The sequence below is a fragment of the Medicago sativa genome, chromosome 3 (assembly GCF_051527215.1).
Source record: "Medicago sativa cultivar Bolivia chromosome 3, Bolivia_mono, whole genome shotgun sequence".
NCBI classification, from domain to species: domain Eukaryota; kingdom Viridiplantae; phylum Streptophyta; class Magnoliopsida; order Fabales; family Fabaceae; genus Medicago; species Medicago sativa.
In genome coordinates this window covers 32,231,503-32,375,681 of record NC_140751.1, presented here as the reverse complement: position 1 = coordinate 32,375,681, position 144,179 = coordinate 32,231,503, and the positions used below count along the sequence as shown (strand labels likewise).

The window sequence follows — 144,179 nt, the reverse complement described above, 5'->3', positions numbered from 1 at the left end:
TCAATCTCAAAATGTCGTCAAAGTTCGTTTGAAGAAAATCCTAAGTTTCGTCTATTTCGCCTTTTTGCCAAAAACCAAGTTTCATTCTCATATAGTCCTACATCAACCCTACATGCTTCATCTACGGTCATCATTACAGTAGACAAGTCAAACATCATCATTGTTCTTAAGAAAATTATTGTTCGGTTAATTCCAAATCAAGTTCGTCTCTAAATCCAAGTTTTTCCTCATTTTAACAAAATCAAAATAAGTCAAAGCAAAATATGTTCCAGCAACTTTTTAAATCAAAACAGTAAATTAACATATCATTTTCAACTCAAATATCTCAAGTTCAATCACGAAAACATATCTTATTTTACATAATCACTTAAAACAACTTTTAGCTTAAAAACCCGTTTTTCTCCGATTCATTTCCACCCAAAACCATTTCTCAAACAATCAACACATTCATATTCCCAATAAAAACTTCATCAATTAAAACATATGTTTCAAATCATCAATTCATCAAGTGTCATGATTATTATTCATTTTTCACACAAATCACAAAACTTCACAACTTAAGCCAAACTTCACAACCAACAATCATCATATCCATTAATATCACAACTCCATAAATATATACTCAACTATTCACTCTAAAGACTTCCTTAAACTCAATAGTAATTTGGAGAAAGTTTCACGGTTCATAGAAGAAGTTGTGCTGAAATTTTATAAAAATTCACCATGACCTACGTGTCGTAATTTGACCATATCTCAAAATCTAAAAATCATTTGGACATCAAACTAAAGCCATTAGAAAGCTAACATATAGACCTACAACTTTCACGTTTACACCTAAGGTTAATTCTGCACCGATCAGTACCAGTTTTCATTTCAAATTCAGGTACAGAAATGAAAAATACAAAAAAAAAAAAACTTAACTTATTCAAACTTCACATTTATCATCTTCAAGTTCATGAATTCTCATCAACAACATATACCCAACAACAGTTATCACATATTCATCATGAATTCAACATCAAGTAACAACAAACATCATTAATCCATTCAAAAACATCAAAATCACATTTTTATCCAATTTTACTCATTTTCACAAAACTCAACAAACAATAACAACCTTCACCACAACAATACCGTTAGAGATACCCAAGGCATGAATCTTCATCAACAACACAACACAACATCATTTAAAATATAATTTCATCAACAATCAACAACAACAACATCATTCTTACCATTTTAAGCAAAAATCGTTACAACAACTTATCAACAACAACAACCATGAGTTTTAAGCACATAACACATGAATTAAGAGCACGAATTTCATCATCAAATTTCACAAAAATCACAATTACATAAAAGCACTTAAACTCATAATTGAAAATAGGAGATTATAGCTTAATTATTGAAAAGAAATCATCCCCCTTACCTCTAGCTCTTGAACTCCACCTCTCCTAAGCTCTTGATCTTCTTTCCTCTAAGCTCTTCTTTGGCTCCCACTCTCTCTCTACCTCTCTATGTTTATGATAATTTGTGATAATGAGAAATGACCTAATCTTAAGAGGTATCCTTATATACACCACATATTGGGGTAAATTAGGTTAAACCTTAATGGGCCTCTAAAACTCATGTCACTAAATTCTCAAAAGTTACTACACTCACTTAAACCGTCAAAATAACGAATAATTACCGTCTCTAAATAATTACCCCAACTCACTAGTAACTTAGTAAAAATAAGTATTCCCATGAATTCACCAAAGTAATCCTTAGTAAAATGACTAATTTACCCTCACTTATCAAATGATCAAAATACCCCTGAGTCTAAAAATGACTAGAATACCCTTCTAGGCCTAAAATCCACTAATCCCGAATAAAATACACACAGAGACAAATAATCACATACAAACACATATAATAAATACTTAAAATAATTATAGCGAAAGATGAGCTGTTAAAAGTTTTAACATGACCCCACCAGAAGGAATTCATCATCTTCTCGATCGAGTCAATCAACTTAGTCGGTAGCTGAAATACGCTCATCACATACGATGGAATAGCCTGCAAAACAAATTTTTATCGTAACTTCATGTCCTGCTTTAGAAAGACACTTACCACTCCATCAATTAATTTTCTGCCAAACACAATCGTTAATATAAGGAAACGTGGCATTGTGGCCCCGACCTATCATAGAAGGTAGGCCTAGATACTTACCTATGCCCAAAACTACCTGAACTCCAAGAATATTAGTAATTGCATGTTTGAGGGTGTTGGGTATTTGTATTGGCTGCATTATTGCTAAAACAAATCTCCTTGTTCTGTAAGTTGGAACCAAAGTTCAAACATGTGTTTAGGCATCCTTGTAAGATGTTGGATACAATGTTCCAACATCCTGGCACGGTTCAGTGTGCCTGGGTTCATGCCTTTATGTACGCGCGCCCTTTATTGATTAAGTAAACAATATTTCCGTATCTTATTGATTAAGCAACGCACATATCCTCTAAGAATCAGCTGTGGAATATTTCTAAAGTAGATATTATATTTTAGGAAATATTTATTATTGTTTGGAACGATCTTATAAATGTTCAACATTTTAGGAGTTTCCAGATTTGTTTCTGATTCTTGTTTTGCAGATTAGCTGAACCGATCTGCATTGTGCTAAAGCCCAATGAATTATTTAGCCCAAGCTGCTTCATTATAAAAGGAAGACTTCAAGACCTAATTACTCATTCAAGCCGTCATTCTAAAAGTTTAGATTTTTAGGGTTTGAGTCTTCATGTATTCTGCTCTTGTATCGTTTGTGATGCAAGTTTAGAATCTCTTACTGTGTGTTCTTCTTGTTTCGTTTGTGATACTTGTTAGGACTGTGTGTGAGTATTGATACTCTTTGTACTACACCGAAGTTGTGAAATAAGGTTTAGTTGTTTGTGTTTGAAGGTAACTTCATCTTTGCGTTTTGGTTTAGGTCTGATAGGTCACAGGGTCTATGACTGACCATTAGGATAGTGAGATAAGATCTCAGATCTAGGAGTTCCTAGGTTGAAGCCTATGTGGGTAGGTCCTAGATCATATAGTGTAAACGAGGAGTTTGCTGAAAGCTATTGAATAAGGACTACACTAGTGGATTTCCTTCCTGGCTTGGTAGTCCCCAGAGTTGGTGTGTTTGTCACCGAACTGGGTCAACAAACTCATTGTGTTCTTTACTTTCCTGCCATTTATTTTCTTGTTTTTATTTCTGATTATCGCGTGATGTTGGAACATTGATCGTAACATTGCAAACGTTAAAACATCATACAGAACATATTAAAACAAGTGTGCTAGAATTTCAATTGGCATCAGAGCAGGCACCCTGCCTGTTTTAGGGTGAGCTCCAGGGAGTTCTATTCTAGCATCGTGGACAAGGAAGGTGGATTTGTAAACTTATGTTGGATTGCTCAAACTATGACTACTGGAAATGACGCATGAGTGCTTTTCTCAAATCCATTGACAGCAAAACCTGGAAGGCAGTCCTGAAAGGTTGGGAACATTCTGTGACACTTGACGCTGATGGTAACCGGACTGATATTTTGAAGCCAGAAGAAGAATGGATTGCTGTTGAAGATGAACTGGCTCTTGGAAACTCCAAAGCTTTGAATGCCTTGGTCAATGGGGTAGACAAGAATATGTTCAGAATGATCAAGCAATGTACTGTGGCTAAGGATGCTTGGGAGATTCTCAAGACTGCACATGAAGGTACTACTAAGGTATAGAGTGCTAAATTCCAACTCCTTACTACAAAGTTTGAGAATTTGAGAATGTTGGAGGATGAAAGTATTCAAGATTATCATCTGAATATTCTTGATATTGCAAACTCTTTTGAGTCTCTTGGAGAGAAAATTTCTGATGAAAAACTAGTCAAAAAGATTCTCAGATCTCTACCTAAGAGGTTTGACATGAAAGTTAATGCTATTGAAGAGGCTCAGGATATTTCAAGCTTGAAGGTTGATGAATTGATAGGGTCTTTGCAAAATTTTGAAATAACTGTCAACAGCAAAACTTATAAGAAGGGCAAGGGGGAAGATATGGCAGAGTCTCTGGCGCTACTTGGAAGACAGTTCAAGAAGATCTTCAAAAAGTTTGACAGAAGGCCTAAGACAAATGGTCAAAACATCAGATCCAACATTGACAATCAACCAAGCAAAGAAAAGATTGCAAGGTTAGATGAAAAGAACGTTCAATACAAAGGTGTTCAATGTCATGAATGTGAGGGATATGGTCATATCAGAACAGAATGTGCTACCTTCCTTAAGAAACACAAGAAAAGTTTGACTGCTTCCTGGTCTGATGATGATGAATCTAAAGAAGATGGAGAAAGAGAATCTGCTAAGCATATTGCAGCATTGTCTAGTAAATTTTTTTCTGATGATAAATCATGTGTAGAAGATTTGGCTTTTGATGAACTAATTGTATCCCACAAAAGTCTAACTAAAAGAAACGCTGACACTTGCAAACAACTTGAGGAGCAGAAAACTATCACCAATAAATTGGTGGGTGAAAGGGTTAGTCATCAAGCAAAGATCTCTAAACTTAATAATAAGGTAACTCTGTTGAACTCTCAATTTAGTCATGCTATTAAGCAATTAAACTTGATGGCCACTGAATCAAAAAATTTAACCTCAAGTAATTGCGTGGTGTCACATTTTGAGAAAGGAGAAGTTCATTTAAGAGGTGTTAATACTAAGGAAAGTGGTTACTTGTGGGTACTTCAGGGAAAGAGTCAGACTGATGAACATACTAGAATGTTAAACACAATGTTGGAACATCAGGTAACTCCTAAGGAATTTGATCATCTAACGTTGGATAGTGTAAATAATGGGAAAAATGTCTCTGACAGTTGGCGTTGTTAGAAGAATAATGAAGTTTCTTGGCAATATGAGAAACAATCAAGTGATACTGCTATCAAAGTCTTAAAATTTAAGCAATGTGATGAATTAAGGGGAAAATTTGGAATTCATCCTCATGAGAAGTTGAAGCAGTTAAATAGGTCAGGACGTATAGCTAGACATTCATTATTGCACGCTAATTCAGGTTTTCTGACTAACATCCAGTTGAAATTGCAAACAACACGCAATAACTCCTCTCCTATCATTGCTTTCCCTCTTACACCTTCCAAATTCAAAAACACTCACCTTTTTGCCTCTCACCCATATAAATCATCTCGTTCATTCATCTTCCTCAATCACCACCAACATCATCAAACGATCATGTCTAGCAAAACCTCCTCTCCTGCTCCCAAACAAACCATGGATGCTGAATATCAAGAAATTAGCACTTCAGTTCCTAAAATGGTCCAGCCAATCACAACCGTTCCTCCAAGCAAATCCAAAGGGAAAACCCTCACCAAGTCTGCTTCAAAGAAAAAGAGAGTAACATCTAAAGTCACTTCAAGGAAGATGAAGATTGTGTAGAAGGGTGAATCTGAGGTTGCTCTGTCTGATCTATTTGAGAAGGGAAACCCTCGTATAGCTACTGAGGAAGGCATCAACAGCCAGGTTTCGAAGAACACTGATAATGAGGACGCTCTCAAGACAGCTTCTGATGTTGTTACACCTGAACATGAAAAAGGTAACTTTAATGCCCCTCTGATTTCTGATATACCTAAATCTGGTGGAAAGCTAGGATTAGAGAATTTGAATAATGTCATAAATAGTGCTGTTTCCATGGATATGGATTTGTCTAATGATGGTAAGGAGGTAAACATTGATGTATCTGCACAAGAACATGAGGTTAGTGTGGATGTTAAGCCAGATGTTGAAACATCTTTGAGTAAACCTGATAACCATGAGAATGTTGCTACCATTGGTGAAAATAAGAACATTGGTAATGAGACTACTTCAGCAGGGGAAGTGAACTCTGAAAATACTATTGTTAATACTCACTCTAAAGGAAATGAAGAGTCTAGGGAGGAGACTAAAGAAGGTCTAGTGAATGATGAATCAAGTCAGGAGACTGACTCAAATAAGGGAGCTCCTTCTGGTTATTCTACTGAGAAACCCACTCATAAGAAAGAGGAACATACTAGTATTGAGGCTGATCTAGAGGAAATTGTGTATGGTAATAAAGGTGCTGAAGATATGGTGAACGTTGATGATATTGTCTCTGATGACACGCCACTTGCTGAAAGAGAAGTTGAAAGTGTAGCCAAGAGGCTAAGGAGTAACATAGGAAAGGCAGTCCTTACTAAGGTGGAAACCACCAAAACTAAGAAAAAGACTTTTGGTGTAGGTCCTAAGAAAGGCTGGAGTAAGGTGAAGGTGAAATCTACTGATGGGAAGACAAGAAAGAGGAAGGTTGTTTCATCTGATGAATCTGAATATGATGTTGGAGAGGATGTTCTAAACATCATTCCATCTGCTTCAAGAAGGTCTGATGGGAAGAAAGTTATAGAGACAGTTGCGAATGTACCTATTGACAAGGTGTCTTTTCACCTGCCTAAGAATGAACAAAGGTGGAGATTTATCTATCATAAGACACTGACACTGGAAAGAGAACTAGGTAAGGAGGCTCTAGAAATTGAGGCTGTAATGGAGCTCATTAAAAAAGCAGGCCTAATGAAGACAGTATGTGATCTTGGTGATTGTTATGAGAAGTTGGTAAAGGAATTTCTAGTAAACATCTCTGATGAATGTGACAATACACTTAGCAGAGAATATCAAAGAGTGTTTGTAAGAGGAGAATATGTCAACTTCTCTCTCAACGTTATCAACAAATTTCTTGGTATTGAAGAGATTAATTTTCCCAAGCTGGAGGTAACAGAAAATCAAGTGTGTCAAGATATCACTGCAAATCAGATCAAGGTATGGCCCAAAAAGAAGAAAATTTCATCTGGAAAACTGTATGTGAAATTTGCTATTTTAAACAGGATTGCTGCTGTAAACTGGGTACCCACTGCACACTCCTCTGATGTTGCTACTGGATTGGGTAAGTTTATATATGTTGTAGGGTCTAAATCTAAAGTGGATTTTGGTACCTACATTTTTGCACAAACTATGAAGCATGCCAAAACTGATGCCACTAGAGTGCCTATTGCTTTTCCAACTCTGCTATGTAGCATTATTCTGGATCAGCACCTCAACATTCTAACTGTGAGTGATGTTCCAGAAAAGAGAGAACCCCCCCTCTTACTTTGGACCCCAAATTGTTTAGTGCTAATCATGTTACGGACATTGTTGGAACATCTGATGTTGTACCTACTGCAAAAAGAATGACGAAACAAGAGATTGTGACTGCTCTTATGGAAACTTGTGTACTGCTTGATGAAAGCAAAGCTCAGTTTGAATTAATGATTCATTCTTTGGAAAATGAAAAGGTGGTTGCAGCTGAAAATGAATTGGAGGAAAGTGAAGAAGAATGAGTTAATGATACTGAGGATGACAATGCAGATGAAGCAGACAATGGTAATGAGGACAGCAAGGGGGACTCAGATAGCAGTTCTGGAACTGCTGAATGATTTTTCTTTTTCTATTTTTATTTTGTGGGCAATGCCCTGAATATTTGTGTGCACTTGTGTGTGCCTATTTTGGTCTGTAACCCTATATTTTTCTGCATTCTATGGTTCTCTGTAATTTATTTCCATTGGTATTCTACTAGCATATTTTGGTTGGCATTATTCCTGAACTTGTTCCTATGATTGTTTAGAATATTTTGTGGCTAAAATGGGGAGAAAAATGGAATATCATCTATACTCCTTATGCCTGTGTGTCTACATTTATTTTGCAGCTTTATGTATGCCTGATATGCTGTTATGCCTGTTTTTCCATTTTGTTGCATTTATTTTACAACTATCTTCAGGTTCTGTAGATGTTGTTGCTGATGTTACAACATCTCTACGTGTCTGAGAATTTATTTTTCTCAGCTGTTATTGTGTACATGTTCCTTACTGATGATCTCTGAAATGTTGGAACATGTCTAAGAAGGCTTGTGTAGATGTTAGCACTTGTGCTACAACATCTCTCTGTAATTTTGAGAATTTATTTTTCTTAGAATTCTAAGTGTACATGTTCCCTGCTACTTCTTTATATTAGGAACATGTCTATATGTATGACTTTTAGAATGTCTGATTGTGTTTGTGTGACCTTTGATAGGTCTGCTAGCATATATCTGCTGATAGGTTTGCTAGTTAGTGAATATTCCTTGAGAGATTTTATGCCCAAATCCAGAAGTTTTTATGTCTATGCATTAGGAGTTTTTGTCTGTTCAAAATATCTGTATGCATGTATTCAGGAGGAGTAATGGAATATTCCTGTAAGTAATCACTCTATGTTCTCATGTTCAGGGGGAGTGATACTTCTATGTGTGCTTGTGCTAGTCCAAGCCGAGTGAAGGATGTTGAGCCAGAAGTTTAGACATCTGTGCCTGTCACTTGTAAGTATGGGAATTTATTTTTCCCTTGCTTCTTTATGTGGTTGGTGACAGTACTCTGAAGACATCCATGTCTGTCACGTGTAAGTATAGGAATTTATTTTTCCTGTGCTTCTATGGTTGGTTGGTGACAGTAGTCTGTAGGTATGGGAAATTTATTTTTTCCCTTGCCTCTATGTGTGGCAGGTACTCCTGTCTGATGTTATGAAGGATGTTGAAACATCTTATTTCTGTGTGGGAATTCTCTTTCCCTGTCTGTAGCATAGGAACTTATTTTTCCTCTGCTCTTGAGAGAACTTGCATCTCTCTATCTCTGTGTGGGAATTTTTTTTCCCTAAATGTAGCATAGGAATTTATTTTTCCTTTGCTCTTGTGGTGAAGGATGTTGGGACATCCACTGTACAGGAACTTATGTTCCCTAGTTGTAGCTTAGGAATTTATTTTTTCTTTCCTCTTGAGACTATGCTATTTATCTGATCCGCTGCTGCATGTCTCTGATCAAGTGTAATACCTTTACTAGCTGAAGCTGTGATTGAAGACTCATGAGGTATTCTATGTATGCACACTTTTTCTATATCTAGAGTGATACTCCCTGCTACTCCTTCTTCTTGAATATGTGTTCGTGATGACTTGAGGAAGTGTATCTAAGGTATCTCTTTAGACTCTGTGTGCTAGCTGTTTCTTTATAGGTATGGGTTCATGCTCTTGGAGAAATGGTCTATGTATCCCTCTGTTTTATAAGTATTGACCTTAATTTGTTTTAGCCAAAAATTTGCCAAAGGGGGAGATTGTTGGGTATTTGTATTGTCTGTATTATTGCTAGAACAAATATCCTTTTTCTGTAAGTTGGAACCAAAGTTCCAACATGTGTTTAGGCATCCTTGTAAGATGTTGGATACAATGTTCCAACATCCTGGCACGGTTCAGTGTGCCTGGGTTCATGCCTTTATGTACGCGCGCCCTTTATTGTTTAAGGAAACAATATTTTCGTATCTTATTGATCAAGGAACACGCATATCCTCTAAGAATAAGATGTGGAATATTTCTAAAGTAGATATTATATTTTAGGAAATATTTATTATTGTTTGGAACGATCCTATAAATGTTCCGACATTTTAGGAGTTTTCAGATTTATTTCTGATTCTTGTTTTGCAGATTAGCTGAACCGATTTGCATTGTGCTGAAGCCCAATGAATTATTTAGCCCAAGCTGCTTCAGTATAAAAGGAATACTTTAGGACCTAATTGCTCATTCAAGCCATCATTCTAAAAATTTAGATTTTTAGGGTTTGAGTCTTCATATATTCTGCTCTTGTATCATTTGTGATGCAAGTTTAAAATCTCTTACTGTGTGTTCTTCTTGTATCGTTTGTGATACTTGTTAGGACTGTGTGTGAGTATTGATACTCTTTGTACTACACCTTAGTTGTGAAACAAGGTTTAGTTGTTTGTGTTTGAAGGTAACTTCATCTTTGTGTTTTGGTTTATATCTGATAGGTCACATGGGCTGTGACTGACTATTAGGATAGTGAGATGGGATCTCAGATCTAGGAGTTCTTAGGTTGAAGTCTAGACGGGTAGGTCCTAGGTCATATAGTGTAAACGAGAGTTTGCTGAGAGCTATTGAATAAGGACTACACTAGTGGATTTCCTTCCTGGCTTGGTATCCCCCAGAGTTGGTGTGTTTGTCACCAAACTGGGTCAACAAACTCATTGTGTTCTTTACTTTCCTGTCATTTATTTTCTTGTCTTTATTTCTGATTATCGTGTGATGTTGCAGCATTGATCATAACATTGCAAACGTTAAAACATCATACAGAACATATTAAACCAAGTGTGCTAGAATTTCAGAGGGAATCAGGAACATTACGACTACAATATATCTCAGATTTAGGTAAGCTAATAGCATGACCGGAAGCTGATTGATATAAAGAGAGAATAGTTTTCATGACATTTACTTGACCCTCATCAACTTTGAAGAAAGGAAACAGACGTCATCAAACAAAAGATGGGAGAAGGAGGGCTCTCTACGACAAATTTTTGTACCCGTAAGAACACCATGCGTCTCGGCATCCCTAATCAGCGAAGATAAACCTTTCGCACAAATAATAAACAAATACGGGGAAAGAAGATCCCCTTGACGAAGGTCGCGCCCTGTGTAACACCCTACTTCTATTAAAGCGATAAAAAAACGCGAATAATACAAATATTCAAGAAATAGACGTCACGCCTTCAATAGTTCTCAAAACATGCATACTTAAAATTTCTCAAAAATGTCGCAGCGGATAAATAGCATACAACTCCAAACATACCATGTTATAAGCATCATAAATACATCAGCAAATAAATCTCCAATCTCAACATATAAGTAAAAATCTCAACAATCACATCTAAAATTAGCATGTATGAATTCATCATCAACAATCAACATAGCCAAAAATCAACTCAAGAACCAACAAGTTCAAAATCACATTTACCACCAAAGACGAACTATCATCCAAATCTTAACATTCCACATATTAGACATCTAACCATCATCAATTCATTCTCATTCTATCATGAATTCAAAGTCTCCTATAAGTTATCCAACCATAAAGCATTAGTTTGTTAAAGTTCGTCTAAGTTCATGCAAACTTGCATTTTCCAATAAATCTCCTAAAACCAACGTAAAGGAATTCAAGCGCCTCAAACGAGTTTACACACAAATCACATATAAGTGCTGTAGCGTGTACACATACGTTTCATAGGCAAAAGTCAACCATTACTCAAAATTCCTAAATTTGTATCGTTTCTTCCATTTTCCAAGTTAAGCAACAAACCAAAACAAACAAGCCCAAATGCCTCAACTAAGTATATACGCAAATCATATATGAATGCAGTAGTGTATACATCGACGTCTCATAGGCCAATCTACTTAAGTGTCAAAGTTTTGCAAAGTTTGTATCATTTTACCATTTTCCAAAGGATTCAAGTTTTCCAAAGCAAAACCAAGTTAAAGTCCATGAATCTCATCCAAAACATTTTTACAAATCATAACAATACTAGACAACCTTAGCCCTACCCCTCTTCCCTTGAGAAATTGAGTTTTTAGAAATTTCATGTTTTTGGACTATTTTCAAAAGTTATGATACGATTCACAAATCCAAGTTCAATCTAATTCAAATGATGTTTCCCAAGGTTTAGAAAGTTCAAATACATTTAATTACATCAAAAGAATCAGTTTGGAATCACTCGGATCGACCCCCATAGCTCGGAACACCCAAAACGGGGTGTACTGTTACTTGCCAACTCACCTGGAAAGACATATCTCGCTAGGGCGAGTTACACCAGAACAATCACCCTGTTCTTGGTGTTTTCCCTCTTGGGAATTCACCATTTTCAACCTCAAAACCTCAATTTCTATCCCCTTGACCCCAAATTTGACCCCAACACTTATACACTTGAGTATAAACATCAAAAGGCATTCAATACAACAACAAACATCGAATTAAAACATCAATTCATCTTAAAATCATCATCTAGTTCATTTTCACCAAAAACCACCATTCTCCTCATTTCTCACTCAAACTTCAAAACAACCACACTAGTTCAAGATCCATCAACACGTAAGCATAAATAAACATTAATGAAGTGAATTCAAACATTTCTCAACAAAAATCATACACCAATTCATGTATTTCACTCAAATAGTCAAAAATCATAAAAAAAAACTCAAGAACAACTATGAAGTTTAAGGTGATAACACCACAAGTTCATGAAGTTTATCATACCCAAACTTAGCATCAAAGTAGGAATACGAAATTTATCATTTAAATTTACAAAAATCTCAATTCACAAAATAAGCACTTATGAAATTAAGTAGAAAAGAGATTATAGCTTAAATTATGAATGTACATTATCCCCCTTACCTCAAATGAGCACAATCCTAGCCTTGGCTTCAATTTTGCTCCATCCTCTTCAATCTCTAACCATTTCTCCTTCTCTCAAGCTTCTTCTCTCTAGCCCTTGTTCTTGTTCTTTCTCTCTCTCTCTACCTCCCTCAAAAGTTTGTGAAATGTGCAAATGAGTATGTGTGACTTAATTCCTCTAAAGACTAGAGTTTATATAGGCTCTACATAAATGGGCTCAACCCTCAATTGTCTTAATGGGTTCAAAGTTCACGCTAACTAATTCACAAAATTTCTACTAACTTAACGGAGAAAAATAACGAATAGTTACCGGCTCTTAATTAATTACTCCGTCTTACTAATAACTTGGTAAAAATAATTTCTGCCACTAAAACGCTACAAATAATCCTCACAGTGAAATTACTAATTTACCCTTACTCACAAAACGACCAAAATACCCCTGTGTCCAAAATGACCAAAATACCCTTCTATCGCCAAAATCCACTAATCCTAACTAAAATACACACAGAGACAATTAATCACATACAAGCACATATGAACACACATAATAAACAAATAAAATAAATCTAGTGAAAATAGGACCAACCTCATCCAGTGACAAGCACAAAATAATCCACAGACTATACACATATACTCATCCAGTGAATCCATCGATTATGAAAACCCATTGTAACCATAACAGTGTAACAACCTGTTTTTAGCTAGAATTATTTTATTTATTTATTATATGTGTTTATATGTTCTTAATTGTCTTTGTGAGTTTTAATTTGGGATTAGTGGGTTTTTGGCCTAGAAGGGTATTTTAGTCATTTTTAGACTAAGGGGTATTTTGGTCATTTGGCGAGTACAGGTAAATTAGTCATTTTATTAAGAAGGTTGTTTTTGGTATTTTAGTGAGAATAGTTATTTTTACTAAGTTACTAGTGAGTTTGGGTAATTATATAGATATGATAATTATTCGGTGTTTTGACGGATTAATGAGTAGTAACTTTTGAGAATTAGTTAGTAAGAGTTTTTTAGGCCCAATTGTTAAAATTAGAAACCTAGCCCAATTAGAGAGTAGTATATATACTTAACTCATGAAGAGAAATTAGGGTTAGAACATTTTAGGCTTAATTGCATGTTTGGTCCCTTATGTTTATTTTAGTTTTCAAGTTGGTCCCTTACGTTTTGAAAGTTTCAAGTTGGTCCCTTACGTTTTAAAAGTTTTCAAGTTGGTCCCTTACGTTTTGAAAGTTTCAAGTTGGTCCCTTATGTTTATTTTAGTTTTCAAGTTGGTCCCTTATGTTTATTTTAGTTTTCAAGTCGGTCCAAAACATAAGGGACCAACTTGAAAACTAAAATAAACATAAGGGACCAACTTGAAAACTAAAATAAACATAAGGGACTAACTTGAAACTTTCAAAACGTAAGGGACCAACTTGAAAACTAAAATAAACGTATGGGACCAACTTGAAACTTTCAAAACATAAGGGACCAACTTGAAAACTAAAATAAACATAAGGGACCAAACATGCAATTAAGCCAACATTTTATCTCATAACCAATGGGAGGCTAGAGAGAGAAAGTGGGAAGAATAGAGAGAAGAACTTGGAGAAGAGGAAATCTAGAGATTGCAAGATAGAGGGGAGATTGAAGCCATAGCTAGTGAGATTCAAGATAATTGTGTTCATATAATCACTTATAGTCAAGTTTTAGCTTATGGGTCATAAGTGCTTTTGTGTTAATTATGACTTTTGTGTTTTTTTTATGTTGAATTTCGTGCTCTTAATTTATGTGTGACTATGGGTATGTTAAATTTCATGGATTGATGTGTGTATGTGTTCAAGTTCATGGTTGTTGTTGGTGATAAGTTGTTTTGATGATTTTTGCTCAATTAAGTGAAACCCATGAAATTGTGAGTGATTAATGTTCAAACATGGTTAGATTCACTTGATATATGATTATATATGTTTGTAAGTTGTTGGGGTTTGAATTGATGTGGTTGTTTGTGAAGTTTGAATGAAAATGAGAAAATGTGAGTTTTTGGTGAAAAATGGACTTGATGATGATTTTGATGTAAATTGAGGTTATGATTCCATATTTGAAAGTGTTTTGATTGCCTTTTGAAGTATGCTAACTAATAAACAAGTTAGGGGGACGAATTTGGGTTAAATGGGATCAAAATCGGGGTTTTGGGGTGAAAATGGAGGGGTTCCTGAGAGGAAACCCAAAACCTGGATGCACCTTCCTGGTGCAGCTCGCCAAGCGAGCTAGTGCTTGATGTGGCGAGTTGCTCGGTGACAACACCCATGTTTTTGGTGTTCCAGGTACTTAGGGGTTGATCCGGACTTTCCCTAAATGCTTCTTTTGATGTGTTTAACTGTTGTGATGCCTTCTAAACCTACTTGAACATCAATTGGGTTGGATTGAAATTATTTTTGAAAATCGAATTTAGATTTATTTGAAAAATGTTCAAGAAAGCTTAATTTTTTGAAACTCTTTTTTCTCAAGGAAAAAGGTAGGGTTAGGGTTTGTTTCCTGTAACAATGACTTTAAAATGATTATGAAGGGTGTATGTGAGCTTTGAACTCTGTTTTACTTTGAAATGGAATTCTTTTTGAAAAATGATAAAATGAGACGAACTTAGTAAAATTTTGGAATTAAATGGAATCAAGCTATGATTTGGATATGCATGAATTATTTTGATGATATGTGGTATATGTATATGTTTTGTTGATGTGTATGAACATGAATGACTTATTTTCGGAGAATTATTTGGAAAATGTTAGTTTTTGTGAAAATAGACGAACTTTGTTAAAATGAGGTTTAATGATCAGATAACTTGAAAATAAATTTATGGACATGATAATATGATGAAATAAGTGTGAACTAATGTTTTATCTTGGTTTTCGGGTGTCAAACATTGATTACGTTTGAACCTTTTAAACCGGTGATATCTTATTTTTTCTTGGGAAGGGAAAAAGTAAGCAAAACCCTTGAGAATCGAGGTCCGGGAGTTGTTTTTGCTACGGGAAGGTGTTAGGCACCCATAACGACTATAGTATCCTATAGGAACTGTCTTTAATTTCTACGCGCGCGCTTCATTTTTAAATGCTAATTTGAAAAGTGATATTAAACCTAAGAGTTTCTAAGTGAAGAATTGGAGGGAGAAGAATGTTTTTGAATTTTTATTTTAGTTGAATTGAAGGAATTTTGTTCCTTGCCTACGTACCCGTTTAAGGGATCAAATCCACCGTAGTTCTCTTCCAAAAATGTTTTTTTGTTTTGTTGGTTGATTTTAAGTTTGAAAATGGGATTTGAAGAATAGAGAGAGAGGCCTCAAGGGCATGGGATTGAAAAAAATGTGAGGTGGAATTAGTGATTTGCAAAATGGTCTAAGTATGATTAAAGTTCATCAAAGTTTGATTAAGAAAAAGAAAAGGAAAATACAATGGGATTTTGATCCCAAGGTTTATTAGAAAATGGTTGAGTGAGGTTGTTCACATTTTTTTTGGAAAATTGATTTTTCTAAGTATAAAGCCTAAACATTCATCTAAACATACAATCCTAAACATACATCTAAACATGCATATTCTAGCTATATCTAAATGTGAGGTGTGTGTAGGTGTCGGTGCTTGTGTCGGTGTACATTATTAGAGTCCATTGTCCTTATTACATCATGCCCTATATACATTCTATGGTCTTGCAAGAAATTTAAAGGCATAAAAGTAAAGTACAAAAAGTCCTAAGTATTTACATTCTAAGCCTTGGTAAAAATTAATATGCAAAAAATGAAGCTAAAATAGGAGAATGAAGTATGCTTATGAAACATGGAACAAAAGGGTTAGTAGAACCAATGATATAGAAACAAAATGACAAATGCATAGTAAAACAAATATAACTTGCAAGTAAAGTAAACTAACAATTTTAGTAAAAAAGGTGACAAAGGGACTTGAAATTCAACATACTTCTAAAGCAAATTTGAGGCCTAAATTCTCACAACATTGGAAGTTTTAGGTGACTTATTTTAAGGAAAGAAATATGAGAATCAAGGAAAATCGACATGCCAAAGATTATAAGATTTTCAAGTCCTTTATGTACTTTATTTCACAAGAGCATTTCACATTATTTGCAACACAAAGTTCACAAAAATCTAACTCAAAACAGCAAGCATATACCACATTTAATAGGCAAATTCACTCCAAGAAATCACATATTCAAAGCCACAATTATGTAACAAAATTTCAAGTTCAAAACCACATCAAAACTTCACAAAAATGTTAATAAAAAGCAAGGAAAACAAGAATATATCCTACATGTTTTTTGAAACGAATTTTTTACATGCAATTGCCTTCCAAAAGATAGTCTTCAAATACCAAAATTACTTACAAGAAAAGTCCCCCAAATCTTCAAAGATTCTTACAAATTTTAGCAACATTTTAACCAAAAAAACAATTAACAAAATATTTTTTTTTCCACGCATTTTTAACCAAGATTTAACATGCAAGAATTATCAAGAAACATCAAAAAGCATCAAAAACCAATAGTAATTTTTTGGGAATTTTATCATAGAAAAATCATGCGTAGGGGGGTGAAAATAGCAAAAAGATCATTGAAACACACAGGAAGGGGGGTGCGCATAGCAGTGTAACACACAGGTATGGGGAATGGGCTTAAAGGTGGGACGGATCGGGTAGGGTTGTGGATCCGGTTCGCCCTTACCCTATAAAACCTATCGAACCGGTTTGAGAGCCATTTTGCACTTGGCTTTCTCTTTCTAAACTTCAACAACCTCTCATCTCTCTCTAAAATTATTCTGGAAAAAGGGAGGGGAAGGGGATGAACATTCATCCCTTCCGGTGAGCATATGAACTCCGACGCGGATTCCGGTGACGGTTTCCGGCGTCGGAAAACTTTTTCCCTCCGATCTTGAATTTTCTTGCAGATTCCCAAACCTCTATTGCTCCTCTTTCCATATTCGAAATTGTTTTCGCATAAAACCTCATAAATTACGCTAAATCCAAGGGACAAACTCATGAACAAAAGAAAGAGTAGAGAGAGAACCGTCATACCTCAATGTCACCTTCTTCTTCAATTCGATTTTGGTCCTGTTAATTTGAAAGGAGGTTGATGCGGCTTGCTCGTTTCTTCGCGGATTTGAATCTGGTACCGTTCCTCTTTGTTCTTGCCTTTCTCGATCTGCTCCTTATTCCTTCGATTTTGCTTCAGCTTCTTGCTGCACCGTACATCAATTTGAGGCCTGCGTTTGCATTGCTGTGAAACGAATTCAGATCGGTGTGGATTGAGGATTGGTTACAGTTCTGAAAATTGGCTTGAGTTCATGAGGATGAAGATGAATTTGATTGTGAATGGTGTTTATCAATCAGTTGAAGGTTTCTGGAAATTCTATTCGATGTTAATGATGAAGATGACGGTGATTAAAGGAAGAAGAAGGTGGTATTGAGGTGGTTTTGGGGTGGTGGAGTGGTTTGTTGCGGTGGCCGGAGTTTGTTAACGGTGGGGGAAAGAATTGGTTACGGCAAGAAAGAGAAGAAGAGAAGGAAATTTTCTCTGATTTTTTTTTATGATATTCTTGTGATATTTTGGGAAAAAAAAGTGGTAATGATTGGTTATGTGTGGACTTTGACCCTCTTTGACCAGCTTTATAGGCTGGTGAATTGACTGCTAGACCATTAGATTGCTGACACGTGTCCCCTGCAGATGATTTGAACTAAACAAAGACTAAAGGACTAAAAAAGAAATTAGGCACAAAAGGACTAAAACGTCATAAAAAAAATGGGTAAAACGATAATTTGAAACAAACGTAAAGTAAAACGAAAAATAAAATCAACAAAAGGACTAAAGCGAACCGACTATTTAAATGAGGTACTTTTAAAGTAACCTCTCTCTGTCGAAATTTCGTGTGAAATGACCAAAATGCCCTCGGGGCTACAACGACTAAAAATGACTCAGATGCAATTTTAAAATGGATTTTTAACAAGAAATTAAAGCAAGAACTTATACAAGACTCTGAGACAATTTTTTTAGAATTTAACCAGGGCTTCGACACATGAAAAGACTAAAATGCCCCTAGGGGCAAAACTGACTTAAAAATGACTTCAAATGCAATTTTTGAAATGGATTTTGACATATAATGAAACAGAGACTTATTCAAACTATTTGAAAGGACTCAACAATTTTTTAAAGATTGAAAGAAATTTCAACATAGGAAATGACTAAAATACCCTTACATGTGAATTTTGCAGGTAATACTGAAATAAAATGCAGAGAAAGATGTAATTGATCAGAGACATATCAAATGCCTTGAAATGCAAGAAAAGAAGAATTGAGTTAGTATTTTTAGGTCCAAAATTAGGGTGTAACAGCTGCCCCTATTTAAGTTTCTTTGTCCGGAGAGTCAAGAGACGAAGTCTTAGAGTTGACGAGACGAAGATACTTAAATATTAACATTTGCACTGCTTTTGGACATAAAAATACGTTTTCAGATTTTCAAAAATATGAATGCCATGCAATACTTTGATTATGAATGCAAGACAGACAACTGGAGTCCATGGAACATGTCACGTCACTAGGGATTCAGGTGGACATTGACAGGGTGGACAAACCAGGGGATAGAAAAAGGGTACAAGCTGTTCTTTGGATCGAACTAGTCACTTGACCAAGGAATACAAAACAAGAGATAGGTGCAAGCTGTTCTTGGGAGCGAACTTGGCACTTGACCGGAAACACAGACATATAGGCAGATACAAGCTGTTCTTTGGATCGAACTTGACACTTGATTGAAAATACAAACAGATAGGTAGGCACAAACTGTTCTTTGGATCGAACTGGCTGTTTGGCTGGAGATATAGACAAAAGGGTAGATACAAACTGTTCTTTGGATCGAACTTGCTGCTGGATCATCACCACGTCATGTGGGTAGGTGCAAACTGTTCTTTTTAGATCGAACTTGCCGTTTGACCGATTAACAAAGCATAAGCTGGGTACAAACTGTTCTTTGGATCGAACTTGTCGTTTGTCCGGAAGTATAGGTATATAAGCAGGTACAAGCTGTTCTTTTTGACCGAACTAGCCACTTGACCAGTAACAAGATATGTTGGAAGTCTGATTTGACAAGATACCTATTGAGGGTAAATTGTCATTGACTTGGTTTGAAGATAAACATGACCATTTTTGTTGGCCCAAAAACAAATTGAGAGTGAATTGACGTTGATTTGAATTGAAAGTTGACATTGAAAGAGAGATTGAGAATTGAGATTGTTTAGAAACATAGACATAGACATTGGATTGGAGATTTGAAATTGACATTGAGATTGAATTGGAATTGAATTGAAAATTGACATTGACATTTGACATTGAGATTGGATTGACATTGGATTGAAAATTGAAATTGACATTGACATTGACATTGGATTGACATTGGAGGCTGAGTTGAAATTGAAATTGAGATTGCTTCGAATTTGACATTGAATTGAAATTGAGATTGGAAATTGCTTCGAATTGACATTGAGATTGCTTCGAATTTGACATTGAATTGAAATTGAGATTGCTTCGAATTTGACATTGAATAGAAATTGAGATTGCTTCGAATTTGACATTGAATTGAAATTGAGATTGGAGAGTTGAGATTGCATCGAATTTGACAGTTGAGAGTTTGGATATGCAATATGTATGTATGGTATAACAAGATTATTGAATGTATGAGCACATAAAATGCATGATTATGCATGTATGAATGCTCGAAATGCATGATTGGTTTGTAGTTTGATAGAGAAGTTTCACAAAGGCAGACAAAACATTGGGAGATCGGGCACGTAGTGGCTCGTGCTGCAACATATTCACAGGGGAAAACCTCTTTGGAGAGATCGTCGTTGAGAGACGTATCGAAACCATGGCTGAGGGCAATATAAACTTGTAGAGGAGGGGAACTTTGGAAGATTCTTGGATACAGGTCGCCGTTGCTAGGCGTGTCAGTGCTGGGTAAACATTGGATGTTCGCATCTGTGGTCAACGCTTTTATTTCATTTTCAATCTTTCATTTTTCATTTTCAAACCCCATTTTTGCCTGAACCGCCCTTTCGGGTTTTCGATTCACCGGGGAGTAACTTCTTTTCATTGCCCCATTTTTGCCTGAATTGCCTTCATAGGTTGTCAATCAGCGGGGTGCTCATTTTTGCCTAAGCCGCCCTTTCGGGTTTTCAACTTAGCGAGCTTTTCATTTTCATTTCCATTTTTCTTTTCAATTTCATTTTGTTTTTTTCATTCTTGCCATTGACCACAGATCATCCTGGGGAGTAACCTGCTTGTAACATGTATTGAAATAGACATTGACACTCATTCATTCATGCATGTTTCATTGAAATGTACCCTATTGCTCAGGTTTGCTTTCAAAATAGACAGAAAGAGATTTTTAGTTTTCAAAAGATGTTTGTTTCAGACATTGACATTATCAAATAGAAAGGAAATTTTTTGTATAAAGCATTGAAAGTAGAAAGAAAAATAGAACTTCAAACAAAGACACAGGCTCAAATTGATGTATGAGAGTGAGAGTTAGCCAAAGGCATGACTTCACAGATTTACAAAGTTTGGAAAATGGTAATTTTATTGGTTGGTGATACATTGAACACGATGACCGCTACATTTCATAGAAATTTTGAATTCACAAGTACAGAAGCTTCTGATGAAGACGATCATTGACAGTTGCAGATGCCCCAAGGGGTGATGGTGGTTTGCCAGATATAGTTACTTGTCTTTTATCAACCTCATTTTTGCATGAACCGCCCTTTCGGGTTTTCGGCTCATCGAGGCGCTCATTCTTGCCTGAGTTGCGTACAATCTCAGCGAGCTTTTTCATATTCATTTTTTTGTCCCTAACTTTTGCCTGGATCGCCCTTTCGGGTTTTCGACCCACCGGGAAGCGCATTTTTGCCTAGGCCGCCCTTTCGGGTTTTCGACCTACCACGCTGTTCTTTTCTTTTTAGACAAAGTATTTCTTGACTATATCGGCATTAACAGGATTTGGGAGTTCAACACCATCCATGTGTGTGAGAATCAAAGCACCACCAGAGAAAGCCTTCTTGACAACATAAGGACCTTCATAGTTAGGTGTCCACTTGCCCCTTGGGTCGGGTTGCTGACTTATCCTTCTTTTCAATACAAGTTCGCCTTCCTTGAATTCTCGAGGTCGGACTTTCTTGTCAAAAGCATTCTTCATTCGCACTTGATACAACTGTCCATGAGTCATAGCATCCATACGTTTTTCTTCAATCAAATTTAATTGGTCGTACCGACTTTGACACCATTCAGCCTCAGTTAACTTTGCTTCCATGATCACCCGAAGAGACGGAATCTCCACTTCCAGAGGGAGAACTGCTTCCATACCATATACCAAAGAGAATTGGGTTGCCCCAGTTGAACTGCGCACCGTAGTACGGTAACCATGCAAGGCAAAAGGTAGCATTTCATGCCAGTCTTTGTAAGTAGTGACCATCTTCTGAACAATTTTCTTGATGTTCTTGTTAGCGGCCTCAACTGCACCATTCATCTGAGGTCTATAAGGAGAAGAGTTGTGATGTTCAATTTTGAATTCTTCACATAAAGCTTGCATCATGCTATTGTTCAGATTGGAACCATTGTCAATGATGATCTTGTTGGGAACACCATATCGACAGATGATGTTATTCTTGATAAACTTGACAACCACTTGCTTGGTCACATTTGCATAAGAGGCAGCTTCAACCCACTTGGTGAAGTAGTCAATTGCCACTAGAATGAAACGATGTCCATTGGAAGCCTTTGGCTCAATTCTTCCTATCATGTCAATGCCCCACATAGAGAAAGGCCACGGGGAAGAGATAACATTGAGGGCATGTGGGGGCACATGAATCTTGTCAGCATAAATTTGACATTTGTGGCATCTCTTAGCATGTTTGTGGCAATCACGCTCCATAGTTATCCAGTAATAGCCGGCTCTTAACAGTTTTCTTGACATGGTGTGGCCCGAAGCATGGGTCCCAAAAGTACCATCATGTACATCATGCATCAATTTCTCAGCTTCTTGTTTGTCAACACATCTCAACAAGACCATGTCATAGTTCCTCTTGTATAGGATTTCTCCGTCCAGGAGGAATTTTCTAGCCCATCGTCTCAAAGTATTTTTATCCCTGTTGGAAGCACCAGTTAGATATTCATGATTCCGCAAGAATTGTTTGATGTTGTAATACCAAGGCTTTTTGTTATTCACATCTTTATCAGCCTGATCTGGCATATTTTCAATAGTAAACACATGAGCGGGTCTATCAAGACGCTGCACTTTGATCACGGGCACATCATTCCAATGGTTCACACGAAACATAGAAGAAAAAGTAGCAAGAGCATCAGCCATCTGATTTTCATCCCGAGGGATGTGGTGCAGCTCAACCTTGGTAAAGTATGTCAACAGACGTCTTGCATAGTCACGATAAGGGATCAGCTTCTCATGATGAGTCTCCCATTCACCCTTTATCTGATTAATGACAAGTGCAGAATCTCCATAGATGTCAAGGTGCTTAATTCTCAGATCCAGGGCTTCTTCAATGCCCAAGATACATGCTTCATATTCAGCTATGTTGTTTGTGCATTCAAAAGTTATTCGAGCGGTGAAAGGAATGTGGTGCCCCTGCGGTGTTACAATGATGGCCCCAATTCCTTTACCATAAGCATTAACAGCACCATCAAACACCAATCCCCACTTGCTATTGGGATCCGGCCCTTCATTGATCAGTGGCTCTTCACGGTCTTTTGCTTTCAGATACATAATTTCTTCATCAGGGAAATCAAACTTAATCGGCTGGTAATCGTCAAGAGGCTGACAAGCAAGATGCTCAGCAAGGATACTCCCTTTGATTGCTTTCTGAGCTTTGTACACAATGTCATATTCAGACAACAACATTTGCCAACGTGCGATCTTTCCAGTAACAGCAGGCTTTTCAAAGATGTACTTGATTGGATCCATTCGGGATATCAACCAAGTTGTATGATTCACCATATAATGACGCAGGCGCTTGGCAGCCCAAGCTAAAGCACAACAAGTCTTTTCAAGCATTGTATACCGAGTCTCACAGTCGGTGAATTTCTTGCTCAGATAGTAGATAGCATGCTCTTTCTTACCAGTCTCGTCTTGTTGACCGAGAACACAACCCACTGAATCATCTAACACTGACAGATACATAATCAAAGGCCTTCCTTCCACAGGCGGGACAAGGATAGGTGGTTCCAACAGGTATTCTTTAATGCTATCGAAAGCTTCCTGGTATTCATCATTCCACACAATAGGCTGGTTCTTTCTGAGCAATTTGAAAATTGGTCCACAGGTAGTAGTCATGTGAGATATGAATCTTGAAATATAGTTCAGACGTCCGAGGAAACCTCTGACTTGCTTTTCAGTTTGAGGGGCCGGCATCTCTCTGATGGCTCGGACTTTGTCAGGATCAACTTCAATGCCTCTCTGGCTGACAATGAAGCCTAGCAATTTTCCAGATCTTACACTGAATGTACACTTGTTAGGATTCAACCGCAACTTGTACTTTCTCAGTCTTTCAAACATCTTTTTCAAATACACAACATGCTGCTCCTCATCACTTGATTTCACAATCATGTCATCAACATATACTTCAATCTCCTTGTGAATCATATCATGAAACAGGGTAGTCATACCCCTTTGATAGGTAGCACCAGCATTTATCAAGCCGAACGGCATCACTTTATAACAGAATGTTCCCCATGGAGTGATGAAGGACGTCTTTTCTCTATCTTCAGGAGACATTCGTATCTGGTTATAGCCAGAGAAACCATCCATAAAGGAGAACACTTTGGATTGAGCAGTACTGTCAACAAGCACATCAATATGAGGCAATGGGAAGTTATCTTTCGGATTGGCTTTATTCAAATCTCTGTAATCAACACACATTCGAACTTTCCCATCTTTCTTTGGTACTGGTACAATGTTGGCAATCCACTCAGGATATTCAACTGTCATGAGGAAACCCGCATCAATTTGCTTTTGCACTTCAGCCTTGATCTTAAGAGCCATGTCTGGACGAGACCTTCTCAATTTCTGCTTGACAGGAGGACATTCAGGCCCTGTCGGAATCCAGTGTTCCACAATCTTGGGGTCTAGACCCGGCATATCTTCATAGGACCATGCAAAGACATCTGGATAATCATGGAGAAGCTGAGTGATCTTCTTTTTCACTTCTGGCTCAAGTGCAGCACCAATCTTGATCTCTCGCTTGTTTTCTTCAGTACCCAGGTTGATGAGTTCAATCTCTTCCTGGTGAGGCTGAATGGCTCTTCTTTCTTGCTCAAGCAGTCGAGTGATCTCATACGGTATCTCTTCATTATCTTCCTCATCTTCAGCTTCATATACAGGGAATTCAAAATTTGGAGGAACCATAGGGTCACTGTGTTCAACGGGTTTATTGTGGTTCAATCTGCATAATATGATTGGGATGATTTTAGAAAATTGTTTTTCATGCAGATTTTTGAAATTAATAAGAAAATACAGATGTTTTGGTTTTTTCTGGCATTACCATTATTTCCAAGAAAAAGGCACTGAAAAGTAAAAAACAAAGAGTCGCGGAAAAAGACGACAACTTTTATTAATAACGGCAATGCCGAAACAAACATGCCCTTACAATGATATCACTTTCGCCTTGGGCAGAGCGAAAGGATTGTTATTTTGAAAACAAAGAAAACATGAGCAACAAGACACATTACATGGAAGCATGCATGACTAAAGGAACATCAATGGCCTCCCAATTTCTCACAGTGCCTCCTGGTACAACAAATGTAGGCACATAACTACTTTCAGCAGTATCTTCAGCAATAGCATTGATAAACCCAGCACTGTAGAAAGTTCCAGTCGAAACACCTGAGGTCGGGGAGAATCCGAGGCCCTCTTTACGCTTGTTTTCCAAGATCTGAATCACTTTGCCCCAGCCAGCAGCTTGCCCTTCTTGAACAGCCTTCTGGGCATCTTTCAATGAAGCCATGCTAGTACCAGCCCTCCGGGGTTCCGCACCCTCAACAGTCAAGCCTTGAAATGACGTCCCTTCAGCAGACCCTGCTTCAACACAAGAGAAAGATGACACTTGGCTAACCAGATATGCTTCTTCACCATGCACAGTGACAATCTTACCATTCCTCATGAACTTGAGCTTCTGATGCAAAGTAGAAGTTACTGCTCCAGCGTCGTGAATCCACGGCCTTCCGAGGAGACAACTGTAAGAAGCATTGATGTCCATGACCTGGAAAGTAATCTGAAATGTCTCAGGACCAATGGTAATTGGCAAGTCTACTTCCCCGAGAACATCTTTGCGGGATCCGTCGAAAGCCTTAACCAGATAGCTACTTCCCCTCAAGGAGATTCCATGATGACTCAATTGTCTTAATGTGGACTTAGGCATTACATTCAACGATGATCCAGTGTCCACCAACACATTGGATATCATGTCAGACTTGCAGTGCACTGAGATATGCAGAGCCAAGTTGTGGTGTTTCCCTGCTTCGGGGAGTTCATCGTCACCAAATCCCAAGCTATTGCAAGCGGTAATGTTACCCACTATTCCATTGAATTGCTCCACAGAGACTTCATGATTAACATAGGCCTGCTCCAGTATCTTCATCAACACCTTCCTGTGAGCTTCTGAGCTCATGAGCAGAGACAAGATGGATATCTTTGACGGAGTTTGCAGCAGCTGATCAACAATTTTATAATCGCTCTTTTTAATAAGCCTCAGAATTTCATCCAGATTAGACTCGTCAATAGATTGGCCTGTTGGGCCGGTGTTCTTGTCAATAGGAGGAACAACTGGTGGAGTTATCGCGGCAATAGGTGTAACCACCTTCTTTTGGAACAAGGGTGGACGGACTTTCCCGCTTCTCAGAGCTGAAATTTCACTAGCAACGTTATCAACTGTAGCTGGGGATACCAGAGGCACCTCCACCCCATTCTCTATCATGGTTGCATTGTACTTATAAGGAATTGCTTTGGTAGAGGCACAGGAGAGTCATGAAACACTGGCACAATCACACATACATCACTGGCAATCAAGTGCTTGTCATCCATCAAGCTCTGGATATCACCTTGCACCACACAACAGCCCATAGAATTCTGAAGACATTCTGAACAAGAAGCATGATCATGTTTGAACAGAGAAGCCTGGCAGAGCTTGACATGTAGCGGTACCAAGGGAGTAACAACATTACGGACATCCAACATGGGATCCTCTTGAGGAACAGGGACCCTTTCAAAAGCCTCGATCATGTTAACAACAGCATGGTTTGGAAGTGGATTGTCAAGAACATGAGGGACACTGTTTTCAAAAGTCAACCGTCCTTTTTCTATCAGGTCTTTCACGATATATTTCAGAGCAAAGCAACCTTCAACATCGTGACCTTGAGCACCCTGATGGAATTCACATGTTAGGTCCTGACGGAACCTGGGAGGCAATGGATTAGGCGGAGGCTTGCCTGGTCTGGTGACACAGTGTCCCTTAGCCAGTAGGGTTGGGAGCAGCTCACCATACCGCATTGGTATTGGTGGAAAAGAAGGTTTGGGTCGGGGACCCTGTTGTTGCTGCCGTTGCTGTTGAGCAGGAGGCTGTTGTTGTACTTGCTGAGTGATGGCATTGACGGTCACTGGTGGTTGACCCGGTGGCAGAGGATATTGCTGGTAGAATGGTGGGAAGAAAGGATGTTGAGAGTACTGCATGTAGTGATAGGGCAGAGGTAATTGTGTAGCAGCTGCAGACGGGTTACCGGATACCATCCCTACTTCAGATTCTCTCCTCTTATGGTGACCATTACCATACTTCTTTGGTGCACTGGCTGAAGATTCACCCTTCTCAAGGACAATAATACCCTCTCGGACAGCCTCCTCTAGACGAGTTCCCATTGTAACCATATCAGAGAAGTTGTTCGGAGCAGAGACTATCATTCTCTCCTTATATTCCTTCTTCAGAGTCTTCAGGAATGTCTGTGTTAATTCTTCCTCATCTAGTCGAGGAGAAACACGGGCAGCTGCCCCTCTCCATCTCTGGGCATACTCACGGAAAGTTTCATCTGACTTCTGAGACAGAGCTTTAAGAGAGTCCCTATTCGGTTTCAGACGAGTGTTGAACTCATAATGGCTTTCAAAAGCAGCAGCAAGTTCCTCAAAAGTATGGATGTTGTCTTTGCTCAAACTAGTGTACCAATCTGCTGCATCATCTGTCAAGCTACTCTGGAAGCAGTGGACCATTAGTGCGTCATTATCTGCGTAATTTGCCATCTTTCGGACGTACCGGATAACATGGTTGTGTGGACAGGAAGTTCCGTTGTATTTGTCAAATTCTGGCTCTTTGAATTTCTTAGGAACCTCAAATCGGGATACCAAGCATAGATCACAAGCTTTAGCAGGAACACCGTTGTTTCCCCGGCTAGCCTTGACTTCACGGAGTTCTCCAGCCAACTCCCTTAACTGTCTTTTCATAGCTTCCATTACAGAGTCTTGTCCACGCGGAGTATCGACATCAATCACCTGTTGCACAGCGTGGACAATAGGATCGGTAACAACAGTAGTCACCTGAGGCATAGCAGTGGATACGAGGATCTGTCCTTGACCAGTAACACCAGAGACACCAGCAGCAGTATTAGGAGAGTAGTAAGCTGAGAGGCCATAAGGACGGCCGTTGGGCATAACAAAACGAGCATCAGTAGCCACAGTAGACAGTGGGATAGAGGGAATCACCTGAGCAGTAACTGGAATAGAAGTGGCTGGTTGTTCTTGTGCAGCTATCATAGTGGACATAACGTCGTGAGCCTTAGCCAAATCTTCTTTCATAGCAGCCAATTCGGCACGGAGCTGAGCATTTTCTTCTTCAAAGTTAGCCATCATTCTTCTCTTGTGAAATCTTGTTTGATGAATTCTATCTGGTTGGTAGACCTTGCGAACACGAGCCACTTTTCAGACTGCGGCGGACAAAACCAGGAGGCAAATGAACACGAGAGAAGTTTTTTGTGACCAATGTATGCATATGATGCATGAAATGTGTTAATGCATATGCAAAAAGACTCTTTTTTGTGTTATCGAAGGGTTTTAGACAAACTAGAAACTTGTAAACATTACTGAACAACGAATAACATGAACGGGAAACATCCAACATAGAGTTTTACAAGACAATTCCCTTTGAAAAGCTAAGCCAAGGGACAGACTTTGAAATGTAAAACAACATAAACAACTGGAAATAACAACAGGAAAAAGAAATCCTCAAGCATAGGAAGTGGAAGCATCATCCTCAGACTCAGACTCATAGCTGCAGTATCGTGCATAGAAGTCACGGGCCCCCCTAGCCCTCTTAGAGTCTCTCATAAGCAACCTATCTTTCTCTTCAATCTCTCTCTTAGCCTTAGCTAAATCTTTCTTCAGTGTCAAGACCTCATGAGTCTTCTGCTCATCCTTTCCATCCAAAGTCATGATCAAGTTCTCGGCCTCATAGTATCTAGCTCTCCACTGATGCTTCTCCCGACTCTCCATAGCTAGATGCTCCTGATACATCTCCTGAGTAGGTGGGAGTAGAGGCAAAGGCATGGTAGGAACAGATGCAGACACGTATCTCATAGGGGGGTAAGGCATACCAATCTCCACAGCTTGGTTTATCACCCACTGTGTATATGCTTCATGAGCAACACCGGACCTTACACCCATGTGCTTCACCTCTTTCTTCCGAAGTTTAGACCAAGCTCCTATGAAGTCCTCTCTTATTCCTGTGGGAGCATTGGAGTAGTGAAAGAAGTAAGGAGCTGTTGCAAGATTGATGGGTTTTTCTTTCATCGGGAAACCAAATTGTCGCAAAGCAAGTTCCCGGTTATAGTTGATTCCACCCCGGGTGCCAAGAAGAGGTACATTAAGAAACTTCCCACCACCAAGGATAATTTCCTTAACCCTAGAAGTGGGAGTGAGCCAAACCACTTCATTAGGAGTGAGAGCCATAATCCTCTGTGAAATAGACCAATTCTCCGGATTGGCATGAAAAGATTCCGGAAGGTGCGAAATAAACCACCTATAGAGGAGAGGCACACAACAAAGAATGTATCCACGACCCTTGCCGGAACGATCATGAATAGCATGGTATGTGTCAGCTAGCAAAGTAGGACCGGATTCTTGGAGTGGAAGATCATAATAGCATTCATGTCCACGAAGCCATCAAGATTCGGAAAGAGAATAAGCCTATAGATGAGAAGTGCAAGAATAGCCTCGAGAGTGACCTGACAAGTGGTCTTGAGGTTGGCTTTCCCAAGAAGATACTCTGAAGTGAACCCTCGGATGCGTGCCTTAGTGACAAGATTCTTGGAGACATCGGTGGTCTTGAGATAGAGATCCTTAGCAATAACCAATGGAGTAGGAGGATTTTCAGGTCCTGAGAAAGGTACCCCCTTAGCAATAGATAGACCCATCAAGTGAGAATAAGCCTCTAGAGTAGGCACCAGCTGAAAGTCTGAAAAAGTGAAGCACCGATAGTCCCGATCATAGAATTGCACTAGAGTGTGCACAAGCTTCTCATCCACATTAGTCTGGAGAATAGTAAGTAAAGCCCCGTAACGACGTCGGAAACCAGTCGCATCCTCAATCTTGAGTGCCAAATCTCTCAAACTAGCCAAATCCACTTCCTTGAACTTGTAGGAATTAGTCTTCTTCATTCCTACAATGTTTACAAATTCAACTTGTCTAAGCCCTTCGATAACAATGCATGGAAAAAGTTTATGCATGTATGCATGTATGCATGAATGCATGATTATGTTCAAGTTCGGAGAAAACATGTGGGTTAAAGTTCAAAGTCGAGGAGTCATGGGTGGACACGGTGTCCGGTGAAACTAGGGCTTTAGGATAATAGTAACCGGGTTCTAAAAAGGTTCCCAAGTTGCAACCTCTCCGACATATATCATGGTGTCACGAGACAACACTCGCTCCATGATTATCCGCGGAAGGTCTAACTTGAGTGTAGTATCGCGTGACGACTAAAACTCGAGACAACACTCGGTTTAGCCTCCGCACTACGTCCTAGAAAATGGCCATGGATGGGTTTGGTTATCTACGGTCCATAGCGTCATAGAACAATTAGAAGTAAAGTGCCTAAACGCGACAACACGCGCCGACAACATCACCCCCAAAATGCCTCAGCTATGTGGGATTGATCGCATAATCCAAAACACGAGGCAACCCCCGGAATGAATTGTCGATTATATCCCCCCTAAATCCTAAGTTCACTCAGCCCGGGTGCAGGACTTTTGATATTCTCACCCCACATGTTTGCAAGAAATTAAACATTTATTCACATAGGAAAGCAAGTAAAAGAAACAAGTAAAAAAGAGCGTAAGCGTGGAAATAAAGACTAGGCGTAACTCTCGAATCTCCCCAGTGAAGTCGCCAGCTGTTTTATCTTGGTTTTCGGGTGTCAAACATTGATACGTTTGAACCTTTTAAACCGGTGATATCTTATTTTTTCTTGGGAAGGGAAAAAGTAAGCAAAACCCTTGAGAATCGAGGTCCGGGAGTTGTTTTCGCTACGGGAAGGTGTTAGGAACCCATAACGACTATAGTATCCTATAGGAACCGTCTTTAATTTCTACGCGCGCGCTTCATTTTTAAATGCTAATTTGAAAAGTGATATTAAACCTAAGAGTTTCTAAGTGAAGAATTGGAGGGAGAAGAATGTTTTTGAATTTTTATTTTAGTTGAATTGAAGGAATTTTGTTCCTTGCCTACGTACCCGTTTAAGGGATCAAATCCACCGTAGTTCTCTTCCAAAAATGTTTTTTTTGTTTTTGTTGGTTGATTTTAAGTTTGAAAATGGGATTTGAAGAATAGAGAGAGAGGCCTCAAGGGCATGGGATTGTAAAAAATGTGAGGTGGAATTAGTGATTTACAAAATGGTCTAAGTATGATTAAAGTTCATCAAAGTTTGATTAAGAAAAAGAAAAGGAAAATACAATGGGATTTTGATCCCAAGGTTTATTAGAAAATGGTTTGAGTGAGGTTGTTCACATTTTTTTTTGAAAATTGATTTTTCTAAGTATAAAGCCTAAACATTCATCTAAACATACAATCCTAAACATACATCTAAACATGCATATTCTAGCTATATCTAAATGTGAGGTGTGTGTAGGTGTCGGTGCTTGTGTCGGTGTACATTATTAGAGTCCATTGTCCTTATTACATCATGCCCTATATACATTCTATGGTCTTGCAAGAAATTTAAAGGCATAAAAGTAAAGTACAAAAAGTCCTAAGTACTTACATTCTAAGCCTTGGTAAAAATTAATATGCAAAAAATGAACCTAAAATAGGAGAATGAAGTATGCTTATGAAACATGGAACAAAAGGGTTAGTAGAACCAATGATATAGAAACAAAATGACAAATGCATAGTAAAACAAATATAACTTGCAAGTAAAGTAAACTAACAATTTTAGTAAAAAAAGGTGGCAAAGGGACTTGAAATTCAACATACTTCTAAAGCAAATTTGAGGCCTAAATTCTCACAACATTGGAAGTTTTAGGTGACTTATTTTAAGGAAAGAAATATGAGAATCAAGGAAAATCGACATGCCAAAGATTATAAGATTTTCAAGTCCTTTATGTACTTTATTTCACAAGAGCATTTCACATTATTTGCAACACAAAGTTCACAAAAATCTAACTCAAAACAGCATGCATATACCACATTTAATAGGCAAATTCACTCCAAGAAATCACATATTCAAAGCCACAATTATGTAACAAAATTTCAAGTTCAAAACCACATCAAAACTTCACAAAAATGTTAATAAAAAGCAAGGAAAACAAGAATATATCCTACATGTTTTTTGAAACGAATTTTTTACATGCAATTGCCTTCCAAAAGATAGTCTTCAAATACCAAAATTACTTACAAGAAAAGTCCCCCAAATCTTCAAAGATTCTTACAAATTTTAGCAACATTTTAACCAAAAAAACAATTAACAAAATATTTTTTTTTCCACGCATTTTTAACCAAGATTTAACATGCAAGAATTATCAAGAAACATCAAAAAGCATCAAAAACCAATAGTAATTTTTTGGGAATTTTATCATAGAAAAATCATGCGTAGGGGGGTGAAAATAGCAAAAAGATCATTGAAACACACAGGAAGGGGGGTGCGCATAGCAGTGTAACACACAGGTATGGGGAATGGGCTTAAAGGTGGGACGGATCGGGTAGGGTTGTGGATCCGGTTCGCCCTTACCCTATAAAACCTATCGAACCGGTTTGAGAGCCATTTTGCACTTGGCTTTCTCTTTCTAAACTTCAACAACCTCTCATCTCTCTCTAAAATTATTCTGGAAAAAGGGAGGGGAAGGGGATGAACATTCATCCCTTCCGGTGAGCATATGAACTCCGACGCGGATTCCGGTGACGGTTTCCGGCGTCGGAAAACTTTTTCCCTCCGATCTTGAATTTTCTTGTAGATTCCCAAACCTCTATTGCTCCTCTTTCCATATTCGAAATTGTTTTCGCATAAAAACTCATAAATTACGCTAAATCCAAGGGACAAACTCATGAACAAAAGAAAGAGTAGAGAGAGAACCGTCATACCTCAATGTCACCTTCTTCTTCAATTCGATTTCGGTCCTGTTAATCTGAAAGGAGGTTGATGCGGCTTGCTCGTTTCTTCGCGGATTTGAATCTGGTACCGTTCCTCTTTGTTCTTGCCTTTCTCGATCTGCTCCTTATTCCTTCGATTTTGCTTCAGCTTCTTGCTGCACCGTACATCAATTTGAGGCCTGCGTTTGCATTGCTGTGAAACGAATTCAGATCGGTGTGGATTGAGGATTGGTTACAGTTCTGAAAATTGGCTTGAGTTCATGAGGATGAAGATGAATTTGATTGTGAATGGTGTTTATCAATCAGTTGAAGGTTTCTGGAAATTCTATTCGATGTTAATGATGAAGATGACGGTGATTAAAGGAAGAAGAAGGTGGTATTGAGGTGGTTTTGGGGTGGTGGAGTGGTTTGTTGCGGTGGCCGGAGTTTGTTAACGGTGGGGGAAAGAATTGGTTACGGCAAGAAAGAGAAGAAGAGAAGGAAATTTTCTCTGATTTTTTTTTTATGATATTCTTGTGATATTTTGGGAAAAAAAAGTGGTAATGATTGGTTATGTGTGGACTTTGACCCTCTTTGACCAGCTTTATAGGCTGGTGAATTGACTGCTGGACCATTAGATTGCTGACACGTGTCCCCTGCAGATGATTTGAACTAAACAAAGACTAAAGGACTAAAAAAGAAATTAGGCACAAAAGGACTAAAACGTCATAAAAAAAATGGGTAAAACGATAATTTGAAACAAACGTAAAGTAAAACGAAAAATAAAATCAACAAAAGGACTAAAGCGAACCGACTATTTAAATGAGGTACTTTTAAAGTAACCTCTCTCTGTCGAAATTTCGTGTGAAATGACCAAAATGCCCTCGGGGCTACAACGACTAAAAATGACTCAGATGCAATTTTAAAATGGATTTTTAACAAGAAATTAAAGCAAGAACTTATACAAGACTCTGAGACAATTTTTTTAGAATTTAACCAGGGCTTCGACACATGAAAAGACTAAAATGCCCCTAGGGGCAAAACTGACTTAAAAATGACTTCAAATGCAATTTTTGAAATGGATTTTGACATATAATGAAACAGAGACTTATTCAAACTATTTGAAAGGACTCAACAATTTTTTAAAGATTGAAAGAAATTTCAACATAGGAAATGACTAAAATACCCTTACATGTGAATTTTGCAGGTAATACTGAAATAAAATGCAGAGAAAGATGTAATTGATCAGAGACATATCAAATGCCTTGAAATGCAAGAAAAGAAGAATTGAGTTAGTATTTTTAGGTCCAAAATTAGGGTGTAACAACTAAGGTTTGTCGGTTGTTTGTTAAGTTGGTTATCATGATGTGGTGAATGGTCCGTCTATTATGTGAATTATGCTATATGTAGCAATGTTGTTTCTTTGTAGTGATGTATACTTGACAATTGTTTATGATTGTTGATTATGAATATGTGGAGTTAAATGCTTGATGATTAATATTGAACCATCATAATATTCCCAAAGGCTCTAAGACCTCCAAAAAGGCTCAGGCACCCTCCAGAAAGGGCTCCTGAGGCCCAGGCGCGCCCGTCTTGGGGCACCGCCCTTCTGAGCTTCTAGAAATCCATAGAAACCGCCTAAAGCCACCTGAAAATACACAAATACCCCTGTTGCTTGGGAACCAAGCAACCAAAACCCAAGCCCATAGCAGGCTATAAATACTACTCTTGAGAGCATTCTCAAGGCATCGAATCATCAATCTAAGCCCTAGAATCCTAATATCCTTACCGTACTTTTTTGCAAGTACAAATATGTAGAGATGACTTATTATTTGATAAATGTTGATGTGTGCATGCATTGCTTGATAATGCAATATGTGGAGATATATGGAGAATATGTAGAGTAAATTGTTGTTATGCATTATTGAGTCAATACTTGGCATCCATGCATTTATGTAGAGATATACAGAGATATGTAGAGGGATCAATCGGTAAAATTACCTCCGACATCCAATGGTACCACATGCATGTAGAGTCGTGTTTAGAGAATTACATACACATGAGTTATGTGAATTATGTACCTTGGTGAAATTATGTGTTGGTGAATTTTGTGTAACATGTGAAGTTGTGTACTTGAACTTGAATGAATGATGATGCTTGTACACTTGAATATTGTGAATGAAGTGATGATTTGATTATGCTAATTATCCTCTTGTTGATAGCTTTATAGGATGATATGACTTTTTATGTCTATGTGTATCTTGAAATCCTTTAACGTTATTCTTTTGATTATATTTAATTATGTGTGTAATGTCTAACCCCCAGTGGTCGTTCGGTTGACCACCGCGTCATTTGTTTGAATGGTGTAGGTGATTTGTAGGATTGAGGTGACTACTATCTTTGATGCTTGAGGATTAGCATGGATGCTTCCTCGTTTATTTTCCGCTTAGAGTCTAGTTAGGCTCTGATGTAGGGGTGTCATCTTGAGTCTTTATTTTGATACCTTGAGACTTATTGTTATTTATGTTGAGAATTGAATTGTATTCTAGAGATGTATTTATGAGATGTGATACATGACATGTTGAGATTATTATTTTGATGTTTAGAACTTGGTGATTAGATTTTATGTATGATGAATATCTTTTGTTGCAACTTTTTAAAGGAACCAAGTTATCTATGTTTTGAAATATGTAGAAGTAGCATCTAGACCTTTGAGTTATTGCATGATTATTGCTTTTTGAGTTTAGAGTGTTACAAACAGCATGCAAGTAATCCCAATCTATACGATCATAGGCTTTACTAATATCAAGTTTCAGATCAACATACATGTCCTCGCCTCGCGTCTTGGTTTTCATGAAATATAAAACCTCGATTGCTACCATAGCATTATCCAGTATAGTCCTGCCCGAAACAAAAGCGGATTGGTTTTCAGAAATGCATCGAGACAAAACTTTCTTCAACCTGTTTTCTAGCACCTTAGATATAAGTTTATAAAGTACATTCCATAACGCTTTGGGGCGCCAATCCTTCATGCTAACCTGCATTGAACCTTTCGGAATAAGAGCAATGTTCGTTATATTCAAGTCAGGGGGAAACTTCCCCGTATCTAACCAAGAACAACATTCTTTAAAAATATCAGCGCTACATAAATTCCAGAATTGTTGATAAAAACCCAAATTATAACCGTCAGGATCTGAACATTTGTCCGGATGCATTGAGAACATAGCAGCACGGAACTTGGCCTTAGTGAAGGGAGTCGTGAGCTTTTCATTGTCAAGGACAGAAATAGATGGATTAAAAACATCAATAACTGGAAAAAAAATCACCACCTTGCTTTTGAAAAATATCACAAAATAATGTCGTGCCACGTCGCGAAGACCCTGCTTATCAGTGATTTTATTCCCTACATCATCATTAAGAGAGATTATGCGGTTTTGATGAGTCATAGAATAGTCTATTTTACTGCATTATTTAGTTTAGTTTTATTTAAGATTTGATTTAATTTTATTGCATTTTATTTCCTTTTAGAATATTTAACTTTAAATTGCTTTTTATTTTATTTTAGGAACGAATATATGGTGGAAGGTGTCTTGGAGCAAAAGAAAGAGGACTGGAGAAAATACAGTGCGAAAATACGAAGATACGAGACAAAAATATAATCCCACCAAGTCAGAAGCTTGGCACGGCCCGTGCCAACATGTGGCACGGCCGTGCCCGTCCCAGAAACCTCTTTTGCTGCTTTTTCTTCGGGCCCAAGTTACCCTGTTGCAGCTTTATTGTTTTATCCTTTTAGTTGCTTAGTTTCTAAGTTGATTGTAAAGCTATAAATAGAGTAGCTCTCCACCATAAACATCAACCTTACTTTTGCTTAGAATATTTTAATTATCAATAAAAGTCTTTATTTCTTTACTTTCTTTCTTGCAATTTTACTTTACCGTTATTTTCTCTCTTCTTCCCCCATGTCTACGATGAACATGAGTGAGTAGACTTCTTTGTCTTGGGATTGTCGGGAAGTCTAATGACATAATCCTAAACAAACCAAGCTTAAACCCTAATTTTATGTAACCCTAATTTCTAATCTAGATTCACCGTCTTAACGTGGATTAACAATTATCAAACTGTGGAAGCGAAAGCGGAGGGTTTGATAATCGTTAATCCATCATCCCAAACATCAATTCATAAAGCGAGAGTGGAGTTTTGATGTTGGAACAAGTGAATCTAGACAATAATTGCAAAACAGTGAAATAGTCTTTGCAATTATTGAGACACAAGCAGTTTCAATCCTATATGCATCTTCTAGTAATCAAGTCAGCAAAATAGGCTTGGTTACTAGAAGTAAACTCTCACCGGACTTTCATCGGAAAGGTGAGGGGCTAAGGGAAACCGGTCTTTAGAAATTATTGTGTAAACCATGAAATTAGATGTTTAAGTCTTGTCTAGTGAAGGGTTTGTTGTTATGACGAACCAATGATCCCAAGGCTCTTTATTATTATTGTTAATTACTTTCAGCAATCAAACCTCCTTTTACAAACTTTCTCCTCCTCTAATCATTCTTTAAAAAGTTAATTAAGTTGAACAACTCCCTAGCAGAACGATACTCTACTTACTACTATTACTTCGATAGGCCGTGCACTTGCGGTTTGGCCCTATCAGGTTTACCTTTTTTTGAGCCGTAGCAGACGCATGAATTTTTTTTGTGTTTCTATATCCATCCTTGTAAAAATGAGTCTTTGCACGTCGCCAATAAGCATCATCCTGAGACAATAAACGTTGCATACACTTCCTTAACTCAAACATGCGGACTTGATCCTCACCTGAAGAACTAAGTCGTGTATTTTGCAATTGTCTATGGCAATCTTCGGTGTCATTTCTTAATTTGTGGCAATGAGTTTTCCTCCAAACAGACAAGTCTTCCGCGCATGAGGACAATTCCGGAATAAGAGGATTTTTAGAGAACACCTGCCAAGAGTTAGTAAAAAGCTCCTTAAACCCAGTTTTAAGTGCCACGCATTTTCATATCAAAAATGCCGCTTATGAAGTGAGGCCAAGGTATAGGAGAGAGATTTGAAAGGATAGGATAATGATCAGAAGCAGGTGCCACAAGAGTTTCAACAGAAGCATCCGAAAATAAATTAAACCATAAATTATTAGCAAGAGCACGATCTAACCTTTCCTCCACCGCAGATGGCGTACCAAGACTCTTGAACCAAGTATAAGGACAATCTTCAATCAGAACATCTGACAAACTGGAATCAAGAATAGCTTGACGAAAGCCATGGATGAGCCACTGAGGTCTAGAATTGTGCCCCCTCTTTTTACTTGAATCTAAAATGTCGTTAAAATCACCAAAAATACACCAAGGTCCCGCAAATTGATTAGAAAGTTGACAGAGAAAATTCCAAGCGGCAGTTCTACGACCTTCATTAGGATAGCCATAATAGCTGATAATTCTCCAAGTACCAAGAACAATATCAATAATCTCAACAGTGATATGATTATTAGAAAAATCAACAAGCTGACAGTTTAAAGAATTTCGCCAAAACAAAGCAAGACCCCTGCTCTACCGGTGCGGTCTACCGGAAAACAAGAATCATAACCAAGCAAATAATGTAACTCTTCAATTTTATTTCGGTGAGCTAAAGTCTCACTTAAGAATAAAAGGACCGGATTGAAGTGTCACACTAGGTATTTTAAATCGGGAATTGTACTCGGGCTACCTACATCCCGACAATTCCACGTCACTAAACTCATTTGCCTAGGCAGGCCTGATCATCAGGTCCTGCCATTACATTTTGTTCAACAAACAGGATTAGAAATTACATTCATTTCAACATCCCACCCATTACTAACATTTGTTCCTGTTACAAAATTTCCCACATCCCCATCAGCAGCAAATGATATTTCACCATTCTGAAGGGCCAACATCATTTTCCTTTTTTTCAAGTCCAAACCCGTCTCATCATAAGGATCTTCATTATTAGCATTTGGGGAGGAGGAATCAGGTAAGCCAAGCACCAAAGGACGGACCAGAAGCAAGTTGGAAGCCGAGGTACCTGTGGAAGATAAATGCAAGAGATGCACCTGACAAGAAAAGTTAGCACCAAAACCTTGTTTAGACTGAGCCACGTTTTGAGCAGCAAGAACATCTTGTTTGATAGCAGTAATTTGACTCTAAACAGCAAGCATTCGATCATTAAAATTGGATAAGTTCACGACACCTCCAGAAGTTGAGTTACGGTCAACAGGGACACCAACAGAAGGTTGGTTTTGGCGTGACACAACAACAGGAATAAGGTCCTGCAGCCACTTGTTATTGGAAGCAGTACCTATTCATTGAGAAACAAACTTTAGGTCAGCTCCCAATTGCGCACACCATCGTTGGAGTCTAGTTCAAACAATTCCAGAAAAACTTTGTTTGTATGTCTGAGTACACCACACCTGTGACAAAAAACACCAAGTTTCTCGTATTTGAAATTAACAGTAACATATGAACCATTACTAGCACGGACACGCCACTCTTTCTTCAAAGGAACAGTAACATCAATGGAAACTTTGAGTCTCATATAGGAACTACAGATAGTGTTACGGCCATCATAAGCCTTAAGAGTACCTAAGAAACTCCCACCTTGACCTACTTTCGGTTGGATAAAGCCAAAGGGTAAACCATGGACCTGAACCCAAAAATCTAAGTGATTCAGTGGGACAAAACTTGGAACAACTCCTAGGGAGATGCGATCCATGACGATATGAAAATTATCATACAACCACATACCTTCATCAAGGATACTTGCAACGTCTAAATTGTGGTGAAACTGAAAGAGGTAGCGATCAACAACTGTTTTGGTGATCGAAACCCGTTTGCCTAGCATCCAAGCACGAGACATATGCTCGTTGGAATAAGCAAGCTGGATTTCAGGATCAGCCAACACACGACCTATTAGACAGTGCTTAAGGACAACAGCAGCGGTTTCAGGTTCAAAAGCAAGATTTAGGGTTAAATCATCCTTCTACAGGGTAAGTCCATCTAGGTTGAGATTGGTAGGATCCATTGAATTGGTTAGCAAGCAGATAACGATAGACGTTTGGCAAGTGCACCAAATACTATCGAAGTAGTAAAAATATCGATCCCACAAGGACTGTTTTTAACTTCAATAATTCAATTGTGTTATAAAAATAGGATGTATAAAAGTTTATTTTGTTTTGCCACTAGGCAGTAGATTTGGTTTGATTTTAATTAAATCAAGCAACAAAACATAAAGATTTGATTAAGAAAATATGAGAGAAAGATGAGATCAGATCCGTCGAATCCTCTAAGTTCCCCTAATTGGTCTACTGCACCTATTTGTTATGAATCCTCTTCTAATTTACGATGATTAACAAAATAGCCCTAATTAATCCCTTGAGTTAGGACCCTCTTCTTAAACTACAACCCCTAATTCCTTAGGTGGTTTAATAATTCTTGAAGGTTTTATCGAACGTTAACCTATTATCACTAACAAACGATTATCTATTCCTAGACTAACCCTGTTTATTAGAACAATTCAATTAGGTATAAGTCGAAAGCCATGGTCAGTGGTCATTCGTTCTCACAAAATCAAGTTATATGTGATCAAGATATAAAAAGCATTAAAAACAATTGAATTGAATAAACTAGAATTGAATTCATAAACAAAATAGAGTTTCACAGCAACATGTGTCAATTAGGGTTACAAAGATTCATCTCGGATCTAATCTCTAAGAGATTTAGCTACTCATAATTGAGTTTACAAATAGCATAATCAATGAAATAATTAAAACATACATGAATTGGTAAAAGGTTGAAGAAATCGCCCTTCTAGCCGTCTCCGATGTCTCAAAATCGCACTTTGCTCTCCAAAATCGTAACCCTTGTTCTTCAGATTGAGTGCAGTATTTATAGAAGTCTTGGGCTTGACCCATCAAAATCGCGCCGCGCCATGTATATAGGCGTGCCGCGATTTCCCTCAAACAGGGAGGTTGTAATTTCGCTTCAAAAATCGCAGCACGGCTTGAAATTGGCGTGGCGCGATTTGCTTCAAACAGACTTCAATATATCAGCTTTTTGCACTCCAGAACAGTATAAATTGCATGAGAACTCTATCAAAATGTCACAATAAGTCCTAAAAATTACGTAATGACAACATGTCATCGCAACCCCAAAATTAAACCATTCCTTGTCCTCAAGGAATTTGCTTGCACCAGTGACAAACGACAGTAAAATAACAGCTACCTGACAAAACGATAGTACCCAAAAGTTCATACTCCTTCTAGCTAAAGATGAGCTAGTTTGACTTGTTCGCATCCACCAATTCACAACTCCTCGCATCAATTTGAAATAGGGTTCTACCAGTCGACATGCAGGTCTACATATTACCATACGCTTGAAAAGTTTCTAAACATCAATCAAAGTCAATATCATTACACACTTTTAAGGTCTTTAGGGTTATAACGGGGCTTAGGTAAAAGGTGGGATATATTTGGATAAGTAGGCTACACAAAATTTGAGTTAGGCATTCCTACGGAAGTTAAAGCACAAAATTCAATCCAACACATTCATTCACCTTGTGGAATAACAATCAATGCAAAGGTACTAGAGAATATTTTTAACATCTAGGGACAATCGAGTTTGAAGTTACTCGGATTTTCAATGTTTTGTCCCTTTTTCAGCATTCAATTTCATTTTTTTTTTCATACACCATTTTTGTGTATATTATGCATGACAATTTCATATCTCTTTCATTTTTGTTCTCTTATTCTCTAGTACCCCCACCCCAAACTTAGTTGGTTGCAAATTCCAAAAGCAACCCCAAACTTAATCTTTAGCAACATTCTACAATGCCTTAACTTTGAAAATTCATTAAGGGACAAGTCCTAAAAGTCTCTAGGCTTGTAATGTAGTTTGTCACCGAACAAAAAGTTCTAATCCTACCGGCTCACAATTGATTAAGAAAGGATAAATTCAACAATTTAAAACAGGGTAGGCTTCAAAAAGGCTCACAGGACCAAACACTTTTGCCTCAGTGTGTAATTAACAAAGACCAATCAATAATAGAGAAACAATTCAAGTTCTAGAAATGTAGTTGCATGGAAAACTAATCTAAATATAAGTAAATTGAAAAACAAAATTTGGCAATGAACCTTATGGCTGAGATTTCTGGGAGTATGTGACTACCTAGCAACGCCGTACACTTCGCCTTTGAATCAAGTCACCCCTCCTTTAGAAATTTTGGAATACTGTTTCATCAAACAACTGTTACTAAACTGGAATAGGTCACATGAAACAAAAAAAATTCATTAATAATAAACAAGTGCAGGAGCAATTACAATAGGGAAATAAGTTCAATGGACTTCGACATTAAAAAGAAAATAAAGAAAATGAATTGAAAACAAAGTAAATCTAGTGGGTTGCCTCCCACTCAGCGCTTCTTTATCGTCACTAGCTTGACTGCTAAGGATCCTTAGAGGTCCTTCAGAATGAGTGCCACCCTTCCTCTTGGTAGGTCGCCACCTAGGCATGGTTTAACTCTTTGTCCATTTACTTTGAAACTTCGATCTCCTTCAGGTGTCACTAGTTCAACAACTCCATATGGTGACACACTTTTGACCAAGAATGGTCCAGACCATTTTGACTTGAGCTTCCCAGGAAACAGATTCAACCTGGAATTATACAACAAAACTAGTTGTCCACAGTTAATATCCCAAGGCACTAAGTTTTTGTCATGATACCTTTTTGTCCTGGCTTTATAGATGAGCGCATTTTCATACGCTCTAAGCCTCATCTCCTCAAGTTCATTAAGTTTCAAAGTTCTTTTCTTACCAGCGGCTACTTGATCAAAATTTAAGGCCTTAATGGCCCAATAAGCTTTATGTTCTAGCTCGACTGGAAGATGACATGCCTTCCCATAGACTAACTGATAGGGTGAGAACCCAAGATGGGTCTTAAAGGCTGTCCTATATGCCCACAGTGCGTCATTTAATTTCCTAGACCAATCCTTCTTATTTGACGCAACTGTCTTCTCCAGAATCTGTTTCAGTTGTCGGTTTGAAACCTCTGCTTGACCACTAGTTTGTGGGTGATAGGGAGTTGCAACTTTGTGCTTAATGTTATACTTTTTGAGCACATTTTCAAGAAAATTATTGCAAAAATGCTTCCCCTTATCACTGATCAATACTCTAGGGGTTCCAAACCTAGTGAAAATATTCTTTTGATTCCTTTGTGACATAATCAACATATGGTATCGCTTCAACCCACTTTGTGACATAATTAACACAGACTAGAATATGGAGATAAGAGTAAGAGGAAGGGAATGGTCCCATAAAATCAATACCCCAACAGTCAAATGGTTCAACTTCAATGATTACTTTTAGGGGCATTTCATTCCTCTTTGATATGTTACCTGTCCTTTGGCATCTGTCACATCTTGTGACAAAGTCGTGGCAATCTTTGAAAAGGGTGGGCCACCAGAATCCACTTTGCAAAATTTTTGCAGCTGTTCTTTCTCCACTGTGGTGGCCTCCATAAGCTGAGCTATGGCAGTGCCACATGATACTATGTGCTTCCTCACCTGCAACACAACGTCTAATCAAACCGTCAGTACCTACCTTAAACAGATACGGGTCATCCCACAAGTAGTGGTTTGCATCTTTGAAGAACTTTTTCCTCTGAGGGTAGGTCAGATCATCAGGAACTATGTTGCCGGCCTTAAAGTTTGCCATGTCAGCAAACCAAGGTCTTTCTCCAATAGCAAACAGCTGTTCATCGGGGAACTCGGCCTTGATGGCCTTCTCCTTCTTTTTCACCTCATCATTCTCCAGCCTTGAGAGGTGGTCAGCTACCACGTTCTCGACTCCCTTCTTGTCACGAATCTCAAGATCAAATTCTTGCAATAATAGGATCCACCTCAACAGTCGAGGCTTTGAATCCCCTTTTGTTAAGAGATATTTAAGAGCTGCATGATCTGTAAAAACAATGACTTTGGAGCCTATTAGATAAGAACAAAATTTTTCCAACGCAAAGATTACAGCAAGCAATTCCTTTTCAGTGGTGGAATAGTTAACTTGATTTTCATTTAAAACCTTGCTTGCATAGTAAATTGCATGGAAAAATTTGTTCTTGCGTTGGCCTAGGACTGCACCAACAGCATAATCACTTGCATCACACATAAGTTCAAAAGGTAAATCCCAATCGGGTGCAATGATTATTGGTGCAGTCACCAACTTGTTTTTAATCAAAGAAAAAGCATTTAGACATTCAGAATCAAAATTAAACTCGTTTTCTTTGACCAAGAGGTTATAGAGGGGTTTGGAAATTTTAGAAAAGTCTTTTATGAACCGCCGATAGAAACCAGCATGCCCCAAGAAACTCCTCACTCCTTTAACATTGACGGGTGGAGGAAGTTTCTCTATAACCGCTATTTTAGCTTGGTCCATCTCAATGCCTTTAGCACTTATTTTATGCCCCAAAACTATACCTTCAGTTACCATAAAATGACATTTTTCCCAATTCAAAACAAGGTTAGTTTCGGTGCATCTTTTAAGTACAACATTTAAATGGAACAAGCATTGATCAAAAGACTTACCAAAAACAGAAAAGTCGTCCATAAATACCTCAATGTTCTTCTCTATCATATCAGAGAAGATGGAGAGCATGCACCTTTGAAAGGTCGCCGGCGCATTACACAGCCCAAAGGGCATCCTTCGATAAGGAAACACTCCAAATGGACAAGTGAAGGCAGTCTTTTCTTGATCTTCCGGAGCCACTGCAATTTGATTATACCCTGAATACCCATCCAAGAAGCAATAAAAGGCTTGGCCAGCCAATCTCTCAATCATTTGATCCATGAATGGTAATGGAAAGTGGTCCTTTCTTGTTGCGGTATTCAACCTCCGGTAGTCTATACACATTCTCCAACCAGTGACGGTGCGGGTGGGTATCAATTCATTTTTTTCACTTGCTACCACCGTCATTCCTCCTTTCTTGGGTACCACATGAACTGGACTTACCCATGAGCTATCTGAGATAGGGTAGATCATACCTGCATCTAGTAACTTCAGCACCTCTTTCTTCACCACTTCCTTCATTGTTGGGTTAAGTCTCCTTTGAGGTTGAACCACCGGTTTGTATTCAGCCTCCATGTGTATTTTGTGCATGCAATAAGCTGGACTAATACCCTTAAAACCAGAAATGTTCCACCCCAAAGCTCCTTGTTGTCTCTTAACACCCTCATTAATTTTTCTTCTTCCAAAGGTGTCAATGTATTGCTGATGATTACTGGTTTAGAGGCATCCTTAGTGAGAAAAACATACTTCAAGTGAGAAGGGAGTTATTTTAATTCTGGATTTTTCTCTCCTTCTCCACTCAAAATAGGAGCATCCATAGAGTACTTACCCATTAATTCTTGTATTTTTACCGGACCCAACTCTTGCTTGCTTGCTTCTAGTTGCTTCACACAATCACTTACTTCAAGATCTTCATCATCTCCACAACTTGCTATAGAATTCACAATTGCACGTTCAAGAGGTTGTGTTGGTTGATGTTCACAAGAGTCATCTTTAACTATTTCTTCAACAATGTCAATCCGGTAACACTTGGGATTTTCATCTTTGTGCTTCATGGCCTCAAATATATTAAAAACGACTTGCTCCTTATGGAATCTCAACATTAACTCTCCTTTCTCAATGTCAACCAAAGCACGGCCAGTTGCAAGGAAAGGTCTTCCTAGAATGAGTGGCATATCCTCATCTTCAGCCATATCTAAGATCACAAAATCTGCTGGAAACACCAAGTCATTAACCTTGACTAGCACATCTTCAAGCACACCGAAAGGATAAGAGATTGACCGAACAGCTAAAGTAATGGTCATTCTTGTTGGTTTTGGTTCCCCACACTTAAGCTTCTTCATCATTGAAAGAGGCATCAGGTTGATACTTGCTCCCAAGTCACATAAAGCTCTTCCAATGTCTACCGGTCCAATTGAACAAGGGATAGTGAGAGCATCAGGATCCTTCAGCTTAGGTGGTAGCTTCTTTTGAAGAATAGCACTACAATTTTCAGAAAGTGCTATGTTCTCATCATCCTTAGGCTTCCTTCTTTTAGTCAACAAATCTTTCATGAACTTAGCATACAACGACATTTGATCGAGAGCTTCACCGAAAGGAATATTCACTTGAAGTTGTGAGAAAAGTTGCATGAATTTCTTGAATTGACCTTCATCCTTTTCTTTCTTCTTGGAAAGATGAGGGTATGGAAGTTTCACATATGATGGAACAACTTGTGGTTTATCTCCATCTTTCAAGATTTGACTCTTCGACTTCCTCAAGATTGAATCTTCATCAATTAACTTCTCACTTTTTCCCCCCTCTATTTTTTTCTTCCTTTCGTTTTCAACTACTCCATGATCATTTTTTTCAACTTCACCATTCTCCTCCACCTCAACTACTACATCATCAACCTTCTTTGGAGCTTTTGGAACTAAAGGTGTTAAAACCTTTTTGCTCCTCAATTCAATAGCATTACAAGACTCATTCTTAGGGTTGTCTTTAGTGTTACCTGAGAATCCGCCTTTGTTTTGTTCAGCCAATTGCTTAGCTAATTGCCCCAGTTGAGTTTCAAGCATCTTCCTAGAAGCTTCATTGTTCTTTCTTTCAGCTTCTTGACTCTTCTTCATCTCTTCAAAGTTGCCTTGAGTCATCTTCATAAAATTCATCATAGTTTCCTCAAGAGCTGATGGCTTTCTTTGTTGTTGTTGAGGAGGAGTAAGCATCTGAGAATTCAGAGCGTTGTTATTTGAGTAACTGAGATTTGGATGCTTGTTGATACCTGAATTGTAGTATTGGTTTGGCCTTTGATAGCCTTCCATGAAGTTAGCTTCCTCACTTGATCCTTCTGGAACACATTCACCATTGGGATGTTCTTCACCACATAGATCACACTTGATTGCAGCTACTTGTTGTTGCTTGTGAGCCAAAGTGAAGCCTTGAAACTCCTTAGTTAGAGCTTCGATTTGTTTGTTCATAGCTGCTTGGTTAGCAAGGATAGCAGTTTGTTCACTCACCCCAAACACTCCTCTTTCTTTCTTCTTAGCTTCAGCACGATACTCATTTCCAGCCATGTTTTCTATTAAAGCTTGGACTTCATGATCAGTTTTGCTCTTGAGACTACCTCCCGCGGAAGCATCTAAGAACATCCTAGTGTTTGGTGTTACCCCCTCAGTGAAGATTTGGAGGTATTGTTTCTCAGTGAACTCATGATTAGGGCATCTCTTAAGAAGTAAGTTGAATCGCTCCCAAGCATCATATAATGATTCACCTTCTCCTTGCTTGAAGTTAGAGATCTCCATCTTCTTTTCCCAATATTTAGACATAGGGAAATATTTCTCCAAGAACTTCAGCTCTAACTCTTCCCATGTTTGGACAGTCCCGTTTGGTATTGTTAGCAACCAATCTTTTGCTCTTCCCGTCAAGGTGAAAGGAAATAGCCTTAGTTTCTTTTGTGCTTCAGTCACGGTGGCTGGTTGCACACTAAACTCGCAAGTTTCAGCAAAGCGGCTCAAGTGTTCATGAGGACTCATAGCTTCAGTCCCATCGAATTGCTTGTCCCTCAAACCGTTGAGGACAGTTGTCTTGATGTCGAAAGCAACGAGATTAGCTGGCTGAAAAGTGTGGGTCAGTTGACCGGGATGTGTTGCTAACCCATAGTCTCCTAGCTTAGGTCTCGGTGGTACAACTCCTTCACCTTCCATAGTTACAAATTTAGGAGAAGAGATCGTCTCAGATTCAGTTGAGAGTGGCTCCGGTACTTGTTCTCGAACACCCGGTGGAACGGACTGAGCTAACCTTTGCGACCGGACAGCTTTCCGAAGTGCTCTAGCAGTTCTTTCAATTTTCGGATCGTACTCTAAGTCGTCAGAGCTCTGTTTACCTCGCATAAACAGCAAAATACATTAGTAGCGCTGCACGATAAAGAGTAATCAAATGAATACTGAAACAGAAAAATAAAAAAAAGAAAAATAAAATAAAAGAAAAAAAAAATTAAAAACAGAAAATTAAATTGCAAAAACCCTAGATTATAACGTAATTGCCTTGTTGAAATAAATCAACAGTCCCCGGCAACGGCGCCAAAAACTTGATAGACGTTTGGCAAGTGCACCAAATACTATCGAAGTAGTAAAAATATCGATCCCACGAGGACTGTTTTTAACTTCAATAATTCAATTGTGTTATAAAAATAGGATGTATAAAAGTTTATTTTGTTTTGCCACTAGGCAGTAGATTTGGTTTGATTTTAATTAAATCAAGCAACAAAAAATAAAGATTTGATTAAGAAAATATGAGAGAAAGATGAGATCAGATCTGTCGAATCCTCTAAGTTCCCCTAATTGGTCTACTGCACCTATTTGTTATGAATCCTCTTCTAATTTATGATGATTAACAAAATAGCCCTAATCAATCCCTTGAGTTAGGACCCTCTTCTTAAACTACAGCCCCTAATTCCTTAGGTGGTCTAATAATTCTTGAAGGTTTTACCGAACGTTAACCTATTATCACTAACAAACGATTATCTATTCCTAGACTAACCCTGTTTATTAGAACAATTCAATTAGGTCTAAGTCGAAAGCCATGGTCAGTGGTCATTCGTTCTCACAAAATCAAGTTATATGTGATCAAGATATAAAAAGCATTAAGAACAATTGAATTGAATAAACTAGAATTGAATTCATAAACAAAATAGAGTTTCACAGCAACATGTGTCAATTAGGGTTACAAAGATTCATCTCGGATCTAATCTCTAAGAGATTTAGCTACTCATAATTGAGTTTACAAATAGCATAATCAATGAAATAATTAAAACATACATGAATTGGTAAAAGGTTGAAGAAATCGCCCTTCTAGCCGTCTCCGATGTCTCAAAATCGCACTTTGCTCTCCAAAATCGTAACCCTTGTTCTTCAGATTGAGTGCAGTATTTATAGAAGTCTTGGGCCTGACCCATCAAAATCGCGCCGCGCCATGTATATAGGCGTGCCGCGATTTCCCTCAAACAGGGAGGTTGTAATTTCGCTTCAAAAATCGCAGCACGGCTTGAAATTGGCGTGGCGCGATTTGCTTCAAACAGACTTCAATATTTCAGCTTTTTGCACTCCAGAACAGTATAAATTGCATGAGAACTCTATCAAAATGTCACAATAAGTCCTAAAAATTACGTAATGACAGCATGTCATCAGATAATATGAAGGAAAACGACAAGGAAAATTGGAAAGCTTAGAATAGCAAGGTTTGTACACATAAAATTTGACACAGGAGGCTAGGGTTTGTGAGAGATGAGATATGTCTGTGTTTGAGAAAGAATATAAAGGCATGAATAGAAACATCTAGATAAAGGATGAGATGAGAATCAACTTCTCACAAGGTAGATCCGGCCCAAGGTGCGGTGGCAGCCTAAAGGAGGGTGACGCTAGAAAAAAATATGTATTTGGTAAGAGATAATATTCCTTGTTTTTGAATCATTAATTTGTTTGCTTCATATTGCTATATAACTATATAATTAGATTAAAGAAAAAATATTTAACTAATAAAGATAACTTGTCAAAAAAAAAAACTAATAAAGACAAAAATGCTTTTTATGGTAAAATATTTTAGAAGCTTTGATCTCTAAGTTACAAAATAGACGCTGATATAAAGGATCAAACTGAGTAACATTCATGACTTGGAGGATGAAAGTATTCAATTTCTTAAGTTAAAAACAAAATAGGACGAAAGAAATCCTTGAGGAGTATAGTGTATAATATATATTTGTAACTTTAGGGACTAAAATATAGAAAAAGAATATAAGAGAGTAAAGTGAAACCTTAAAATAATTTAAAGGATGAAAAGTATAAGTAGCCCTATGTACTGTTGAAAAAAAAGAAAAAAGCATTTTATATATGGTGAAATTATACCTGATAAAAAAAATGTGTCGTAAATATTTTTTTTGAAGGAAAAATGTGTCGTAAATATTCTTTTTCTAAAATTCGGTATCCAACCAAAAAAAAAAGTGTTATATATAGTGAAAACATATTGCTATAATTAGATTAAACAAAAAATAATTAACTAATAAAGATAAAAATGGTTTTTAAGGGAAAAATCATTTGCTTGTTTGGGAAAGTAGTATAAAGGAATCTTTATAGGAATATCCAACGGATAAATAACGAATATGTATTTTGACCAGATAAGTCATAGTACATTGATTAATTAATTAATATTTTATTTACATTTATATCTATCAATTAACAAGTTGGCATACTCATATACTGTATATAAATGCATAAAGAACATTTTGTAGATGAACAGAAGAAGGATGGAAGCTACAATGAAAATCAGCTTTTCTTTCAGACTAGTATTATTAGTACTTTTTTCCTTCATTGTTTCAGGTCAGAAGTTAATTAATAAGTTGATTACTTATCACATTGTTATTTTTCACTTCAACTAATTGATTTAGTTTCAAAAAATTTACGTACAATGTTGTTCTCAAAATAATGCATCAAACGTTTAATATAATTTGTGTATATATGCAGATATGTGCATTAAATCTGAAGCAAGAGAAGGAGGTGTTGTGCATTTGGGTTGTCAAAAAATTTGTTATTACAAAGAAGGTAGTACTTGTGTGAACAACCACTGTCTGTGTGAAAAAGAAGGTCCATTATTTAGAGCATGTTGCGACAGTTGTGTGGGTCCCTTGTGTTTATGTCCTCCAACTTACGACTTGTGTAATACTCTGTGTCAATAGAGAAATGATATTTTGACAACCACTTTTTGACAACTTTTGAACAACTTTCTCTCTCATACTCACATAATGTTGTTATCCTCTCTTCATTTTTCTCTCTCCATTGTTTTTGACCAATAAGAAGTGAGAAAAACAAGGTTGTCATCAAATGGATGTCAAAATATCATTACTCGTGTCAATAACAACAGATTGTAAACTGAAGTAATGAGAAAAATTTCGATGATTAATAAAAAATGGCTGCATCTTATTTTATGGTTTTCTTCTTGCTTTATTGATACATTTATAATTGAGTAAACCATCAAATTTTGCTTTATTGATACATTTATAATTGAGTAAACCATCAAATTGAGAGTAAACCATCAAATTGATTCATGTCTTCGTACTATTAAAATAAGCTTGGATCTCATCCCAAAAGCTAGCTCAAAGGAGGAGGGAACTCTAGTATATTTATACACTCGACAGCCCGGGAACCTGAGCGATGTGGGACATACAACAAACTTCAACACCCACCCTCACGCGTAGCGTGGGACCTAGCGTGGAACCTAGCGTGGGCCTGGGTCAAATTCCCACATCGCAATCCTTAACCTGACTCTGATACCATGTTAAAATAAGCTTGGATCTCATCCCAAAAGCTAGCTCAAAGGAGGAGGGAACTCAAGTATATTTATACACTCGACAGCCCGGGAACCTGAGCGATGTGGGACATACAACAAACTTCAACACGTACCAAATTCTCAATTTGGCCCATGACTCTATTAACAACTTAAAATGATCTCTGTCTTTGTCAAATGTTTCTCAGATGGAAAATGTTAACGAGTGTCCTGGGACACCGGTTAAGGAAGCTAAAAGAAGAAAGTGAAAGTCAGAAAAGACACTTTTTAATCTTTTAATGCATTGATTATACAACTTTCAAGACAAATATTACTATATTTGCTTCCTTAACCAGTGCCCTAGGGGCACTGGTTAACAAGACCCTTCTCAGACTGGTCCCTGACTCTATTAATTATTTTGTATTTTGAGTGTTAATGACTCACTGTCTTTTGGATATTATTTAGTGGTTAATGACATAATATCTTTTGGATCTTATTTGGTACGTTAATGGCTTAAAATGCAAAACAACTAATAGAGTCAGAGACCAATCTGAAAAACGTTTGAAAAAGACATAGACAATTTTGAGTTATTAATAAAGTCAGGTACCAACTTGAGAATTTGGTACAGAGAAAGGGACAAATTTGATGGTTTACTCATTTGTAATTAGAAAATGCTAGATCTAGCGACAATCGTTTTCACGACATTTTCCCAACATGATGTGGCATGTGGTGATTTGCTTGTTATGACACCTGCCAACCATGTTTTACGTTGAAATCAAAGGGTTATTAAACACTCCAAGACTCATGTCTTTATCTCTCTCACGCAAGCACATCGCCTTTCTCATTTTTTTTTCTCCTTCAACCTTACCTTACCCTTTTCTCCGTTTCCCACAAAACTTTCACCAGATATACAATTCACTAAAGACAACTCATATTTTTCTCCTCTGTGTAATTTCATTCTCCACAATTCCAATTTGAAAACTTGATCTCAAAATGAAATGTTTCTTCTTCAAAGTTAAATATAAACCCACTCCAGAGAAAATTTTGGATTTATCTTTTGAAAAGCCAAGACGAGGCATTCAAAATCTTCGAATGTTATGATTGTAAACAGAATAGAGAAAAGGTAAAAAAAAATACTAAGGACTGAAAATGGCTTAGAGTACGGTCGTGAATAGTTCAATAGTTACTGCAAAGCTCACGGAATTCACAAAATTCCTACACAAAATGGATGAGCTAAAAGGATAAATGGAACCTTACTTGGAAGGGGTGAGATTCTTACTTTCTAATGTTGCAATTCCTACACAATTTTTAGACATTAAATTATTTGATCTATGAGTCTCTTAACTACTAATCATGCAAAAAAAAGCATGCGATGAGAGAGAATGAACAGAGAGAAACTCCTGGGGGAAAGGGGCAATTAGGGACACAGAGATGAGAAACAACAAGGGGAAAGGGCCAATAGGGGAAAAACTACCATCTCAAGATGGTGTGGGTAAAGGCAAGCTTCCTGGTTTCAGGCGGTACATTGATTCAGCAACTATTCCGTTCTTCTTCACTAATATTACGGATGATGCGGAGTATTCAAATCTTTGGAGGCTTTTCGCGAGTTTCGGTTATGTTGGTGAAGTGTTCATTCCTACGAAGCTAGACAAATGGGGCCGAAGGTTTGGCTTCGTCAAGTTTAAGGAGGTGAGGGATGTGGAGGATCTTGCAGCTCGGTTGGAGGAGGTGTGGCTGGGGGATTGTAGATTGAAGGTCAACAAAGCTAGGTTTGGAAGGGAGGAGAAGGCGGAGGCAGTGATCTAGAAGAAGGCAGAAGGGGTGGTTCAGAAGAAACTAGCGCAGACAGTGATATCCAAGGGTATTGCTCTTGGAAAGTCATTCAAAAATGCCATTTATAATGATAAAGCTTCTGCCAGTGTGGGTAGAGAGGAGATGCAATGCCTGGAAGTTCTCCCAAGTGAGGAAATGTTCGGGTTTCTTAGTGATAGCTATGTGGGAACTCTTGCTCAAGATTTAGAGCATCATAAAGTTAAATATGGGATGGTCATGGAGGGGTTACCAGATATCTTTGTTACAGGGATGGGGGATAGACTGGTTTTGCTCAAGCCTACAAGACAGGTTAACTTGGAAACTTTGATTGAAGGTCATCTGACTTGGTGGAACATGGTGTTTAAGGATGTTAAGAGGTGGACGCCGCCATTAGTTGCTAAGAGGAGGTTGATTTGGTTAAACATTTTTGGCATACCTCTTCATGTTTGGGATGAACAACTTTTCAAAGCTTTTGGTGCAAGGTTTGGGGATTTTCTTGACTTTGATGAGATGACTATTGAGAGAAAGAGTATGGATTTTGCTAGGATCTGGATTTCGACGTTGAGAAAAGGTTTTATTGATGAAACTGTAAGATTAAGGGTGATGGGTGTTGTTTTTGAGTTGTGGGTGGTGGAAGAGAGGGAGTTATGGTGGAGGCCAAAGGAGGAGGAAAGGTTGGGATGGGATGACGTCAGCTCACGTGGGTCACGTGAGGCTGACGTGGCTGGATGTGAGGAGGTTGGTTGATCAGCAGATGGGGGGTCCAGTCCTAGATCCTATGCATCAGTTAACCTGGGATTGGATGGTGAGAAGTCCAATGTTAAAGTGGGGAAAGAGTCAACAAATTTTATGGAGGTTCAGAATGTCTCTTTTGTTCCAGCAGAGAGATCTGATGCTGCAAAAGGGGATGTTAGTTTGAATCAGCCTATCTCTGTGGGACAAGTGGAAGGCCTAGGCAAAAAGTAGGTTTTAAGGAGTGGGGTGCAGGATATAATGTGCAGCTCTGATGTTAACTTTTTAAAGGTGGGGGCCAACAACAATTTTGTGGAGATAGAGGAGTCAACCCACGTGCCAGTGGTGGGCCAGGCTGGAGGAGAGAGAAATTGGTTTAGTGTTGTGGGTCAGGATGAGCCTTGGTAGTGGGCATACAGGAGGTGGATCATAACCCGGTTGCTCTCGGGTCAAGTGAAGCGGCTGCAATAGAACCGAACCTCAAACGGGTTACGGTTCACAAGGCGATTCTCGTTGACCCGGCTTCTTCTCCTTTGTCGGATCGCGATTGTGTTTCAGAGAGTTAGGTTCACCGGCGTATGGCTGATATGAACCTGCAGGAGGTGTCGAAGCCCAATAACCATATCAGATTTCCGGCGGAAGACTCAGACTTATCAGATTTCAGTGATTCTATAGATTTATATGGTGGGGATGAAGAAAATCTCTTGAAACTTAGACAAAAGAATAGACAGAAAAGGAAGGAAGGAAGGAAGATTGTGACTCACCAAATTCTTCCTAAATTTATTCAGATGGCAGAACTCACGAAGAATCACCGTGGATGTGATAAGAAAACCATGCAAGGTGTAACGCCCTCCTTGTTATTTAATTATTTTTCTTGAGATTGAGTCGAATTATATGATTTATTTAATTATGTGATATGTTGATATTTTATTGAGTGGCTTTATTTTATTATTTATTAGAATATATTTAGTGGGAGAAAATAATTAGTGGAATAATATATTTAGTGGAAAAATATAATTATTTAGAATAATGAGGCTTTGGGGCAGAAATGGAATTAAGAGAAAATAAATAGGTTAAGGTTTAAATAAAGAGGAGAGTCAGAGTTAGAAAAGAAGGATTACGTGCAAACTGTTTTTGGCAGAAAGAGGAGAAACCTAGAGAAGAGAAGAACCAGAGAAGAGAAGTCTGTAGAATCCTTGCAATCAATCAATCTAAGGTAAGGGTGGGACTATCATTCAATAATCTTGAGTCTTTGATTCTGAAAATTTCATTTAACATGTTGTAGGTTTAGTTTTTGAGAATTGGAGGATTAGAGTTAAGAGTGATAATTGATGATTTATGTTATGAGTTGTTGTTGTTGATTGTGATGATTTTGAATGAATGTGAAGTTTGAATAATATAAGTTGCTTTTCCTGATTTTTTCTTATCTCTGTCCCGAATTTTGAAATAGAAACTGTATTGATCGGTACAGAATTGGTATTAGGTGTAAACACAAAAGTTGTAGGTATGGATGTTAGTTTTCTAATTCCGTTGGTCTGACGTCAAAATGATTTATAGAACTTGAGTTATGGTCAAATTACTGCACGTAGGTCACAATGAATTTTTATGGACTTTCTGCACAACTTTTTAGATTTTCGAAACGAAAACTGGTATTGATCGGTAGAGAATTGGCCTTGAGTGTAAACATGAAAGTTTTAGATAATTTTGTTAGCTTTCCAGTGGCTTTAGTTTGACGTGAAAATGACTTTTAGTTTTTGAGTTATGATAAAAATACTCCGAGGAGGTCTTAGCGAAATTGTACGGTGACAACATTCTCTGTTTCATGTTTTTGAGTCTTTTTCACACGTCTCTGTTTTAAATTGGTCTTTGGTATAAACATGAAAGTTGTTGATAATTGTGATATCTTTCTAGTATCCTTGGTTTGACATGGAAATATGTTATATATAATTTATTATGTTTTTACAAAATTGCATGATGAATTGTTGATGTTTGAATACGATGTTATATGATAAATTGTTGATGTTTGAATATAATATTAATGATGATCTGTGAAGTTGTTATAAGATGATTTAGTGTTGTTACTGATGATATATATAATCGTATATGCATTATGTGAATTATAAGTGATGATTTGAGACGATGTTTACATTTTGATATTGTTATATCTTGAGATTATTGATGTGCTGCCATCTTGCTGTTTACTATTGATTAAAGTTGCATGTGTCGGTCTAAGATGTGAGATGTTGATCCAAATTATTGGAGTCATATAAGACGTTCATGTTGTCTAAGTTGTAAGATGTTGAGTCCATGCATACTCATTTAAAGACGAGGGCTCATGCCCTAGGAGCTTTTGCTCAATAAAGACGAGGGCTCATGCCCTAGGAGTATATTTATGCTCAAAAGCGACGAGGGCTTATGCCCTAGAATGGTACCACATGCATGAGTAAAATGATAGAGTTGCATAGTCGAGTTAAGTTGCATTGTTGAGTCAAGTTGTTAAGTTGAGTTATGAAGTTGATATTGATGTTGATTATGATGATGATAATGATGCTACATGACCATTGTTATGATATGTTGATGATGTTTATGTTGTTAAATATAATTGTTGAATTATATGCTTAACATTATTGTTTGTGAATCTCACCCCTTCTGCTTGGAAATGTTGCTCTTCGTATGAGTAACTTACAGGTGATCGAGAATAAGTAGTTGTTGATTGTTGTCGTGAGTGGCTATCTCTCACTGTGTCTTTAGGTGCTCTGACACGTAACTGGATGGGAACTTTTGTGGCTATTTTCTATTCCTTACGTATTGCTTATGATTTTACATGACTATGATTTAGTTTTTGGATTATTACGAGATGTTTGATGAGGCCTTCGTGCGAAGAGTAATTATGTTGTTGAATTAAAATCCGCTGCGAAGTTTTTGAATATTTATGTTGACTAATTTATGAAGGATGAATTGTTATTTATTCCATTTATGATTTTTAAGAAGTGTGACATTCCGTTTATGTTGAATGTCTCTGATTCATATGTGAAATTTTTATGTTGGGAAAACGGGGTGTTACACAAGGGAAAGCAAAGCAGGGTTCGACGGCATCGCAATCAATGGAGGAGGTGGTACAGTCGTCAGCTGAAGATGTCAGGGGAGAGGAGGTTCGAACCTCTAGTTTGAAGGCTAGGAAGTTTGGTTGTTTACAGGGATCAGGGGTGGACTTGGTGATCAAAAAACAACAAGATGGTTTAGCTCCTATTTTAGATGAACAAGGGCTCACTGATATTCAAAATCAATTGGGGCTATCATGTAATGTGGAGGAATGTTCAAGTGCTAAGAATGGGGGTTTGTCAGTAACAAGGCAAGTGGCTGGTAAGGGGAATGAGAAGGTGGATTAATGATAGTCTCAACCTTCAATATTAGAGGGTTGTGGGGGAGGGTGAAACATAACAATATTCGGGAGTTAGTGAGACATAATAAGGTGGATTTTTTGGCTATTCAAGAGACTAAGATGGAGGATATTACTCTTCTCCTATGTCATTTTATTTGGGGTAGTCAAGATTGTGAGCGAGTTTTCCGTCCTTCCGAGGTAATAGTAGAGGCATTTTGTCGATTTGGAGTAAGTCGTGCTCTAACTTGATCTTTTCTTTTCATGGGGAGGGGTATGTGGGGCTGTGCTTGGAATGGGGTGTGGAAAAGCATAGATGCTTCATTGTTAATGTGTATGCTAAATGCGATGTGGCATCAAAAAGAAGATTATGGGAGGCGCTTTTGGTGGAGCGTAATGAGAAAGGGGAGGGTGCTTGGTGTGTGGTAGTGGATTTTAATGTGGTGTGATGGCCCGATGAAAGAAGGGGAGTGAATTTGGAGGCATCGTCGAGCCAATTGTTAGATATGTCACTTTTTAACAATTTCTTGCAATTGTTTGAGTGGGAGGATGTTAATGTGGTGGGCCGTAGATTTACTTGGTATCACGCTAATGGTATTTCTATGAGTAGAATAGATAGGATTCTAGTCTCGGAAGCTTGGGCTTGGTTGTGGGGGAATGCTACACTTTGGGTGCTTCCGCGTGATGTTTCGGATCATTGTCCTTTAGTGTTGAAAAAAGGCGGGTGGGATTGGGGACCAAAACCATTTAGATTCAATAATTTTTGGCTTCATAATAGGAGGTTTAAGGGGGTGGTGATGGTGGCTTGGCGTAATCAACATATAAAGGGTTGGATAGGTTTTGTCTTGAAAGAAAAACTAAAGTTCCTTAAGCTTAAGCTAAAAGAGTGGAACAAGAAGGAGTACGGAGGGATGGAAGATATTAAACGCTTGGATGAAAAGGGGAGGAAGGGGTTTTGAGTGAGGAAGAGGTCCAATGCCGTAAAGATAAATTTGTGGAGTTATGGAGGCTTTTAAGGGCGAAAGACTCTCTCATTGTTCAAAGATCTCGCTCTAGGTGGCTTAAGGAGGGAGATGCTAATTCTAAATAATTCCATAATAGTGTTAAATTGAGATCTAATAGAAATTCAATTAAAGCTCTTCGGGAGAATGATGGGTGGGCGGTGGCATCGGTAGATGTCCGGAGGGTGGTGGTGGACTATTTTAGAAATCATGTTTCGGCAAATCACATGGATCGTCCAAGATTGGATGGGGTCACTTTTAGTAGGTTGACCGGTCCAGAAAATGATTTGTTGGTAGCCACTTTATCTTTGGAGCAAATTGAAGGGGTGGTAAGGGATTGTGATGGTAATAAAAGCCTGGGTCCGGATGAATTTAATTTTGCGTTTGTCAAGGAGTTTTGGTACTTGATTAAACATGAGGTGAGAATTATGTTTGACCAATTCCATGGAAATGAGACTTTGCCTAAGGGTATGTTGTCTTACTTTGTAACTTTGACTCCCAAAGTATCATCTCCAATGGCTTTGAAGGACTACCGACATATTTCTTTGCTTGGTTCGCTTTATAAAATCCTAGCTAAGGTTTTAGCTAGGAGATTGGCGGGAGTTATGAATTCTATCATCTCAATATCCCAATCGGCTTTTTTTAAAAGGGAGACATTTGGTAGATGGTGTGTTGGTGGTGAATAAAGTGGTGGACTATGCTAAGAAAGGAAAAAGGAATGTTTGATTTTTAAAGTAGACTTTGAAAAGGCCTATGATTCAGTGGATTGGGGTTTTTTGGAGTACATGATGGGAAGGGTAGGAATGTGCGCAAAGTGTGTGGCTTTGATGAAAGCATGCATTTTTGGTGTGAGTATGTCTATTCTTGTAAATGGGACTCCTACGAAGGAAATTTGTATTATAAGAGGGCTCAAACAAGGGGATCCGTTAGCTCCTTTCTTGTTCTTGTTGGTGGCGGAAGGCTTTAGCGACCTAATTAGGAATGCCGTAACTTTAAATTTGTTTGAGGGGTTTGAAGTGGGGGATAATGGATTGACGGTCTCTCATTTGCAATATACGGACGATACTCTTTGTATTGGAAAGGCTATGGTAGCTAATCTTTGGACAATGAAGGCTTTGCTCCAAGGTTTCGAAATGGCGTCGGGGTTGAAAATCAATTTTTCAAAGAGCTCCTTAATTGGAGTGAATGTGTCTCAGGAGTTCAAGGCGATGGTGTTATACCCTAATTTTGGACCTAAAAATACTTGCTCAAAATGTTTTTTTTCTCTGACATGTGTCTATTACTATTGAATGATTGCCAATTTGATACTCTGATATTTTACTATGTTCTAGCTGCATGTTTTACTGTCTTTGCTTTGAAGAAATATTCAATTGTGACTTTGTCTATGTTTTCTTGCATTTTGAACCATCCAAAGGGTCTTTCTTGCATTCCAAGTCATTTGAAATTGTCTCTGATCAATTGCATATTTCTCTGCATCTTATTTCAATGTTATTTGCAAAAACTCATAAAAAGGGCATTTTAGTCATTTCATGCATCCAAATTCATTTCAGTCCTTGAAAATTGTCTCTGAGCCTTTTCAATTTGTTTATATAAATCTTTGTTTCATTTCTATGTTAAAATCCATTCCAAAATTGCATCTGAGTCACTTTGAGTCAGTTTAGTCCCTAGGGACATTTTGGTCATTTCACATAAAATTTTGACAGAGAGAGGTTACTTTGAAGTACCTCATTTGTGTAGTTGGTTCATTTTAGTCCTTTTTGTGTTTTTTATTTGGTTTCACTTTACGTTGTTTTCAATTTACATTTTTTACCCAATTTTATTTTTAATTGCATTTTAGTCCTTCAAAGTTTTGAAAATTGCATTTAAGTCCTTTTGGTTTCAAATTTGTTTTTTAGTCCTTTTTCTAAAATTGCAGTCCAGTCCCTTATTGTTTTAAAGTCTGTTTTTTAGTCCTTTTACTAAAATTACAGATTGGTCCCAAAGTTCCAAAAATTGCAGAGAGGTCCCTAAGGCAAGAAACTCAGCAAGGCCGAGCCATTTAGTCCAAGTACACATGTCACAAGCTCATTGGTTCAGATATCACACTTGGCATATAAATATAAGCCAACTCATCAATGCACAGTAACAATACCATTCATTCAGTGCCAAATCATCACAAATTGTTTCTCTCTCCATTCAGTTACGATCAAAGCACAAAAAATTCCAAGAACACAAAGAACATTCATCAAACCCTAATTTTTTCCAGAATCACAAATTGAACCAAATTGAAGTGAATTTCGTACTAGTTCTCAGTGATTCTCTGCGAAAATCATCATCATCGAACTGTATTTTTTTCCTCTTCTTGCAATTCAAGCTCAAGGCTATCACAAGAAGAAGATTAAAGAAGAGAGGAAGAAGAATCGAAGCAAGTTTTGAACCAGTGAAGAAGAAGAAGAGAAGAACACCGATTTATTTTCGGTTCAAACTCACCAGAAGAATCTGAAGCGTTCTTGAGACTCTTTTCGTTCGAATCTCCAATTAAAACCAGGTAATCACCAAAAACTTCTTCGTTTTCATCGCAATAGCTCATCGAAGATCCATAGGAACAGATAAACGGTGAATCAAGGTAGATAAATAAGTTTCAAGACTTGTTCCTTCGAAAACTTCACAAAAAAATGAAAACCGAACCCTAAAATGTAAATCTACGAAGATTCGCCGTTTATTTTGTAAATCCAAGCTCATATTCATGATCAGTGTAGAAAATAGTTTAGATTAAGGTTTCATTTCAAGAAGTTCTGAAAAGATTTGAAAATGTTGAAGCTGTAAGATTCAAGTGTAGATCTGTTCATATCTAGGCTTTATTTCAAAAAACTAGTTCCAGAATCATAAAGAGGAGACTCAGACGAACACAACGATGTGAAAATTTCCAGAAAAAGTATTCAGGTACGGTGGCGCCACCGGCGGACCACCGTACCTCCGCCGTTGTGTTCGTCGAAGAAGATGATCGGAGAAGAAGAGAGTTGCAGAGCTTCTCTCACTAGGAGAGAAGTTAGAGAGAGAAAGAAGGGAGGAAATGAGGACAACGGTGGAGCAAGGCTTATATAAGCCTCAGGAATGCTTCCTCACCGTTAGATCTAGGTTTAGATGGAGCTGGACCAATCCAACGCTCCTGATGCGTTTGGATAGTCCAGATCCATCAAGGACCTTGGGCCTGGATTTCGTTTTCTTGCTTTGGTTTTGCTATTTCAACACTGTTTCTTGCTGTTTGAACCCCTGCATGCTTGTTTTTGTACTATAAAATTCCTAAACAAATTTTTTCAATATTTTCTTGTTATTTTCAATGAATTTTGATGTGTTTTACATATTAATCTTGATGAAAATACATGAAAATAATTTGTTCTTTGTTAATTCAATTCTTTTTTCATTCTTTGTTAAAAATCTTATTAAAATTTCTAAAAATTTTGGGAATTTTCTTGCAACTATTTTGACACTTGAAACTTGTTTCTCATGATATTTTGGTATGTTGAAAATTGATAAAAAATATATGTGGAATTTTCTTGTGATTTTGTGTTGTTTTTTTTTTCTTGTCTTTGTCAAATTTTGTGGAGTTTCTTGCATGTTTTGATTCCAATTCTTTTACTCATAATAATTGTTGCTTTTTGAGTAATTTTGAGGTTTTGTTTGTTGTTCAATTTGGAATATTTGGTGCTGTTTGTGATATATGATAATTGGTTTCTTATATGGCAAGTTACTTGAATTTTAATATGTGAATTAGTGTAAAATAGACTTAAGAATATACCATAACTCTTTGGCTTGTGATTTTCTTGTAACTCTCATATTAGGGCTGAACCTAAAACTCTTTGAAAAATGTCATAATGTGAGGGTTATGAGCCTTTTGTTTGCTTGGGGTTTTGGGTATTTTGTGTTATACCCTAATTTTGGACCTAAAAATACTAGCTCAACTCTTCTTTTCTTGCATTTCAAGTCATTCAAAATATTTTTTTCTTACATTCCAAGTCATTTGAAATTATCTCTGATCAATTGCATCTTTCTCTGCATCTTATTTCAATGTTATTTGCAAAATTCATGAAAAAGGGTATTTTAGTCATTTCCTGCATCCAAATTCATTATAGTCCTTAAAAAATTGTTTGAGTCTTTTCTGTTGGTTTGAATAAGTCTTTATTTCAATTCTATGTCAAAATCCATTTCAAAAATTGCATTTGAAGTCATTTTGAGTCAGTTTAGCCCCTAGGGGCATTTTAGTCTTTTCATATGTTAAAACCCTGTTTAATTTCTAAAATTTGTCTCTGAGTCTTTTAATTTTGCTTGCATAAACTCTTGCTTTAATTCCATGTCAAAAACCCATTTTAAAATTGCATTTGAGTCGTTTTGAGTCGTTTTAGTCCCTAGGGGCATTTTGGTCTTTTCACACGAAATTTCGACTGAGAGAGGTTACTTTAAAGTACCTCATTTAAGTAATTGGTTCGTTTTAGTCCGTTTTGTCATTTTTAATCGTTTCACTTTACGTTATTTTCAAATTACATTTTTTTACCAATTTTATTCTAATTACATTTTTAGTCCTTTTGCTATTTTTTTTTGCATTTTAGTCCTTTATTTTTGGTTAATTACAGATCAGTCCACAAAAGTTTGTTATGAGTCCAAGTCCACGTGTCATTATCTTACTGATCCAGGTCCACACATGTCAGCTATAAATAGCCTAGTCATTGGTCAAAGTCACGGCACCCATTGATTCAACGCCACATCAACAACATTTCAGAAACAGAAATCAATCTCTCTCTCTCTTCCCAAACCGATCAAAACCCTGAAATTGGTGAAGAACATGATGAACATTCATCAAAATCATCATCACATTCATCTCCAGAAAACACAATAACAGAATCAATCAAGAAGCATTCTACAAAATTGAATCAAATCCAGTAAAGATTCGAAACAGCTTCATCAAGATCAAGCCAATTTCATCAACGCCGAATCCACAAACAACCGTCTCAGATTCGCACCATATCAAACAGACTCAAGACTCAACAGAATTGAATCAATCAGCAAGCCTGAATCTAGCAAGCTTCAACACATCTTGCCAGAACCGAATTCGTGAACAAGAAGAAGAAGGCGCTGCAAGCTCAACTAGATCGAGACAGATTCGAAGTTTATCATCTCAATCTCCGAATTTAACAGAGGTAACGCGTTTCTACACACTCTTTCCTTCGATTTATAACGTTTTGTGTTCATATTTGGTGATGAAGTTCTTTTAGATCTAGGGTTTATTTGAGTTGGTATCGAAATTCTAAGGGAAGATTTGAATAGAAGAGGAGGAGAGGAGTGTTTTGATATAAAAAGTTTTCAAAAAGGGTAAAAAAAATCACGACGGCGCGGCGGTGCTGTGGCAAGCCACCGCGCCGGAAGAACTCCGGCCACCTCCTCCTTCATCTTCTCCGTTCAGGTTTCTCTAGAGAGAGGGAGAGAGCATTTGTGACCTAGAGAGAGAAAGAGAGGTTTAGAATGAGGGTTGAACCGGTTTTCTTGCTTATATACACTCTTGAACCGGTTCAACCCATGGTTCAACCCATGCCTGCCCCACCAACCCGATCCAGTGGCCACCTGAGGCCCAACTGCCTTGCCTGCATGGCTTTCTGCTGTGCACACCCCCCTTTTCCTTGTGTATTCTTGATATTTTTTGCTGTTTACACCCCCTGTTTGGTCAATTTTCGTACAAAAATGTTCTAAAAATTTGCAAGGCTTTTCTTGTTAATTCTAATTGTTTTTTGTATTAGTGCATGATTAATTTGGATCCTAAAAATATGTGAAAAAATATTTGTTTGTTGTTAATTCATTTCTTTCCAATTCTTGATAAAATATTGTTAAAAACTTGTGAAAATTTTAGTGAGTCCTTATTGTGATTGTATTGATGATTTAGTTTTGTTTTATGTGAATTTTGTATGCTAAAAATGGATAGAAAAATGCATGAATAATTGTTTGTGATTTGTGTTGTTTTGGTGCAATTTTGAAGAACTTTTGGTGTAGGGTTTGCTTCCAATTCTCTTGCTTATAATAGTGGTTAATTGTTGAGTATTTTGGAGACCTTGTTTAGTGTTTAAATTGAAGTATGTGGTGCTTTTTGGATATGTGATAATTGGTTGCTTAGTTAGCTAGTTACTTGTTATGTTAATGTGTGATTTAGTGCAAAATTGGCTTAGTAGTATATTATGATCCCTTGGCACATAATTTCCTTGTAACACTCACATTGGGGCTGAACCTAAAATCCTTGAAAAGTGTCAAAGTGTGAGAGTTATAGGTCTTGCATTTGCCTTGGAATTTTGGTGTTTTATTAAGTGCATTTTTGCTACTTCTTGTTGTTTTTACCATGTTGATATGCTTTATTTTCTTGCCATTTTCTTCTACTATTCAATGCCTATTATTACTAACCCTTTGTTCATTGTTTCATAAGCATCTCACATCATATTTTCATCTCTTATTTCTTGCACTTTAATTTCTTGCACATTAATTTTTACCAAGAGTTAGAATGTAACACTTAGGAATTTTTTGTACTTTACTTTTATGCAATTTAAATTCTTGCAAGACCATAGAATGTATCTAGGCCAATGATGTAAAGGACAATGGACTCTAATGATGTACACCGACACAAGCACCGACACATGCACACACATCACAGATATTTTTAGATGTATGGCTAGGATATGCATGTTTAGATGTATGTTTAGGATTGAATGTTTAGATGAATGCTTAGGATTTACACTTAGGAAAAAATCATTTTCCAAATAAATGTGAACAACATCACTCAAATCTTTTTCCTAATAAACTTTGGGATCCAAAATCCCATTGATTTTCCTATTATTTTCTTAATCAAATTTCAATGAATCTTAATCATACTTAGACTTTCTTTTGCAAAATAGCTAATCAAACCTCACCTTTTCTTAAAGTCTCATGCCTTTAAGGCCTCTCAATCTCCATTCTTCAAAATTCCAAATTTTCAAACTTAAAATCAACCAACAAAAACAAAAACATTTTTTGGAAGAGAACTACGGTGGATTTGATCCCTTAAACGGGTACGTAGGCAAGGAATCAAAATTCCTTCAATTCAAATAAAATAAAAATTCAAACTCATTCTTCTCCCTCCAATTCTTCACTTAGTAAACCCTTAGGTGTAAATAACATCTTTCAAATAGCATTTAAAAATTAAGCGCACGCGTAGAAAGTAAAGACGATTCCTATAGGATACTATAGTCGTTATGGGTGCCTAACACCTTCCCGTAGCGAAAACAACTCCCGGACCTCGATTCTCAAGGGTTTTGCTTATTTTTTCCCTTCCCAAGAAAAAATGAGATATCACCGGTTGAAAAGGTTCAAACGTAATCAATGTTTGACACCCGAAAACCAAGATAAAACAGCTGGCGACTTCACTGGGGATTAATTCGAGAGTTACGCCTAGTCTTTATTTCCACGCTTGCGCTTTCGTTTTTACTTGCTTCTTTTTTGCTTTCCTATGTGAATAAATGTTTAAATTCTTGCAAACATGTGGGGTGAGAATATCAAAAGCCCTGCACCCAGGCTGAGTGAACTTAGGATTTAGGAGGGATATAATCGACGATTCATTCCGGGGGTTGCCTCGTGTTTTGGATTATGCGATCAATCCCACATAGCTGAGGCATTTTGGGGGTGATGTTGTTGGCGCGTGTTGTCGCGTTTAGGCACTTTACTTCTAATTGTTCTATGACGCTATGAACCGTAGATAACCAAACCCATCCATGGCCATTTTCTAGGACGTAGTGCGGAGGCTAAACCGAGTGTTGTCTCGAATTTTAGTCATCACGCGATACTACACTCAAGTTAGACCTTCTTACGGATAATCATGGAGCGAGTATTGTCTCGTGGCACCATGATATACGTTGGAGAGGTTGCAACTTGGGAACCTTTTTAGAACCCGGTTACTATTATCCAAATCCCTAGATTCACCAGACACCGTGTCCACCCATGAATCCTCGACTTTGAACTTCAACCCACCATGTTTTCTCCGAACTTGAACATAATCATGCATACATGCATACATGCATAAACTTTTTCCATGCATTGTTATCAAAGGGCTTAGACAAATTGAATTTGTAAACATTGTAGGAATGGGGAAGACTAAGTCCTACAAGTTCAAGGAAGTGGATTTGGCTAGTTTGAGAGATTTGGCACTCAAGATCAAGGATCCGACTGGTTTCCGACACCGTTACGGGACTTTACTTACTATTCTCCAGACTAATGTGGATGAGAAGCTTGTGCACACTCTAGTGTAATTCTATGATCGAGACTATCGGTGCTTTACTTTTCCCGACTTCCAGTTGATGCCTGCTTTAAAGGCTTATTCTTGCTTGATGGGTCTATCTATTGCAAAGGGGGTACCCTTCGCGGGACTTGAGCATCCTCCTACTCCATTGGTTATTGCTAAAGATCTCTATCTTAAGACCACCGATGTCTCTAAGAATCTTGTCACCAAAGCTCACATCCGAGGGTTCACTTCGAGGTATCTACTTGAGAAAGCCTACCTCAAGACCACTTGTCAGGACACTCTTGAAGCTATTCTTGCACTCCTCATCTATGGACTCATTCTCTTTCCAAATCTTGATGACTTCGTGGACATGAATGCTATTATGATCTTCCACTCCAAGAATCCGGTTCCTACTTTGCTAGCTGACACATATCATGCTATTCACGATCGATCCGGCAAGGGTCGTGGATACATTCTTTGTTGTGTGCCTCTCCTCTATAGGTGCTTTATTTCACACCTTCCGAAGTCTTTCCACGACAATTCGGAGAATTGGTCTATTTCACAGAGGATTATGGCTCTCACTCCTAATGAAGTAGTTTGGCTTACTCCAGCTTCTAGAGTTGAGGAAATTATCTTTGGTGGTGGGAAGTTTCTTAATGTACCTCTTCTTGGTACCCGGGGTGGAATCAACTACAACCCGGAGCTCGCCTTGCGACAATTTGGTTTCCCGATGAGAGAGAAGCCCATCAATCTTGCTACATCTCCCTTCTTCTTCCACTATTCCAATGCTCCCACAGGAATAAGAGAAGATTTCATGGAAGCTTGGTCTAAACTTCGGAAGAAAGAGGTGAAGCATATGGGTGTAAGGTCCGGTGTTGCTCATGAGGCCTATACACAGTGGGTGATAAACCAAGCTGAGGAGATTGGTATGCCTTACCCCTCTATGAGATACGTGTCTGCATCTATTCCTACCATGCCTTTGCCTCTACTACCACCTACTCAGGAGATGTATCAGGAGCATCTAGCTATGGAGAGTCGAGAGAAGCATCAGTGGAAGACTAGATACTATGAGGCTGAGAACTTGATTATGACTTTGGATGGAAAGGATGAGCAGAAGACCCATGAGGTCTTGACGTTGAAGAAAGAGTTGGCTAAAGCTAGGAAAGAAATTGAAGAAAAGGATAAGTTGCTTATGAAAGACTCCAAGAGGGCTAGGGGTGCCCGTAACTTCTATGCACGATACTGCAGCTATGAGTCTGGATCTGAGTCTGAGGATGATGCTTCCACTTCCTATGCTTGAGGATTTCTATTTCCTGTTGTTATTTCCAGTTGTTTATGTTGTTTTACATCTCAAAGTCTATCCCTTGGCTTAGTATTTCAAAGGGAATCATCTTGTAAGACTCTGTGATGCTTGTTTGTTTTGTCTGGTTTTAATGTTCCAATTGTTTAGTAATGTTTACAAATTTCTAATTTGTCTAAAACCCTTCGATAACACAAAAAGAGTCTTCTTGCATATGCATTAACACATCTCATGCATCATATGCATTCATTGGTCACAAAAGACTTCTCTTGTGCTCATTGCCTCCTGGTTCTTCTGCCGCAGTCTGAAAAGTGGCTCGTCCTCGTAAAGTTTACCAACCAGACAGAGTTCATCAAACAAGATTTTATAGAAGAAGAAACATGGCTAACTTTGAAGAAGAAAATGCTCAGCTCCGTGCCGAATTGGCTGCTATGAAAGAAGACTTGGCTAAGGCTCATGACGCTATGTCCACTATGATGGCTGCACAGGAACAACCAGCCGCATCTGTTCCAGTTTCTATTGAAGGGATCCCGTCTATCCCACTGTCTACTGTGATGTCTGATGCTCGGTTTGTTATGCCCAATGGACGCCCTTATGGGCTCTCAGCTTTCTATTCTCCTAATACTGCTGCTGGTGTCTCTGGTTTTGCTGGTCAAAGACAGATTCCTATGACGACTTTTGCTGGTGCAAGTACTTCTATGCCTCAAGTGACTACTATTGTTACCGACCCTGTTGTACACACTGTGCAATAAGTAATTGATGTTGATACTCCGCGTGGACAAGACCCTATAATGGAAGCTATGAGGAGACAGTTAAGAGAGTTAGCCGGAGAACTCCGTGAGGTTAAAGCTAACCGTGGGAACGGTGTTTCTGCTAAGGCTCGTGATCTATGCCTGGTATCCCGATTTGAGGTTCCTAAGAAATTCAAAGTGCCAGATTTTGACAAATACAATGGAACTTCTTGTTCACATAGCCATGTCATTCGGTACGCTCGAAAGATGGCTAACTACGCAGATAATGATGCCCTAATGATCCACTCACTACTACAAAAATGAGCTTATATAGCGCTTTTTTTTTGCTTTAGATAGCGCTTTTGAAGCGCTACTGTAAATGGCGCTGGTAAAAGTAATATAGCGCTTTTTTTTATGTATAAAGCGCTAGCTAAAGCATGGTTTATATAGCGCCTTATGTCAAAAAGCGCTAGCAAAGGGTCTCCTTAGATAGCGCTTTCAAAAAAAAAAATGCCATCTAAGACATGTTTAAAGACAGCGCTTTTGTTTTAAAAGCGCTATGTAACATTATCTTTAGATAACGCTTTATAAAGGAAAAAAAGCGCTAGGAGAAGCACTTATTTATTTGTCAATTTTTTTTTCCTTTGCAGATAGCATTTTTTTTTATCAATTTAAAGTAAAATATATATAAAGTCAGAAATTTAAAGGGAAATATATATAATTTTGGCACATTATAATTGGGACTATTATTTATCAAATAAAACTTAACCATATCATAAAAAATGTATGTATATATAGCATAAAAGTCAGAAATGTATAGCCTATAATATGGTAACATAGATATCTCTAGGAGTTACAACTAATTAGTTAACATAAACATCAAAATCTTCTATGGTATCATTCAGTCTTCATCTATCTTCTTGATCTTCTCAACATTTTTATCCAAAACAAGCAGGCAAATCATCATTCATTTCCAAATTTCGTTCACTCTCCTCCACTTGAATCCTCCACCTGAATATATACCAGAAAACACCATTAAGCAATAATACTATATTATATTAAAGATAAATTCAAAGTACTACTGATCATGAGTACAAATTAAAGCAAGATTATAAATTAAAACAACTACCACTTCTAGCAAATATATTGAGAAACATGAAACCCACCTTATCATAAAAATATCATATAACTTTTAGGCTGAGCATGAAATGACACCATTCTTCTTGGATTTCTCTTAGTTTATCTTTTGAGTATGTCACACACTTGAAATCATTAATGTACTGCATATATTATAACAAAAAATAACCATGTTACTTAATAAACTTAATTATATACAAATATTATACTTTAATATAAAAATAACATATCAGCTTTGGAATCTCGTTTAGTTTTGAAATGAGAATCTCTTTCATAAACCTCATCACAAAGTACCCGCAATCTATACCATTTTCTTGGCGAGGACACTACAAAAAATAAAATAAGTTTGTATCAATCAAATTATTTATATTATTCATACACTAATTGTTTAAGGTTGTTATGTTATATTACTAAACCTGTACTTGGACCCATGATATGTTGTTAAATTTATTCTTTGATACTTGAGCGTCCCTTGGGGGTTTAACGCTCTCTTTCTATTTTTTTCATTCAATTCCTGTACAAACAAGTAGCATTATCAAAACAAGGTATTCAATTATATAAATTATATAATATCATAAAAAACACTTGTCAATAAAATTATTCTAACTTTGAATTCAGGAGTATTCCGTTTAGCTACAAAAGTCTCCCATTCCTTCGGAGATATCAGACTTTCGTAAAGTGTTGGACGATCAGCTTCTATAAATATATTTTTTTTAACCGCCACTAAGGCACACAATATTTTTTTTTTAACCGCCACTAAGGCACACAATATTTTTTTTTAACCGCCACTAAGGCACACAATATTTTTTTTTCCCAACTACTAACACAATTAAACAGTATTTTGATGAATCACCTCAACTATACAAACCTATCTGAAATAGAGTACTCTCCACATATATTAGCTAATAAAACAGTGTATTTCATGAGAGAAGTCTAACTGCACTACCTATTAACTATGTACAGGAAGTGAAATTAGAACATATGCTCATATATACATATGATATATGGATCTTATAGCTAGTACGTGCATGCATGAAGTCATATTTAAATTTCTATATCAGAATGCCACTAGAATATAATGCCCCTACATTAGAATTAGAACTTCCATATCATCTATATCAGTAAACGTGCCTTAACAGTCAAACACAACAAGTGAAATTAAAGTTTTGTTTAACGGCATCAAGGTATTATACCCAAAACCTCATATATAATATAATTAAACTTTATCTCTCACAAATATTCAGACTTTACCCTTTTTTTTTTTTTTGAACAGCTAATAGTATTCAAGAAGGAGAACAAACCACAAGGGCAGTGGAAAGAACAAGAGATTACAAGGGGAAGAAAGGCATCCCACGCAGGCACCTAAACAAACACCTAACATGCTAAAGAAACAAACCACAACAGTAGGAACTATATCATAACAGCACCACATTCAAAAACTAACACAGTAGAAACAACAGAAATTTAACCGACCCTAAGAATCCAAAGCCCCAACCTTAGCAAGACAAGCATTCTCTAGGATTCCAACATCGTTCATAATTTACTAATTAAAATTATATTTAAATTTCTTCTCTCTTTAAACGATTATGAATCATAGTTTCTACTCTATAATACCTAACCATTAGTCCAATATGATTAGTATGGGGAAGTGCCCTTACCTCGAAGTGCTTTCCTTGTGTGTTTTTATTTTGTGGAGATTCTACAGCCAACTCCACGAAATTGGGTACGGTGAAATGAGTTGTTTACGAAGCTTCCCAAAAGGTGAATATTCTTCAAATAAAAGAGAGTCTATTATTAGAACAGAATTGAAGGTGTTGGCAGGAAAGGTAGTGGAGTTATTCTTACCTCAAACTTGCACTAGGATAAGGTTTATGAATGAGAGAGTTTGATAATGATGCCAAAGTGACGTGAGGTCAGTGTGTTGGATTAAGAATATAGAAGGAAGGAAGTTGAGAGAAATAAGGAGATCGTGTGAGTAAGTACAAGCTGTAACCGACTTAACCAGTGAAGTGAGTTGGACAGATTTGGTCTTGGGGTGTGTATGCTAGTGACTTGATGCAAAAGCTAAGGATGACTAAGTCTACCAGTAACTGATTTTCTCCACATGTTTAATATTTTTCTCAAAACTTCTCTTCTAATTATACCAAATCTCAATTTACTTACGCATTACTCTCATGGTTCAATGCACACACACTTATAATTACACTGAATTATGTGTTTTTCTTAAATTATTAGGGGTGTCGGCGTGTCCGCATCCGTGTCGTGTTAGGTGTTCGTGTCCGCATCTGTGTCGTGTTACGCATATCCGTGCTTCATAGGCATTTAATTAAGCTGATTACCCAAACTCACCCTAATACGTCGACGCTGCTAATATCAAAATTTTGGAACACAGTAACTTCGTAATTTAATTGAAAACCAATTGGTTTACAAATCATATTAAAGGTGTAAACAAAAACATGAAAATCATCAAAATATCACAAACAAATTCACGAAAGATAAACTACCAGAACCTAATTCTTCAAAACAAAAGGGGTTAGGGTAAACCATCTAAATCCACTTATTGAAAAGGGGTTTTACAACAAAATCATAATAATTATTGGATTTCCTACAAAGCCCTAACCATAACCGAATTTGAGAGAGAGAGAGAGAGAGAGAACTCATCGGATTGCAAGGAGTTGGATTGCAAGGATTGCAAGAGAGTTCGATTGAGGTTCGATTGCAAGAGAGTTGATTTATGGAACGTGAAAACGTGAAGAAGAAGTGAAAAAGCTGTGAGAGAGAACTTGAAGCCAATTTTTTTTTTTGCGAGGATATGATTTATTTATGGAAAAGTAGGATTTAGTGAGATCTGGAAATTTTGATTTGTTTTTTTAGTTTGGATTTGTTTTTTGGAAAAAGTTTGGATTTGTTTTTTGGGAAAAGTTTGGATTTAGTTTGTTATATATTTGATTTGTTTTTTTAGTTTGGATTTTTTTTTGGAAAAAGTCTGAATTTGTTTTTTTTGAAAAAGTTTGGATTTAGTTTGTTATATATAATATACATATATATATGATAAAAATATTTAAAAAAAAGGCGTGCTTTGTTACTGCAATCCATTTTTCATTAAAATTCAAAAAAAATTGAAATATGCTATGCACGGGATCGAACAGGGGACCTGTTAGTTAATGTACATTAAATCACTTTATAAAATGGCGCTTGTTTTAACCTATAAGCGCTATCTTTCTCAAGCATACAGTAGCGCTTTTTTTTAACTTATAAGCGCTATTTAAGGTTGATTTATATATAGCGCTTTTATAAAAAGCGCCATATACGATAATAATTTTTTTTATTTAAATATCTATTATTTTTATTTAACCTATACTGACGCTTTCAATATAAAGCTCTATATATACTTAAAAGGATAGATAGTGCTTTTTCAAAAAAGCGCTAGCTAAGACCTCCGTGTTTTAATTTATAACGCTTTAGTGTTAAAAGCGCTATTTATGAGGCGCTATATTTTCCCAATTTTGTAGTAGTGACTGCTTCCAGGATAGCTTGATGGAAGATGCGGCAGATTGGTACACTGGCTTGAGCAAAGACAACATCCATACTTTTGAAGAACTTGCAGCTTCTTTTGAGAGTCATTATGAGTTCAATACCCGCTTGAAGCCGAATAGGGATTCTCTTAAGTCCTTGTCTCAGAAGTCGGATGAAACCTTCCGTGAATATGCTTAGAGATGGAGAGGGGCAGCTGCCCGTGTTTCTCCTCAGCTTGATGAGGAAGAATTAACACAGACGTTCCTGAAGGCTTTGAAGAAGGAATATGTTGAAAGAATGATAGTCTCTGCACCAAATAATTTCTCCGACATGGTTACTATGGGAACTCGTCTAGAAGAGGCTGTCAGAGAGGGTATTATTGTTCTTGAGAAGGGTGAATCCTCAACTAGCGCACCTAAGAAGTATGGTAATGGCCACCATAAGAAGAAAGAATTCGAAGTAGGAATGGTATCTGGTAATCAGTCTACACTTGTTAATGCTGCTCAATTACCTTTACCCTACCAATACATGCAGTACTCTCAACATCCCTTCTTCGCACCATTCTACCAGCAATATCCTTTGCCACCGGGTCAACCACCAGTGCCCGTTAATGCCATTGCTCAACAAGTACAACAACAGCCTCCTGCTCAACAGCAGCAGCAGCAACAGGGTCCTCGGCCTAAGACTTATTTCCCACCAATACCAATGCAGTATGCTGAGCTGCTCCCAACTTTACTTGCTAAGGGCCACTGCGTCACCAGACCAGGCAAGCCTCCGCCTACACCATTGCCTCCCAGGTTCCGACAGGATCTCACATGTGAATTCCACCAGGGCGTTCAAGGCCACGATGTTGAGGGTTGCTATGCTCTGAAGTATATTGTGAAAGACCTGATGGACAGGGGACGGTTGACTTTTGAAAATAGTGTTCCTCATGTTCTTGACAATGCACTTCCAAATCATGCTGCTGTTAATATGATCGAGGCTTTTGAAAGAGTTCCCGTTCCTAGAGAGTCTCCCATGTTGGATGTCCGTAATGTTGTCACTCCTTTGGTACCACTACAAGTCAAACTTTGCCAGGCTTCTTTGTTTAATCACAATCATGCTTCTTGCTCAGGATGTCTCCAAAATCCTATGGGTTGTTGCGTAGTGCAAGATGATATACAGAGCTTAATGGATATCAAGCACTTGATTGCCAGTGATGTATGTATGATTGTGCCAGTGTTTCATGATTCTCCGGTTGAAACTGCATCTCAGACAAGGAATGTTGAACCTTTAGTGATCAGGTTACCTGGTCCGGTATCTTATGCCTCTACAAAAGCAATCCCTTACAAGTATGATGCAACCATGATTGAGAATGAAGTGGAAGTGCCTCTGGTGTCTCCGGCTGCGGTCGATAACGTTGCCGGTGAAATTACAGCTCTGAGAAGCAGAAAGGTCCGTCCACCCTTGTTCCAAAAGAAGGTGGTTACCCCTGTTGCTACAATAACTCCACCAGTTGCTCCTCTTGTTGACAAGAACCCCAGCCCATCAGGCCAATCTATTGACGAGTCTAATCTGGACGAAATTCTGAGGCTTATCAAAAAGAGTGATTATAAGATTGTTGACCAGCTGCTGCAAACTCCGTCAAAAATATTCATCTTGTCTCTGCTCCTGAGCTCAGAAGCTCACACGAAAGTGTTAAAGAAAGTACTGGAACATGCTTATGTTGATCATGAAGTCTCTGTGGATCAGTTTGATGGAATAGTGGGTAACATTACTGCTTGCAATAACTTGGGGTTTGGTGACGATGAACTCCCCGAAGCAGGGAAACATCACAACTTGGCTCTGCATATCTCAGTGCACTACAAGTCTGACATGATATCCAATGTGTTGGTGGACACTGGATCATCCTTAAATGTAATGCCTGAGTCTACACTAAGACAGTTGAGTCATCATGGAATTTCTCTGAGGGGAAGTAGCTATCTGGTTAAGGCTTTCGACGGATCTCGCAAAGATGTTCTTGGGGAGGTAGATCTACCGATTACCATTGGTCCTGAGACATTCCAGATCACGTTTCAGGTCATGGACATCAATGCTTCTTACAGTTGTCTCCTCGGAAGACCGTGGATTCATGACGCTGGGGCAGTAACTTCTACTTTGCATCAGAAACTCAAGTTCGTGAGGAATGGTAAGCTTGTCACTGTATATGGCGAAGATGCATATCTGGTTAGCCAAGTGTCATCTTTCTCTTGTGTTGAAGCAGGGTCCGCTGAAGGGACGTCATTTCAAGGCTTGACTGTTGAGGGTGCAGAACCCCGGAGAGCTGGTACTGCTATGGCTTCGTTGAAAGACGCCTAGAAAGCTGTTCAAAAAGGGCAAGCTGCTGGCTGGGGCAAAGTGATACAGATTTTGGAAAACAAGCGTAAAGAGGGCCTTGGATTCTCCCCGACCTCAGGCGTTTCAACTGGAACTTTCTATAGTGCTGGGTTTATCAATGCTATTGCTGAAGATGCTGCTGAGAGTAGTTATGTGCCTACATTTGTTGTACCAGGAGGCACTGTGAGAAATTGGGAGGCCATTGATGTTCCTTTAGTCATGCATGCTTCCATGTAATGTGTCTTGTTGCTCATGTTTTTCTTTGTTTTCAAAATAACAATCCTTTCGCTCTGCCCAAGGCGAAAGTGATATCATTGTAAGGGTATGTTTGTTTCGGCATTGCCGTTATCAATAAAAGTTGTCGTCTTTCTCACGACTCTTTGTTTTTTTACTTTTTAGTGCCTTTTTCTTGGAAATAATGGTAATGCCAGAAAAAACCAAAACATCTGTATTTTCTTATTAATTTCAAAAATCTGTATGAAAAACTTTTTCTAAAAAAATCATTCCAATCATATTATGCAGATTGAACCCCAATAAACCCGTTGAACACAGTGACCCTATGGTTCCTCCAAATTTTGAACTCCCTGTATATGAAGCTGAAGATGAGGAAGATAATGAAGAGAGACCGTATGAGATCACTCGACTGCTTGAGCAAGAAAGAAGAGCCATTCAGCCTCACCAGGAAGAGATTGAGCTCATCAACCTGGGTACTGAAGAAAACAAGCGAGAGATCAAGATTGGTGCTGCACTTGATCCAGAAGTGAAAAAGAAGATTACTCAGCTTCTCCATGATTATCCAGATGTCTTTGCATGGTCTTATGAAGATATGCCGGGTCTAGATCCCAAGATTGTGGAACATCGGATACCGACAAGACCTGAATGTCCTCCTGTCAAACAGAAACTGAGAAGGTCTCGTCCAGACATGGCTCTTAAGATCAAGGCTGAGGTGCAAAAGCAAATTGATGCGGGCTTCCTCATGACAGCTGAGTATCCTGAGTGGATTGCCAACATCGTACCAGTACCAAAGAAAGATGGGAAAGTTCGAATGTGTGTTGATTACAGAGATCTGAATAAAGCCAGTCCAAAAGACAACTTCCCATTGCCTCATATTGATGTGCTTGTTGACAGTACTGCTCAATCTAAAGTGTTCTCTTTTATGGATGGTTTCTCTGGCTACAACCAGATACGGATGTCACCTGAAGATAGAGAAAAGACGTCCTTCATCACTCCATGGGGAACGTTCTGTTATAAAGTGATGCCGTTTGGCTTGATAAATGCTGGTGCTACCTATCAAAGGGGTATGACCACTCTGTTTCATGATATGATCCATAAAGAGATTGAGGTATATGTTGGCGATATGATTGTGAAATCAAGTGATGAGGAGCAGCATGTTGTGTATTTGAAAAAGATGTTTGAAAGATTGAGAAAGTACAAGCTGCGGTTGAATCCTAACAAGTGCACATTTGGTGTAAGATCTGGAAAGTTGCTAGGCTTCATTGTCAGTCAAAGAGGCATTGAAGTTGATCCTGACAAAGTCCGAGCCATCAGAGAGATGTCGGCCCCTCAAACTGAAAAGCAAGTCAGAGGTTTCCTCGGACGTCTGAATTATATTTCAAGATTCATATCTCACATGACTACTACCTGTGGACCAATTTTCAAATTGCTCAGAAAGAATCAGCCTGTTGTATGGAATGATGAATGCCAGGAAGCTTTTGATAACATTAAAGAATACCTGTTGGAACCACCTATCCTTGTCCCGCCAGTGGAAGGAAGGCCTTTGATTATGTATCTATCAGTGTTAGATGATTTCGTGGGTTGTGTTCTCGGTCAACAAGACGAGACCGGAAAGAAAGAACATGATATCTACTATCTGAGCAAGAAGTTTACTGACTGTGAGACTCGGTATACAATGCTCGAAAAGACTTGTGCTTTAGTCTGGGCTGCCAAACGCCTGCGTCATTATATGGTGAATCATACAACTTGGTTGATATCCCAAATGGATCCAATCATGTACATCTTTGAGAAGCCTGCTGTTACTGGAAAGATTGCACGTTGGCAAATGTTGTTGTCTGAATATGATATCGTGTACAAAGCTCAGAAAGCAATCAAAGGAAGTGTCCTTGCTGAGCACCTTGCTTATCAACCTCTTGATGATTACCAGCCAATTAAGTTTGATTTCCCTGATGAAGAGATTATGTATTTGAAAGCGAAAGACTGTGAAGAACCATTGATCAATGAAGGACCAAATCCCAACAGCAAATGGGGATTGGTGTTTGATGGTGCTGTTAACGCTTATGGTAAGGGAATTGGGGCCTTCATTGTAACGTTGCAGGGGCACCACATTCCTTTCACTGCTCGAATAACTTTTGAATGCACGAACAACATAGCTGAATATGAAGCATGCATTTTGGGCAATGAAGAAGCCATTGACTTGAGAATTAAGCACCTTGACATCTACGGAGATTCTGCACTTGTTATTAATCAGATAAAGGGTGAATGGGAGACTCATCATGAGAAGCTGATCCCTTACCGTGACTATGTCAGACGTCTGTTGACATACTTTACCAAGGTTGAGTTACACCATATCCCTCGGGATGAAAATCAGATGGCTGATGCTCTTGCTACTTTGTCTTCTATGTTTCGTGTCAATCACTGGAATGATGTGCCCGTAATCAAGGTGCAGCGTCTTGATAGACCCACTCATGTGTTTACTATTGAAAATGTGCCAGATCAAGCTGATAAAGATGTGAATGACAAAAAACCTTGGTATTACAACATCAAGCAATTCTTACAGAATCATGAATATCCACCTGGTGCTTCCAACAGGGACAAAAAGACCTTGAGAAGATGGGCTAGCAGATTCCTTCTGGACGGAGAAATCCTATACAAGAGGAACTATGATATGGTCCTGTTGAGGTGTGTTGACAAACAGGAAGCTGAGAAATTGATGCATGATGTACATGACGGTACTTTTGGCACCCATGCTTCGGGCCACACCATGTCAAGGAAACTATTAAGAGCCGGCTATTACTGATAACCATGGAGCGTGACTGTCACAAACATGCCAAGAGATGCCACAAGTGTCAAATTTATGCTGACAAGATTCATGTGCCTCCACATGCCCTCAATGTTATATCTCCCCCATGGCCTTTCTCTATGTGGGGCATTGACACGATCGGAAGAATTGAACCAAAGGCTTCCAATGGACATCGTTTCATTCTAGTGGCAATTAACTATTTCACCAAGTGGGTTGAAGCTGCTTCCTATGCAAATGTGACCATGCAAGTGGTTGTCAAGTTTATCAAGAATAACATCATCTGTCGATATGGTGTTCCCAACAAGATCATCACTGACAACGGTTCCAATCTGAACAATAGCATGATGCAAGCTTTATGTGAAGAATACAAAATTGAACATCACAACTAGCTATTAGAAGTTATTTTTAAAAGTTTTATTAACTCATAATTATTTATGGAAGTTTTGGTTAAAACTAGTAGAAATTCATCATGTTAAAATTTCTAAAGTTATTCTTTTAGAATAAGAAAGAAAGAATAAACTGATATCACCACTTGTATTAACTAGTTCATTGTAGCTATTGGAAAAATTGTCTTTAGAATTTTTTTCAATGTTCATGCTGTTACGTTCCAAATATATAGTTAACTCTATAATTCTTAAATATTTAGCATTTAATAATTAGTGTTTATTACAATGATAGCTAGTTAAGAGATAGTTATTTTGATGAGTAATTAGGTGTTGAAGAAGGTGATTATTCAAGATTTAAAAAGCTCAAAGGTAAGGGGATATACTTTAGAGAACGCCCAAGATATATATGTATATTATCACATGAGATTAAGAAAATTTGTGTATTTAATTGTAGTATTAATCTGTTTTAAATATATATTATTAATGAGAAAATTTGATTATTTATATTATTTATTGAAATGGACAGTAAGTAGAAAGAAGAAATTCTAGAAAACATTCTAAATATTATGCATACATATATATATGATAAGTAATCAGTTAAACGTGGTATTGTAAGTATATATAATATATTTTTCTTAATTTATTTATCTTATAACTAACTCACAGTTATTATTATTAATTTTATTTGAAGAAATTTCTCTTAAGGTACAATTATGACTTTTGACAATTAAATTGTTAAGTTGATTGTTGATGAAAACAGTTGTGTTGAAGATTTACAAAAATAATAATTTTTGTAAAGAGTAATACAGGTTGTTTCTTATAATACGATAACGTATATAAGACTGAGGATAGGATCGGTTGGGTCGACTACAGACCTTCTGGGGATCACAGGCGTTTTGAACTCCTACCAATAGTTAGTGATAGCTTCTCTAACTGGAGGAAATCATAATACCCGACGCAGTGATACCTGACTCTGCAGGACTATCTATAATAAGGTGCAGCGATCGGGCCAGAATGGTTGGAGTAGAGATTATATAACTACTCATTGCAAACAATCATGTTATGGCAGTTGAGACGGCCTTACACTCATAATAGAGGTCTCCATGGAGTAGGTTTAACCAAGATGCTACTAACAAGTCAAAACTATAACCCTTGTATTGATTATGATAAAGTGTTAAGAGATCTTTGTTTAGACTAACTTTGATGTGTGCTGTTGCCATGAATTTTTGTGTTCATAATTGATTTATATTTTCTTGTGATTTATTAATTTCTACGTGGTCAATTATTTGATTTTTGCAGGATTTAATGGTGAAAGAAATTACTTGTATAATTGTTGTATATATTTCTTTATTTGAAAAACATTACATGTAACTATAAAATATTATGTATCATCATGTAATATTATTAGCAAATAGTTAACCTTGTGTGCGAGTATTTCACCCTTACAATTTGCAGATAATGTCAGGGGAGTCAATGAGTCACTCGGGGACCCGAAGGATTGAGTGTCTGGAGGAAATAGGAGATGCAGTTTGGGAATTGGATATGGCGTCCCAAACACTGATATGCACAGGAATAAGTAAGACAACCATAGGAATCGAAGGACTAGTTATCTCTTCTTCTATGCACCATGTCACTTTGGAAATGGTTATGCCTTTAGAATTAATGTTGGTCGCGAACGGGAATCTCCCAGATGGTCATTAGTAGTGCTTTGTCAAATATGTAAATATTGACTTTAGTGGGTTAGAGCTGTGGAGCTATTTCAAGTACTTAGTAGACTAAATGACTCTATTCTCGTGTGATCTCTCCTTATGTTTAATTAGTTTGACTTAAGTATGACGTACTTTAACTTGCAGATGTTTGTAAAATATTTAACTACCCTGACAAGCCTGAATATGTAAGCCTAAGGGCAAGATAATTAATGTCGTGTAGAATATATTGATGCATATTTTATATCCTTGTGTTTTATTTATTTTTATGTTTTACGATCAAGAGCTAAGACTTTTATTTAAAAAAAAAATGCAAGAAAGATATTTATTTAAATTAAATTTTTAGTAACCAAATTAATTTACTAGTAAAAGTAAGATTTATGAACTTAATTCGCTTTAGACACTCAAGTATTAAGACGTAACACCATTTTCTATCGTTACGGAAAATGGGGCGTTACACTCCCATTCACCCTTTATCTGATTAATGACGAGTGCAGAATCTCCATAGATGTCAAGGTGCTTAATTCTCAGGTCAATGGCTTCTTCAATGCCCAAGACGCATGCTTCATATTCAGCTATGTTGTTCGTGCATTCAAAAGTTATTCGAGCAGTGAAAGGAATGTGGTGCCCCTGCGGAGTTACAATAATGGCCCCGATCCCTTTACCGTAAGCATTGACAGCACCATCAAAGACTAATCCCCACTTGCTATTGGGATCTGGCCCTTCATTGATCAGTGGTTCTTCACAGTCTTTTGCTTTCAGATACATAATCTCTTCATCTGGGAAATCAAACTTAATTGGCTGGTAATCATCAAGAGGTTGACAAGCAAGATGCTCAGCAAGAATACTTCCTTTGATTGCTTTTTGAGCTTTGTACACAATATCATATTCAGACAACAACATTTGCCAACGTGCAATCTTTCCAGTAACAGCAAGCATCTCAAAGATGTACATGATTGGATCCATTCGGGATATCAACCAAGTTGTATGATTCACCATATAATGACGCAGGCGTTTGGCAGCCCAAGCTAAAGCACAACAAGTCTTTTCAAGCATTGTATATCGAGTCTCACACTCAGTGAACTTCTTGCTCAGATAGTAGATAGCATGTTCTTTCTTTCCAGTCTCGTCTTGTTGACCGAGAACACAACCCACAGAATCATCTAACACTGACAAGTACATAATCAAAGGCCTTCCTTCCACTGGCGGGACAACGATAGGTGGTTCCAACAAGTACTCTTTAATGCTTCTTGGCATTCATTGTTCTATACAACAGGCTAATTCTTTCTGAGCAATTTGAAAATTGGTCCGCAGGTAGTAGTCATGTGAGATATGAATCTTGAAATATAATTCAGGCGTCCGAGGAAACCTCTGACTTGCTTTTCAGTTTGAGGGGCCGGCATCTCTCTAATGGCTCGGACTTTGTCAGGATCAACTTCAATGCCTCTTTGACTGACAATGAAGCCTAGCAACTTTCCAGATCTTACACCAAATGTGAACTTGTTGGGATTCAACCGCAGCTTGTACTTTCTCAATCTTTCAAACATCTTTTTCAAATACACGACTTGTTGCTCTTCATCACTTGATTTCACAATCATATCATCAACATATACCTCAATCTCTTTGTGAATCATATCATGAAACAGAGTAGGCATGCCTCTTTGATAGGTTGCACCAACATTTATCAAGCCGAACAGCATTACTTTATAACAGAACGTTCCCTACGGAGTGATGAAAGACGTCTTTTCTCTATCGTCTGGTGACATCCGTATCTGGTTATAGCCAGAGAAACCATCCATAAAGGAGAACACCTTAGACTGAGCAGTACTGTCAATGAGCACATCAATATGAGGCAATGGAAAGTTATCTTTCGGACTGGCTTTATTCAAATCTCTGTAATCAACACACATTCGAACTTTCCCATCTTTCTTTGGTACTGGTACAATGTTCGCAATCCACTCAGGATATTCAGCTGTCATGAGGAAACCCGCATCAATTTGCTTCTGCACCTCGACCTTGATCTTAAGAGACATGTCTGGACGAAACCTTCTCAATTTCTGTTTGACAGGAGGGCATTCAGGTCTTGTCGGTATCCGATGTTCCACAATCTTGGGATCTAGACCCGGCATATCTTCATAGGACCATGCAAAGACATCTGGATAATCACGGAGAAGCTGAGTAATCTTCTTTTTCACCTCTGGCTCAAGTGCAGCACCAATCTTGATCTCTCGCTTGTTCTCTTCAGTACCCAGGTTGATAAGCTCAATTTCTTCCTGGTGGGGCTGAATGGCTCTTCTTTCTTGCTCAAGCAATCGAGTGATCTCATACGGTATCTCTTCATCATCCTCCTCATCTTCAGCTTCATATACAGGGAATTCAAAATTTGGAGTAACCATAGGGTCACTGTGTTCAACGGGTTTATTGTGGTTCAATCTGTATAACATGATTGGGATGATTTTAGAAAAATGTTTTTCACGCAGATTTTTGAAATTAATAAGAAAATACAGATGTTTTGGTTTTTTCTGGCATTACCATTATTTCCAAGAAAAAGGCACTAAAAAGTAAAAAAACAAAGAGTCGCGGAAAAGACGACAACTTTTATTGATAACGGCAATGCCGAAACAAACATGCCCTTACAAGGATATCACTTTCGCCTTGGGCAGAGCGAAAGGATTGTTATTTTGAAAACAAAGAAAAGCATGAGCAACAAGACACATTACATGGAAGCATGCATGACTAAAGGAACATCAATGGCCTCCCAATTTCTCACGGTGCCTCCTGGTACAACAAACGTAGGCACATAACTACTTTCCGCAGCATCTTCAGCAATAGCATTAATGAACCCAGCACTGTAGAAAGTTCCTGTTGAAACGCCTGAGGTCGGGGAGAACCCAAGGCCCTCTTTACGCTTATTTTCCAAAATCTGTATCACTTTGCCCCAGCCAGCAGCTTGCCCTTCTTGAACAGCTTTCTGTGCGTCTTTCAATGAAGCCATACTAGCACTAGCTCTCTGGGGTTCCGCACCTTCAACAGTCAAGCCTTGAAATGACGTCCCTTCAGCGGACCCTGCTTCAACACAAGAGAAAGATGACACTTGACTAACCAGATATGCTTCTTCACCATGTACAGTGGCAAGCTTACAATTCCTCACAAACTTGAGCTTCTGGTGCAGAGTAGAAGTTAATGCCCCAGCATCGTGAATCCATGGTCTTCCGAGGAGACAACTGTAAGAAGCATTGATGTCCATGACCTGGAAAGTGATCTGGAACGTCTCAGCGCCAATGGTAATTGGCAGATCTACTTCTCCAAGAACATCTTTATGAGATCCGTCAAAAGCCTTAACCAAATAACTACTTCCCCTTAGAGAGAGTCCATGATGACTCAATTGTCTCAGCATAGACTCAGGCATTACATTTAAGGATTGTCTCAGCGTAGACTCAATTGTCCACCAGCACATTGTATATCATGTCAGACTTACAGTGTACTGAGATATGCAAAGCTAAGTTGTGGTATTTCCCTGCTTCGGGGAGCTCATCGTCACCAAACCCCAAGTTATTGCAAGCGGTAATGTTACCCTTTATTCCATCGAACTGATCCACGGAGACTTCATGATCAACATATGCCTGTTCCAGTACCTTCATTAACACTTTCCTGTGAGCTTCTGAACTCAAGAGCAGAGACAAGATGGATATTTTTGACGGAGTTTGCAGCAGCTAGTCTACAATCTTATAATCGCTCTTTTCGATAAGCCTCAGAATTTCGTCCAGATTAGACTCTTCAATAGACTGGCCTGATGGGCTGGCATTCTTGTCAATAGGAGGAGCAACTGGTGGAGTTATTGTGGCAACAGGCGTAACCACCTTCTTTTGGAACAAGGGTGGACGGACTTTCCCGCTTCTCAGAGCTGTAATTTCACCAGCAACATTATCAACCGTAGCTGGGGATACTAGAGGCACTTCCACCCCATTCTCAATCATAGTTACATCATACTTGTAAGGGATTGCCTTAGTAGAGGCATAAGGTACCGGGCCAGGTAACCTGATTACTAAGGGTTCAACATTCCTTGTCTGAGATATACTTTCAGCGGGAGAATCATGAAACACTGGCACAATCACACAAACATCATTGGCAATCAAGTGTTTATCATCCATTAGGCTCTGCATGTTATCTTGCACCACACAACAGCCCATGGGATTTTGAAGACATTCTGAACAAGAAGCATGATCGTGATTAAACAAGGAAGCCTGGCAAAGTTTGACATGTTGCGGTACCAAAGGAGTAGCAACATTACGGACATCTAAAGTGGGAGCCTCTCTAGGAACACGAACTCATTCGAAAGCCTCGATCATGTTAACGGCAGCATGGTTTGGAAGTGGGTTGTCAAGAACATGAGGAAAACTATTTTCAAAAGTCAACCGTCCTCTGTCTATCAGGTCTTTTACCACATATTTCATAGCAAAGCAACCTTCAACATCGTGGCCTTGAGCGCCATGATGGAATTCACATGTGAGATCCTGTCGGAACCTGGGAGGCAATGGCGTAGGCGGAGGCTTGCCTGGTCTGGTGGCCTTTAGTGAGTAGAGTTGGGAGCAGATCAGCATACCGCATTGGTATTGGTGGGAAATAAGTTTTGGGCCGAGGACCCTGTTGTTGCTGCTGTTGCTGTTGAGCAGGAGAATGTTGTTGTACTTGTTGAGCAATGGCATTAACGGTCACTGGTGGTTGACCCGGTGGCAGAGGATATTGCTGGTAGAATGGCGGGAAGAAAGGATGTTGAGAGTACTGCATATATTGGTAGGGCAGGGGTAACTGAGCCGCAGCGGTAGACTGGTTACCAGATACCATCCCTACTTCGGATTCTTTCTTCTTATGGTGGCCATTACCATACTTCTTAGGTGCATTAGCTGAAGATTCCCCTTTTTCAAGAACAATGATACCTTCCCTGACAGCCTCCTCTAGACGAGTCCCCATAGTAACCATGTCGGAGAAATTATTTGAAGCAGAGACTATCATTCTTTCAACATATTCCTTCTTCAAAGTTTTCAGGAATGTTTGTGTCAGTTCTTCCTCATCAAGACGAGGAGAAACACGGGCAGCTGCCCCTCTCCATCTCTGAGCATATTCACGGAAGGTTTCATCTGACTTTTGAGACAAAGACTTAAGAGAATCCCTATTCGGCTTCAATCGGGTGTTGAACTCATAATGATTTTCAAAAGCAGCAGCGAGTTCCTCAAAAGTATGGATATTGTCTTTACTCAAAGGAGTAACAATATTTCAGGGAATATTAGGTTTTGTTTGGAAGTTCCTAAAGATGTTCCTACATATTAATGTTGGAACAAAATGTATTTAACAATGAACCTTTGAGAGTTTTGATGATAACAAGGTATTCAAAATTGTCAATTGGATAAGCTAATATTTGTTCAAGTGTACAAGACCATAGACAAAATTTGACATCTTAAATAGGTTCTGGAAGAACAAAAGAGAGCTAAGAAATCAACAAAAAGGAAGCTTAAAGCGTCTGAAGAGAAATGTTCCTGAAGTCGAAAGTGCTCCTGAAGACAAAGTGCTCCTGAAGTGATGACGTCATCAGAAGCAAGTTCATCAGAAGCATCTAATCAGAAGCTGAAGATCACCAGAAGCTGAAGTTCATTTAAACTCGTCTAAGCATTGTAGAAGACTGAAAACGTAACGCAACGGTCATTTTGAATGGATTTGAAGGCATTGGATGCTTATCTTCAAAAAACGTTGACAAAGTACAATTGTACGAAGTGTACAACCACTACCTTCACTACTCTGGTTTGTCTCTGCTATAGGACAAGAAAAAACAGCTCTGCCTGCAACGATGTTCCTTCACAATGGGAATGGATTTGAAATTAATCCTTCATATGAAAATAACCGTATCAGGCAAAAGATCATTGGTGATTGATCAAAGCTTCAAACGACTCTTTTTGATGTGCTGGCAATTCACAACGTCTCTTTCACACCTCTATATAAAGGAGTGAAGACTTAGAGATTGGCAAGGACTCAACAACAATTTTCAAAGTACAAAAAATCTGCTGAAATTGTTCTGCATTCAAAGTTCACTTAGAATTTCTGTTTCAAAGTTCATATCTTAGAAATTCAAGAGTCTTAAGAGTCTGTATCTGATTTGTATTGTGAACATCACTGATTGTATATCAAGTGTTCAACCTCAAACATTTTTCTTTGTAATTCTATTTGATTAGAAGTCTTTTGCAGTTGTGCTTGAGCATTAGAAGTCTCTTGATTGTGTTCAGGAGCATATGAAGTCTCTTACTTGTGTGCTTGAGCAATTGTAATCAGATATTACACTATAGTGAACTTTCCTTGGAAGTTCAAGGGGGGATAGGACTACTTCTGGTTTGTGGAAGGAACCTATATAATTGCTTTGTGTTTTTCTTCTTTATTTCTCTCTGTTTTTATCCGCTGCAAGTTAGTCTTGAACATCACTTTAGAAGCAGAAATCTATTTGCTTCTGGTCAATGTTTTCAGCATAGGAGAAAACGAAGAAAAAGTTAACACAATTCAACCCCCTTCTTGTGTTTTTCTCACCTTCAATTAGTATCTAGAGCCTTGGTCTGTTGTCTTAACACTTAACAGTGTAACAGAAAAAGATGTGAGAAAAACATGTCTAGCGATTCCTCCAGTTCTGGACCTGCGCACAATCATGTTGTTCCATATGATTATGGTGACAAGAAATCTAACTTTGGAAATATTTCTAAGTTCAATGGAGATTCTGAAGAATTTCCTTGGTGGAAAACCAACTTCTATAGTTATGTCATGGGTTTAGATGAAGAACTATGAGACATACTTGAAGATGGTATTGGTGACTTGGTCCTTGATGAAGAAGGTGCTGTTGTTGACAAAAAGAAAGATACTCCTGCTCTGAAGAAACTTTACAAGAAGCATCATATTATCAAAGAAGCACTTGTCACTGCTATACCTAAAGCAGAGTATATGAAGATGAGTGACAAATCGACTGCTAAAGCAATGTTTGTTTCTCTTTGTTCTAACTATGAAGGCAGCAAGAAGGTCAAAGAAGCAAAATCTCTTATGCTTGTTCATCAGTATGAGTTGTTCAAGATGAAGGATGATGAAACTATTGAGGAGATGTACTCAAGGTTTCAAACCTTAGTCTCTGGACTACAAATACTGAAGAAGAGTTATGTTGCTTCTGATCATGTTAGCAAGATACTAAGAAGCTTGCCTGGTAGATGGAGATCTAAGGTTACTGCTATTGAGGAAGCTAAAGATTTAAACACTTTAACTGTTGAAAATCTTGTCAGCTCTCTCAAAGTTCATGAGATAAGTCTTAATGAACATGAGCCTACTAAGAAGAGTAAATATATTGCTCTACCATATAAAGGTAAGTCATCAAAAGCTCTTAAAGTTATTGAATCTGAAGATGAGTCACCTGATGGAGACTCTGATGAAGACCCTACTGAGAAGATGGCTATGCTTTCCAACAAGCTTGAGTATCTGGCAAGAAAGAACATGAAGTTTCTAAGTAAGAGAGGTGGCTACAAGAGCTCCAAGAAAGAAGATCAGAAGGGATGCTTCAACTGTAAGAAGCATGGACACTTCATTTCTGATTTCCCTGATCTTCAGAAGGAGAAATCAAAGGATAACTCATAAAAAACAAGTTTCAACACAAGGAAATTCAGAAAGCAGATTAAGAAGAGTTTAATGGCAACCTGGGAAGATTTAGACAGTGAATCTGGGTATGAAAAGGAAGAAGTTGAACAAGATGCTAAGGTAGCTATGGGGTTAGTGGCTACTGAGACTTCAGAAGCAGATCCTGACTAAGACTCTGAAGATGAAAATGTGGTATATTCAAAAATTCCCAAAGAAGAACTTGTTGAGTCACTTAAAGAACTCCTTACACATTTTGAATTGAGAACCAATGAGTTGAATGATTTAAAAGAAAAATATGTTGATTTAATGAAACAACAAGAATCAACTCTATTGGATCTGAAAGCTTCTGAAGAAGGACTTATAGGCTTTGACTGCATTTGTAAAACTTATGAAGAGAAGCTAAAGTATCTTTGTCAGAAGCTACAAGAAAAGTGTAATGGAAAGTCTTTAAGCAAGCATGAAATTGCTCTTGAGGATTTTATTATATCTGGTATTGACAGAAGCAAAGTTGCTTCAATGATTTACAACATTTATAGAAACAATGGCAAAGGGATTGGATTTTTAGTAGGGAAACCTAATGAAATCAGTCTCAAAGCATGTTGTGAATGCATCAAAGAAGGATTGAAAACCTTCTTTGTACTTGAAGGTGCTAAAGTTGAAACTGTTGTTCAATCAGAACCTGAAGCTTCCAGATCTAAGGCTAAGATTACTTCAAAGCTAAAGAACTCTAAGCCAAATGTTATGATTAACTCTGATTCTAAAACTTCAAAGATCAGGATTCTGAAGAGATCAGAACCTGTTCCTCAGAGTCTGTTGAAACCTGCATCTGAGGTCCTGAAGTCTAAGTCTCAGAAGAATAAAACAGTTACTACTCCTGGGGAATCAAAACCAAAGGTTGTTAAACCTAAGGTAATGATTAACTAGAAGCTACGAAAGTTACAGCACAAGGTATAAGAAGTGAAGAGTAAAACTTCTAGTACTAACCCGAAAGGACCCATAAAATAATGGGTACCTAAATCTGAAAATGTCAATACTGCAGATATATCTAAGAGCAAAGGAAAAGCAAAAATCACGGTACCTAGACAGCGGTTGCTCAAGGCATATGACAGGAGAGAAGTCTATGTTCCTCACCCTCACAATGAAAGAAGGAGGAAGTGTGAAGTTTGGAGGCAACCAGTCTGGCATGATCACTGGTACAGGAACTATTGGTAACTCCTCCATCTCATTTAATAATATGTGGTTGGTAGATGATCTTGAACATAACCTATTGAGTATCAGTCAGTTTTGTGACAATGGTTATGATGTGATGTTTGAAAAGACCAAATGAATAGTAATCAACAAAGATAACAAGTCCATAGTATTCAAGGGAAAGAGGATGGAGAATGTCTATAAAATTAACTTCTCTGTGAAGGGATTTTAAGAGGGGTTTTTCAAATAATTTAATCCTCTTTGCGGAAGAAATTCCATTGAAATGGATCTTGATTAAATCATTAATCACAAATCAAACACATACTTAAACAATTTAAGGATTCATGTGTTTACCTCTTGAAGAGCAGAACCTTTGTAGTAGAATTGTTTCTGATCACGAGCAAAGCAAAGCAGCGATGCCTCTAGTTAGTCCACACGAACAGTGCTCCTCCAAAACTTGGTGCTAGCCAAGGAATCAGAAGTGCAGAGAAGAAAGGGTTGCTCCAAAACCGTGTAACCAAAAACTTCAGCACTAGAGTTCTATTTATAGAACTTCTAGTGTGCTCTGCAAGTTAGAAGTCACTATTGGACTTCAGTAAGCTCAATAACGAGTTTAGTAATTCTGCTAACTAATTAGCGTTATTTACTAAACGCACCCCTTATATAAGTCATACTTATATATTTCTCTTTTGACTGTTCTTTGTGTGTGACCCTATAGGTTCTAGTCACGTTGGCAATAATATTAAATCTAATATTTAATACTATAAACAATGAGCGGTATCTAACAACACATCATTGCTACCCAAGTGACAAGAATGTCAAGTGATCTGACGAAATCTTTCCATGATAATACTCATGTGTACAATTACTCCTTTGTCTCGATATCTTCATTGATCCCAAGGCATAGATATTGTCACCCTTGTATAGATCAGTGTTTATATTTCTTGATTCCGAAATATACTGAATAACGAATAAGTCCAATATCTTATATTGACTTAGTTCGGCATGGCCATGCAGTTTTACAGTCATATTTCATCAAGAGGCCTAAAGATATATCTCCTGTTTATGAGGAGGGACAAATCCCATCTAGGACACTCATATCCCTCAGCATGATTCATCAAGTACCCATCAACCAATGTTATGGTTATCCTTTTACAGACAACGTTAGAATGGCAACAAAGCATTTGAGTCCACATCTAGGGATCATAGTGGTTTCAGGTCTAAGAGCGATATACACTATTATCATTGTGAGAATATCTTATGACAATTTCATAACTTACTATGTAGTATTCTCACGGAGGGTCAATCCAATATAAATATTACTCCTAATATTTATATCTAGTTGAAGACTTGATAACTCTTTATCCATGATCTGTGAGATGTGATCATTAGTCTACCCACATAATAGTCTCTATGCTTTAATGATATCCCACTTCTCAATAAAGCTTGACTACGGATACTTTTAGAATAGTTTCCTTATGTTTAACGGGGTCTCACAATTAAGTTATACTTAATGTTCCATTAAACGGACTAACTATTCTAGGGACTTTATTATTTTGAAACAAAACAAAATCAATAATGAAATGCCTTATAATTTATATATTCACAATATATATATTTATATCAATATCATGATACAAAGCCAAACCCAATCAATATAGATTGGCTATTAGGGCTTACTCCAACAATCTCCCACTAGCACTAAAAGCCAATCAAATATTAACTCAATATCTATTGATCAAGTGTTAGCATCAAGCACACTATGGGCAAGATACTCTACTAGCAGATAAGGAACTCTTTCCTATGTTGGTAGGTCATACTTCTTTCAATTTCCTCTTTCGATCTTTTATCAAAAGAAATTGAACTGTCAAAGTATACATTTGGATCATTGGTGAGATCAAGTTTTCATTGCTCGCAAGATTTAAACTAATTTTACATCAGACGAGATCAATGGAATCCGTAACGCAAGAAACACATGTTTTCACTCAATATGAGCTAAACAATCCAAATCATATATATTTGACATCTGTAATAGAAACAACAACTATCTGAAGCTTGTACTTTTACAAATTTCATAGGTTATATCCTAGCATAACATTTATTCAAAATTACGATCTGGATATACTGTACACCGATATGAAAGTCAACATCATTGTAACTCATTTACAATGTTTCTTTCATCCATGTTCAAGAAACAATCCATAGTCCTTTAAGACATCCAAGGATATTCTTGAAGGTATTCTAGTGTCGAACACTATAATCAATTTTGGTACATTTGAAAATAATTTTCTAACCATGTCTTACATGTGTAGATAAATTATTTTGGTGGCTAGTATGTCATCCACATACTCCACCAAACTAATATCAATGCTCCCACTAATCTCCTTATGTGCACAAGATTTCTTTATTAATAAAAGTTTTCATAAAACTTCATTAATAAAATAAAATTCAACTTCGAGAAGTTTTCTCTAATTCATAAATGAATTTGATAATACATCTACCTTTCTAGTATCCTTTGGATTAACGAAATCCTACATATGTCAAATACATATATAAGTTTATTCCAATTAAGGAATACAACCTCGTTATCCATCTTCTAGAACATGTATTATACAACAACGGGAATTTGGGATCGTTAGATTTAAGCATTACAATGATGTAATAGTTTCGTCATGATTTGCATCACGAGTTGCAAGAAACCTTCTACAATCAATCACATCTTAAAGGTATTCATAATACCATCCATGTCAGTTTTCTAAAAGAAAACTCACATTCCAATATCCATATATGGTCTGTGTACATAGATTCTTTATAAGATCCCATGGCATATAGCCACTTCTCAAAGTTCAAGCCATTAAGATCTTGTGCTACTCAAACTGATGATTTAACAACAACCCTTTGTTGAATCAACTTGTGTTCCATTCTTAGAGAGATGTGTATTTTGTGTTACTTGACTTAATTCAAGTTCTACATCACTCCCACTGGCTCTTGCAAAGCTATATTCCTTGAAAAGGAATACTTCAGTTCTAGCGACAAACAACTTTTGTCAAGGGAGAAGATATAGAAATAGTATCCTCTAGTTTCCTAAGGGAACCTCCACAAGTATACATTCATCAAAACACTGTTCTCACCCAACCTGAAGTCTCCACCCTTACCTTGGTTAACCAAAACCACTCGATCTACAAGTTTCAAATCTTCCTTCTGACCATTCTTGATCTCTTCCAAAATATTACTTGTCAACTTCAACATTCCCAACCTCACACCCTCCGGTGTCAACTCACCAACCAAACTCAAATCTCGAAACTGCTCAATCAACTCCAACTCTTTAACCATCAAAGAAGACATATGCAACGACTTTCTACTCAAAGCATCATCAACAACATTCGCTTTCCCAAGGTGATAACTCAACTGAAAGTCGAAATCCTTAAGATACTCCAACCATCTTCTTTGCCTCATATTCAACTCCTTCTGATCAAACAAGTACTTCAAACTCTTATGATCACTGAACACTTCAAACTTAGAACCATACAGATAATGCCTCCAAATCTTCAACACATACACAACGGCTGCCAATTCCAAATCATGAGTCGGATAATTCTTCTCATGCACTTTCAACTGCCTCGAAGCATAAGCCACAACCTGACGATTCTGCATAAGCACACCACCAAGACCCATCTTAGAAGCATCACAATACACAACAAAAGATTCCTTCGGATTCGGTAAAATCAACACTGGAGCTGAAGTCAACCACTTCTTCAACTCTTGGAAACTCTTCTCACACTTAGCATCCCAAACATAAGCTTGCCCTTTCCGAGTCAACTGCGTCAATGGCAACGCCAACTTAGAGAATCCCTCAATGAACCTCTGATAATTACCTGCCAAACCAAGAAAGCTTCTAACTTCAAAAACAGACTTAGGTGATTCCCACTGCAACACTGCATCAACCTTCGACGGATCCACGACAATACCACCTTTAGAAACCACATGACCAAGGAAACTCACTTCCCACAACCAAAACTCACACTTCGACAACTTAGCAAACAACTTCTTATCCTTCAAGACTCCCAACACAATCCTCAAATGCTCGGCATGCTCTTCTTCCGACTTCGAATACACCAAAATATCATCGATAAACACCACCATAAAACGGTCCAAAAAAGGATGAAATATTCTATTCATATATTCCATGAAGACACCTGGCGCATTAGACACTCCAAATGGCATCACAGAATACTCATAGTGTCCATACCTCGTTCTGATGATATCCTGAGCTTAAATCAATCTTGCTGAACACTTCCGTACCAACCAACTGATCCATCAAATCATCAATCCTCGGAAGCGGATACCGATTCTTAATCGTCACCTTATTCAACTGCCGATAATCCACACACAACCTCATGCTTCCATCCTTCTTCTTAACCAACAACACTGGAGCACCCCACGGAGAAACACTTGGCCTAATAAACTGCTTCTCAAGCAACTCTTCCAACTGCTGCTTCAACTCACCCAACTCTGATGCAGACATCTGATACGGTGCAATCAAAATAGGACTCGTTCCTGGTACCAAATCAATTGCAAACTCAACTTCCCTCTCTGGCGGAAACTCAGTAATGTCGTCCGGAAATACTTCTGGAAACTCTTGCACTACCGGCAAATCACGAACTCCTTTCTCACTACTCTCTTTCAAAGAAGCAAACATCATGAACACACTAGCTTCACCGTCCAAAGACTTCTTCACTTGCTCTGCGATCAAGAACATTCAACCTTCATCAGCTACCGGCTTAGAAAACGTTATACTCTTGGTCAAACAATTAATGTTAACACCAAAAGTCAACATCCAATCCATACCAAAGATCACATCCATATGCTTCAACGGAAGTCACACAAGGTCCAACTCAAAATCAACAGGAACCTTACCACAAACCACAACCAACTGAGTCTCTGTAGCTAAAGATATCTTCCCTTGCCAGACTAACACACCTGAAGCAACCTGCTACTCCCCCACTACGCTCAAACCCGCCTAAAAGAACGGAACAACACAACAAGTACCGACATTACTTTCGTACATGTCGCATACAAATAGGAAAATTCAACGGGTTTTAGTCTGGACAAGACCAACCAGGCTCTGATACCAACTTGTAACGTCCTATTTCTATTAATGCGATAAAACACGCGAATATAACAAATATTCAAGAAATAGACGCTACGTCTCATCAAAACATCAACAGTCATGCATATATATGTATATAATATCTCATCAGACACAACGGATATAATCATACATCTCCAAATCAAATCAATACATATGCCATGGTCAAATTCATCAACATAAAATTCTCCAAATAAAATAAATAATCCGACAAACTAAGGACACCAACTCGACCTAATCAGAGCCCTAAACTACGACTCCAACACGATAGCTGAGGAAACTCCAGCTATCCACGCAACCACCAAGCAACTCACCAAAGCGACTAATCCTGCACAACGTCTACCCATCCATACAGACAGGTAGCCGATCGAAACCACTAGGGGTAAGCATTACATCAAACATATCATTCACGGATTCATACATATCACATATACATAACCATCCCTCCTAGAACACTAGCATCACATGATTATTATCCCCCATCACTTACATTTCAAGCTATCACATTGTTAACATGGCATAGCAAGTATATCCAATCTCTAACCAAATCATCGACATAAGTTCATCAATTATCAATCAATGAAAGGGTTACTCACCTTATTCTTCACTTAGCATACTTAACTCAACAAGTACAATTCATCATTTCAAAGTTATAAGCAAGCAATCATCATTATCAAAGAAATCACCACATCTTATGTATATACATAAACAATTCTCACCTCATCATTATTATCAAATTAATTATCAGCAAATAGGTTCACCAAGTGTATAAGCACAAACAAGTAAGACATGCAATTAGAGTATGATTCAATTACTCACAACCATCAATATAATCCACCAATGTACATATACACCAATCCACAAAATCACAATATTCACCAAATTTCACCATTACACAAGTTCACCAAGTCACATATTCAATTATGACACGACTCATCAATTAATCAAATGCATGCAATGTTCTAGACTCTTCTAGATGCATATGGTACCATATCACCTCAAGGTCGTCATCTTCGATGCAACAAAAACATCGTAATCACCTCAATTGGATATAAAATCCGCCACCATCAGTCATGAATGCATGAACATATGACTCGACTCAATGCATATGTTCACACAAACAATAATCACCTCACCATCACCATCATTTTGCATACATGCATTCACCAACAAGATCACCATCAATATTAGCATGTATGAATTCACCACCAACAATCAAAATTTAACATGATCAACAAACAACATAACATAAACATGTTCATCACCATTCAATTAGTATATATGCATCGACAACAATTCACCACCACTTGACATATATACAATCACCAACAACATCCATAATTCAAGCAACATATAGTTGTCACATATATACATCATCAATTATCTCCACATAAATCAACATATAGTTGCCACATTTCCACATAATTCCTTACAATCCAAATAAAGGAACAAATACAACATATGATCACAACATCATATTCATCACTCAACAACCATTAATGCATCATCTCATAATCATATTAATCTATTCATAAAGGGTTCATAAGCAATTGGCTCTCAAAAATCATTTTCAATCAAGTTCGTCTCTCAAAGTCACAACATTAAAAATAATTGAGCATTTAAGACAAAACAAAGTAAACAAGTTCAATTGCCTCAACTAACTATACCTCTAGGCCACATATAAGTGCAGTAGATAATACTTTGGCGTTTCACCGGCAAATTATAACGGAATCATGAGATTCACCAAGTTCGTCTCTTGGTAGCATTTTACAAAACCATACATTTATTAAACAAAACCAAGATAGAACCTTCACACCATAAGTTGAATACTCTAAAACGCCTTAATTGAACTCATAAAACTTAAAATTGAAGTTAGGAAACAATCCATAAGGTTTGGGTCGACTTAGAAATAGTTATGCGGATTTTTCGTAAAATTTCATCAAGACCACCTTGGAGTATTTTCATCATAACTCAAAAACCAAAAATCATTTTCAAGTCAAGCAAAAGCCTCTGGAAAGCTAACAAAATTATCTACAACTTTCATGTTTACACCAAAAGCCAATTCAAAACGAAAAATGGTGAAAAATGGCTCACAAGACAGGTCTGGGCGCTGGGCGCCAGGATGCTGTATAAGCGCCAGCTCAAGCGCTAGCTCTCTGGAACTGGGCGCCTAGCGCCCCAGCTCAAGCGCTAGCCCCGTGAAAAGTGGGAATTTGGGATGTTTGGCCTCGGGTTTCCTTCAAAATCACCCCAAAAGTGCGTATTTTGATTCCCCATTCACCCAAAGTGTTTAACAAGTTATCCCAAGGCTCAAACACATCAAATAAGCTCTTTTCACAACACTCAAATTGGCTTATACAAGAATTGAATTGATTCTTCTTAAAACACCAAAACTTTAACAACAACAATTCATCTTTTCCAACAACTCAATTCAACAACAACAACTCAACATAATTCATACCCAATGCATCAATTCAACAACAACATGATTCAAATCATCAACAACAACAATTGAACATGAATCCATTCATAATTCAACAACCACAACTTCACAATTCATCAATTTCATACAAAAACATACCATGTTCATATCTACCCATTTTGACATACAAATTCAACAACAACAACACAATTATCAATTAATTCATGTACATAATCATATCATCATAATTAAGCACGAATTTCTACAACAAAATCTCAATTAACAACTTAAGCAAAGTGTTTTATCTTGGTTTTCCGGGTATCAAACATTGATTACGTTTGAACCTTTTTAACCTTTAATATCTAATTTTTTCTTGGAAAGGGAAAAATAAGCAAAACCCTTGAGAATCGAGGTCCGGGAGTTGTTTTCGCTACAGGAAGGTGTTAGGCACCCATAACGACTATAGTATCCTATAGGAACCGTCTTTACTTTCTACGCGCACGCTTTATTTTTAAATGCTATTTGAAAAATGATATTTACACCTAAGAGTTTACTAAGTGAAGAATTTGGGGGGAGAAGAGGATGTTTGAATTTTGATTTTATTTGAATTGAAGGAATATTGGTTCCCTGCCTACGTACCCTTTTAAGGGATCAAATCCACCGTAGTTCTCTTCCACAAAAATGTTTTTGTTTTTGTTAATTGATTTTAAGTTTGAAAATGGGATTTTGAAGAATAAGAGAGAGAGGCCTCAAGGGCATAAGATTTGGAAAAATGTGAGGTGGAATTAGTTACTTTGCAAAAGGAGTCCAAGTATGGTTAAAGTTCATTAGGATTTTGTTTAAGAAAGTAAAGGGAAAATCAATGGGATTTTGATCCCAAAGTTTATTTAGAAAATGATTTGAGTGATGTTGTTCATACTTTTTGGAAAAGAGAATTTTTCTAAGTATCGCGAGTCCTAAGCATACATCTAAACATACATTCCCTAAGCATACATCTAAAGTAACCATGTGATATGTGTGCATGTGTCGGTGCTTGTGTCGGTGTACATCATTAGAGTCCATTGTCCTTTACATATGCCCTAGTTTACATGCTATGGTCTTGCAAAAAATAAAAAAATAAAAACATAAAGAAAATTACAAAATTCCTAGGATCTTTACATTCTAAGTCTTGGTATGAGAATTAAAGTGCAAGAAATGGAACTAAGATTGAAGGATGAAATGTGCTTATGGAATGTATGAAACATGAGATGGAAATGTTAGTGACACAAGATATAGAGCGAGTAAAGGCTATCATAACAAAAGTAAGAAAGTATCACAAAAACAAGTAAAAAAAAACAAATCAAGAGAATGCCTAAAATCATCACAAAAATACCAAGTTCACATGACTTATAATCCTCACAATCCAACACATTTTCAAAGGCACAAATTCAGGTTTTGCAAAGAGGATTAAAAGCATTTATTACAATGAGCATTTTTGGGAGACAATTGGACATATTCTTCATTCATTTATTCACTAAGAAAGCTTGTAAAACAAGTAAACACACACAAAATATCCACATGCAGTAAAAACACTTCAAAACAGCAAGAAATTCATTACAAATTCACACTTCACAAATCAATATCATGTATTATGTTTGGAGATCAAGAACATGCACTTTTCACAAATTTTTAATATCAAATATCACAAAATAGCAAGAAAAAACATCACTTTATTTTTATTATCTTTTAATATGCAAAATTACCACAAAAAAATATCACACAATGAATAAGGGACATGCATGAATTTATTTTAGAATTTTAAAGGATTTTTAGGCTCAAGAACATGCAAAACTTCACAAATTTTAACAAAAAAAGTAATCAATTAGCAAGAAATACCACACACATTTTCCATCAAGTTTTAACACATAACAATATCACAAAAATGTCAAGAAAATTATCAAGAACATGTGGAAAATTTTAGGAATTTTTACAAAAAATTTAGGCAAAGCAGGGTGTAAGAATCAAATCACAGTATTAAAATAGCAACAAATATAGGCAAAACGAAATCCACATCAAACAACAGCCCAGGCCCAAGGGGGGAAATGGATCTGGATCATCCAAACGCATCAGGAGCGTTGGATTGATCCAGATCAAACCTGACCTAAATCTAACGGTGGGAGTGCTTGGGTTCAGGGGTGAACCAGACTGGTTCAAATGAACCGGTCTGATTCAAGCCCCCTTTATAAGCGTAAGAGGCCGGTTCATCCTCATTCCCTTCTTTCACTTCTCTCTCTTCTCTCGTTCTAGTGAGAGAAGCTCTCACTTCTCTCTTCATCGGTGTTCGTCTCTCCACCGCCGGTTTCTGGAATGAAACGGCCGAAGACGATGAAGATTCATCGGAATCTTCATTGTCACCGCCGTCAATTCCAGATTCCGGCAAGACCTATACTTCTCCGATCTGTATGGATCTAAACCCTAACTTGCTCTATTTTTCATGCTGATTATGAATTTGAACTTAGTTTTACAAAATGAACGGTGAATCTTCGTAGATCTACATTTTAGGGTTTCGGTTTCAAAAATTTTCAAATCTTTTCAAAGTTTTGTGAAAGAACAAGTCTTAGGACTTGTTAATCTACTTCGATTCACCATTTATTTGTGTTAATAGACCTTCGTTGAGCTATTGCGATGAAAACGAAGAAGTTTTTGATGATTACCTGGTTTTAAGTTGGAGATTCGAACAAAAGATCCTTGAGACCGTTTCAGATTCTTCTGGTAAGTTTGAACCGAAAATAAATCGGTGTTCTTCTCTTCTTCTTCTTCACTGGTTCAAAATTTGCTTCGATTCTTCTTCTTCTTCTCTTCTTTGATCTTCTTCTTGTGATCGCCTTGAGCTTGAATTGCAAGAAGTTAAGACAAATATAGTTCGATGATGATGATTCTTTGGTGAATCTCTGAGAACTACTATGAAACTCACTTCAATTTTGTTCAATTTGTGATTCTGGAAATTTAGGGTTTGATGAATTGGGGATGAATTTCTGGAGAATTGTTGTGTTTGATCGTAATTGTCAAGAGAGAGAAAAATGTGATTTGTTTCTGTGATTGTGATGATGTGTTCGATTCTCTCTGGCACTGTGATGATTGGATCCTTTATATAGCTGACATGTGTACCACTGGACCAATGAGCTTGTGACATGTGGACTTGGGCTTGTTTGGCTCGGCCTTGGATTAATTTTGGCTTAAGGGCCTTTGTGCAATTTCTGAAAGTTAAAGGACTGACCTGCAATTATTTTTAAACACAAGGACCATACTGCAAATTGAAAATAAGTACTAAAAAAATAAACTTGACATAAATGGGGACTATTCTGCAATTAAGAAAAAGACTAAAAAAACAAATTTAAGATCAAAAGGACTCGAATGCAATTTTTAGGACATTGAAGGACTAAAATGAAAACATATAATAAAATTGGAATAAAAATTGGTGAAATGGAAAAAACGTAAAGTGAAACTAATAAAAAAACACAAAAAGGACTAAAATGAACCAACTACACAAATGAGGTACTCCAAAGTAACCACTCTCTGTCAAATTTTTGTGTGAAATGACCAAAATGCCCCTAGGGACTAAAATGACTCAAATGCAATTTTTAAAATGGTTCTTAACAAGGAATTAAAGCAAGAGTTTATTCAAACCAATTGAAAAGACTCAGAGACAATTTTTTTAGAGATTAAACAGAGTTTTAACACTGGAAATGACTAAAATGCCCCTAGGGGCTAAACTAACTCAAAATGACTCAAATGTAATTTTTTTAAAATGAATTTTGACATGAATTAAATCAAGGACTTAGACAAACAACTTGAAATGACTCAGAGGCAATTTCAGAGATTAAAATGAAGTTGGACACATGCAATGACTAAAATACCCCTTTGTTATGAATTTTGCAAATAATATTGAAATAAAGTGCAGAGAGACATGCAATTGATCAGAGACAACTTCAAAATGACTTGATATGCAAGAAAAACATTTGGATGGTTTTAAATGTAAGAAGACATAGACAAATTCACAGTTGAAAAGATTTTTAAAGCTAAATCGGGAGATAAAGCAGAGTAAAATATCAGTGTAAAACAATCGCAAATTGACAATCTTTCATATATCAAAGATGGAAAAATGTTTTGAGCAATATTTTTAGGTCCAAAATTAGGGTATAACACAAAGAATTAGGGATGAACTACAACTATTGATTATGCTTGAATTCTAACCCCCTTACCTTAATTCTTCACAATCTCTAGCTAGTGCTTCACTTTAGCTCCAACCCTTGATTCTCTAGCCTCTTCTAGCCCTCTCTAGATCCTTCTCTTCAAAACCCTTTTTCTCCTCTTGTTCTTTCTCTCTCTACCTCTTCTTAATTGTGAAAATGAAATGAAAATGTTGGTAAAGCCCCAATTCCACTACCAACTAGTGTTTATATAGACTCTACTCAATTGGGCTCAACTCACAATGTCTTAATGAGCCTAACCCATTTCTATTCTGAATTTTGCTCTCCACCCAGCACGTTTTGCTCGCACCCTGCAGCCATGCCAAATTTACCCTTACGCAAGTTACCTCACACAGCGCAAGTTAACTCACGCTGCGCAAGTTAACGAACGCCGCACAAGTTAACTCGCGCAAGGTTTCTGTTTTTGAACAAAACCCATCAGAACGAACTCCAACCACCATTTTCTTTCCCTCCACCTTCAAAAACCCAAAAAGTGCGATTTTTTGAGTCTAAATCATCATCCCAAATCATTGCAAATCGTAGGAAGCAAGTTTCTACGCTCATCAAGCATCAAATATCAGGCATTGTACCATCTAAACTCATCTCATTTTGCTGGTTTTTGAGCTTGGGTCGTCTGGTTTTCGTAGGCACTAGGGCTAGGTACGCAAGTTAACTTGTGCAGGTTAACTTGGATGCGCGACTTAATTGTCGCAAGTGCGTTAGTGCTGCGTGACTTAAGTCACGCCACTGTGCAGCCATATTTTTTTGAATTTTTTGCGCCACTTTTGTTGTTGGTTAGCTTGTTCTGCAAGTAATTTATTTATTCTTCCTTTCTATTTTTTTTATTCAATAGATATATAGGGAGATGGTTGACAAAGTCGCGGATGATGACGTTGAACCAAAACCTGCCAAAAAAGAAGGTTCCGGTGAAGGTTTCGGTGAAGGTTCCAGCGATGTCAAACCAACCTTTAATTTGAAACCATTTAAAGTCCAAATTCCAATTCAAGTTCGAATTGGTAAAATTGAAGAACCTAAACCGGTACCTACCGGTATTATTTGTGAAGCTCGTGACACCTCCTCATTTTTTACAACAAATGCAAGATGGAGAGATCGAGAAGAGTTACTTACTTGGGTTCGCGGTCAAGGGGTAAAGGCCGGATTTGGTGTTTGTATAGATAAATCCGTTATAAAAAGGCCGTACTTGACGATGCAATGTGAAAGGAATGGAGTATACAACCCACCTAAGACAAGGAAGAAACCGAACCTTAAAGGCATTGGCTCAAGGAAATGTAATTGTCCGTTTAGGTTAAAAGGTTTCTTTGATAAGGATACAAATGATTGGTGGCTTGAAATGCTTTGTGGAATGCACAACCATGACTTGGAGGTGGGAAAGTTACAAGGACACCTAATTGCGGGTAGACTTCGTGCGGAGGAGAAGAAAAAAAGTTATCGAAATGACAAAGAGCTTGGCGGTGCCTCATAATATTCTCACCAATTTGAAGGAAAATAACAAGGAAAGTGTGACAACAATCAAGCAAGTGTACAATATGCGAACAAGATGGCGGAAGGGGGAAAGAGGTAACATGACGGAGTTGCAATTCTTGATATCGAAGTTGGTGGAGAATAAATACGTCTATTATACAAGATGCAATAGTGAGGAAACCACTCTTGAAGACATCTTTTTTGCTCATCCGGAGTCAATTAAATTGCTCAACACCTTTCCGACCGTTTTGGTCATGGACTCTACATACAAAACCAACAACTACCGAATGCCATTGTTTGAGATAGTTGGTTGCACCTCTACAAAAATGACGTATTCCGTTGGTTTCGCCTTTCTTCACTTTGAACTCGAGGATAACTTTGCTTGGGCACTTACGATGTTGAAAGGTCTCTTGTGCTCAAAAGACAACATGCCTAAGGTGATTGTCACCGATAGGGATGGTGCTTTGATGAAGGTCGTTGGCACAGTTTTCCCTGAGACATACACCATGCTTTGTTATTTTCATATTGGGAAGAATGTAAGGTCCAAGTGCATCACGGATTGTAAAGTGGTGCCAAAGCCTCCTAAGGGTACAAAACTAGACAAGAAAGAATTGAAGAAGAACAAGATGAAGAATAGCAATGTTGTTGAGAAAGTGGTGAATGCTTGGAGATAGTTGGTTGAATCTCCCACGGAGGAATCATATGCAAGTAATTTGTTGAAATTCAAAGAGGTATGCATGCCATTTCCGGAATTCATTAAATATGTCGAAGAAACGGTTTTGAACCTTAAGGAGAAATTTGTGAGGGCATGGACGGATAAATTCTTGCATCTAGGATGTAGAACCACCAACATTGTTGAATCCGCTCATGGATTTTTGAAAAAATATTTGAGGAGTAGCATGGGTGATTTGGCATCGTGTTGGGATGAAATTCACAAGATGTTGGCGGTGCAATTTGGTGAGATACAAGGTAGTTTCGGGAGGAACAAAACGGTCTTTGAGCACAAATACAAAAAGATCAAGATGATGAAAGAGTTAGAGGGTTATGTTTCTAGAAGAGCATTGAGATTTATCTATGATGAATTGAAACGCTCCAAGACATTCGGATTTGGTGAGGAAGATTGTGGTTGTGTTCAAATGACATCCTACGGGTTACCTTGTGCGTGTATTATTGCCATGAAGAGCAAGCTAAAATTGCCTCTTGTCTTGGATGATATATACCCTCATTGGAAAAGGTTGTGTGTACAAGGAGAGAAGATTGATGATGACTTTTCCGTGATGGAGGAGTGGATTGGCATTCAAGAACTTCTCAAGAAAAGCCCTTACAATATGAAGCTCCACATCAAAGAGATGATGCGTCAAATTGCATTTCCGGAAAACACATTGTTGTCTCCACCTTTGAAAAAGGTGGTAACCAAGGGAGCACCTAAAAGGAAGAGGACTACACTCAAAGTGTCATCAACGGGTCGAATCCCCTCTAGGTGGGAGACCATTGATTCTCAAAATCCGGATAGTCAACCTTCACAACCAAAGAGGTCACTTCCAAAGAGGAAAGATGCACGCCTTGGCACTTACTCCCGCTCACAAGCTTCATCCACTACTTCAAAACCATTTTGGAATATCCCATACATTTCACAAATTCCAAATATCATGAGGCCTTTTGTTGAACAAATTGTGAATGTTAAAGAGAATGGTCATTGTGGATTCCGGATGACAGCTAGGCATTTGGGGATGGATGAGGAAGATCATGTATTGGTTTGTCAAGCACTTATTCAAGAGTTGAGAAATCATAAGAGTGACCACATGCCGATATATGACACGGAGGAGCGTTATAACATAATCTTGAATGGTTTATACCCTCCTAAACGTACAATTGGTGTTGCGCCTCCAGATATGTGGATGACCACTCCGGATATGGTTCACATTATTGCTTCCTGCTACAAAAGACCCGTTGTTGTATTGACTTTGCCCGAAACGACGGGTGGTGTATGTGAGACATATTTCCCAATCCGAAGTGCTCCTCCACTTAATCCACATTCCAACATCATGTGTCTTTGCTTAATTCCCGACCACTATCTTCATGTGATTTTGAAGGAATGTTGTGTGTTACCACCGAGTTGTAAGGAGTGGATGAACAACAAGATTGGTGAGGCGGAGAATTGGCATTTTGCGTTTTTGGATAGACAAAACACTTTCAATGAACTCATGTCTAAGGAGCCTAAGCCGCCAAAGAAACCAACAAATGAGCACAATCCAATTGTTTGTGGTGATACTCCTACCCGCAAAAAAAGGAACAAGAATTTGAATGGACGGATGACATGAAAGAGGACGACAATTTAGGAATGTCACTAGACCTCTTAGATAGGTTATTATAGGTTAGGACAGTTATAGGTCGGTCGGTGTTCGTCCTATTTTTTGGTGGTATTACACCCCGACATATTTTTTGGTGGCCGGTTATGTAATTTGTATATTTGTGGCCAATATGTAACTAATATTATATATATTAAATGAAATGAATTATTTTTTTGGTGGCCGGTTATGTCACACCAATTATTGCTTGCATTACTTATTTTGTCTCTAATTATTCAACTATTTATTTTATCTCATTTATCTCATATTTGTTTTTCATTATATTTTTGTGAAGTTTGTGAGGTGAAACATGTCTGAAGATGCACAAGATCCGGTTAAACTTGAAGTCCGTTATGTAGATGTGAAAAAGAGGGCTTGGTTCACTGTAAACCCCACCGACAAGTTGGACGAGTTGAAGGCAAAGCTTGACGACTTCTTTATCCATATTGGTTCAAATCATAGAACACGTGATGTGATAGTAAATGTGCCAGGCCTGGACTTGGGGGAGGATAAGGAAGAGGACTTCTGGAAGACCGTGTATTATCCACAACTTCTCAAAGATGATAGCGACGTTGATTTCATGTTTAGGGTAATGGTTGAGAATAATACTTTGTATCTTTTTGTCCGATCCGTTGAAGTGTAATCGTTATTTAAGTGTAATAGTGTAATGTTTGACCGTTTATGTGAGACTATGTAATTTTATAAATTTATGGACAAATTTGTGTAATTTGGATCGTTTACGTGTCATTAAGTGTGTTTAAATGATTACGGGTCATTACCGGCGAATTTGTGTAATTTGGACCGTTTGGATTGTTATGTGTGATTATGTGATTGTGAAAAAAACGATGTTTTGGTGTAATTTTGATCGATTGTGTCGTATTATCCAATAATATTGTTAAACTGGCGTAATTAGGTTCAATTATGAGCATATTAGGGTTTGGACCCAATCTACATTCAATGCACATCAGTACATCATTTAATGCTGTTCTGATATATCAGTAGTGCGTGAGTTAACTCGCGCAAGTGTAATACATTGCGTGAGTTAACTCACGTAGTGTCTTATAATATATGTGACTATGCGTTAGTTAACTAACGCATAATTTTACACTTGCGCATCTTAAGTCACGCAACGTTACTTAACTAATGCATAGTATTACACTTGCGTTAGTTAACATGCGCAAGGGCAATTTTGGCATGGCTGCAGGGTGTGAGCAAAACGTGCTGGGTGGAGAGCAAAATTCTTCTATTCTAACCCAAAATGTTACTACTCACTTAACAGTAAAATATAACACTAACGATCACTTAACGGTAAACTAAATAATAACTCCACTCTCCAACACTTAGTAAAAATAATAACTCTCACTAAGCACTAAAAATAACCTTCAGCAAAAATACAAAATTACCCCTGCTCTCAAAATGACCAAAATGCCCTAAGTCCAAAATGACTAAAATACCCTTCTAACACCGAATTCTGCGAACCCCAGTCAAAAATACACATGGAGGCAAATAATCACACAAGAGCACATATAACACAATTAAGAATAATAAAAATAAATCTAATCGAAAAATTGGGCTGTTACAACTCTCCCCCACTAAAAGAATTTTCGCCCTCGAAAATTACCTGAAGGAAACAACTCTGGATACGAAACCCTCATCCTACTCTCCGATTCCCAAGTGGCACTCTCTCCAGTTGGTCCAACCTAAATCACTTTAACCAAAACGATCTCCTTGCTACGCAAACGCTTCACCTCCCGATCCTCAATCCTAACTGGCCAAGTCTCAACGGTCAAATTATCCCTTACTTCTAAATTCTCCACTTGGATCACATGAGATGCATCATACACATACTTCCGTAACTGAGACACATGAAATACATCATGAAGATTCGACAAAGAAGGTGGTAACGCAATCCGATACGCTACAACCCCAACCTTCTCAACAATCTCAAACGGTCCAACAAAACGAGGAGTTAACTTCCGACACTTCAAAGCACGACCAACACCAGTTACAGGATTCACTCTCAAAAACACATGATCACCAACCTGAAACTCAATGTCCTTCCTCCTCTTATCATGATAACTCTTCTGCCTACTCTGAGTCATCTTCTCTTGAATCATCTTAACCTTCTCAGTCGTCTCTTGCACAACTTTCGGTCCTAACAAAGCACTTTCACCTGACTCATACCAACAAAAAGGAGTCCTACACCTCCGACCGTACAAAGCCTCGAACGGTGCCATTCCGATACTAGAATGAAAACTGTTGTTGTAAGTGAACTCAATCAACGGTAAATATTCAACCCAACTGACACCTTGCTCCAAAACACAAGCCCTCAACAAATCTTCCAAACTCTGAATAGTCCTCTCCGTCTGACCATCAGTCTGGGGATGATAAGCAGAAATCAGCCTCAACTTAGTCCCCAAAGCAGCTTGCAAACTCTCCCAAAACTTAGAAGTAAACCTCGGATCCCGATCCGACACAATACTAGAAGGAATACCATGCAACCTAACAATCTGCTCAATGTAGATCTCAGCCAACTTTGCCACGGACAAGCCAATCTTGATAGGAACAAAATGTGCCGACTTCGTCAACCGATCGACAATCACCCAAATCGAATCAATACCCTTCGCAGTCTTCGGCAAAGCTCCAACAAAATCCATAGAGATACTATCCCACTTCCACTCTGGCACAAACAACGGTTGCATCAAACCCGACAGTCTCTGATGTTCAATCTTAGACTTCTGACCAACCAAACAAGCATACACAAACTCTGCGATCTCTTTCTTCATTCCAGGCCACCAAAACAACCTCTTCAAATCTTGATACATCTTAGTCGCTCCTAGATGAATACTCAAACTACTTCTGTGACCTTCTTCCAAAATCCTTCTCTTAAACTCAAGAACATCTGGTACACAAACACGATCACGAAACATCAAAACACCGTTCTCACCCAACCTGAAGTCTCCACCTTTACCTTGGTTAAGCAAAACCACTCGATCTACAAGTTCCAAATCTTCCTTCTGACCATTCTTGATATCTTCCAAAATATTACTTGTCAACTTCAACATTCCCAACCTCACACCCTCCGGTGTCAACTCACTAACCAAACTCAAATCTCGAAACTGCTCAATCAACTCCAACTCTTTAACCATCAAAGCAGACATATGCAACGACTTTCTACTCAAAGCATCAGCAACAACATTCGCTTTTCCAGGGTGATAACTCAACTGAAAGTCGAAATCCTTAAGATACTCCAACCATCTTCTTTGCCTCATATTTAACTCCTTCCGATCAAACAAGTACTTCAAACTCTTGTGATCACTGAACACTTCAAACTTAGAACCATACAGATAATGCCTCCAAATCTTCAACACATACACAACGACTGCCAATTCCAAATCATAAGTCAGATAATTCTTCTCATGCACTTTCAACTGCCTCGAAGCATAAGCCACAACCTGACGATTCTGCATAAGCACACCACCAAGACCCATCTTAGAAGCATCAAAATACACAACAAAAGATTCCTTCGAATTCGGCAAAATCAACACTGGAGCTGAAGTCAACCTCTTCTTCAACTCTTGGAAACTCTTCTCACACTTAGCATCCCAAACATAAGCTTGCCCTTTCTGAGTCAACTGTGTCAATGGCAACGCCAACTTAGAGAATCCCTCAATGAACCTCCGATAATAACCTACCAAACCAAGAAAGCTTCTAACTTCAAAAACAGACTTAGGTGATTCCCACTGCAACACTGCATCAACTTTCGACGGATCCACGACAATACCACCTTTAGAAATCACATGACCAAGGAAACTCATTTCCTGCAACCAAAACTCACACTTCGACAACTTAGTAAACAACTTCTTCTCCTTCAAGACTCCCAACACGATCCTCAAATGCTCGGCATGCTCTTCTTCCGACTTCGAATACACCAAAATATCATCGATAAACACCACCACAAAACGGTCCAGAAATGGATGAAATATTCTATTCATATATTCCATGAAGACACCTGGCGCATTAGACACTCCAAATGGCATCACAGAATACTCATAGTGTCCATACCTCGTTCTGAACGCAGTTTTGGATATATCTTCCGCCTTTACTCTAATCTGATGATATCCTGACCTTAAATCAATCTTGTTGAACACTTCCGCACCAACCAACTGATCCATCAAATCATCAATCCTCGGAAGCGGATACCGATTCTTAATCGTCACCTTCTTCAACTGCCGATAATCCACACACAACCTCATGCTTCCATCCTTCTTCTTAACCAACAACACTGGATGATTTGCAAACTCACCCAACTCTGATGCAGACATCTGATACGGCGCAATCAAAATAGGACTCGTTTCTGGTACCAAATCAATTGCAAACTCAACTTCCCTCTCTGGTGGCAACTCGGTAATGTCGTCCGAAAATACTTCTGGAAACTCTTGCACTACCGGCAAATCACTAACTCCTTTCTCACTACTCTCCTTCAAAGAAGAAAACATCATGAACACACTAGCTTCACCGTCCAAAGACTTTTTCACTTGCTCCGCGGTCAAGAACCTTCCACCTTCATCAGCTACCGGCTTAGAAAACGTTATACTCTTGGTCAAACAATTAATGTTAACACCAAAAGTCAACATCCAATCCATACCAAAGATCACATCCATATGCTTCAACGGAAGACACACAAGGTCCAACTCAAAATCAACAGGAACCTTACCACAAACCACAACCAACTGAGTCTCTGCAGCCAAAGATACCTTCCATTACCAGACTAACACACCTAAAGCAACCTGCTACTCCCCCACTATGCTCAATCCCGCCTAAAAGAACGGAACAACACAACAAGTACCGACATTACTTTCGTACATGTCGCATACAAACAGGAAAATTCAACGGGTTTTGGTCTGGACAAGACCAACCAGATTCTGACACCAACTTGTAACGCCCTATTTCTATTAAAGCGATAAAACACGTGAATATAACAAATATTCAAGAAATAGACACTACGTCTCATCAAAACATCAACAGTCATGCATATATATGTATATAATATCTCATCAGACACATCGGATATAATCATACATCTCCAAATCAAATCAATACATATGCCATGGTCAAATACATCAACATAAAATTCTCCAAATAAAATAAATAATCCGACAAACTAAGGACACCGACTCGACCTAATCAGAGCCCTAAACTACGACTCCAACACGATAGCCGAGGAAACTCCAGCTATCCAAGAAACCACCAAGCAACTCACCAAAGCGGTTAATCCTGCACAACGTCTACCCATCCATAAAGACAGGTAGGCGGTCGAAACCACTGGGGGTAAGCATTGCATCAAACATAATCCACATATGAAAACATAGCATTCACGGATTCATACATATCACATATACATAACCATCCCTCCTAGAACACTAGCATCACATGATTATTATCCCCCATCACTTACATTTCAAGCTATCACATTATTAACATGGCATAGCAAGTATATCCAATCTCTAAACAAATCATCGACATAAGTTCATCAATTATCATTCAATGAAAGGGTTACTCACCTTATTCTTCACTTAGCATACTTAACTCAACAAGTACAATTCATCATTTCAAAGTTATAAGCAAGCAATCATCATTATCAAAGAAATCACCACATCTTATGTATATACATATACAATTCTCACCTCATCATTATTATCAAATTAATTATCAACAAATAGGTTCACCAAGTGTATAAGCACAAACAAGTAAGACATGCAATTAGAGTATGATTCAATTACTCACAACCATCAATATAATCCACCAATGTACATATACACCAATCCACATAATCACAGCATTCACCAAATTTCACCATTACACAAATTCACCAAGTCACATATTCAATTATGACACGACTCATCAATTAATCAAATGCATGCAATGTTCTAGACTCTTCTAGATGCATGTGGTACCATATCCCCTCAAGGTCGTCACCTTCGACGCAACAAAAACACCGTAATCACCTCAATTGGATATAAAATCCGCCACCATCAGTCATGAATGCATGAGCATATGACTCGACTCAATGCATATGTTCACATAAACAATAATCACCTCACCATCACCATCATTTTGCATACATGCATTCACCAACAAGACCACCATCAATATTAGCATGTATGAATTCACCACCAACAATCAACATTTAACATGATCAACAAACAACATAACATAAACATGTTCTTCACCATTCAATTAGTATATATGCATCGACAACAATTCACCACCACTTGACATATATACAATCACCAACAACATCCATAATTCAAGCAACATATAGTTGTCACATATATACATCATCAATTATCTCCACATAAATCAACATATAGTTGCCACATTTCCACATAATTCCTTACAATCCAAATAAGGGAACAAATACAACATATGATCACAACATCATATTCATCACTCAACAACCATTCATGCATCATCTCATAATCATATTAATCTATTCATAAAGGGTTCATAAGCAATTGACTCTCAAAAATCATTTCCAATCAAGTTCGTCTCTCAAAGTCACAACATTAAAAATAATTGAGCATTTAAGACAAAACAAAGTAAACAAGTTCAATTGCCTCAACTAAGTATACCTCTAGGCCATATATAAGTGCAGTAGATAATACTTTGGCGTTTCACCGGCTAATTATAACGGAATCATGAGATTCACCAAGTTCGTCTCTTGGTAGCATTTTACAAAACCATACATTTATAAAAAAAAACCAAGATAGAACCTTCACACCATAAGTTGAATACTCTAAAACACCTTAATTGAACTCATAAAACTTAAGTTTGAAGTTAGGAAACAATCCATAAGGTTTGGGTCGACTAAGAAATAGTTATGCGGATTTTTCGTAAAATTTCATCAAGACCACCTTGGAGTATTTTCATCATAACTCAAAAACCAAAAATCATTTTCAAGTCAAACAAAAGCCTCTGGAAAGCTAACAAAAGTATCTACAACTTTCATGTTTACACCAAAAGCCAATTCAAAACGGAAAATGGTGAAAAATGGCTCACAAGACAGGTCTGGGCGCCAGGATGCTGTATAAGCGCCAGCTCAAGCGCTAGCTCTCTGGAACTGGAAGCCTAGCGCCCTAGTTCAAGCGCTAGCCCTGCGAAAAGTGCGAATTTGGGATGTTTGGCCTCGAGTTTTGTTAAAAATCATGGAATCATAGGGAGAGAAGTCATAGATGTAAGCAAGATAGCAAGCATAAGAGTATTCATGAGGGAGATACTCAAAGAAACTCATTAGAGAATGAATAGATTGATAAAAGATAATGAATGTGTACAATGCTGTTCCTATATATAGAGATTAGTTTGAGTAACTAACTTCTGACCATGCTACTAACTCTAGTTTAGTCATCAACTAACTATAGTTGATTACTAACTATAGTCTAACTACCTTAACTAACTTCATACCACTTCCAACTATTTTAACAGGTTTCCTTCAAAATCACCCCAAAAGTGCTTATTTTGATTCCCCATTCACCCAAAGTGTTTAACAACTTATCCCAAGGTTCAAACACATCAAATAAGCTCTTTTCACAACACTCAAATTGGCTTATACAACAATTGAATTGATTCTTCTTAAAACACCAAAACTTTAACAACAACAATTCATCTCTTCCAACAACTCAATTCAACAACAACAACTCAACATAATTCATACCCAATGCATCAATTCAACAACAACATGATTCAAATCATTAACAACAATAATTGAACATGAATCCATTCATAATTCAACAACCACAACTTCACAATTCATTTATTTGATACAAAAACATACCATGTTCATATCTATCCATTTTGACATACAAATTCAACAACAACAACACAATTATCAATTAATTCATGTACATAATCATATCATCATAATTAAGCACGAATTTCTACAACAAAATCTCAATTAACAACTTAAGCAAAGAATTAGGGATGAACTACAACTATTGATTATGGTTGAATTCTAACCCCCTTACCTTAATTCTTCACAATCTCTAGCTAGTGCTTCACTTTAGCTTCAACCCTTGATTCTCTAGCCTCTTCTAGCCCTCTCTAGATCCTTCTCTTCAAACCCTTTTTCTCCTCTTGTTCTTTCTCTCTCTACCTCTTCTTAATTGTGAAAATGAAATGAAAATGTTGGTAAAGCCCCAATTCCACTACCAACTAGTGTTTATATAGGCTCTACTCAATTGGGCTCAACTCACAATGTCTTAATGGGCCTAACCCATTTCTATTCTAACCCAAAATGTTACTACTCACTTAACGGTAAAATATAACACTAACGGTCACTTAACGATAAACTAAATAATAACTCCACTCTCCAATACTTAGTAAAAATAATAACTCTCACTAAGCACTCAAAATAACCTTCAGAAAAAATTACAAAATTACCCCTGCTCTCAAAATGACCAAAATGCCCAAGTCCAAAATGACTAAAATACCCTTCTAACACCGAATTCTGCGAACCCCAACCAAAAATACACACGGAGGCAAATAATCACACAAGAGCACATATAACACAATTAAGAATAATAAAAATAAATCTAATCGAAAAATCGGGCTGTTACAATTACCCGTGCACTCCTTCAACCTCTTCACTCGAGTCTTCAACGCTACGTCAGGTAAACGAACCCCCCTTCAACTTCAAGAACGGTTAGAAAGACCGCCAAGTCCTTTGGAGGTGGAATGAGATTATTAACTTCTTTTGAAGCCTTGATTAAGCCCAATCAATCTTCTGGAGAGAACCAACTTACAATCCCTAATAGCACCCTAGAGAATCTATGCACTCAAAGAACAAAGTGATTCTAAGAAAAAGTGTTTAATCTTGAAGAATGTACGAACAATGAGTTTTTGAGACCTAGAGAGAATAGATGCAAAAGATTCAATGATTTTGGAGTTATGAGAGGAAGAGAATATATAGTGAGGAGTAGAAAGACACAATTTTCGCACAAAAAGAACATAGTGTATCGATTCACTAAATGGATGAATCGATTCAAACATCAAGAAAACAAACCCAGCAGAGCAAGAAAAATGAATTGATTCAGAGTGTGATTGAGTCGTTTCAAGTGAACCCAGAAAAGAATGAATCGATTCATATATATTTATGAATCGATTCAGTGTATGTCATAGACTTTTGTGAGACAATTCAAACAGAAAAGAGACGATTCATACATGAATCGATTCAAGTAGACGATTCAAGTAGATGTGAATCGATTCACATGAAGTCAGAGACTTTACTGAATCGATTCAGACTATAACGAGTCGATTCAAACTGATCCAAAATGATTTTTGACACTTTTTCCAAAGGACACAAAGCAACAAGACCAAACCACATAGACTCCAGGGTGCTTTAACATGCTAGTTATAAGACAATCATTAAAACAATACACTAGTCTAAACTAAGCTAAGGAGCATCATCAAAAACATATAAACTAGACAGTGTACCCTTCAGACATTGCTGGTCATGTGGCTCTACTTCATTGGAAAATATGGGATGCACGTAATAATGTCATTTGGAATAATGCTCATCACAATTCAATGAGTACTCGGAGGACAACACTAAATGCATGGCAGCAATGGCAACAGTTTTATAAACATCATTCACCATTGGTTGTGCAACATAAGAAGAATATAGTCCAAGTTTGGGAGAAACCGACCGAGACATGGTTGAAGTGCATGTGGACGCCGCGTTCCATGATTGTAACCATATTACATCTTTTGCTTGTTGTGTTGGAGACTCCCGTGAGTAATTTATTCGTGCTCAAACGAAATGACAGCGGGCAAATATGACAGTTTTGGAGGGGGAGGCATTAGTCTTACTCGAGGCCCTTCACTTTGCTGATGCTAACAGATGAGACCGGGTTGTCTTTGAGTCCGACTCATCTACTCTAGTACAAGCTCTATCGTCTTTGGGCCACGGTGATTCGGAAGTCTATGTTATTGTTTCTAGTATTAGTTATCAGTTATCTTTACATTCCAACTTCAAGGTGAAGCTTGTTAGGAGATAAGCGAACATGGTTGCTCATACTTTAGCTAGGGCGGTATGTTCTTGGGCTAGTCACCGTATTTTTTATTCTTATCCTTCTTTTATTGAACATCGATTGATTAATGATAATAGTTAAAGTTGTTTCTGTAAAAAAAAAAAAAACTCCAATTTAAATTTCAATGGCAAATGAAGTCCGATGAAAATTTAAATTGCGAGTATATCATGTCCGTTTTCTCGATATTCAATAAAAAATTAGTTTTTTTGTCAAAAAAAAAATAGTTTTGAAACTCCAACATTTCATATAACCATTTATCATCAATGAAAGTACAAAAACAACTTTTCATTGACTAAATCACACAGAATTTAGCAAATTATAAAATCAACAAATAACAAGCTTGAAAGCAAAGTATTAGTCATCACTAAATTAGGTTGACAGTTTGGGTGATTATGGTTGTTAGTCGAAATCATTCAGGTTGAAGGGACTAGACCAACTATCCGGTGTTGATGATGAACAACTATAAATTTATTGTATTGATATTTTCTTTCTCTTGTGTCCTTTGTATATTCCCTCCGTCCCTAAATGTAGGAGAAATTTTTTTAACTTTCATTATCCCAAAATGTAAGTAAAAAAGATAAACTTTTATTTATTCTCATGAAATTAAATGCAAATTACATTCAATTTTCTCTCTGTTCTATTTTCTTCATAATCAATAGCCAATGAAAATTGTTTTTACATCTTCCTATAAAATTTATTCCAAAGAAAACACAAAAACTATACTCCAAATTTTTATGTTTTAGTTTTCTTAATAAGTGTGATTTGATAACAATAACATGCATGGTTGGTTTTTAGTTTTTGAGACATATCATTCTTAAGTGGCATCAATTTCCAAGGCCATCTTCAAATAGTCTTTTTCATTAGAGTTAGTGGCCATGATCTTCTATGTAAAAGTGTCACCGCAAAAACCGCCTCCATAAAAACCCCAAGGGACACAACAACAATCCATGATGCTGCCGCATGTATTCGGCCCAAATGGTAAACAAAAATTAGGGAAGGATGGACATTCCCCAACTTCAACGTTTGTCTGGACGATTACTGCAAATGGCAAAGGAAGTTAAAGTTGGAACCAATACACATCTATGCATATAACGTATATGTTTAGGAAAGTTTGGCATTAAATTGAGCATGTAATATAATAATTTTTCATTGATTAAGAGTATAGATCCTAACATATATAAATATATCGGTGAGAAAGATGAGCGCAATATTTTAAAAATATACATACAGAATGTGGTGAGCATGAAGAGAGCCAAAGTAGCAAGCGTAACATAAGCCATTGTTTGATCAAAAGAAAGAATAAGCTAAAATTATTTGTTATGAACTTAGCTTAGTGTTGCATTAGTTCATTGTTACATGCAACAATTTATAGAGAGGTCCGTATACTAACTGACACTATAGCTCTCTTATTAAATTGATGGTGATAGTTAACAATTTTGTGGTATCCTCATGAAATTAAAATTGTTTCATTCCCTTTCATCAATAAATATTCACTTCGGCGTTTATATAATCTCTTTTCGGCGTGTTTTCGTCTTATAACTGAAAAGGCAAGGTTTGTGAATAATGACGTTATTTTTACCTTTTAACTCATAAACAACTTTGTCAAAAAAAACAAAAAAAAAACTCTAAAAACAACATTCAATCGAATACATCTAATGACACAAATTCAAAATAATTAAAACCGAGCTCAATTATTAGTTAGATTTTACTTATCTCTCAGTCGAACTCAGATTATCGGCGTCTCTTTTTCCTTTGAATTGGAGGGTTGCACAAGTAAAAAATCAATAAAACCAAAAAAGATGAATTTACAAACTTATTCACAACATCCAGGTTAATAAAATATAGCAGCGACATGTTTACGAATGTGACAAAGACTAAAAATATGAAAATTAAAGTGTTTGGAATATTCATGCATCAGGATCTTTAATGTTAGTGACGTCAAAGTCATCAAATGAATAGATCAAAGTTAATCTGACAATATGAGCCAAACTAACACTGTCACAAAGAAGAGAAAATAAACGAACGTTGCACCAAGACAACAAAAAACTCAATGTAAATGTCACACTAAGACGATGAAATCAAGAAGAAGAAGAAGAAACTAAATCTGCAAAGAACACTTATTTAAATAAAAAAAGAAGGAACATAAATATTAATACAATCGTTTCAAGTCAAAATTTAACCATAAACCATCTTCTGTGATGGTGGATGAAGAATTATAACTACAATAAGGGATATATAATAGGGAGGGAGGGAGGGGAGGGGGAGAGAGAGAGAGAGAGAGAGAGAGAGAGAGAGAGAGAGAGAGAGAGGGAGAGAATCAAACTTGTTAATAATGATATGGTTCCACTCCTATACGATCCTATTCTATCCAGAGCGTGAAAATTCCTAGTACCTTTTGGATTAGAAAATTACTCTTCTCACAACAAAATTAGCTCACTCTCAACCAAACTTCCCAAAATACCCCCACGTGACTTAAGTCGCGAATGTGTTAAACTGGTCGTGACTTAAGTCATGTTGGAATACAACCTACGTGAATTAAGTCACGTTCGACACTCCTTCTCATTCGTTCTTTTTTCCATCCACTGCATAACCTAGTCATGTTGGGAGTATTGGAAAGGCTTATCTTTCATTTTCATGGAGAGTAATATGCTAACTTGTGAAGTTCCTTAATCCATGGACTCGTTTATCAATCTCATAGCACTGGATTTGCATTACAACAACTTGCCTGGTAATTTTTCATTGGACCTATCAAATTTAACAAATTTCCAATTAATTCATATCGGAGAAAACAATTTCTCTGCAACCGTATCAGTGAAGATGTCACATAATATGGAGGTGATGATATTGAGATCTAACCAGTTTGAAGATAACATTCCACCAAAACTATGCAACATCTCATTGTTAATACAATTGGATTTTTCCCACAATAAACTTTCAGAGTTCATTCCCAAATGCATAAGTAACATCGTTGGCATGGGTTGAACAAAGAAAACGATTCATTTTCCATTGGAGTTCAAATTGTATACAAAAGGAACGATTATGTGTCGGTCTAGTGGATGGAAGAAAGATAAGTGACGTTGAATATCACTGCAACATCCCAGACTGCCTCAAGTCAAGCACGCTTAACTGTAGAGTTCTTATGGAATAAGCTATCGAAAAGAAGATGCATCTTGTTGATATAGGTAGTACCAAACAATTCTTATAAGCCTTCCTTCAACCATGTAGTCTCATACATACATAGCCTCAGGATCCCTCTCATTCTGATGTGATTCGGTTCCTCTAGAAGTTGTCGGGAGCCTTTCGTTGTCATGCCTTGTGCACCGGCGACCAATCCCCGTCCTCATCAGCCTTGGGTGTTACATGCCCACCAGCTTCTGCTTGGTTCATCTCCGAACCACATCGTAGTGGGAGAGGTTTGCTCTGAATCGCATAAGGACGCATATTTCACAAATTACCGAATCGCATAAGGATGAATATTTCACCACATCATGATAACAACATTTAATTCACCAATCAGATATTGATTCATTCTTAAGTCACCATGTTATGATGTTTACACAACCGCTTACAAGTTATAAGATCATAAACATTCATTTCGACAAAGTTCGCATATTTTCACCAATTATCCGTTTTCAAGTATTTCACCAAAATAAAGCATTCATGTTCAAACACATCAACACGTCATGTTTACATCTTAAATAACGTCACGGTAGTGCAATCATGTTATCATCATTCCTCAATTCCGATTATTTCCAAAAATTCAACAAGTTCGTCTCATTTTCTTCATTCTTCAAAATTAAATCATTTTCAAGAAAAAACCTGTTATAAGGTCGCCTATGCCTTACCTATCCTTTCTAAGTTCATTGTTACAAAAATCAAGTCTTATCCTCAACATTTGATTCAATAAAAACAAGTTTTCGGAAAATAAATGTCCAAAATGTCTTCAACAGACCAAAATGTCCTTAGTCTTAAAATGATTAAAATACCCTTCTAGGATAAAAATCCACTAATCCTAAGATAAGCACACAAGCAAACAATTAAACACATAAAAACACATATAAATAAATTATAAAATAATCCTAGAGAAAAACGAACGGTTACATTTTGAACATTTGATAGATAATGAAAAACAATTAATTTCGTCCCTAAAAAAACTTCATTTTAAATTTTAGTTGCAATCAAAGTCCAATAAAAATTTAAACAACGAGTATAACATATTTAGCAAATTATAAAATCAACAAATAACAAGTTCGAAAGCAAAGTACTAGTCATCGCTAAATTAGGTTGACAGTTTGGGTAAAATTAGGTTGACAGTTTGGGTAATTTGGAAACATTTTAATTCACAGTTTGCGCTAAGGAAAATAAAATAAAACACACCGACTATGGGGATCGAACCCACGACCACGTGGTTAAAAGCCACGCGCTATACCACTGAGCTAAGTCGGCTTGTTTGAGTTTGGATAATTTTGGTTTATGGTTGTTAGTAGAAATCATTCAGGTTAGACTAACTATCATATGTGTTGATGATGAACAATTATAAATCCATTGTGTTGATATTCTCTTTTCCTTGTCTCCTTTATATACTCTATCCGTCCCAAAATGTAAGAAAAAAAACTCATTATTTTTGTCCAAAATGTAATTAAAAAAGACAAACTTTATTCTATTTAATCTTGTTTTTTGTTGAATAATCTTTTTCAAGAAAAACTTTTGTTTATTCTCATGAAATTACATTCAAGTTTCTCTCTCTTCCAATTTCTCCATAATCAATAGCCAATAAAAATTGTTTTTACATCATCCTATAAAATTTATTACAAAGAAAACACACAAAAACTATACTCCAAGTTCTTATATTTTAGTTTTCTTAATAATTGTGATTTGAATTTTTTTGCTTATAATTTGAGACGGAGGGATTATATATTAATCTTGTTTTGAAAAGGGATTTTAGAATTTATATTATATTCCAAAGGATTTTCTAAACTACTTTGTCCATGTTAAAATATAAGCAAAAATTGGTAAAAAAAAAAATTAATGTATTTCATTAAAAATTTGTATCAAAACAATCGGCTTACATTCTCTTATTTTTCTTTATATCTTCGGACGAAGGGAGTATGTGTTGACATTAATTGCTCGTTCTTCTTTTTCTCTTGAAAATTTCATTCAAAAGCATTTTATGTCAATACTCAATAGTATTTATCCTTTTACAGTCGGCCACTATCATGATTTGTTATAGAGATTGTTTTTTTGGTGTAATCCAGATATCATCCGCGCGCAACTGCAGAGACTAATCTCTCGAGCATTGTGGGACACAAATGGGCGGCAGACTCTCCCTAAGAGTTTTAACGTTGCTGCATGCCCAAAGCTGGATTCGAACCCAGGACCTATAGAGATTGTTTTTATGTTTCGTTCCATTCCATATAAAAAAGAAATTGAAAGATTGTAAGAATGAAAACAGCAAACAAATTATAACGTGCAAAATTAAAAGAATACAAGTCAAAATCACCACACCCATGTATATGCATCATTAAAATCCAAAGGAATATCGAAGAAATCTAATTGATCAATTGGTAACAAAGGTTGTTTTATTTAAAGTAGATGCAGGATAACAATAACATGCATGGTTGGTTTTTGAGACATATCATTCTTATAAAGTGGCAGCAATTTCCAAAGCCATCTTCAAGTAGTCTTTTTCATTAGAGTTAGAAGCCATCGCCCATATAGTGAACGCAGGTATTTCCAAATATCTCGCCCGCATAGACACAACGACACGTTATGGTGTTGCCGCATGGATTCGTCTCAAATATTGAACAACCCCAACCGAATCTTGCACAATGCCTTGCTTCAACGTTCTTCGTCTGGATGATTACTGCAAATGGCAAAAGAAGTTAAAGTTTGAACCAATACATATAACGTATATATTTAGGAAAGTTTGGCATTAAATTGAGCATATAGTATAATAATTTTTCATTGATTAAGAGTATAGATCCTAACATATATAAATATATCGGTGAGAAAGATGAGCAATATTTAAAAATAGGAAAATGTTAACTTGTGTCCTAACGGCACAAGATAAGGATCTAAAAGTGGAATTAAAAAATAAATGTTGCATTGAAAAGATAAATTTTGAAGTTTTTAAGATTGTGAATACACAATTTCCAAGATCAAATTTCTATATTTAGTTTCTTATCTTGTGCCCTAAGGGCACAAGTTAACAAGACCCTTAAAAAAATATACATACATAATGTGGTGAGCATGAAGACAGCCAAAGTAGCAAGCTTAACATAAGTCATTGTTTGATCAAAAGAAAGAATAAACTAAAATTATTTATTATGAACTAGGCTTAGTGTTGCATTAGTTCATTGTTACATGCAACAATTTATAGAGTGGTGGATATACTAGCTGGCACTATAGCTCCCTAAGTTAATTGTTAGGAAAAGTGAAATGGCTATATTTAATAATTTATAGAGAGGTCCATATACTAACTGACACTATAAAATTGATGGCGATAGTTAACAATTTTGTGGTATCCTCATGAAATTAAAATTGTTTCATTCCCTTTCATCAAAAATAAATATTCACTTCCCGTACAATAATTGAGCTGTTTGACAATGTTTATATAATCCCTTTTCGGCGTGTTTTCGTCTTATAACCGAAAAGGCAAGGATCGTGTCTTATAACCGAAAAGGCAAGTTTTGTGCATAATGACATTATATTTGCCTTTTAACTAAAAAAAACCTTGTAAAAAAAAACTATAAATACAACATTCAATCGAATACATCTAACGACACAAATTCAAAATCATTAAAACCGAGCTCAATCAATGGTTTGATTTTACTTATCTCTCGATCGAACTCAAATTATCAATGTCTCTTTTTTCTGTGAATTGGAGGGTTGCACAAAAAATAAAATCAATAAAACCAAAAAAGATAAATTTACAAACTTATTCGCAACATCCATATTAATAGAATATAGCAGCGACATGTTTACGAATCTGACAAAGATTACAACAACAACAAGATGGAACACTTTTTTAAATAAAAAAGAATGAACAAAAATATTATTTCAATGATTTCAAGTCAAAAATTAATCGTAAATCATCTTTTGTGATAGTAGATGAAGAATTTTAACTACGATAAGGGACATATAAGGGAGGGAGGGAGGGAGGGAGGGGGAGGGGGAGAGAGAGAGAGAGAGAGAGAGAGAGAGAGAGAGTGAGAGTGAGAGAGAGAGAGATGAACGTTCACACAAGAATCAAACTCGTAAATAATGATATGGTTCCTCTCCAATACGATCCTATTATATCCAGAGCGTAAAAATTCCTAGTACCTTTTGGATTAGAAAATTACTTACTCTCAACCGAACTTTCCAAAATACCCCCACGTGACTTAAGTCGCACAATTGTTAAACTCGTCGTGACTTAAGTCATGTTGGAATACAACCTACGTGAATTAAGTCATGTTCGGTTCTCCTTCTCCGTCGTTCTTTCATCCATCCACTGCACATTATGATTAACTGTTTTGTTGGTTTTTGGATGTCATTTACTTCATTTTTATATTAAATACTCCCTCCGTTTCAAAATGAGTGTCGCTTTAGTCAATTGCACACAGATTAAGGAATGAAATAAAGTAGTCAAATGTCATAGCAATTTTACCAAATTATCATAATCAACTATTGGTTTGTTTTTTATTAAAGAAAAAATAATACTTTGGAAGTAGTGTAACATAGTATTAATTGAAGGGTACAATTGAAAAGAAAAAGTTATTATTGCATTGGAAAGTGAAAGTGACATTCATTTTGAAACAATTTTTTTTGGCTAAAACGACACTCATTTTGAAACGGAGGGAGTATAAGTTTTTGGATGTTGTTCACTTTCATGCACTATTTTTTAATTAATCTCTATTATTTCAAATTTCTTCACTTTTGGTCATTGGTTGGATTTTACTATAGAAAAATGTTGAGTTGACATAATTTGTGGTTATTAAAAAAATGTGGTGACATTTTTTTAATTGAGTCTAATCTTTATAAATTAATTACCCACAAATCTTCAACTTCTTCAACACACTCATAAAATTACCACCATATCACTTCATTCCTTATAACCTCATCGACAAACATACAATTTTTTTTTTACTGCTATCATTTATCTCAATATCAAATTTATTTTTCACGTTCTTTCCTTTTCAATTTCCTTTATTCCCTCCATTAAATTACCACCAACTCATTTTTTTGACCATGTTGTGCCTTCATTTGACCATATATGACTATGTCACATAATTACAAATGTGGAGACTCGCATACTTGACAGAAAGATGTTAATATATCAAATATGAGTTAAAATTCTACAATAGATAGATGGTTTACACTGAGTTAAAATGCTTAATAAGATATAAGTGTTTACACTGATTTTTGGTAAACAACCGCTGGTTTAGAATTAATTACCTGCAAGATCAACCAGTAAATCTTAAGGACATTTCGTGTTTGTTATTTTCCAGAAATTTATGATTGTTCTTGAAGAACATAATAGAATGTATGAATAATAACTGTCGAACTTGACCCAGTCAAATCCGTTGAAGTTACTTTGAAGTAGAATTAAAAGGAAATGTTTAAAATAAACAAGTAAATTGCAAAGACATTTAAGAAAATAAAATAAAATTCGATTGATTGAATGTAAATTGGTACACATGTTCATACATTGTAACTTGTTACTCGTTTCTCTCTTGAATGCGTATAGTTTGAGTGTAAGTTTTGTGTATGATTGGTTTGTGACCCGTTTTTCCTATGAAAAACTACTATTTATACTTAGAAATAACTACTTTAAGATTCGAATCTATAACTTCTAAAAACGGACAAAGACACCTCCTCGATTTGAATTTCAAACATTTGAATCTTCGAAGTGTCCATTGCTTGACCTCATGTAGAATCAGCTCCTCTTCGATGCTCCTCTTCCATTGCTTAACTGTGCAACTCGCAACTGCGAGTAACTTTACTCGCAACTGCGAGTAGCTCCCAGGAAGCCACTCCTGCTCGCATCCAACTCGCAGCTGCGAGTGCAGTGCGAGTTATGACAGTAGTTTTGGGGTGAATCTCCCTCTTGCCTCTAACCCTTGTTCTTGCTCTTCTCTCTAGTTTCTATCTCTTCTCCTCTCCAATGAAATGAAATGAAATGAAAATGTTGTAACCCTATCTCTTCTCACTAACATTAGTTCATAAAGGCTCACTTAATGGGCTTATCTCACAACCTTAATGGGCCTAACCTATTTCTAATTCAACCTCAAAAATGTTACTACTCACTTACCGGTAAAATACAACACTAACGGTCACTTAACGGTAATTAAAATAATTACTACACCCTCTCTAGTAACTAGGTAAAATAATAACTTCCACTAAACACTAAAAAAAATAACTTTCTTCAAAATTACAAAATTGCCACTGCCCTCAAAATGACCAAAATGCCCCTAAGTCCAAAATGACTAAAATACCCTTCTACACCGAATTCTACGAATCCCGACCAAAAATACACACAGAGGCAAATAATCACATAAGAGCACATATAACACACATAATAAATAATAAAATAAAACTAGCGAAAATCGGGCTGTTACATGGAATGCTCACACCTACTCTTTTAGATGTCGCCGCTATTACATGACTAAAACCTATTGGCGAAACCTTTGATCCTGATGAAGATGATTCAGAATCTCTTTTGATTTTAGTATATTTGCCTATGGCGGTTTCATAATGGATCATCATGATACTGAAAATGCTAAAGTAAGTGCTGCAGAACATGTAGCCTTTTTGACTTATTGGTTATCCATGTATATCCTTTGTACCAGATCAATACAAGTGGCCAAATGGTATAAGACCTTAACCATCCAGTTGCATGAAGGAAAAAACATTTGTTTAAGTAAACTCATTCTAGGGTTCTTGTATGAGAGTTTACACCTAGGGGTATCTGGCATAAGATCATACCAATCTTGGAGCAGTTTGATTATCCCTGGCCCTATTTGGTTGTTTCAATTGTGGCTATTAGCCACTTTCAGAGAAAAACTAAAATTTTTTATTCCCACTTATCTCGAAAAGGCCCATGAAAATAGGGCAACTGGAGGTTTAGGCTTGGCCATGCTGAGATGTGAAAATTGGGGTTCTAAAGATATGTTCAGGATATCTTATGAGGCTCTATCAGAGTGTGATACTTTTACCTCTTTGCTAGCTCCTTTCTCAAATAGGACTCCTGGACTAGATTGGTTCACCAAAAAATTTCCAGCACATAGGGTCGAAGATGAGGAAGAAACCAATGCTATATGGCAAGCCTATATGACCCCTACTTTTCTATGACCCCTACTTTTCTATTGAGCAGAGTCAGAGCTTCTGATTCTTAAGGAGTGTATGGTGTAACATCCCAATTTTATGTTATTTTATTTTTAATTGTTTTATATGTGTTTATATATGCTTGTGTGTGATTATTTATCTTTCGGTGTGATTTCTTGGGGTTTCGTGTTAGAAGGGTATTTTAGTCTTTTTAGACTTAGGGGTATTTTTCTTTTGGTGAGCAAGGGTTATTTTGTAATTTAGGTTGGAGAGTATTTTTACTATTTTAAGTGAGAACTATTTATTGTTGCTAAGTTGTTAGTGTGTTGTGGTAATTAAGTTAGAACCGGTGAAATAGAAGTAGTGGTTTGGATTAATTAGAATTTGAGCTCATATAACATTTGGAGAGTTAGGCCCATTAGTGGTGTGACTATATAACCTATCTCTTAAGAGGAAACTATGGTTAGAACAATTCATTTTCAAAACAATAGAAAGAGGTAGAGAGAGAAAAGGCAAGAGAAAAAGGAAGAAAGGGTTTGAAGAGCTAGAGGCTTGAAGAGCAAGAGGGTGTGGATCTAGGAGCTAAAGTGAGGCCTAAGCTAGGAATTCTTGGATTTAGAGGTAAGGGGGTAGTATTCAAGCATAATCTTTTTCTACCCATTTCTCATAAGTGCTTAATTGAATAAGTGATTATGTGGATAAGTGATTATTTGAGTTTGATTGTAGAAATTCGTGCTTAGATATTGATGACATGATTATGAATATGAATTGAATGATAATTGTGTAGTAAATGATGAATTTGCAAGCCTAAATATGTATATGTGGGTATGTTATGTTTTTGTGAAAAATTGATGAAGAATGAAGTTGTGGTTGTTGAATTGTGAGTAAATTCATGTTTAATTGTTGTGTTGTTGTTTTGGGATATGTTGTTGGTGAATTGTTTTACATGCTATTGTTGTTGAGTTGTTGTTGTAAGCATGTAATGAATAAATTGGTGTTGATTGTTGAAGTTGTGTGAATATATGCATTGCTGTTGATCGAGTCATATGTTCATGCATCATAACATGTTGTTTTTGTTGACGAATACTTTGTATTCACTATGCAGGTTGTATTTGGGTTGTTACAATGTTTTTGTTTCATCGAAGGTGACAACCTTGTTGTTGATTGGTACCACATGCATATAACATCGTGTCTAGGCGTATTGCATGTAGTTGGTCCTATGTCATAATTGCCTATGTGCCTTGAATGAATTATGCATTTGATTTGTTGTGTGATTGGTGATTATTTGTGAGTGATGAATTATGTGCAAGAATCTTTGACTGTGACTTAGAGATTCGTTTGAAATATGTGTTTATGATGATGCTTATTATGAATTATATAATATTGTGATGCATGATTAATCTTGTTTATATGTCTTTGATTATGATTGATGTGAAGCTAACCCCCAATGGTCTGTGGTGGACCGCCTACCTATTTGTAGGAATGGGTAGACGGCATGCAGGATTAGATGCTTTGCTTTGCTTGCGAGTTGCTTGAGGATAGTGGGAGCTTCCTCTGTTTTTATCGCACGTGTCTTATATAGGCTCTTATCTATGACAGTGTTTTATGTTTGATTTTGGATTATATCTGTTGTTGAGATTACCCTATGTTTGGGATTTATATATTATCTTTATGAGGTTGTATTTATATGATGATGACATGGCTACTTGAGTTGTATGTGATGTTCCATTGTGATGATTTAGTTGATGAGACGTGACGTCTATTTCTTAAATATTTAGTATATTCACGTGTTTTATCGCTTAAATAGAAGTAGGGTGTTACAAAGTTGGTATCAAAGCCATGTCGATCTTGTCCGGACCAAAACCCGTTGAATTACCTGTTGTATTCGAATGGTATATTGAATATTAAAATTAACTTACAATTGGTATATTGAGTATTAAAATATTACCCTATGTTTTGGTATATTGAATATTAAAGTTGGTATCAGAGCCATGTCTATTTTTTTTGAATTATTCTTACAATATTCAACACATATCTGCACAATTTTATTAAAAAAATATTAAAATTAACTTAAAAATAGAGACCAAAAGTAGCAATTGAAAATTTTATAGAGACTAAAATGAAAATTTGGTAAATTTATAAGGACCAAAAACATATTTAGCCCTAAAATTTATTCCAAAGAAAACACAAAAACTATACTCCAAGTTTTTATGTTTTAGTTTTCTTAATTAGTGTGATTTGAATTTTTTTGCTTGTAATTTGAGACGGAGGGATTATATATTTATCTTGTGTTTGAAAAGGGATTTTAGAATTTAGGGATAAATATGTTTTTGGTCTCTATAAATATATCAACTTTTCGTTTTAGTCCCTTTAAAAATTTCCTTCAACTTTTAGTCCCTATAAAATTTTCAATCACTACTTTTGGTCCAATTTTTTGAGTTAATTTTAGTATTTTTTTTTAATGAAATTCTGCTGAAATGTGTAAAATATTGTAAAAAAATTTCCCAAAGAAAATTAGAAATTTTTAGCAAAACATAAATTTAATATGAATTTTTAACCATAAACAATATAAAAATTCATATTAAATTCATGTTTTGTTGAAAAATTCTAAACTTTTTTGGGAGAGATTCTTATAATATTATGAATTTTTCTGCAAAATATTATTAAAAAATATGAATTCTACATATGAGTTTACTTTAAAGGGGGGACCAAAAGTGAAGATGGAAAATTTTATAAGAACTAAAAGTTGAAGGAAAATTTTAGAGGGACTAAAACGAAAAGTTGGTATATTTATAGAGACCAAAAATATATTTAACCCTAGAATTTATATTATATTCCAAAAGATTTTGTAAACTACTCTATCCGTCTTATAATATAAGCAAAAATTGGTAAATAAAAACTAATGTATTTGGTTAAAAATTTGTATTAAATCGCTCGTTCTTCTTTTTCTCTTGAAAATTTCATTCAAAAGCATTTTATGTCAATACTCAATAGTATTTATCCTTTTACGGCCGGCCTCTATCATGATTTGTGACATAGATTGTTTTTATGTTTCGTTCCATATAAAGATGATATTTAAACATCGTAAGTTTTACAACAGCAAACAAATTATAACGTGCAAAATTAAAAGAATACAAGTCAAAATCACCACACCCATGTTTATGCATCATTAAAATCCAAAGGAATATCGAAGAAATCTAATTGATCAATTGGTAACAAAGGTTGTTTATTTAAAGTAGATGATAACAATAACATGCATGGTTGGTTTCTAGTTTTTGAGACATATCATTCTTATAAAGTGGCAGCAATTTCCAAAGCCATCTTCAAGTAGTCTTTTTCATTAGAGTTAGAAGCCATCGCCCATATAGTGAACGCATGTATTTCCAAATATCTCGCCCGCATAGACACAACGACACGTTATGGTGTTGCCGCATGGATTCGTCTCAAATATTGAACAACCCCAACCGAATCTTGCACAATGCCTTGCTTCAACGTTCTTCGTCTGGATGATTACTGCAAATGGCAAAAGAAGTTAAAGTTTGAACCAATACATATAACGTATATATTTAGGAAAGTTTGGCATTAAATTGAGCATATAGTGTGATCTTCTATGTAAAATGGTCACGGCAGAAACTGAATCCACCCGAAGAGACACAACGACACTCTATGACGTTGCCGCATGGATTCGGTGTGAATGTTAAACAAAAATTACCGGCGGATGGACATTTCCCTGCTTCAACGTTCTTCGTCTGGACGATTACTTCAAATGGCAAAGGAAGTTAAAGTTGGAACCAATACACATCTATGCATATAACGTATATGTTTAGGAAAGTTTGACATTAAATTGAGCATGTAATATAATAATTTTTCATTGATTAAGAGTATAGATCCTAACATATATAAATATATCGGTGAGAAAGATGAGCGCAATATTTTAAAAATATACATACATAATGTGGTGAGCATGAAGATAGCCAAAGTAGCAAGCGTAACATAAGTCATTGTTTGATCAAAAGAAAGAATAAGCTAAAATTAATTATTTGTTATGAACTTAGCTTAGTGTTGCCTTAGTTCATTGTTACATGCAACAATTTATAGAGTGGTGCATATACTAGCTGACACTATAGCTCCCTACGTTAATTGAAAGGAAAATGAAATGGGTATATTTAACAATTTATAGAGAGGTCCATACACTAACTGACACTATAGCTCCCTTATTAAATTGATGGTGATAGTTAATAATTTTATGGTATCCTCATGAAATTAAAATTGTTTCATTCCCTTTCATCAAAAATAAATATTCACTTCCTGTACAATTAAAATTGCTTTATATAATCTCTTTTCGGCGTGTTTTCGTCTTATAACCGAAAAGGCAAGGCTCGTGTCTCATAACTGAAAAGGCAATGCTTTTGTTCAAAAAAAAAACTGAAAAGGTAATGCTTGTGAATAATGACATTATTTTTACCTTCTTAACTAAAAAAACAACCTTGTCAAAAAAAAAAACTATAAAAACAACATTCAATCGAATACATCTAACTACACAAATTCAAAATCATTAAAACCGAGTTCAATCATTGATCAGATTTTACATATATCTCGGTCAAATTCAAATTATCAATGTCTCTTTTTCCTGTGAATTGAACGGTTGCACAAACAAAATCATCCAGGTTAATAGAATATAGCACCGTATATGAAAGTTAATAACTAGCAAAAATACAATTTTATCCTAATATTTATTTAGCAAAAATACAATATCTGATTTAATTATAAAATCTCTAAAAAGAATCTCTAAATTATTGAATGTCAAAATATATTTTATTCTAATCCATAACGAACAGAGCGCCTACAAGGTTTGTTATAGTTTTTAGGGTTAAATATGTTTTTCACCCCTATAAAATTGGGAACTTTTAAGTTTAGTTCTTACTTAATTTTAATAGCTTTTTTAGTCCCCACAAAAAAAAATTACTTTAAATTTTAGTCCCTGCTAAAACAAAGTCTGTTTAATTATCATTAAATTCTTAAATTTTTGAACGATTTTTTTCAGAGAAGTTTAGAACACTATGAAATGTTCATATACTAAAATTTAGAATTTTTTAATATGAAACGAATTAAATCCGAATTTTTTAAAAAGACAAAAGTTAAAGATAAAAGTAATAAAATTTGGACGTCAAAATCATATTTTGCGATAATTTTTTCCAGATGAACTTTTAGTAATGTTCTTAACACGTCTACAAAAAATTGTTCAAAAACTTTAGACTTTAAACATAAATTAAACAAATTTGAATTGAGCAGAGACTAATACCGAGTGCATATTTTTTTGCAGAGAGTAAAAGAACTATTGAAATTAAGTAATGACTAAACTTAAAAAGTCTCAGTTTTATAACTCGTGGAACTTCGTTATAATGGCTACGTTTCCATGCATCGTTTCATAGGTAAATTCATATACATATTCAAAATCATTAAAATTGAGCTCAATTATTATTCAGATTTTACTTATCTCTCGGCCGAACTCATATTATTGATGTCTCTTCTTCCTGTGAATCGGAGGGTTACACATAAAAAAATCATTAAAACCAAAAAAAAAAATATGAATTTAAAACATATTCAGAGCATCCAGGTACATAGAATATAGCAGCGACATGTTTACGAATGCGATAAAGACTACAAATATGACTATTAAAGTGTTTGGAAGATTCATGCATCAGGATCTTTAATGTTAGCGACATCAAAGTCATTAAGTTTTTTTTCGATAAGTCAAGAGCAAAATACATAAAAAGAATAGTGTCTAACTTAGTTGGTACCCTACACTAATCTTTTGCCAATTGCTCATATATATTATTAAAAAAAAACGGGGGGGGGACATAAAACCTGACCCAGTCAACAACCCTAGCGGGCAAAACATTAAAAAAAAATCCTCTAATTGGATCCAACCCTGAACAGTTCTAACAAGCGATTATTACCAAGGGGGGTCTAAAGTTTGGCGAATGAATCGATCGTCAACACAAAGTCGACTCACGTACCATCAACTCCCTGCAACAACGACAACAAGCATTAACAACTCTTTTGAGTCCATACAGTCGCATGACAATCAACATGGTGACTGAGATACATAACCAAGGAAACATCACATAACTCAATTTGAAACCGAGCAATTCTTCAAATTTGGAAGTGAATCCGACCGCCAACACGGTAACTAACGAATCCACGATCACCAACTATTTACTGCGAAGAACAACAACAAATTAAGAGCCATTTCTAGCTCTTATACCGGTTCCAGAGTGGAAGAAGACCCGAATCTTTGGACTTGCAGATCTCTCAACATATCTGGAACATCGGAGAATGATCGATCAAAAATGCTTACATCAACCGATTTTCTATGAACATTACGCGTGAACCCAGATCGAGGGATGAGCCCACCACGTCTAAAACCAACAGACCCTTGTGGGTTTTAACAAAACCACTACCCAATCGCCATCACCACATCCAAGAAGAGAGAAGTCGTAGTTTTTAAAGAACAACAACAGCTACAGTGACGGCTGTTCCAGAAAATCCAAAAGAACCAACCCAAACATATTTGAGCACCCAAATCCGAAAGGGTTTCAAAAACCAAAACAGACCCAAACATTCTGACGCGGTGGAAGTTGTGATTCCAGTAAAAACGTTGTCACACACCGGCGAGGACGGATTAGAAAGGAACAACACATGCTTGAACTGTCGTGGGAAATAAGAGGACATGCAGTGGTGCGGAGGACAGACGTCAAAGTCATTAAGTAAATAGATCAAAGTTAATCTGACAATATAAGCCAAACAAACATTGTCCCAAGAAGAGAAAATAAAACGTCGCACCAAAACAACAAACAACTCAATGTAAATGTCACACTAAGACAGTGAAATCACAAAGAAGAAGAAGAAGAAGAAGAAACTAAATTTGCAAAGAACACTTGTAATGCCCTCCTTTTTATATAATTATTTTTATTAAGTTAGAGTTTATTTATGTGATTTATTTAAATATGTTATATGTTGGTATTTACTAGTATAATATATATGTTATTTTTTTTTTTGGATAAGCCAGGAGAAAAGACAAGCATCAAGAGGAAGCAACGACATCCCAACTAGGTTGACATCCCGAAGAACCTCCCTCCTATGCCGTCAATCTCAAAATTTTATTAAAAAAGGGGGAAAAGTATATACAAGAGGGGGGGACTATACCAAAACCCTCGAAACATGAAAGAAAGGAAAGAAAAACAATGGACTAAGCTTATAACATCCATTCCTGATCATTGACCACATCAGACTTGAAAACCACTGCAATTAGCACCTCAGGCATAAGCTAGTAATGGTAAATACACTTATTCCATGCCTAATAATCTATCGATTGAATAGCTCCTTCTCTCTTGGCCTACTGTCAGATGGCATACGCATTACACAAGCTATAGATGATAACTAATGCAAGAATGGAGTTTATGAATGGGGCCACATCCAGATATTGCAACCAGTTTAGAAAGTTTTGTGGCTAAAGCTTTAATCAACACTAAAATGTCTTCTACATATTGCAGCAAAGATTATGCATTTTTTGCTACAGGGTTGGGAGCAGCTTCATCCCATCCTTCAACAGATAGTGGAGCCTTATAGAGTACCACTACCACGGAGGGAATGGACCCTGCAAAACCAAGCGCCGACAATCCTCATGAGTTGTCAATGTCTTAAAAATCCAATAACTCGAGTGAGGTCTGCCCAAAGAAGACGACGAGATAAATAGGATGTGCTTGCATAAACACCCGCAACGCAACATAAACAGTAGTTTGCTGAAATGAAATTTCCATGACAATACACTGGGAGGAAACAAAAATAATAGTTGATGTCTCTCCCCCACACAACTCCCAAAGATTTGGCAGACATAATTTCAAAACACCAATACTATGCCAATACCATGCCGAAATTTGGGAAATATCAATCATAGGTTCCGCAATAAATAGAAGTAAAGGCTTATGAGTTAAAATCATTTGCATCTACAAGTTGTTCAGTTGTTGAAACTTCCCTGTCCGTAGAATCTTCACCTTCAGTGGAAGCGTGAGTGGCTTGTGTTTCATTCGCTTCAACATTGTCACCTAGATCATCCACCGGCACCTCCTCCACCGCAACATGCTCCTCGTGCAAAGAGGAACCAGTAGCAACCGGAGATTTAGTAACATCACCAACCGGTGCAGTGCTGTTCCTTGCAGGAAATATCTCAGGATCCTGTGTTTCAACTGTCAGCAACGTCAATATAGGCTCCACTGAAGGCAATCTCTGTGGTACCTCGTCTGTAACTTTTTGCAAAGCAAAACTGAACGAATTTTCAGCTAAACTTTGATTCACCAACTGCTGCACTGGAGGGGGGCTTCAAAGGCTTTGGAAGAACCAGTGCCTGAGGGGTTGTCCTTCAACGGCATCCAAGCAGATGTTTTCGTCGGAACTTGCTCTTTCCCTTTGCAAACAATATCTTTCTCCTTGTCTTTATTGCTAGAATCATCCTTTCTAGGGTACAACCAACGGCACTTAGAGACATCATGACCAATGCTTGAACAATGTTAGCAAAAATCGGGCAGTCCCTCATATTCTATAGACAATGGAAACGCAAAGCCTTCACGTTCCACCATAATTTCATAAAACAAATCTTTCGAGAGATCCAGGTCAACAAGAATGCGGGCATAATGTCCATAAAGTCTGTTACGAGTCACATTGTCGATAAGTAATGGAGTACCAACCGCCTTGGCAATCTCATACAAAGTCCTCTCCATCCAATATTCTTGCGGTAATTCCCATAATCGAACCCAAACCTGAGTGTGAGTTTGACGTTGAGTATGCATGTTAAAGTCTTTTTTCCATTCAAATAAGCATAGAAGTCCTGGCTTCAAGCTAACAGTGCCGGCTGCCCAAACGGTTTTCATATCATCCTGTGAATTAAAGAAAAATTCATAAAACCCACGGTCAAGGGATGTTAGGTGTCATGGCCCTTTCACTTTCCACACTTTCTGTAATCAGTCAGCGAGATCCTTGGAGGAGAGAGGCTTATCTCCTTTATTGAAAACTAACCTACCTCTGAGGTTGGTTTTGCAAAAATCCAGTCCACGAGCATAGACATCGTTAGTAATTTTAACTGATAGTATATCACCATGAATTGAGGGTACTGGGGGAGGGTCTGAGAGAGCTGATTTACCCTGAAGGGCCTGAGCAAAAGAAGGTTTCGGTGCAGCTACTATCTTCAAAGTAGTAGGAGCGGCGGTGAGCATCACAGGTGGAGGCACGGGAGTTGCAGAAATCCCAAGTTTGATGGGCGAAGGTGCAAGCTCCGCCTGCCAATCAAACATGGCTGGGGCAGGAGAACCACACCGGAGCAAGGGCACAGGAAAAATGGAATCGGAAGAGCAAAAACGGCAGAAACCCTAGCAGAGCTTCATTTGTCATAATAAAATTCTCTCCAAGTCCACATAAAATAAATTTGGTGTAGAAATATATTTGTTAAATTGGTGTAGAGAAATATTTAATTTAGAAATAAAATAAGATTCGAAAATAAAATAAATATACGAGGTGTTAGTATTTTATTATGTGGCATTATTCTATTATTTATTAGAACTAGTATAGTGACCCGTGTGATAGGGCAAACCACAAGTGCACGGCCTATCGAAGTAATAGTAGTAAGAGAGAGTATCGTTCCGCTAGGGAGTTGTGAAATTAATTAACTTTTAGTGAATGATTAGAAGAGAAGAAAGATTATAAAATAGGGGGTTTAGTTGCTGAAGGTAAATAACAATAATAATAAAGAGCCTTGGGATCATTGGTTCATCATAACAACGAATCTTTTCACAAGCAAGCCTTAAACTTATAATTATGCGTTATTCTTAATTTCTAAAGACAAGTTTCTCTTTAGCGTATCAAAGCTTCTCTCGAAGTCAGTGAGTGTATCCCTCCAACAACCACACCTATTCTCATGAGTGATTGCCTTTGGGACCCTTGAAGATCGAAACTTTATATGTCTCAAGGTTTGCTAGACTATTCTCATGTTTCGCAAACCTTGTCTAAATTCACTTGTTCGAATATCAAAGCTCCGCGTTCGCTTTATGAATTGATATTTGAGATGATGAATTAACCATTATTAAACCCTCCGCGTTCGCTTCCACTGTTTGATAATAGTTAATTCATGTTAAAGCGGTGAATTTAGATTAGAGATTAAGGTAACATATAATTAGGGGTTAAGACTTGGCTTGATCCGGATTACGTCATTAGACTTATCCAACAATCCCAAGACAAGAAGAGTTTACTCACTAATGTTCATTGTAGACATAGAGAGGAAGGAGAAGAAGAAGAATATTACATAAAACAGTAAAGTAAAAGTGAACTTTTATTCCAAGAACAAAAGATGAATATTTGTGATGGAGAGCTACTCTATTTATAGCTTTACAATTGACTTAAAATCTAAGCAACTACAAGGGCTATTCGGTAAAACTAAAATAGGGTAACTTGGGCTTCAAGCAAAAGCAGCAAAAGGCATCCTGAGAGGTGGCACGGCCATGCCACATGTTGGCACGGGCCGTGCCAACCTTCTGACTTGGGGGCTTTATATTTTTGTTCTGAATCTTTTGTATTTTCGTTCCAAATCAGCTCCAGACTCCTTTCTTTTGCTCCAAGACACCTTCCATCCAATATTCATTCCTGAAATATAAAATATGCAATTGAAGTAAAAAGACTTAAAAAGGAAAAAATATTGCAATAAAATAAATTGAAATCTAAATAAAACTAAACTAAATAATGCATAAAAATAGACTAAATATTGACTCATCACCGTGCCAAGCACGGGAAATAAAAACTTTTTTAATCAAATGTATAGATTTTATATTATGTTATCTTAAAAGTTATAAGTGTGGTTATAATTTAAATTTGATATGTAAAAAAATATCATCTTAATTTTGTTAATTTTGTATATATTTTGAAATATCTAAACATTGCACATAACGATTAAGGTATTTGGATTTATATTTATACTAATTATTTGTAGTATAAGATGTACTCATTGTTAAACTTAACATATGTAATATTTTTGCAAAAATACGCCGACGTACTGTATATTATTATTTGTTGACATAATGTATTTTATTAATCATAAAAACTACAAAATTTGTATTTTTTTTTATATAATAGTCAGTGTATGATAGGCATGGCAAGAAAACTCATACCTGCCGTTACCCGCCCGAACCAAACCCAATTTGACGGGTCTTCCCCGTTTTTACTGGGTTTGAATATGGGTATGGGTTTTTCCCGATTTCAAAACACGGGGTATAAGACGGGTAACGGGTATATAGGTACCCACCCCAAACCCAAACCCAAACCCATACCCGTCCCAAATGTAAAAAATTACTTTATGTTGATATGTCATGTTATTTTGTTTGATAATTGTCATGTTAATAAAAACTACAATTGATATTTAAAGGATCAACTAAATCATTTCATCTAACAAATGTTAATGTGAGCGTGTTGTTCGATAATGTGTTACAACATTTCTCTTGGGGATGCAAAAAAACTTCTCTTTTTTATTTAAAAAAATTATTCAATGCGGGGACAGGGATGGGGCGGGGATACCCGAACTCGTCGGGGACGGGGATGAGATTCAATTTCTCATCCCCGTTGGGTACGGGTAGAATAACAGGTAAGTATATGAGAATCGGGCATGGGGACGGGGAAGGTAAAACCCGTCCCCCTGATGAGTCATTAATTAGTCTATTTTATTGCATTATTTAGTTTAGTTTTATTTAAGATTTGATTTGATTTTATTGCATTTTATTTCCTTTTTGAATATTTTACTTTAAATTGCTTTTTATTATATTTTAGGAACGAATATATGGTGGAAGGTGTCTTGGAGCAAAAGAAAGAGGACTGGAGCAAATACAGTGCGAAAATACGAAGATACGGGACAACAATATATTCCCACATAGTCAGAAGCTTGGCACGGCCCGTGCCAACATGTGGCACGGCCGTGCCACCTCCCAGAAGCCTCTTTTGCTGCTTTTTCTTCGGGCCCAAGTTACCCTGTTGCAGCTTTACTGTTTTACCCTTTTAGTTGCTTAGTTTCTAAGTCGATTGTAAAGCTATAAATAGAGTAGCACTCCATCATAAACATTCATCTTTTGTTCTTTGAATAAAAGTTCACTTTTATATTATTGTTCTTTTACTGCTTTCTCTCTTCTTCCCCTATGTCTACAATGAACGTTAGTGAGTAGACACTTCTTTGTCTTGGGATTGTTGGTAAGTCTAATGACATAATCCTAAACAAAACAAGCCTAAACCCTAATTTCTATGTATCCCTAATTTCTAATCTAGATTCACCGTCTTAACATGGATTAACAATTATCAAACTGTGGAAGCGAAAGCGGAGGGTTTGATAATCGTTAATCCATCATCCCAAACATCAATTCATAAAGCGAGAGCGGAGCTTTGATGTTGGAACAAGTGAATCTAGACAATAATTGCAAAACAGTGAAATAGTCTTTGCAATTATTGAGACAAAGAGTAGTTTCAATCCTCTATGCATCTTCTAGTAATCATGTCAGTGAAATAGGCTTGGTTACTAGAAGTAAACTCTCATCGGACTTTCATCGGAAAGGTGAGGGGCTAAGGGAAACCGGTATTTAGGAATTAAGGTGTAAACCATGAAATTAGATGTTTAAGTCTTGTCTAGTGAAGGGTTTGTTATTATGATAAACCAATAATCCCAAGGCTCTTTTATTATTATTGTTATTTATCTTCAGCAATTAACCCCCTATTTCATAATCTTTCTTCTTTTCTAATCATTCTCGAAAAGCTAATTGAATTCTCAACTCCCTAGCGGAACGATACTCTTCTTACTACTATTACTTCGATAGGCCGTGCACTTGCGGTTTGGCTCTATCAAGTTTTTGGCGCCGTTGCCGGGGAGTTGTTGTAATTTGATTAACTTTTTAATAGTGATTAGACTAAAAAAAATAAAACAACTTTTTCGTTGTTTTATTTTAGTTTATTGTTTTTATATTTCTTTCTAAAAAAAAAAAAGATCTTTATTTTATTCTATTTTATTTTATTTTCGTTTTATATTTGTTTCAAAAAAAAAATATATATATATATATTTATAAAAAAAAAAAAAATCTTTCTCTCTCTCTCTCTCTCTCTCTCTCTCTCTCTTTTAATTTATCTATTTATTCCTCTTCTATCTTTTAACTGTTTTGATTTCAGGCATGGCTCAAAACTATTATCAATGGACTTCTACCCCTGTTTTGCCTCCTTCAAGAGTTTATGGAATATTTGGTCGTACCGGTGTTGAATGTCAACTAGATAGTGTTGTTAGAAATCCTGAGCAAGTTGCTCAATTTAACCAAGGGTTTAGGAATAGTCAAAAAAAATTTCAAAACCCTCAAAAAATTTTTGGACAACAAACAACACCACCTGTTTTTATCAACCAAGGAGTCCCTCAAAAATCCGACTTGGAACTTTTGATAGAAAATTTTGAATTAGATAACATCAGGCATAACCAAGAGTTTAAAGTCAAAGCTGGAATTTTGAATGACTCTCTTAATAGAGTGGATTCTCTTTTTACTCACAACAAAATGCTTGAGGCTCAAATCCCTCAAGTAGCCCAACAAGTAACCTCTTCCCCACAACCCTCCGGAGTCTTCCCGAGTCAAACTGAAACCAACCACAAAGCTCCGATAAATTCTATTACACTTAGGGATGATAAGAAATTAGAGGACCCTGTTGTAGAAACCAAGACAATTGAGGTTGGGGTAGAGAGTGAAAAACCAAACAGTGAGACAGTTGTAGTAAAGAGTGAAAAGCTTAACATTCCACCACCATATGATCCAAACACTCCTTTACCACAAGGGTTTGATGAGTCTAAGTTAGATGAACAGTTTAGGAAACTAATTGAAATAATTCAAAATAAGTTGCCATCTAAACTTAAGGATCCAGAGCGTTATTCCATACCATGTGTCATAGGATCAGAGAAAATAGAAAGAGCCATGTGTGACTTAGGAGATAGTGTCAGTTTGCTGCCATTGTCCCTTCGTGAAAGATTGGGTATAGGATAGAGAAACCTATTGACCGTCAATCTAATGACACTAAAAGAGCGCTTCGTGGGAGGCAACCCACGCATTTAATTGCTTTTGTTTTGTTTTTCTTTGTTTTAAGTTGTTTTGTAGGTAATTGTCCAAGTACGATTCAAGAAAATGAAAATTTTTGAAGCCCTGTGACCAGAAAGGTGGCACGGCCCGTGCTAAGGTTGGCACGGCCGTGCCAGTGTTTGAAGCCAAAACAATGCCAAAGCCACAGAATGTTGGCACGGCCCGTGCCAAGGTTGGCACGGCCGTGCCCGACTCCTACACATCAATAACTTCAATTTTTCTCTTCTTCTCCATTCCTTCTCAAACACAAACCTCTCTCTAACTTCAAACTTCTCTCTAAAACCTCCATAACCATCAAAACTCAAACCTTCATATCTTCATCAAAACTTCATCAAACCAATTCAATTCTTCCACAAATTAACCACAAATTCTATTCCGAACACAAACCACCAATCAAAAACAACTTTCATCCACCCAAACCAATAATTCACCAAAACCTTATTCAAACACAAAACCCAAACCCTAAACCTTTAAACCAATTCAAACAAGGGTCAAATGGCTTCAAGAAGAAGTGGTAAGGAACCAGCAAGGTCTCAAGGAGGACCTCCCTCAAAGAAGCAAGCACAAGTCAAGAATCATGGGATCAAGTTTAAGGACAACTCACAAAGGGATAGGTATAAAATTCTAATCTTTAAACCTTTGCATCCTTCTCGATATCATGATTCTCATACTTTGAATATGCTAGAGCTTAGAATTGATGCCTATAGGTTGATAGGAAGGCTAGGTTGGACTGATATGTTAGAACCTATGAGGGATTATGAGAATTTCACCTATGAATTTTTGAGTTCCATTGTTTTTACTAAAGATAGGTTGAATTATGATAACCCTAACCATAGAGTTTTAGGAATGTATCACCGACCTTAGCTCCTTTGTCACTAGAGCCAATAAAGCTAGCAACATTCACAACCCTGTACTTAGGTACCTTCAAAGGGTAATGGCTTGCACTATTTGGGGTAGAACCGAGCTAGGAAACACTAGAGCCGATGAGCTGTTCATGTTGTGGGCAATGCTCTACAAACTACCCCGTCAACACTTGTTTCTATTTGATCGATTACCTAGACTTTGTAGGTACTAGATCAGCCGGTAAGGGAGACATAGTGGTGGGTGGCATCATTACATACATAGGTAGGCATTTTTGCATTGGTGAGGATGAGGGGATCAAACAAATTGAGGGAAACAATAGACACCCTCATTGCTATAAATTTCATCAAACCTCGTCCACCACTCCATCACCAACTCAAGTTTAATGTGCCTATCATGTTTTTACTTCCTAACCCATCTCGGACTAGCACCGAGGTGGAAGCAAATTTGTTGTATGTTGATGATGTGCAGGTTCTTAGTGAGCAAGATGATGATGAGGGAGACGATGCTAACTTGCACCATGATGTAGGAGAAGGTGCTAATTTCACCAAGAGGAAGAGCACCATGACTATGAAACCGGTAAGCTCGATGAAAATCAAAGATGGGCATGGATGCATAATAGAGTAGGAAAGAGGTAGGAATGATGAGGATTAATGAGTTGTTTATATTGTGGAATATGCTTTTTAACCATCATATTAACATTTACTATTATTTGCTTGATTATCTTGTTTCAATTGTTAAAAAGAAACCGAATGATAAGGGTGATATAATGGTAGGTGGAATCATCACTTTGCTTGTTAGAAAGTTTGGGGTGAGTGTGAATCAAGGGATCAAGAGGATAGAGGGGAACTATTATCTAGACTTATATACTATTTTATCCTTCCTTAGAACCCATGGCCCTACTCATAATTACCAATATGAATGGAGAAATTGTTTGATTATTCTATCTAATCCGGACATAACTAATCCGGAGGTGGTGGAAAATTTGCTTTATGTTGGTACTAACCCACAGGTACATAATGATGGTGATGATGATGGTAATGAAAAGGAGGTAGGTGCAAACTTGCACCATGAACAAGAAGCCGGTGGAAGCTATAATGATGAACGGCGGGCATGGATGCAAACCAAAGTTCAAAGAATAAGCACCGAGCAACAAAGACAGGTGTTGCAATGAAAAAAAAATGTCCAAAGGAGAAATCGAATAAATGAAGAAAACAATCAAATGCTCCAAAATATAATGCAACACCTTCACCTCCAAAGTCCACCTTATGGACCTCAATAAAATTGTGAGCTTTCCTCTTCCTCTACTTTTCTCTCTTCTACTTATTCTTCTTCTTCTCCTTCTTCTTCTTTTTCTTCTTCTCTCTTCTTCTTTTCTTTTCTTTTCTTTTGAATCATTGAGGACAATGCTTCTCCTAAGTGTGGGGGGGGGGGGGGGGGGGGGGGGCTAATAAAGTGTCTAGAGTCATAGTGTTCCCAAACTCCCTTGAACTTTATTCTTTTGTTTTGTTTTTATGGCGAAAAGCATGATTAGTAGCTTGTTTTTAATGTAAAATATGGCATAAATTTTTTTGTTTTGTCTCTTCTTTAAAGGTTGTTTCTTGTACATGAAAGTGGTTTCTTGTGTTTCTTTTGTTCATGCTATGCCCACATCTTGTTTTATTGTGAACAATCTCCAATGAGAAAAGCACCCAGTTGCAATCTTTGAGCAAGTGTATGAATAGGTATTTTAAGGAACACGTTCTATCTTTAATGTTAACTTAGACCCTTCAAAGTCTTCAGAGTAAAAGTAGTATAAGTTTGTGTGGGAACTTAATCAATTGTGCTATATTGTTATATTCTCTTAATTGTTAAAGTTAAATGGGGCGGGAGAATGGCACCAACATGTGGGGGAAAGGACAATCCCTAACTTCCTAATTGTGGTGGTGACTCCTTAATTTGAACTTAAAGTGAAACAAATTCATCAATGCTAGGGGGAAAGGACAATTACATCCAAAAAGACTTCCTACGCGGAGATGAAATAAAAGAAAATTTTGCAGCACTGCTTAGGGTGATTTTGAATCTAGGGGGAAAGGACAATTACATCCGAGAAGACTTCCTACGAGGATAGATAGCCCCTAAGCATCTGCAGCCCCTTGTGCTTAATTGTTAATCTAATTTAATTTTAACTCAAATTCCCATCACTCTTATATGAAATGAAGAAAGGACTTTTCTCGGTTACTTTAGCATTAAGGATAGAACCTATTCCTCATAATATCTGTCTTATACAGGAGCAATAAAAGGGTTGGACTGCACACACACACACTCACTTGAGACTTGATGTTGGGTAGAATAGGTTCAGGAGGAATGTTTGAAATTATAATTGTGTACTTGAAGCAAAACCTTTCTTTTGAGACATGTGTTCTTAATATTGCCAAGATTAATCTTTTATTGCTGCTATGTCTATTGCCTTTTGCTTGAGGACAAGCAAAGATTCAAGTGTGGGGGAGTTTGATGAGTCATTAATTAGTCTATTTTATTGCATTATTTAGTTTAGTTTTATTTAAGATTTGATTTTATTTTATTGCATTTTATTTCCTTTTTGAATATTTTACTTTAAATTGCTTTTTATTATATTTTAGGAACGAATATATGGTGGAAGGTGTCTTGGAGCAAAAGAAAGAGGACTGGAGCAAATACAGTGCGAAAATACGAAGATACGGGACAAAAATATATTCCCACATAGTCAGAAGCTTGGCACGGCCCGTGCCAACATGTGGCACGGCCGTGCCACCTCCCAGAAGCCTCTTTTGCTGCTTTTTCTTCGGGCCCAAGTTACCCTGTTGCAGCTTTACTGTTTTACCCTTTTAGTTGCTTAGTTTCTAAGTCGATTGTAAAGCTATAAATAGAGTAACACTCCATCATAAACATTCATCTTTTGTTCTTTGAATAAAAGTTCACTTTTATATTATTGTTCTTTTACTGCTTTCTCTCTTCTTCCCCTATGTCTACAATGAACGTTAGTGAGTAGACACTTCTTTGTCTTGGGATTGTTGGTAAGTCTAATGACATAATCCTAAACAAAACAAGCCTAAACCCTAATTTCTATGTATCCCTAATTTCTAATCTAGATTCACCGTCTTAACATGGATTAACAATTATCAAACTGTGGAAGCGAAAGCGGAGGGTTTGATAATCGTTAATCCATCATCCCAAACATCAATTCATAAAGCGAGAGCGGAGCTTTGATGTTGGAACAAGTGAATCTAGACAATAATTGCAAAACAGTGAAATAGTCTTTGCAATTATTGAGACAAAGAGTAGTTTCAATCCTCTATGCATCTTCTAGTAATCATGTCAGTGAAATAGGCTTGGTTACTAGAAGTAAACTCTCATCGGACTTTCATCGGAAAGGTGAGGGGCTAAGGGAAACCGGTATTTAGGAATTAAGGTGTAAACCATGAAATTAGATGTTTAAGTCTTGTCTAGTGAAGGGTTTGTTATTATGATAAACCAATAATCCCAAGGCTCTTTTATTATTATTGTTATTTATCTTCAGCAATTAACCCCCTATTTCATAATCTTTCTTCTTTTCTAATCATTCGCTAAAAGCTAATTGAATTCTCAACTCCCTA

The 144,179-nt window shown here is 37.0% G+C and overlaps 4 protein-coding genes, 5 long non-coding RNA genes and 2 other non-coding genes across 11 annotated transcripts; 6 read left to right on the top strand and 5 right to left on the bottom strand.

Annotated features, from left to right (window-relative positions):
- The first annotated feature begins 47,186 nt into the window (after nt 1-47,186).
- Nucleotides 47,187-47,292, top strand: LOC146937199 (small nucleolar RNA R71). Its single transcript, XR_015033818.1, has one exon. It is a non-coding gene; the product is annotated as a small nucleolar RNA R71 (small nucleolar RNA).
- A 2,926-nt stretch (nt 47,293-50,218) lies between these two features.
- On the top strand, nt 50,219-50,958 carry LOC146937198 (uncharacterized). The gene is made up of 2 exons (XR_015033253.1): nt 50,219-50,353; nt 50,498-50,958. It is a non-coding gene; the product is annotated as an uncharacterized LOC146937198 (long non-coding RNA).
- Nucleotides 50,959-69,263: 18,305 nt separating this feature from the next.
- On the bottom strand, nt 69,264-70,158 carry LOC146937197 (uncharacterized). Its single transcript, XR_015033252.1, has 3 exons — nt 70,071-70,158; nt 69,684-69,980; nt 69,264-69,528 (listed from the first exon to the last, which is right to left on the bottom strand). It is a non-coding gene; the product is annotated as an uncharacterized LOC146937197 (long non-coding RNA).
- A 32,002-nt stretch (nt 70,159-102,160) lies between these two features.
- LOC146937196 (uncharacterized) lies at nt 102,161-102,778 on the top strand. Its single transcript, XM_085749358.1, has one exon. It carries the CDS (start codon nt 102,161-102,163, stop codon nt 102,776-102,778), a length of 618 nt encoding a protein of 205 aa, XP_085605484.1.
- A 736-nt stretch (nt 102,779-103,514) lies between these two features.
- On the top strand, nt 103,515-105,098 carry LOC146937195 (uncharacterized). Its single transcript, XM_085749357.1, has one exon. The coding sequence runs from the start codon at nt 103,515-103,517 to the stop codon at nt 105,096-105,098; it is 1,584 nt and encodes a 527-aa protein (XP_085605483.1).
- A 337-nt stretch (nt 105,099-105,435) lies between these two features.
- Nucleotides 105,436-105,768, top strand: LOC146937194 (uncharacterized). The gene has a single exon (XM_085749356.1). The coding sequence runs from the start codon at nt 105,436-105,438 to the stop codon at nt 105,766-105,768; it is 333 nt and encodes a 110-aa protein (XP_085605482.1).
- A 13,819-nt stretch (nt 105,769-119,587) lies between these two features.
- Nucleotides 119,588-119,659, bottom strand: TRNAK-UUU (transfer RNA lysine (anticodon UUU)). Its single transcript has one exon. It is a non-coding gene; the product is annotated as a tRNA-Lys (tRNA).
- Nucleotides 119,660-120,697: 1,038 nt separating this feature from the next.
- Nucleotides 120,698-121,576, bottom strand: LOC146937192 (uncharacterized). Its single transcript, XR_015033251.1, has 2 exons — nt 121,449-121,576; nt 120,698-121,076 (listed from the first exon to the last, which is right to left on the bottom strand). It is a non-coding gene; the product is annotated as an uncharacterized LOC146937192 (long non-coding RNA).
- A 4,314-nt stretch (nt 121,577-125,890) lies between these two features.
- On the top strand, nt 125,891-127,289 carry LOC146937191 (uncharacterized). Its single transcript, XR_015033250.1, has 2 exons — nt 125,891-126,139; nt 126,999-127,289. It is a non-coding gene; the product is annotated as an uncharacterized LOC146937191 (long non-coding RNA).
- Nucleotides 127,290-128,650: 1,361 nt separating this feature from the next.
- On the bottom strand, nt 128,651-129,616 carry LOC146937190 (uncharacterized). The gene is made up of 3 exons (XR_015033249.1): nt 129,469-129,616; nt 129,231-129,278; nt 128,651-129,031 (listed from the first exon to the last, which is right to left on the bottom strand). It is a non-coding gene; the product is annotated as an uncharacterized LOC146937190 (long non-coding RNA).
- Nucleotides 129,617-133,504: 3,888 nt separating this feature from the next.
- Nucleotides 133,505-134,868, bottom strand: LOC146937189 (uncharacterized). The gene is made up of 4 exons (XM_085749355.1): nt 134,548-134,868; nt 134,126-134,454; nt 133,920-134,035; nt 133,505-133,827 (listed from the first exon to the last, which is right to left on the bottom strand). Exons 1-4 carry the CDS (start codon nt 134,866-134,868, stop codon nt 133,505-133,507), a joined length of 1,089 nt encoding a protein of 362 aa, XP_085605481.1.
- Between the last annotated feature and the right edge of the window lie 9,311 nt (nt 134,869-144,179).

Coding starts and splice junctions, on each gene's coding strand:
- LOC146937195 (XM_085749357.1), top strand. CDS start 103,515: ATGCCATTTCCGGAATTCATTAAATATGTCGAAGAAACGGTTTTGAAC.
- LOC146937194 (XM_085749356.1), top strand. CDS start 105,436: ATGTCTGAAGATGCACAAGATCCGGTTAAACTTGAAGTCCGTTATGTA.
- LOC146937196 (XM_085749358.1), top strand. CDS start 102,161: ATGGTTGACAAAGTCGCGGATGATGACGTTGAACCAAAACCTGCCAAA.
- LOC146937189 (XM_085749355.1), bottom strand. CDS start 134,868: ATGTTTGATTGGCAGGCGGAGCTTGCACCTTCGCCCATCAAACTTGGG. Junction 134,455..134,547: donor CTCTCTCCTCCAAGGATCTC/GCTGACTGATTA, acceptor TTTAATTCACAG/GATGATATGAAAACCGTTTG. Junction 134,036..134,125: donor GAAGGCTTTGCGTTTCCATT/GTCTATAGAATA, acceptor GTTGTACCCTAG/AAAGGATGATTCTAGCAATA.